Raw genomic sequence first — 121,896 nt, forward strand, 5'->3', positions numbered from 1 at the left:
TTCTTGATGCCATTTCAATTTGCTCCCTTTTCCCCCACTGGATTTTCTATGTGGTTGCTGTATGAATATATGGAAAATATTGATGTGTACATTTACTTTGTATGTTACTGTATTTCTGAATTCTTCTACTGCTTAGAGTAGTATTCTATCTGTTAAGTATATCTGTCAGAAAACCTTGGTAGTTTTCTCCTCTCCAAATTTTATACTTCTGTTTTGTTTAATTTTATTTTGTTTTGCATTGTTGAATTACATTGATTGGCTGCTTCATCTAGGTGGATATTAAATAGTGGCGATATGTAATGATTCACATCTTGGTCATGATTTTAGGGACAAAGCTTCTAGTATTATTCTGTTGAGATGATGTTGACTTTGGGGCTGAGGCATTTTTTTTATCATGCTTTTAGCAAAATGTCTGTAAATTTCTTATTTATTTTTTCTTAAAAATTAAGTATGTAATTGAATTTTGTCAAAAGCTTCTGCACTATCTTTGGATATGATTATTTTATTTTTTTCCTCCTTAATTCTATTAACTTAATATATTAAATCAATAGACATCTAAATATTGATTCATTCTTGCATTGCAGAAATATACCTTGCTTGGTCATGAAATATCTTTTAATAAACATTGAATTGTTTGCCAATATTTTACTTTAGTTTTTGTAAATATTCATGATATTAATTGTACTTTTTTGTACAATATCAGATTTTGAATTCAATGATATTTTCACTTCATAAAAATAATTTGGAAAGTTTACTCTTTTAAATATGTTAATTATGTCTCTGTCTTTTCTGCTGTTTTGTCCAGTTTATCATTGTTGAGAGAGGTAAATTAAAATTTCCTATTGCTTTTGTGTCTTTTTCTAGTTCTCTTTATGTGTCCTGTAATTTCTGCTATTTATTCATAAGTGCACAGATATTTAGAAGTGTTCTGCTTTCTTTGGGACTTACACCCTTTAGCATTAAAAAGTGCACTGCTTTTTCTCAGTTAATGGCTTTTTAAAGAATCTAAATTACTTTCTGATGTTAAGATCAAAACCACTGCTTTTGCATTTGTTTGTTTGAATTTGCCTGGTATCCTCCCCTGGCCTGTCCTTGTGTTTTTCGTTTCTGAATACCATTTTAAGGTTTGTCTTTTGTCTACCCAAAGAGATGGTTTTGCTTGTGAACCAATTTGAAATCTGTTAATATGTGAGGCCCTATGCTTATATATATCAGGTGCACTGGCTGTAACTCTGCCATATTATTTTTACATCATTTCCTATTTTCTGTGGTTGTTCAAAAAAGTGTTTTATGATTATCCGTTTCTCTGGAAACCACTCTGATCAGGATTTTTTCTCAACAACCTCATTCATTCTTTCCTCTTTTAGCTACATGCGAGAGAATGAAACTGGATTACTGTTTAACTCCATACACAAAAGTCAAATCAAAGTGGATCAAAGACCTGAATGTAAGTCATGAAACCATAAATCTCTTAGTAGAAAAGATAGGCAAAAATCTCTTGAACATAACTGTGAGCAATTTTTTCCTGGACACATGTCCTCAGGCAAGGGAAGCAAAGTCAAAGATGAGCAAGTGGGACTACATCAAACTAAAAAGCTTCTGTACAGCAAAGGATACCATCAGCAGAACAAAAATAATTCACCTGAAAAGGGGTTATATCCAAAATGTATAAAGAACTCAGGTATCTCAACACCCTAAAAGCAAATAACCCTATTAAAAAATGGGTGGAGGACCTGAACAGACATTTCTTCAAGGAAGAAATACAGATGGCTAAAAGGTACATGAAAAGTGCTCCATGTAGCTGATCATCAGGGGAATCCAAATCAAAACCACAATGAGATATGGCCTCACACCACTTAGAATGGCCAATATCCAAGTGATAAGAAATAAGTGTTGATGAGAATGTGGAGAAATTGGAACCTTCCTACACTGTTAGTGGGAATGTAAATTGGTATAACAGCTGTAGAAAGCAGTATGGGGGTTTCTCAAAAAATTAAAAATAGAAATACCATTTAACCCGGTAACTCCACTTTAAGGAATTTACCCAAAGAAAACAAAGTCTCTGATTTAAAAAGATATATGCTCCCCCATGTTTATCGCCACATTATTTACAATAGCCAACATATAGAAGCGATGTAAGTGTCCATCAATAGATGAATGGATAAGGAAGAGGTGGTACATATACATAATGGAATATTATTCAGCCATAAAAGAAAAAATGAAATTCTGCTATTTGCAACAACATGGATGGATGTAGAGTGTATTATGCTCAGTGAAATAAGCCAGGTGGAAAAAGACAAATACCATATGATTTCACTTAAGTATGAAATATAAAAACAAAGCAAAAGAGAATGAAAAAAACAGCATTAGACTCATAGACACTGAGAAGTGACGGGTGGTTACCACGGAGGAGGGGTTGGAATGGCTTAGTGGGGAAGGTGAGGTGGACAAAGGGGCACAAAAATCTCAGTCATATAATTTGGCCACAGGGATAGTAGTGCAGCAAGAAGAATATAGTCAGTAATTCTGTAACATTGCATCTTTCTAGCTGACAGATAATAACTGCACTAATGGAGGTGAGGATTTAATAATATGGGTAACTGTTCAATCACTGTGTTATATATTTGAAACCAGTATAAGATTGTATATCAGTCATACTTCAATAAAAAAGCAAATATGCATAATGTAAAAGATTTAGTCAGAAATGTCTATTTGAACATAAGTGGAAATGTATCAGATTTCTAAATACCACTGAGGTTGTAAATAACTATGGAGGAATTACATTTTATACTGCAATGTTCTTATATTTTGCTTTTTTTTTACTTTTTTTATTTTGGTATCATTAATATACAATTACATGAGCAACACTGTGGTTACTATATTTTGCTTTTTAAATAGTAGATGCTTGATACACTTTTTCAATTTAAATTTATTTAATAATCTGATCTCTGTCTTAAGACAACATTACCTCAATATTGTGAATTCAATAGCATTTCTTAATATATATTATATTTAGTGACATTTCACTAATGATATACTTTCAGAGCTTATAGAGAATACACAATAGGTGGCATCTGTTGTGATATTTCAAACTTATAAATGTAAACTATGTCTCATAGGAATGTGTTTTTCTTAATCTGAATGTGATCTGTTAGATATATTTAAACTTTAAGATATAAAGCATTTTTGTATATACATCATCAATAACTACATGAAAGTCAATGTAAAGTAAGAAGAATAAGAGAAATAAAACTGCAGATGAGAAAGTTGTGCTGCATGTTATAATAATGCTGTCAATGCTGTTATAATGCAGATGTCTGGAGATAAAGATAATATCCATTTTGTAGAGGATTTTAAAAATAGTTGTTTAACAAATCTTTGCCCTTACTATCTATATCTGGCCTTCATATCCATACCTGGTTCCCCTTTTTCTCCACTTAAAGTTCTGTGAGTAAAAATTGTGAAAGACTTTAAAACGGTTAACAATTTGAAAAGGTTGAGAGTATCATTTCTAGAGCAACCTGCCAGGTTACCTCTACTTTCTTATTTTGTTTTGCTTTGTTTTTGAGATAGTTTACAACCAGGTAAGCTGTAGAAACAGATAATGCAAATAATTCCTTCCATAGAAATGCAAATCCCTTATGTCCAGTGGAATGCAATTGATTATTGCCTTTGGATAAAGCCCTATTTGTGAATTTATTAAAGTATTTATCTGCCTGTATTTGTACAGCATTTTGAATTATCCTATGAATAGTTGTAATATCTTGCTGGTTTCCTCATTAACTAATGAGTTAAAGTTTTTGAAAGAACATTTTTACTTCAGATTTGTATAATTTTTAAAAGATAATTTCTTTTCCTTGGTTTCTTTCTGCCATTTTATAAAAAAAATGTACAGTGGAATCTAGAATGGTGAATGAAGAGTTGTATATTTTCATGTTTCTGGACTCCTGCTCTTTTTTTGGAATAAAAAGGAATTTGGAATTTATTTGGAATTTAAGAGATTTTGGAATTCCAAATTTGGAATTTGAAGATTTTTCAGTAAGATGTCCAGTAGATTCACCTGTGAACTGCTTTGCCAGAGATGTGTACTTTGTGAATGACTTAAGCCTAGACATGTACTTATCTTGGCTTTTAAAAATGAATTCTGAGAGGCAATCAGAATTTACTCACTCTGTTTCTCTTTTTAATTACTTTTTCCCTTTGAGTAATTCTGGGATTGTTTTGGGTTTCAGTTGGTTTGCAAGTGATAACTTTGTCAACATTTGGGGCAACAGTGATTGGGTATCTGGTATTGTTTTCTGATAATTTGGTGATCACTCTTAAGTGGATTATACTGGATTATAGACTTAGTCTCTGTTAGGTGAGTGATGAAGAGAATATGGTTTGCCAGTCTATTTTAAGATCAAATTAATTAATATTTTTATGCTCATCTGGAAGGAGAACAGCTCTTTGATATTTGGACCAATGTGCTTTTGTATTTCTATGTTTCTTATGTCTTTTGAGCTGTGACTAAAATTTTAGAATGTACATAATTTATGTCTATATGTTTCTGTGTCTGTAAGTTAGAATGGCATTTTTTGTGTAATGTCTTTGGAGGTATAAATAACTTGTAAAGTCTCTTAAGTTAAAAGTCTCTGTTCTCATTGGCTTACAACGATAAATGCATAAACTGACTATCCCATAAAATAAGGAAAACTGTCAGACAATAGAGAAATTAAATTTCTAGTACTTTAAATGTGCTCCTTTTTAGATATATACATAGATTTAGACATAGATCTAGACAGATATACATACACTCTTACAGAAACTAATTCAGAAACATTTTAAGAATCTAAGCTCTTGCTGTTAAGGTAAATCTCTGGCATATGAGAGTAGTTTAATAATTTTGATTCAGTAAACAATTATCTGTTGTCTCATTTATTAATATTAATAACAAAACTTATTTATAACTGAGTTTATTTTCATAAACTTATTCATATTTGCTGATCCAGTAAGATAATATTACTCCTGCATGTTTAAGATTATGAAAAATGTACATCTATGTTCTATTAAATCAGATCATTTTTCATGACACACTTTTTGTTTCAACAGTAATTAAGTTTTGTAGTATGTCAACTTGAAGATATTTTCCAAGATCTTTAAGTAATTTAAAATCTTGGACTGATATTAAAATGAGTTAATTAATAGATAATCATGGGATATGTATGGATTATTTCTATGTAAGAAATATTGGACAATTTATTACTAAGCATGACTTTAAGTTCATATTGTTTTGCTTTTGATGTTACAGAAACACTGTATTTTTGAGTCATGCTCATTTTCGCCATTTTGTAAAAATGTAAAAGGCTTTGTGTAGCTGTAGAAAGTTATGTTGTGTTCACAAGCTTTGCTTATCTGCTAAATTGCTTGGGTGTGGCAATTCTCAATTTCTATCCCATAATTTTCTCTGAAATATAAATTAGTTACTTTTGTTAAAAGTTATAATTAAGAAAAGTGACTGAAATTACATTTAGGAGCAATAGTGAGGATTATTCATTATAGCCAAAAGAGGAAAACAACACAAATGCTCATCAGCAGACCAATGGATAAATTAAAGGTGGTATATCCATACAGGGGAATAATTCAGGCATAAAAAGGAATGAAATTTCTGATGTTAGACCATGGATGAAGCCTGAAAATATTATAAGTGAAAGAAGTCAGTCACAAAAGATGATGTTCTGTATGATTCCATTCATATGAAAGTCCAGAATAGGGAAGCCTATTGACACAGAAAGCAGATTAGTATGGTTCTTAGGGCTGGAGTGGAAGTAGAGATGGGAGGATAGAGTAGTTGAAAGCTAAAGAATCTGGAGGTCATGAAAATGTAGTGAAATTGACTGTGGTCATGAAAATGTAATGAAACTGTCTTTGAATGTAGTAAAATACACTAAAAACTATTTTCAATGCATAAATTATATAATATGTGAAGTATAAAAATGCAATATGGTTGTAGTTTTGTAAAAAAAATATGGTGATCTATATTATACATTAATACTCTAGTGCACCTATGTAAGTAATCAGGACATAACTAAGCTTATTTTTGATCAGGTGTATTCATATTTGAGATTATAATCACATGAAGGGCAGATTGTAAGAAAAAAATGTAAAGGACTTTGAAATATATATAATTCTCTCCGATATATGTATATACTCATACTCTTCCTACATGTATTAGGTTATATGTATGTGTACATCATATCTTTACATCTGTATATACATGTATATGAGTGTATTGTATGCATTATGTATTGTTCTCATACATAAGATATATGTTAATTATTAAGTGTCTTTTCTAGTGCTTTCTAGTATGTCCTTCTGGGTTATCTCCTCCTTTGATTATTTTGAGCTATTTTACAGATATCTTAATTGCAGAAAGCTGATAATAATAATGTATTTTCTTGACCATAGAAGTACAAATTAATCATCCAATGAAATTCAACTGATTATTTCCCTAAGGGTAGAGCTGCTTTGCATCTATTTCTAAACTCATTTCTGCAATTCTTATAGTCTTCTATACATGTGATATTTGGTAATCTCCTTTGTATGGCTGTAACATCTTATGGGTTTCCTCATTAATGAATTAATTAAACAAAATCTTTGACACATTTTAATGTTATGTTTATGTGAATCGTGATTATGCCCTCTTCTTAAAATTATCTTCAAATAGTTATTTTCCTTCTTTTTTGTCCCTTTGTTCAATACAAAGCTACACAATGGAATAAAATAATGAAAGGTTGAAATCCCCATACATTTTTGTATTTCTGGGCATCCTTTCTCTTCTTTCAACCTAGGAAGGAATTTGCATATGTGGTAGTTTATTTGGAGTTTTCTATTTTGAAAAACAAGTTCATAGCCTTAAAAAAATTGGTTTATAGAATGACTTAATGGCTTAAGTTTTAAAAAGGATAATATGGATATAGTCATTGATTTTAAGTAATAGTCCACTGATTGCTGTAAAGAATTATAAATTAGATCATTTGACATTCCAGTAAATGAGTGAAAAATCAATTTTAGCTCATAACTTTAATATTTTTATACAATAAAAAAATAGAGATATATATCAAGTAGGAATAACAAGAGCTGTTTGAATTGATGGAAATTTTTAGGGTATATCTTTCTGATTTAAAAAATGGTGGTTCTATTAGCAGATTAAAACCAAGAAAATTAAAATAAGTTCACACTTAAAAAAATTATTAAGCATTAAATACAGTACTACAGCTACTAGTAATTCTATGTACACTGGATTACATTTGAGCAAACACTAAATTCCAGAAAAGATATTTTATGAATAAATGCACTGGAAAACAACTAAAAAATAAAAAATGACAGGTTAGAAATTTTTTTAAATTTAAATGTGACTTTCACAAATACTTGCAGAAAAACAGCAGATCTATATTTTAAAAGGTAGAAATTCCCAAATTATTTTTTAGATACAAAGAAGTTTGCCTTTAAAAAGTATTGATTTTACATTTTTTTTCATGAGTAAGATACAAAGGAGAACTTCATTAGCACTTCAGCTTTACAAAAGTCTAATATTTGAAAATATTACTCCTAAAATATAGGGGTATGAAACAAACACTGATTAATTATGGACTGCATACAACTGAAGACTGTATAACAGATGATTCCTGGTCAAAGGAAATATGTTCTAAAGTTAAAATGATAAAAGTACAATAAAAAATACTTGAAAATTACAATATAATTTTAATATGGTGCATACTGATAATTTAACATTTTCTACTGCCATCATGGTTGAGACTTGACAGTTTGTCTGGAAGAATGTTGAAACATGTGAACAGTGTCAGTAAAGGATTTGAACCTGTGTCTTTGTATAATGAATAGCTAAAAAGTGAGTTTATTTAAAGGAAGTTTAGCATAATTTAGACAGTAGAAAGTCCAAAACAGCCTGCATTCCTTTTCATGATAGCTTGCTATTAAATTCATAAATTTGAAATGAACAATAAAACCTTTACATGTATAGATAAATTATAAATGTATTGATCAGGTCATTTAATATGTTAATTCTTAGTAATTTATGTCGCGTGCCCTGTCCTCGCCGGCAAGAACAGCATGCAACAACAGCAGGATTCTTCTGCAGAAAGCTTTATTCTTCAGCTCTTTGTGAAACAAATGAGTTGGGCAGGACCCAGAGGGGAAGGAGAGGCTTGCTTATATAGTTCTCATGCTCTGACCTGGTTGGTGCGGCTCCATATGCCTTATTAGCATAACCATTTGGTGGGTCTCATTGGTCCTTATGCCAAGGCGCAATTAGCATGTAGTTTAGTGGTGTGGGATGATTTGTCATTAGGAAGTTCGGGGCCTTCCGGCTGCCCTGCATGGGGCGCTATTTTCTGAGCGCGGCTGCCAACATCTCCCCCTTTTTTGTCTAACAGAAGCTCAAGGCGGAACTTGCCAGCAGAGGCGGAGACAGAGGCCTGACCTCCATCATACTTCCTGATGCCCCCTTTTTGGAGAGGGGTTCTGGGCATCTACCCCTATGCAGTCAGGCATGCCTCTCAGAGGGGTCCAAGACCTCTTGCAGTGCTTTGCCTCGCATCCTCTGGCTGGCGTTGGGACCGCTTGGTACAAAGGGTTTGGACCCTTTTTCTCAACCCTCTTGCACCATGAGCTTCTTAAAGAAAGCTGTGATTAAGCATTGAGGTACTCGGGCCTGGTGCAGTGCCACATGGGCTCAGGGTGCAAGAGCTACCTCAAGCTAAAGCCGAGCTTCCTTCTTAAGCATGTTGAGCCACACTTGGGGAGAGGCGCCAATGTCTATCGCCATTAGGGCTTGAGCAAGGATCACCTTGTCCTGCTTATGTTGGTTGCGGAGTCTGCATAACAACCAGAGTAAGAGCATGAGACCTCCAAGCAGGAACACGCCCATCCCAGCCATGCCCGCCCACTCCTTGACGTGGGAGAGAGCTCTGAGGAACCAGGAAGAGAGTCCTTCCGCTACGGAGATATCTAGACGGGTGGAGTTGATGTGGATAATTTCTCGCCGCAGCTCTTCTAGTGTCCCATCGAAGTCTTGGGACCAGTTTCCTGAAAGATACTGGGACAGGTCTCGTGACAGATTAGCTGCCCGTGTAAAATTTTTATATTGAATGCTAGTGATGCAGAGGGCACGATATTTCCGCTCACATCCCAATTGGGCCATTTGCCAGAGCACCTCCATTTGTTCCTCCACGAGATCTATGCGTTGATTGAGGATCATTATTCCTCCTTTCAGTTTGCCATCAAGTGTGGACTGTTGGTCCAGGGCAGAAGCTACTGAGGCTGCAAGGTTATTGAGCTCTGTAGCCGATTTGATGGAGGTGTCTAAAGCTATACCAGCGGCGGTGGCTGCGACCGCGGTCGCGGAGATCAGGAGCACTATGGCGGCTGTAACACCGAAATCGCGCCTTTCTCGAAACAGAGTCATGGTGTTAGGGGCGTCTACGGGAACAGGGACCCAACGGGGGATGCGGACTACCAAAGCATTGGTAAAGTTACGCGCATCCCAACACTGAGACAGAAAGCAGGTTTCATTGGAGCAGGAGTCAAAGCTACTATTGGATAAGATAAACAGAAATGGGGGGTATACGCATACTGGAGAAGGTGGAAAAAGGGAATTAGGTGACTCTGGACCTGATTTTGCTGAACACGTGTAGTTCTCGTTGTTATGGGTCATGATCATGTTCCAGTGTGCGCGCATGTGGTTATTCTCGCACCAAAAGGTGATATTTTTTACACCGATTCCCCCACCCTGGAGGGCGGAAAAGGGGGAGAGGTCGGTACACGAGCCATTGACTCCACACAGCATCCATTTATGGAAGGGGTTCATGCTCAGCTGCTGACGAAACTCGCCTTCGAGCACCTTTACTGGCCACCAAGCCTCATTGGCTGGCCGTCCCTCCATATCTGGGGAGATGGTAAACTCCTGCCTCTCAGTTGCCCACGTTACTACAGTTGACTGACAGTCAGTCCAGGGCCACAGCTCTCCCTCATAGTCGCCCACACAATGGGAGGCATATTTGGGTTGACGAGGCCTGTCGGTGGAATTGTTCCTGGGAGAGTGTACAAATGTGCCATTGATCCAGAGAACCATCTGGTGGATAGTCATGTTCTTATAGGACGGGCTCCCTTCCTTATTAGGCCCTTCAAATTTAGCTGACATAACGGGGAGGCTACTGGCCTCTAGAATTATGTCACTGAACCATCCGTATTTCCTCCGTTTCAGGGAGATACAGCCAGCTAGATTCTGAGTGGTGAAGCATAATGACCCATTAGTTACGAAGGATCGGTTTTCTCCCAGGGGAGCTACTAGGGTGTCTTTAACTAAGTAGGGCAAGTTCATACTAGTATTGGTAGTGAAAAAGCGCGGAAAAACGGCTGCATTGAAACGGACAGGCATAGGCTTAGGAAAGGCAGACAGGATTCCCCATCTCAATACTCCCTGAGTCGGGGTCTCCAGTGTCAGGAGCAGGGTCAGGAGGTACAGCGAAGTCATCTCCTTTGTTTAGGACTTTCCTCGTTAGGCGCTCCGGGATCCAGAAGGGATTTTCTTCACCCTGGGGGAAAACACACACAGCTCCCCTGGATCTGATTATGATTGGATCCGGGCCCTTCCATTGGTTAGATAACACGTCCTTCCATTTTACTAGTTCTTGTGGGTCTTTTGGCCACTGATTATGGCGATCCGCTGCTGTATGGCTTTGAGCATCCAGATTCAAAAAATTTATAGTGAAAAGTGCTAGGGCTATGGCAGTTTTTGGTGTGGGGGGTATATCTTCAATTCCCCCTTTTTGTTTAAGTAAATAGGATTTGAGCGTGCGGTTCGCGCGTTCCACAATCCCTTGACCCTGTGGGTTGTAGGGAAGGCCAGTGATATGTTTTATCCCCATGTGATGACAAAATTGAGCAAATTTTGTAGAGGTATAGGCTGGGCCATTGTCTGTTTTCAGAATCTGTGGTAACCCCCATGCGCTCCAAGCCTCAAGGCAGTGCTGGATGACATGGGAAGCTTTCTCTCCTGACAATGGGGAGGCAAAGATGACTCCTGAACAAGTATCCACGGATACATGTACATATTTCAGTTTCCCAAAAGACGAAATATGCGTCACATCCATTTGCCAAACTTGTAAAGGCCTAATACCTCTGGGGTTGATCCCAACATGAGGTGTGGGAAGGAAGCTGCAGCAATGTTGGCAGCTAAGGACAATGTTCCTAGCTTCGGCCCTGGTTATGCTAAACCGCTTGCGCAGTGTTTCGGCAGTGACATGAAATTGTGTATGGAATTTTGAAGCTGTGGTGATAGGGTCTAGCAGGGGAAAAGCTATATTTCTGGTTGCGAGGTCTGCCAGGTGGTTGCCTTGGGTCATAGGCCCGGGAAGGCCTGAATGTGCTCTGATATGAGTTATATACAAAGGAGATTGCCTATGAAGTAGTGCTGATTGTATCTGTTTGAACAAAGTGGCTACTGGGCTGGACGCTTTGATTAGCCCGGCCACTTCTAGAGATTTGACTGCATTAACTACATAACAGGAGTCAGACACAATATTTAAAGGTTCAGGAAAGATTTGTAGGACCTCTAAGACTATGCGACATTCCACTATTTGTGGAGTGTCAGGCGTGTAGCCTTTTGTCACAACTTTGCCATCATGGACATAGGCACCTGTGCCTGTCTTAGACCCGTCCGTGTAAACTGTTTTTCCATGAGGCAGCGGGGTTAGGCTAGTGACCCGAGGAAATACTAGGAGATGATTTTTGGCGAAGTTGATGAGGGGATGTTTAGGGAAATGATTATCAAAGGTTCCTGAGAAACTGTAAGCAAGTATGGCCCAATCATCGTTCATAGCACATAATACTTGTATCTGTTCTACGCTGTAAGGGGTTATAATTTTAGCTGGAGCCTCTCCGAAATGTGTCATGGAGGTTTTTACTCCTCTCAAAGCAAGTTTGGCCACGGCTGCTGGATAGTACTCTATTGTCCTAGCCTGAGAGGCTTGGGGATGAATCCAGATCAGTGGGCCGTGCTGCCATAAGACTGCTGTTGGCAGCTCTGGGGTGGGAAGGACACACAACTCAAAGGGTTCATTCGATTGCACTCTATTTAATTGTGCTGTCATCAAAGCCTGTTCTACTTTGCGAATGGCTTGTAATGCCTCAGGTGTGAGGGAGCGCGGTGACGTTAGTTGTGGGTCTCCTTCTAGGGTTTTAAATAGTGGAGTCAATTCAGTGGTGGGTATCTTTAAGTATGGGCGCAACCAATTAATATCCCCTAGGAGTTTTTGGAAGTCATTCAAATTTCGCAATTGATTATGTCTTATCTCAAGCTTTTGGGGGCAAATTACATCTGTGTAAATGGTTGCTCCTAGGAATTTGCTAACACTAGATTTTTGGACCTTCTCGCTTGCTATATTCAGTCTCCAATTTTCTAGGGATCTAGTGAGATCTATATATGCTTCTTCTATTTCCGCTGGTTGTGGGGAGCAAAGAAGGATGTCATCCATGTAATGGATGATCTTTAGCGTGGGATAGGTCTTACGAATTGGGTCTAGCGCTCGCTGAACGTACAGTTGACATATGGTGGGGCTATTTGCCATTCCTTGAGGGAGGACCTTCCACTGAAATCTGGCATCGGGTTGTTCATGGTTAATAGCTGGCAAAGTAAAAGCAAATCTTTCCCTGTCCTTGGAGCTTAGAGGTATAGAAAAGAAACAATCTTTAATATCTATTATGAGCACTTTCCATTCTTTGGGTAAGGCAGAGAGGAGTGGCAGTCCCCGTTGTACGGGTCCAAGCATTCTCATTTGAGCATTTACTGCTCTCAGATCATGAAGCAACCTCCATGATCCTGACTTTTTCCTGATTACAAATATGGGTGTGTTCCATGGGGACACAGAGGGTTCTAGGTGTCCCACTTGGAGCTGCTCTTGCACTAAGCAATGAGCTGCTTCTAATTTTTCAGAGGATAGGGGCCACTGAGGAACCCATACGGCCTCCTCTGTGAGCCAAGGTATGGGCATGGCATCTTCAATGGCCCCTATGAAAAACCCAGGCCGTGACGGTCATTCTTTACTTTGGGCAGGATGGGCTCTATGTGTCCCTGTTGGTGTTTCCCCAGCCCCTTGCCAGGGATGTATCCCATGTCCATCATCATGCCTTGGGCGGGGGTGGAGTATTCATTAATGAGTTTGAGGCCTAAGTGTCTCATGACATCCCTCCCCCATAAATTGACCGGTAGAGGGAGTACATAAGGGGTGACTGTACCCTCTTGTCCTTCAGGGGCTCGCCATTTCAATGGTTTGGCACTAATTGAAGGGCTTGACTCATATCCTAAACCTTGTAATGAATGTGAGGATTGGGTCACAGGCCACTTGGAGGGCCACCAGGTTGCAGAGATAATACTTTTATCTGCTCCAGTGTCTAGGATTCCCTCAAAGCTCTTTCCCTCTATTTGAAGAGTTAATTTTGGTCTGTCTGCTAAATCTAATACTATGAAGGCTGAATCCCAGTCAGAGGAGCCGAAGCCCCTTTCTCCCCTCTCCGTGTTGGTAGCAGGATAATTGGCGTGGAGACTAGGTAAAACTAAGAGCTGGGCTATGCGGTCTCCCGGGGATATAGGATAGATTCCTCTGGGAGCCGAACACATGATTTTTACCTGTCCTTCATAATCTTGATCTATGACTCCGGGATGAACTACCAGGCCTTTCAATGCAGCAGAAGAGCGCCCTAGGAGTAACCCAATGGTATTTGGTGGTAGGGGGCCTTTAAAGTCTGAAGGGATAGGCTGAACTCCCATCTGTGGAGTCAACACTATTCTGGTGGTGGCACGGATGTCCAATCCCGCGGAACCTGAAGTGGCTCTCCTTGGGGGGCCTGGTTGTTCCCGAATGACACTTGCGTGCTGGTTGCCCCATATATTTGCGGGCCCTGGTGACGGGGGCCCCTCTGGGCGTTTTTTGGCAACTCTAAGGGTTTCCCTTCTATATCTTTAATAGACCGGCACTCATTAGCCCAATGCCTGCCTTTCTTACACTTAGGGCACAATTCAGGGGTCTTTTGGGTTGTTTGTTCTGAAGCTGGGCTCCTACACTCTCTCTTTATATGTCCTAATTTCCCGCATTGAAAGCATTTGATACTTCTGTTAGTGATCCTGGCTTGTTTGTGGCTCTGTAATATGGCTGCGGCTAGGCCCGCATTGGTGAGTGGCCCTCCTATTTCTCTACAGGCTTTCAACCAGGCATGTATCCCTTTTTGTTTCCAGGGTGTTATCGCCTGTCTGCATTCCTTGGTACATTGTTCAAACACTAATTGCTCCACTAGGGGCATTGCTTGTTCCTGATCTCCAAATATTCTGCCTGCGGCCTCTATCATACGAGCGACAAAGTCAGAAAATGGCTCGCTCAGCCCCTGAATAATTTTTGTCAAATTGCCTGATACTTCTCCTTTGTTGGTGAGGGCTTTCCATGCCTTGGCGGCGCACGTGTTTATTTGTGCATATACCTGTAAGGGGAAGGCGGTCTGGTCGGCTACCCACTGTCCTTGGCCCGTCAGCATATCATATGACCATGCAGGCTGTCCTTCGGCCGCGTTTGCGCGTGCCTGGGTCATGCTGATATCATGCCACAATGCCTTCCATTCTATGTATTGCCCCATACTAGAAAGGCATGCCTTAGTTACATATTGCCAGTCTGCGGGTGTCATGGCTGTCTCTGTTAATCTCTCAACTTGTGCTATGGTATAGTTAGCACTGACTCCATAAGCCCGAACGGATTCTGCTAACTCCTTAACTTGTTTATGGCTCAGGGGCTGGTGAGAGCGTACACCGTTATCCTCAAATACAGGAAACATTTGTCTAATTGCCTGAAGAGTATCTGGGTGGCAAAAGGAGAGTGCGCCACTCACGTAAGGTGGCGGGGCAAAGGGCGTCGGGGGACACCCTGCTTTCATTTTTTCCTTGGTCCGCTTTTCAACTTTGCTGGTTCCCTTACTTCTACACTCTGCGGTTTTATTTTCTTCCCCTTCCTCTGCGGACGTTAATTCCTCCTCAGATTCCCTATTGGAGAGTTGGAGGTCCCTCAACTCTTTCCAGGGGTATTTACTATTTTCTCCGAGGCGATTGTCACTCGCTTCTCGGGGCTCTTTCGCTTTTGCCCTAGGCGGGCTTTCTCCCTCACTCTGAGGTTTCTTTACCTTCGTTTTTGTGGCCTCTTTTTGGCCGCGCGCGCTCTCTGTTTCCCGTTCCGTTTCTGACATGCTCTCTTGGATATCTGTCAATGCTCTCTGACCTTCTTTTATTACCTTTTCACATCTCTCATCTTGCAGACAAGCTCTAATCAGTTTCCAGAGGGGCCTGGTGCCTCCCCTCAGGCTACCCTCCTCCTCCTCTCTATCAAGATCTTTCCCCAGTTTGTCCCAGCTCGGGATTGAGAGGGACCCTGAACAAATGAACCAGGGGGCCACACGGTCTATCTCCTTCACAAAAGATCCTAAGACTTTGCTGGAGACCTTCAAGTTTCGCTCTTTGAGAGCTGTCTGCAGCGCCGTGACTAATGACGGTGCATTCCCCATGGTGCCTCCTTATTTACAGAGAACCATCAACCATCATCCTAAAAAGCAGGGGCCTCTCGGAACTTACCCCTCCGGGCTTTCTTCTGACCTGCAGTTCTGAATCCTCTCCAGATGTCTGAAGGGTCCTCCCTGTGCCGGTGATGTTCTGGTTCCCGGGTTTCGGCACCACTTGTCGCGTGCCCTGTCCTCGCCGGCAAGAACAGCATGCAACAACAGCAGGATTCTTCTGCAGAAAGCTTTATTCTTCAGCTCTTTGTGAAACAAATGAGTTGGGCAGGACCCAGAGGGGAAGGAGAGGCTTGCTTATATAGTTCTCATGCTCTGACCTGGTTGGTGCGGCTCCATATGCCTTATTAGCATAACCATTTGGTGGGTCTCATTGGTCCTTATGCCAAGGCGCAATTAGCATGTAGTTTAGTGGTGTGGGATGATTTGTCATTAGGAAGTTCGGGGCCTTCCGGCTGCCCTGCATGGGGCGCTATTTTCTGAGCGCGGCTGCCAACAAATTTAGGTAATTTTCCTGGAGAATTTTAAGTGCCTTCTCAAGTCACCATCTATTGACAGCTTAAGAAACAGTCTATGATAACTTAGTCATTAGTTTAATCCATTTTAAGAAAATTGACACAATGGAAAAACACATACACATAATGACTTGTTTCCAAACTGACTTTTACTAATTGAAGTCATTTCTGTTTTTCAGAAATTCCAGTGGAAAATAACATTAGAGAAACTGAGTTGCATTTAAATGTCACTTAAATTCATTAGCAATGCTTTCTTCCATCTTAATGTAATTATTACATAAACGTTCTGACCACAGTTCTTCCTCATTGATATATTCAAGTCTTTCACTGATTTCTATTATCATATGATCATAATCACTATATTAAAATATTGTATATGATATATATTGTATTCCTCAAGTTTTTAAAAAATAGCCTGGAACATTTCCAAACCTACATATCTTCATACAGTAAAAGTCAGAAAAGCAATATTTTTAGTTGGGTAAAGATCATAAGAGTAGCAGTTTGGCACTTAGTATATAGTAGGAGTCTTTTAAAATTTCTGGATTAGAATACAAGTTCATCGTCAAAATAAAAGTAGAAATATGTCAAACATACCTATTATTAAAGTATGAATCACCAAAGCTAAAATACTCAATAAAATAATGGACTTAACTTTTTTAATAAATATTTTTCATCTTATCATAGATACTTTTGTTCTCTTAGTTCTCAAACAAACTTCTGATGCTGGCATCTGGTTGTCTTTAAAATATTTAGCAAACATAGAATTCCAGACTCTATTTTATTATAAAACCAGCCCAGACACAGTATCAGATATTAATATGCATACATTGTTCATTATGTATTTGTTTTTTTAGAAATTTACCTGAATTGTATGTATTTGATATGAGACTATACAACAGATTAACAGAATATTTACAAGCTAATTCTTAGCAACAATTTTTTTTACAAACTTCCCAGAAAATAAGATCCTTCATTGATTCCTTTCATGTAAAATAACTGCTAATTTGTCTACACAGTAGAAATGGAAGGGGAAAAAGTTTTTATTTACAGATACAGGGAAACTGATTCCCTCCCATTTGTGTCGTAAGATAGGGAAGTGGCTGACAAGGTGTTCTGTAGTATCAACCAACATGTCTCCCTAACAGCATCAAAGTAGACTGCATATCATACATCCTATTCATCAAGTCTCAAAAATGGATATGACACAAGGTATGACTATGATGTATCAGTAAATGAGTAGCTAATAGCAATTCTGCTCAGTTGCATTTCTTGGGGACAAAAGGAAAAGCCAACAGGAAAATTAACTCTCTGTCTGGTCCATTTGAAAGAGTAAATATAAAAAGGGCTAGGATACTTTCTGAGCAAAAAAAATCAACTGCACCAATGAATATGGGATAAAAGATTTTAAAAACAAAGAAATGAAAAGGCAATTTCCTCTCCAAGTCTATAGGCCTTAGACAGGTCTCTTGAGCCAACAAGAGTAGAATTATGCCCAATGTTTGTGAACTTTCAGTCTTACTCTTTTGTGAGTTCATGCAGTGGTGTGCTGGAGCTCGCTCACATCAGTCTACAAATGGACTGTGCTCATCTTTTCCCAATTCTCCATTCAGTGATGTCAAGGTGATAGCTTGAAATAGCTATGGTGAGATAATTTACTCCATAGAAACTGGCAAATAGTACAAATTAGGGCTTTTTTTCTCCCACAGAACTAGTTGTTAAACCTTTCTCAACACACTACTGAATTCATGTTTTCTTTGTGGCATTTAAGAAATACACGTAATATTGAAGTCCTCTGGTTGTTTAGTCATGGATCCAAGTCCTTGAGTTAGGAGTGGCAAAAATGCTTAAGCAATACTCCCTCTATTATCAATCATATAACTTTTCCGGTTTTAAGAGAACATTTTCAATATCATGAATGCTTTTTCCATTTAAATGTTCACTAGGACAGTCATGACTATAACCTGTACCATCACTGATTGTTGACACTGTGTAAGATGCACTACGGAGAGCATCTGAATGGGAAAAGCTGTTTCCAAATTGGATTTTATATTGATTCCAGTTTCTTCTCAGAATCGCTTGAACCTATCAGTCAAAAAAGAAACAGAAAGGAAAAAAGCATACATTATTTGAAATGAAGATCTCATGTTTAATATTATAATAAAATAAATTATGGAGAAAAGCTTTTAAATAAAACAAAAGCATGATATGAATTAAATTGAATAAACTAGTTTTGTTAGGAAATTGCAATTACTCTGCACTTCTAGATCCCATTAATATTTTTCCATCTTATCTTCAGTGCTTTAATAATAAATATGAATATATTGTCAAACTAATAGCTAATCCAGATTCCCACTTACAAACTTGCATGCGCAAAATTTATAGTTTTATATCAATATCTTCCTTAATACAATAAGCACATAATTAATGAGTATAAAAGAAGTGCGAAGAGAGAGAAAAGAAGTTAGGGTTACAGGGAATATAAGCCATCATCATTATTAGCAGCCGCAACCTATTACTGAGTGATTACCACATGCCAGGTCTTGTGCTATGTTTTGAAGGAAAAAAAAAGCAGGGTTTTTGTCCTCATGGAGCTTACTATCCAGAGACAAGAAAGTGTAGAAAAGTCACCACTCTATTTTTTTTATATTTGTATCCCCCTATTCTGGATAAATCTGAAGTTTAATAACTCTTCCTTCTTCTCTGTTTGGGACTACAGGTCAGGACTAGGTAGGCCGTATATAGTGACTTTGGTTTTAATTGAACCTAGGACACTAAGGTGATTTTCTTCATACATAGTGAGCACAAATGAGAATATTTATATATATATCACCAACTCACAACCTGGACATTTCTAGGTGTCTGATGAGTGAGCAGACAGCTTGGGGCCATTTGTTTGTAGGTTACAAGGAGATTGATTAGCCATATCCCTCTGACCTAACCTATGTCTTTCCAAAGTGTGTATAGCTTTGAATTGTCTTCCCAAGCTGTCTACTGCTCTTTGACCTTATGATTGTTTCCTCAAAGGGAATCTGAGCATCTAAAAGCAATTTTCCAATAATTCATGTGCTACAAACATACTCATGGAATAACTGTTTAACTTTCAACTAACTATATTGAATCCCTCAACTTTTTATTCACTATATTCATGTGAATACTTAATATTGATATCAAGCTTTAAAATAGGATTGGCTTATTTAAATCTTTATTTTCTTGTCTAACAGATCAAGAAAAGAAACAAATATAAACTCAATGAGTTTTGTTAGTTAGAATTCAAAATTAGTTACTAGAATTTCAGGCAGCTTTTCTCTATAATTTAAAAATTATGATTTATAAATGCAATAAATTGGCTTTGAAAATTATGTTACAAAATTCAGAATTTCAGGACTTTCAAGATTATTTGTATATGTTAACTCTAAAGGAAATAATTTACATTCATGTAAATTTTCTTTAGAAAAACTATTTATAGGACAATAAATATATATATGTTACAAAAAACTATACTTAGTTTCCCTCAATGTTTAATGATACATTTCTAAGTTTTCTGAATAATATACTCAGGTAATTTAAAAATAATGTCTGCATATGTATAATATCTTCAAGAACATAAGCTACTGACAATTAGAATGGCTTTCTATTATGACTTTTAAATAAATATTCAGAGACTTAATACAAAAATAACTTTTAGCCAGTTATCCAGATATATTTCTGATGGGAATTGTTTTTGATGCTGATTTCTATGCAGAATTTATTTCTCCTTACTTTGTTACTATATGCTGAACTGATTGAGTACATATATCATAGAGTTTCTGGTTGACAGGAAGTGGAATGTAGCTTTGTACAAAAGATTCCACATAAATGTTGGGAAGAAGCTGACAGGAAGAAATATCTTAGCTGTGAATGTAATACTGATAGTCTTAAAAAGGAAAGCTTAAATTCAATTCTAACAGTTAAAATGGGTTTTAAAATACCTGTGTACTCTTGTATTATCTACTTTGATTTCAGTCATCATCCTATTCCTTCTCTTCATTTAAATATCAGAAAAAACATGGAAAGCTAAATTCCTGAAATATGGGGTTTTATTTAGTGAAATTAAAAAGGAACCCAAGACACACAGACCTTGTAGACATCTGATTGTTTATATCATTCTCTATAACAATGTTATACTTTTATGTGCTTCTTTAGTATAATATCACATCTGTTAAACAGAACATTAAAGGCACCAATTTTTATAAATTTTTAATGAGAGAAAATTAAGGTAAAGATAACAAGGAAAATTGCCATGGTAAGGGAAGACAGCCTGGTGTTATTACAGAAATGAAATGTTTTTCATTGTTTTACATGTGTGTTATAAATAGTAAGGCTAACTATTTAGAATATAACATTACAACTTTATATGCCCATTAACACCTGATAAGGAACCAACTCTACACTTTTTTTTTCCAACTCTTTACTTTTTAACCTAAATCAATTAGAAGATATTTAATAGAGCTTCCTCTAAAATCTCTACCTAGTTCTTATTACAGAATATGGGTTCAGTTATTTTCAACAACCCTTTTTGTTCCCATTATAAAAATATCTATAATCAGGTGTGTTAAACATACCCATGAGATTATGGAGGGCACTTCTGAGGGCTTAGTTTATGTAAACTAGTTCATGACTAGAGTTCCTAGTTTATGTTAACATGCACTTTTGTGTCTGAGTGGGATAGAGATGAGATGAATGTGCCTGAGCACTTGTCAAGTCACAGTTCTTTAACTAGTGAGAAATACAAATAGAAATATTTTGGCTAAGAAATAAAATAAATAAAATGTGAAAGTAAAAAAAGAGAAAGAGATTAAGCTAAAGGCAAGCTATTTGATCTAATGTGGAAAGCAAGAAGGAAACTGAAGCCTAAGCAAATGATTTTAAGAAGTACGTGACATAGTTGGAACCACACAAAATGAATTTGGCAGCTGTGTGTTCTTATTATGACACTGGGAAAAACTAAGAAGCAAAGAGACAAAAAAGGAGGGATTATAGTATTTCTTAAGATGAGAAATGAATCATCCACAAAGAAGGATTGTATTTTTAAAGATGAGGGGACAGATATTGGAGATGCTGTGAAGAACTGAAGAATTTGGCAACAACTTGGCTCAGAGATTTTGTATTATTGTAATTTTCTACTGCCAAAATTTTCTCAGTTTCAGGACATGGCAGATCAAAGTCTATGTCTCTTTTGCTTATACACATGGAGTACAATAAGAGTGTTAGGCATGTGTTAGATATTCCCAGGGCACCCTTTTTAAATAAAAGGGCCAATTTGAAATATGATTCCAATATGTTTAATGTTCCCATTTGTATGTGAATTTTTGAAATTGAGTGATTTGACAAATCTAATAAGGAATCTATAATGCACTGAGTATCTTTGGAGGGTGAAGCATGGCACTAAACACTTTAGATTCCTAGCTAATGTTAATTCTTGTGAGACTTGTGTAAGGAACTTGCTTTTGTTTCCCTTTAATAAAAGCAGGCACTGAGACTCTGGCAAGTTCAGAGTATTTCCCAAGGTATTATAGACAGGAACAAAATGACATCTTTGAGGTTGAAATGCATTGCTCTGTCAGTGACTGTCTTTTGCACTGCCTCCAATCACAAAATATTTTGGTAGTGATTATATTTTCTGCATTTGAAAATTACCCTTTATAAAAAACAAATTTGTTCCTGAAGATGCAGAGATGTACTGTTCATATTTCAGGCATTTTTTGGCATGTTTTTCATCTCTCTCTATAAATTTAGTTACAAAATCCTACACAGGCAGTAAATAGTACTTTACATAATAAATGTTATTTAAATTTTATTATCAAAACAAATGATTTATGTGTTCTTCCTAATAGCATTCTCTGTCTATACTTCTCATTGGTGTAAAAAAAAAAAACAGTGACTCTTAAAATTGCATAGAAAAATAAAATGCTTAGGAATAAACTTAACCAAGGGGGTAAAAGATCTATTCTATAAAACACTGATGAAAGAAATTGAAGAAGACACAAAGAAATCTATCCCATGCTAATGGTTTGGAGGAATTAATACTGTCAAAATGGCTATCCTGACCAAAGCCATCTGCAGATTCAATGCATTCCCTATCAAAATACTTATGGCACTCTTCAACAAACTAGAGCAAATAATCCTAAAATTTATATCGGTCCACAAAAGACCCCAAACAGCCAAAGCAATCTTAAGAAAGAAGAACAAAGCTAGGGGTATTACACTCCCTGACTTCAAGCTCTACTACAAAGCTATAATAATCAAAACAGTATGGTACTGGCATAAGAAGAGACACATGGATTGAAGGAACAGAATAGAGGGCACAGAAATAAACCCGCATATGTAGTCAATTAATGTATGACAAAGGAGCCATGAATACATGATGTGGAAAAAACAGTCTCTTCAATAACTGGCGCTGGGAAAACTGGACAGATTTATGCATGAGAATAAAACTGGATTACTAACTCCATACACAAAAGTGAACTCTAAATGGATTAAAGACTTTGTCCTTTGTATAGTAGAAGAATCATGGAAGCACCACTTAAAGATATGAAACATAGTCCACAATATTTGACAGTTCTGTGCCCCATTATAAATAAATAAATATATAAAATAAATACCTATATTTTAAAAACTAAAATGTTTTAATTATAATAAAAAAATCAAACATGAAATTTTATTTTATGATTAAGAGAAGGAATTAAAATATTACTTAAGCTAATGAAAGCAATATTTTATAGTTTTTTATGACATTTACGTGATTTCCAATGTGGATTTGTTTTATAGTTCTCATAAAATTATGCCAACTGTTTCCCATCTGAAGCAGTGTGGTGAGCTTTACAGTTGCCAAGTGTTTGAATTTCACTCAATTATTGTCTGGGTTTCTCAGACAATTTTGTCCAAATTCTCTAACAGGTTAAATTTGTGAAGTAGATTAAAAACATATAAAGAGCTAAACCAATATTGCTCAAACCTCTGAACTATAACACTATTCATATGCATAAGAAATATGGCACCAGTTTCTAAAATACATGAAACTTTCTAATTAGGAAAGCCTTGGATAAAAATCTTGAAATATTCAAGAGCACATTGCTATGTTACAAATTAGAGCATTCTGTTATCCCTACATTTCCTATTCCTAACCCACTGCATCTCCTCCCTGTATAACTGAACGTTTAATTTTTAAAAATGTATTTGTATTCACTACAAAACAGGTTTTAAAGACCACATTGTGGGACAGGCAAAAAAAAAAAGAAAGAGAAAGAAAAGAAAGGAAGAAAGGGAGGGAGGGAAGGAAAGAGGAAAGGAGAGAGAGAGAAAAAAAAGAAGAAGGGAGGGAAGGAAGGGAGGGAGAGAGGGAGGGAGGAAAGATGGGGAAAGGGAGAGAAACAAAGAGAAAAAGAGAAAGATAAGAAAAAGACAAGAAAGAAAGAAAGAAAGAAAGAGAGAGAGGGGCGGGGCGGGGGGGAAGAAGGAAAGGAAGAAAGAAAGTCAAAATGAGAAAAGCAAAATGCCAATTCCTATTAGAGCATATATTCTATGAGGTTAACAATTTCCTAGCACTGTACCTAGGCTAAAATCCAGACTTAATAGGATTAGTTTAAAAGGTAGGTAAAAGATTAGATGAATAAAAGTCATTGATGGAATATTTCAGTGAGTTTGAATTTCTCATTGATGTAATAGATAGCCTTGAGCTCCAATATCACCCAAGCTTTTGGGAAGGAAAGTTACATCCATGAAAGGGGTTCTATGATTCTTTTTCCTGATAAAAATGGAATTAGAAATAGTTATTCCTAGGGAATCTATAATCTGTCACAATTTTTTTAAAGAAAAAATATATTGCAAATATAAAATGATAAAAGAAGTAAAGTCAATCACCATACCTCTCCATTAAAGAAGCAGAAAATTGTAGAAACCAAAAGACCCTGTAAAAGAAAAATAGAGTTACCTGATCCAAATGGAAAAAAATTTACTATTTGTAACCAACTTCCTGCACATGTAGTCAAAAATAAAACCAAAACTATATGTAAATTTAATACCAGATTTTGCAAGCTACCTTCCTGATTCAAAGACACCAACCTGAAAGTGCATAAGGATATGCATGGTGTAGTCATATATCTCCTCTGCAATCTTTCCTTCTGGTCGCCATGGAATCAGCACAAATTCGATGCCCAGTAATGGCACCAGGATAAGTGTAGCTCTCACGGCTTTCATGTAGAGATTGGATTCTGCTTGATGGGTAACTTTTAATTTGGTGATGAGAACACGTACAATATTTAATAGGAAAAAAAGATTCACCTAAAAGAAAAAATGATGTATGAAAATTATTTCATATTTAATATTAAGAAGCATTATTGAAGGATCTTTGATTTTATAAATCTTAGAATATTCTCAATGTAAAAGAATATGTTCTACTTAGAGAATATTTGCCTTAGATATTAATTTGTATTTCTAGAATTGTGACTTATTTATTTAACAAATACTTCAATTTTAATGTACTTAGGGTTTAGAAAAATAAAATTATGATAGAGTTATTGTGGAACACATTCAGTTAAGGAATACCTGAGGGTTTTTCTCAGTTCATTTTCTTATGCAGTTTTTAAGATTTTTTCTATGGTCCCAAACTAAAGCTTTTGAACATTTTCAGCTCAAAGGAAAGAACTGTTTATAAGAACTGCTAATTTTTTTAAGTGTCTCCTTTTTATCGGTGACTAACTTGGTACTTTCCAAATGTATATTATACAAGAATAGCCATTTTCACCTTTTGGCTTATCTTTCCTGTGTTTCTTTTTGTAACAGTAATCCACACAACTCCCCAAGATCGTAATGTGATCATCTTTATCTTCATGAGGAGACTGAATCATACAATTAAGCCAGTTTATATTTAACCTAGATAATCCTACAGATAAAACATTTTGACACTGATAGGGCTTTCTTCTGATTACTTTCTGTAGTTACGTATTTACCATGTGTTAACAGCTTTCTCCAAGAGAAAACGTTCTCTTTGAAAGGGAGACATAAAACTTCAAATATATAGTGTGGATAACTAAGTTAGGAAACTGACAGAATTCTGATGAAATACATCTCTCTCTCTGCTTTTCGTTCTTTCTTACCCTGAATACCACTGTCTCTCTTATCTTCATCCAGTTAAGTATCTCTTACTTTTGTCTATTTACTCTGTGCCCATTCCTTATGCCTTCCATAGGATTATAGACACTAACTCCAGGAAAGCCCCTTAGAGCTCTTACGCTATTCTCTTTCCTTTTTCTCACCCTGACTACTGACTTTAAACTACATATTGATACATAATTTATATTCACATACTTAAATAAATTGAAAAAAATAATGGTAGCATTTCCTTTAATATAGAACACAATGAACAAATAACATACATTTGCTGGTTTAAGGCAAGTATTATGAAAATGACTGGGCATAAAAATATTAACTACTATTCTTAGAGAATTCAGTAGAACATATGCTTCAAAAATAAGAAGCTCACTATAATCCTGATGGAAACACATCTATGAAAAGCAGCATGGTTACAGACACAGCAATGTCTCTGCTAAAGACAAAAGCAGAGTAAGCCTTTTCAACAGCTGTGAGAATGAAACATGACAAACCAACACATCAGCTGTTATTCTACCCATCTTACTATATTCCCTTCCGAAGTATTCACTGCTGTTTTAAAAGCTTTGACTAAATGGAGATTAATAGAAGCCCATCGAAGTAAGAGAATAATGCCCTTTTATCTGCTTATAAATTTAGAATACAGAAAATTTTATAATCTTTATAATTTTTGCAAAAATCATAAATTCTAAAAATCAGTAGAAATGTTGCGATTTACAATACCCATTATATAAAAATTTCTAAATACAAAGTACTTCTCCCAAAATAGCAAGTCTGATTTAAAATGTGAAACTGGAAATTAGAAAATCATCCTACTTTATTTTCTGCAAATACTTCCATTTATTTTCAATAAAAACAGAACAATATTAAATTTCAGATGTACTGTATCTGAATCTCATCTGTCTTAGAGGAAACCTAGCTAAAGAGAAGAGAAGAAACTTGTTTTACTTCAACATCCATGAAGTTCACATGACTGGTAGGCACAAGAGGGCGTTTTCATATCACGATACCATCTAGGGTCATGACAGGAAGCAGTGTGACTCAGCACAGTGGCAGGAGGAAGATTCCTCAAAGCTAGTCCCACCATTCCAGCAATCACTTAACTCTTCACTAAAGACCTGACGATCTCTCACTAAACACAAATTAAATGTATTCCCTCAACTTCCCCTTCATAGGATCTCAAAAATGCTGTAGCCACTCCACTACTACCCTGCTCAAGGGGAAATGTGACAGAGGAAATCTGAGTAGAAAGAAACTGATTGCAGTAGAAATATCTTTATAAAAATTATACTAAAAAATGTGACATATAAACAATTGCTAGAGCCCCTCCCAAGACCTTGGAAATGGCCAGGGTCAGAGAGGAGCCTTAAAGCTTAAACAAAACAAGAACAGAACCATTTTTTCTGGTAGAAGAATAGGCTCCTAATCTTTTAGGTGAAGAAAATAGAAAAAGTTTTATGTCAATAAGGTGGATTTTCACTTCCCTTCTTACAGAGCAGCTTGATGTGGTGTGTTCCTTTGCGGTATTTTACCCTTCTCTCTGTACCATCTACCCTTCTCTCCCAAAGATGATGTGAACAGGCTCTTCCACAGATTGCGTTAGTTGCTGTTATATTTTCCATGCACTACATGATTTTGCCAATTTCCTGAGACTCTCTGACTGAGGTATTTGAATCACATACCCCTCTACAGAGTCAGATCTCTTGTTCTTGCCTTGTGTTTGTTCTGTCAGCTCCTGAGTGGTCAAGAAATGCATCTTAATTTACTTGAATTGTTCTCAGAACAGAATCATGATATGTAGAAACTACAAGAGAAGAAACTTTTTAAAGCATTTTTTCTAGAATGTCTTATAGTCTGGGCACTGTTGCTTAACAGGATACCTTTAATTTAATCCTTACAACACCCTGTGAGGTATTTATTCTTATTATTCCATAAACACAGATGAGAAAACAAAGGCATACGAGGCTAAAAACAAAACAAAACAGAACTTGGCCTAAGATACACAGCAGTAGTGGTCCAGCTAGGTTTCAATGCTGGCTCTTTCAAAGAATACAAAACTAAGACTTCTCAGGTTACAGTTTAAACACAGTCTGCCACACATGTGGCTAGTATGTGCAGAGAGCAAGTGAAGGAAACGCTCTGCCTCTGAACTTTTCACTTAAGTCCACATTAAGATAGATTAAAATTCCATAAGAGATAAAATAAATTCCTTATGTTGATTTTTTTAACTGGCTGTCTTGTGTGGCCAGGGACAAATTAGAAACTTGACACTTTCTATGTGCTTTATACCAATGAGCTACCCACTTTTTTTGTATTATCTCATATAATTCCTTGTTAAAAAATTAAGTTTCTATTATTACATTCTATTTTAAAACATGAGGTCTATGAGGTGCAGAGTGGTTAAAGTGACCCAGCAAGTAGGAGATGGAAGAAAAGTTCAAGCATAGGCAACCAGCCTCCAGAATTTACCCACTTCATTATTGCACACTTTTAAGAATGGCTCAAAAATGATACACTTGAGAATGGCTTGAACAGTGTTCTAAAATAACCAAATACAAAGTTGCAGTCAGCAAATATATTAAAATAATAGAGGAATATTTCTCTTAAAAAAAGTTTCAAAACAAGGATTAGGAAGATTTGAATTTTGGCTGAGAAACATACCACCTTTCTCTTTTTAAATATGAATAAATATCAGCTGTAATTGCAGTCTGAGAGACTGTAATTGCATTCAGGTCTTTAATGTTCCATAAGAGGAAGCATGTTAATTTGGATTAATTTATTTTCCCATTGAAAGAAAGTAATAAAACACTGAATGTGACTTTTGTTTTCCTGCAACTACATTTAAAAATGTTCAATTTGTGCACCTGTATTAGTGATGATCATTATAATAATAAAAAAATAGCTTAAGCAATACTCTTTTTTTTAATCCAAATTGAAGTCTTTTCTTTATTGGAATATTACTCTTATTGTTTTCCCGGTGCCCCATTCCCACTCACTGGATCCACCCTGTGCTCTTCTGGGTTCTGCTCTGTGCCCCAGAAGGCTCTCAGGTGCCCTGAGGACCGCACCATTGCCCTGGCTTTCTTGCCTTCTGACATTTGCTGCATTTGGCCAATGGGAGGAAGCAGGAAATCAGAGCAGAGAAATAGAAAAGTTGAGTATTTCTTTCTCCTTTTCTGCTGCCAGGCTGTGGTTTTGGCAGTGGCTCTGTTCCTCTACCCAAGGCACCAGAGCTTCTGTTAGGCCACCCCCTCCCCATACCTGCCCAACTCCAGTAACACTGTTCTTGTCCCCTGCTCAGGTCCAGCACTGACAACAGCTTCCCACAGTTGCACCTGGTGCCTCGCCATCCCTTATTAATTAGTTCCTTTACTCTTCCTGCCAACACCTCAAATAAACACCTTCATTAAACCCTCTTCAATTAAACACTGTGAGCACATTGTCTGTGACCACTTGTCTCCTGAAGGATACCCTAGTACAGCTGATTCAGGAAATAAAGTTGAAATATGTACAATAAGGAAAAAAGGAGAATTTTAATTACCTACCAGTAAAGCAGCACAAATTGGGCCGTGGATAATGTAGAGGAGATGGGTTTCAGAACTGATCCAGCAGCTATGGGAAAAAGCAGGGAAATTATGTTGAAAACTTTTGTTATAATTAGTTCCAATAGAAATCAGAAAGAGAAATTTTCTTACTTGTCATTGTAATATAAGCTTCTAGCAACAGCATGTATACAAGCGGGAATTAATGGAAATCCTGTAACAAAAAGAAAATAAATAGGCAACTTTCTCCATAGATGGAACTCCTAAGATATGCCACAAAATGTAAAACTCAGATATACTCTAGGAGCAAAAATAACTGGTCACTATATGTTGACTAAGTAAATATTATCTGTATAGACAAACAATAAATATGGTAAAGTATTAAGCAATTTATATTTTCAGGTTTATGTACGTGTGTGTATGTTTTCTTCCAGTACAAGGCATTTTGAATCAGTGGGATCCAGAGCCTAAGTCCACAAATGTGCTGCCTAAGGCCCAAGACTTAGAAGAAATTCAGTATTCATGTATTTTCTGTGAGATAGAATTGGTCAATATTTGGTAGATGGTCAGATGTGGGAAGAAGTTGAGGCTGACTATGTGAAGAAGCGAGGAATAGAGTGTTGGTTTATATATCAGAAATTTTCCATGTTTTTAGCATTCGAAAACATCTTTCAAACATGAAATGAATATTTTATAAAGGTAACCTGAATGTCCTAAAGATTGTGTGTGTGCATATGCCTCTACATGTCTATATCTATTATCTGACTGGACAGGTAGGTAGATAGACAGGTGAAGATAGATAGATGATACACAGATAATAGATAGACAGATGATAAAGTACAATTTCAGATATATTTTTAGAAACTATTGAATTAATTTTCAGCATTTTGTATTTTGTATTATTCCAGTTATTTTTTTAATACATGCTAGAAGTGTATCATTGTTTGCTTTGTGAATAATGCCCTGTCAGGAGATGTTGTGAAAAAAATTAAATTTTTGTATACTTTTATTCTATTACTGATACCTCTACTATTATGATAAAGCAACTTTTTTTTTAAACAAACATTTTTAGAATGTAATTTTAAGGCTGGTTTAGCCTTAATATACTCTCATTTTTGCACATGAGGAAAAAGATTCAGAAGAGTGCCAAGACTGGATCCATAATTGATGATTCTACTTCTGTTGTTTTAGTCACTACATGTTCAGCAAGAAACATATTGGAATATTAAATAGGAAAAAAAATTGGTTTATTAATTAACCTACGACTACTGAAAACAATAAGCTAGTAGTACTTTGTTTAAATATTTTCATTTACAGCAATAAGCAAAGGTTAATCACCTGATTTGTTTAAAATTATCAATATGTATATTTTTATTACAAAGAAACTGTGCATCTTCCAAAAGCTTTCTTAAAAGGTGAGTCAGCAGATATGTGTAATGGTGCTTACCCCAGCCAAGAAAATAATACCACATCAAGTGTTGCTTCTCTGCAAACACAGCCACCACAATAAGTGTGTGTAGGTAAATGCCTTCACAGAGCATCCAAAAGTAGTTACAGCCTATCAGGTAAAGATGAATGAACTGAGACACTTTACAACTAACCTGTGAGAAAAAAAGAGAAAGCAATCAATATTTAATTTTTTATGAACTGACTTGTGAAACAATAGTTTAGCTTTGTCATATAGAAACATGGAATTTTCTCTCTTCCACAGAAAATCTTTAACACTAATGATTTAGATTTGTAAAACACCAGTCTTCATATCCTCATCTAATGGTGCCTCTAAAGCTTTTAGCTATTGATTCCAAAGACTGATAATAGTACACCTCCTAGGAAATGTGTAAATTCCAAATTTACTACAATTTAGTGGATGTGTATTTTCCAAATACACTTTTTCATGAAAATGTCAAACACTTTAAAAGTCTTACATATTAACATGCTACTAGTGCAAATACTTATTAAGTAATAATCTAATGAGCCAATGCTTTACCTTATTCAAATATGGGGTTTGAGGGTTTTTTTTGTGTTGGTAAAAAGGAGAAAAAGTTATGGCTTTACTTCCTCTTTTCCTGAGGTCTCCATTTTCTCTTTCTTTACTCTTAAAGAGACAGGAAAAGGGAAGTTCAAATATGGGGTAAAGAAAACAGAAGAAGAAATATGGTTTATTCCCTTAACAAGGGGAATAAATTCAAAGCTCTCCCAGAAACATGGCTAATTACTCCCATTACCTCTAATTTCCATACTGGGACTCTATAAATATTCAGTGGCAGTTGTCATTTTTTTGAAAAAAAATTTTTTTCACTAAAAAGATAATTGGAAATAAATGTACTGGAAATAAATATTGTATTGTCATAGAATAGTAATAACACTTGCATATGAGATAGTATAAAATATTTTAATATATAGTTTCACTTAATCCATAAAATAATTCTGTGAGGCATGATTCATCACTAGTGACATATTTCATAGATAAAAAGCTGAATACTACAGAAGTTAAATAATTTGTTAATATTTGAACATCATAACTACACCTTGAACACGTCCTGTAATTATAATTTTGTTTTCATGACTATTCACAATACCTTCTTACTGAAGGACATTTATAAAATCTATTTTTTCATTAAATATGTATGCAGAATTCATGACATTAAATTTTAAATAATGTACCTTGATGTCAAACACATTATATTAACAATGTCTTCTCAAAGGTAAAAATGAGTTATTTAACTATACTGTAGAATGATATACTTCCTCAAATTTTTATCTGTATGCTTTTTATATATACATATCTAATTCAGCTTCTAACTCTTGATTCATTAAAAAAATAATCCATAATGAAATTATAAATTTATGATGAAATTAAATTTTTCATTTAAATATTAATCTATTATGATAAAAGTAACTTATTTTCCAAGAGTATATTAAAAATTACTATATTTTTACAATTTGTATGTTAAATACAATGTCCTTGCATCTAAGTGTAAGATTTAGAATCTCTTGCTCTGCAACATCATGACAAAACTATAAATTTCCTTGCTGTACAGAAATTCACTCTAAAATAGTAGAGCATTGGCCAGTTTTTATATTGCTAATTATAACCCAGTGTATTTCCTCCCAGTGACTTTAGAGTGGAACATGTACAAGACTAAGATATCTGGATGCACATATTCAAACAATGCAGAGAATTTTAGAGTTTTGGATATTACCCTAAAAACACAGATAAAACACGTATGAGAACATTGTTTATTGATCCACTGAGTGAAAATTCCTTCCCTTCCCTGATTTCAGTAACTAGATAACTGAAATCTTAAAAAAGATCACTTTATATATGCACATAACACATCCCTCCACAAATATATATCTAAAACTGTAGTTTATGTACTCCAAACATTATGAAAGAAAATGATTTTAAAAACTTGAATATGTATTTCCTGAATACAGATGTTTTAGTTTAAATACAGCTTACATATGCATATAGCTTGCATAAAATATATACACACTTTTATAAGTAAATTTCAGTTTGTTTTAAAAGTATAGCTTTTATATTATAACAGTCTCTGTGCTTTTTTTTTACATAGAGAAAAATAAACTTTTATTATTGTTTTAAGCTATGACATTTGAGGTTTCTAAATTATATGCAGTCACACCTATTCTTGACATAGATAAGAATCCCAAAAGTATTTCAGAGATTGAGATACTTATTTCTTATTTCATTTCAAGGTAATTGTCGTGTGAAGTGTACTTTTTTTGTTTATCATTAATCTACAATTACATGAAGAACACTAGGCTCCTCCCTTCACCAAGCCCCCCCCCCACACCCCATTTACAGTCACTGTCCATCAGCAGAGTAAGATGCTGCAGAATCACTACTTGTCTTCACAGTGTTGCATATCACTCCCCGTGCCCCCCCCCACATTATACATGCGGATCATAAGGCCCCCTTTCTTTTTCCCCACCCTTATCCTCCCTAGTCCCTTTCCTTTGGTAACTGTTAGTTCATTCTTGGGTTCTGTGATTCTGCTGCTGTTTGGTTCCCTCAGTTTTTCTTTGTTCTTATACTCCACATATGAGTGAAATCATTTGGTACTTGTCTTTCTCCACCTGGCTTATTTCCCTATAGTTCCATCCATGTTGTTGCAAATGGTAGGATTTGTTTTCTTCTTATGGCTGAATAATATTCCATTGTGTATATGTACCACATCTTCTTTATCCATTCATCTACTGATGGACACTTAGGTTGCTTCCATTTATTGGCTATTGTAAATAGTGCTGTGATAAACATAGGGGTACATCTGTCTTTTTCAAACCGGGCTGCTGCATTCTTAGGGTAAATACCTAGAAGTGGAATTCCTGGGTCAAATGGTATGTCTATTTTGAGCTTTTTGAGGGATCTCCATACTGCTTTCCACAATGGTTGAACTAATTTACATTCCCATCAGCAGTGTAGGAGGGTTCCCCTTTCTCCACAACCTCGCCAACATTTGTTGTTGTTTGTCTTTTGGATGGTGGTGATCCTTACTGGTATGAGGTGATGTCTCATTGTGGTTTTAATTTGCATTTCTCTGATGACTAGCAATGTGGAGCATCTTTTTCATGTGTCTGTTGGCCATCTGAATTTCTTCTTTGGAGAACTGTCTGTTCAGCTCCTCTGCCCATTTTTTAATTGGCTTATTTGTTTTTTGTTTGTTAAGGTGCATGAGCTCTTTATATATTTTGGATGTCAACCCTTTATCGGATCTGTCATATATGAATATATTCTCCCATACTGTAGGGTACCTTTTTGTTCTATTGATGGTGTCCTTTGCTGTACAGAAGCTTCTTAGCTTAATATAGTTGCACTTGTTCATTTTTGCTTTTGTTTCCCTTGTCCTGGGAGATATGTTCATGAAGAAGTCACTCATGTTTATGTCCATGAGATTTTTGCCTATGTTTTTTTCTAAGAGTTTTACTGGTTTTTCTAACTATACAGAGTTAGTTGCTTTAATTGATTTTGGAATTCAATTAAATAAATGTTATGTAGTCATAAACCCTCATGTGCACCAGCAACGAAATTCTAGTCATAAAATAAAGTGAAGATATGAATAACAGAAATGTATTTCTCCTTTTGATATCCAATCCTTATAACCTGAAGAATATTGAGATGTATTTACCTTTATAGGTTGGAATATAGCTACATATATTCTCTATGTGTCAGGCTTTAAATTACATATATGAGTACTTGACTACACATGTATACATATATCAGGATGTGCCACCTCTCCCATTTCTTCCCTACAAACTCCTTGAACATGAGGAAACAACCACATTTTACTTACAGGATTTGTGGCCACTAAGGCCTGGTTGTTGGCCACTGCTGTGAGATGAATTATTGTTACGATAGAGTTACAAACGAAAGAGAAGAACAGATTTTTGTGCAAGGTGATCCTTTGACAACTTAGACTCCTAAAAGGCAAGAGAAACCAAAGTGTGTTGACATCATAAAATGTTTCCACATTGTTTATTAATAATCATTCAAATAGTATACATTCACTATTCATAGCAGCTGCTCCAAATTTTGGAAGAGTTTTTTTTCTCCAAGATTTACTTATAATAAAAGTCTTAATTAGAGAAAACTTATAATTCTTTAAAACACAGAAACCAACGAGTTGCTTCAGTATACATAGACATAAATAGGAATAGGAAATTTGCACAAGGCCTCTACATAAATTTCTTCTGTTAATATTTCAGTATGATTCATATTTAATTAATTCTGAAGATTTAGAAACTGAGGTTCAGTGAAGTTAGTTAATTGGTCAAAAAATCATGCAGCTAATTAATTTGAAAACTTTGGATTTATCAGATTCTCACGCAAATAATACTTTTTTCATTCCATCATGTAAGTTGTCCTGTTTATGTAGCCTGTTTATGGTTATTCTGTTCATATAACCACTGTGTGGTGGTGGTGTTTATGCAGAGCAACCATGAAAGCCATCACGATACTCAAAGTACATGAATTAATAAGAATATAAATATAATAATCAATGAGGTTTGTTCAGCTTTATTGAATTTTTTCTAATTGGCCTAGCCATACATAAGATAAAAAAAAATGACAACTTTTTACTGGCATCCTCATGTATAAAGCAAAATAAAAGAACTGGCCATATGGAGTTCATATAGAAATAGATTCCAGGAAAAGTTGTCATTCATGACAAGTAATGCCACTCTTCAGATTGAATCCACATCTACTCTACCAGATTGTCCACATATGACTGCCTTTCCTGCTTAAAGACCAATTCAAGTACTAACTCCTTCAAGAAGCATTTATTTGAAGGCTTATTATAGGTAAAGTTTTAAAATAATAGAAAGGAAGCCATTTGACACTGAATACTTAATATCAAAACAAAATATATATGTAGGAAACATGAGGAATCATTTCATTATGGAAGCTTAAAAGCTCATTTTGTGGTTTCACAAAATTATGCAATTAAATCATCAACCTGGATAATCTTCCCTAGATAGCTCAAACCAATGACTTCTACTTTGGAAACAAAGGAGATTTTAACCTGATTTTATCATTACATCACTTTATCCTAATTAGACTATGTGCCCAAGATATTATAGTTAGCTGGGATGCTAAGGTTTTCTATATTTAAAAATGCAAAGTTAATATTGTCTCTGAAATTACTTCCAAGTATAGATCTGTGATTCTATATATACAGCTCTAGTATTTTAGAGGATCTGGAAGTGAATCCAATCCAAATAAATATTTATGGATTTTTAATATATGCCTTCCCACTAATGTTGTGACAAGCTTCATGAATAAGATGGCTCTTGGATCAATCATTGCATGTAAGACAGTCACATACTGACAAGTATGTGAATTCCAGCTGGAGCCCATCATAATAGAAACAGTTAAGAAATGCTACTATTTTCATATTAGAGAGTCTTTAATTTGACGTGGTTTTATAGTGCATGAGAGTAGTGAGAGGCAGCCAAGAATCAAGCTACAGAGTATAGATGATATTGTATAGAAAATACTCTGAAAGTTTTTGAGCAAAGGATTGGCATAATTCTGCTTATTATTTAAGCAAAGTTAACACTGAGGCACAGTTAGCTCTATTTCTGATAAAATGCCACACAGTGACATGAGTACTTTGTGTTCACTGAGAGTGAGAAGAATTCTAGTAAAGAATATTCTTTTCAAGTCATTTATATTATGTGTGGTTTATTTTTCATAATTAACACTCTTCTGTGATGAACGTTATGAACATAGAAAATTTGTCCACATGGTCTTATTTTAAACAGCCTTCCTTGAATTTACCCTGTGTCTATACAGTGCCAACTGTTGTTTAGGGAAAAACTATTTATCCATGCAAATATGCATGTTTTTAGTAACAGAATTTAAGTAGCTCAGCTACCATCATGGGAAAAATAAAATGCTTCCCTTAACTGAGCTATTTTGCCCTTTTCTGCTGAACACAGTTATATCCAGATCCATTGGTTAAGACTTATACATAAACAACAAAATGTCATAGTTTTCAAGTTATGACCAAAAGATGGGAAGGATTGCTGACACAGCAAAGCAGAAATATTTGTGAAGAGAAAATTGGAATGAAGGAAAATAAACATTAAAGAAAGCTTTCAAAAGAGCAATTCATGATAGAAGTAAAGCTGAAAGATATGACCTGAATAATATAAAATGAACAGGATTTATATTATAACTTGATATTTGTAAGATTCCTATGTGAAAAGACTGGAAATGAGTAAAATAAAATGGTAACTGTGGTTAGTTGAAAAATAATTTTAATTTTCCTTGTGTACACTTAAATTTCCTTCTCTACTTTTTGATGGTCTGTATTTCTGTTCTCTCAGAATTCCCTCTGTTCTGATGACTGCTCCCACCTCAGTCAGGCTTGAAAGTAAGGACTTGAAAATGAGCTGCTGGTATCTACTGTCTTCTAAAGATGTGATTAATTTTTAGTACTGTCACACACACACACACACACACACACACACACACACACACACACACACACACACACAAAATGGCTTCTTACTCTGTTACTATGTGATAGAAGGATATACTGCATTTCCTTCTCTTAGACCCAAACAATGCCATATTATGGGCAAAATTTTGAAATGATAGCATAAAATCCTACTGTAAATGAATTGTTTTAATTTCAAAATCAAAGAAATACTTATGAGACACATGAAATCATTTGAGTACAGCGACATAAAGCTCATTTTGAGTGTTTTACAAAATTATCCTAATAGTATCGTCAACATAGATAATTCAACTATTTATGACTATATAAACACTATAGAACTCAACCAAATACTTCTGCTTTGGAAACTCTGATATCCAATATAGCTGTCCATGTTGTTGTAATGAACTGGAACGTTGCCAAATCATTTCACTTTGTGTTGTATAAATATAGCCTGTTGCTATTGCTTTAGTCCATTGCTATTCCATCTCTTACCCCAGGCTCAGGGCAGCTTCAGTGCAGACAGAAGGCTGTCTCACATATGCTTTCTATCAATGTCCAGTAGTAAAAATGGCTCAGGTTTTTCTAGTGATGTATATTGTTTCTTTCTAAAGATTCACTAACACATTTAAGTACATTAGTGTAAATAAAATCAACTTGTAATGAAAACCAAAACATATACCTGGTAAACACAGTGACTTGTTTAAATGAAACCCTAAAAATATTTGGGTACTTTTCAAATGTTAACCTTCAACCAATTTCACTTACTCTAAATTTTATATGTTCTTATTTTACTCAAAATATTAAAGCAATTGTTTTATAGGCTCAGGGAATGTGTTGAAAAACTCTGCTTTCTTTAAATGTTACAATACCCTTCTATCCTAGCATGACCACAGAATAGAAATGTAGTCTGCTGGTCTGGATTGTTGCCATTTCCTATTCTCTACATGTAATTATTTGGAACACTATTTCAATATGCAGTTTTGACAAGCACAGTTATAGAGGCAGTTGGTGTAAGTGTGCCAACAAAACCATTTAACTTCATGTGTAATATAACTATGCCTTTTAATTCTCTTTTGAAACAATTAGAAGGTAGCATCAAGTCAAAGTGGGTTTTGAAACCTAACTTGAGAGTGACTCTGGACTGTGCCAGCTACTGACAGTATGACTTTGGGCAACTTATTAAAAACGTTAATCCTTAGTTTCCTCACCTATAAGAGAACTTTGACATTAGTACTTCACAGGATTGACTGGAAGATTATATGTGGTAAATCATGTCTAGTGCTTAGCATAATATCTGACTCGTGGTGAACATTCAATGTTAAGTTAGCTATTGTGTTTTCAGCATAGTTATCATGTGGCTGATTTTAAGCAACTTCTGTAATGGTTTTCTCTCACAAATAAAATAGCATCAAGGTTCCCTTCAGTAATACAAAAATGCCCATATTTAAGTAATACAATGAAACAGTAAATTGTCATCTTTTTGTTAAAAAACACAAGATTTTACCATTAGAAAGACAATTTCCATGTGATGAAGGTCAGTAGATCAACGATCTAAATTATCTTTCCAAAGAATTTCATCCCTTGCAGAACTGTCTCCAATTACCACTCTCATTATCATGCTGACCACCAAGTATGATGCCGCTCCACAGTCAGAGTTCTCCACAGCATGCAATGACACCTGCTTTTGTTTCCCATTCGGTTTAGACATGAGGTAGAAATCCAAACTACTTTCCTTAATACTAATTCTGATGGAAGGAGGAAATACAAGAAGTACAAGAACAGCCCAGCCTGTGAAGTAAGGCTTTCTTGTGCTAGCTTATCTAATATTCCGAATGCTCAACACTTTTCCTAAGAAAAGGCTAACCAAGTGTCTGAGAGGAAAGATCATTTCAATCTGAATACTGTCAAAAATAACAAGCAGAAAATAAAAGAATAAAATGTATTAAAGGAATAAACATATGGTTGTCTTTTGTCTGGTGAATGTAATTTTGAGTTATGGAATCACCTGATTATGTATACACAAAGTGGACATAAACCTCTATCATTAGCTCTCTTTTGGAGGCTGCTGGTGCTCCATTTGGCCAGATTAGAAATAATAAAAAGGTAGTTCCAACAAAGATGCCCAATGACAGTCCCTCTGGAGGAGAAAAGGTTGCTCTTGCTCCATCATGCTCCCTCTTCTCCTGCCCCTGCCCCTGCCTATCAGTACGGGCTGCTGTGTTAAATATTACACTAAGCACTAGACATGAGTTATCACATATAATCTTCCAGCCAGTCCTGTGAAGTACTAACGTCATAAGGCACAGACACGCTCATTTTGTGTGACCAACTGGTTTTTTCTCTTATGTGAACTGTTCCACTTTGAGTGCTCTTCCTGGTCTAAAGGGCAGGAAACCAAGAGAAGAAACAGTCAGCTTTTGACTGCCTGATTCTTACAGTCTAGAAAATCCCCTTTTGGAGATGAAATTCATAATAATAGCAACCGCCATTTATATCCCAGGTACAGAGATAAATACTTACATTCTTATCTCATTTAACAATCCCTTGAAGTATCATTATCTTTTAATAAAATTGAGGTAAACTGGTCGAGGTCACAATCTTATTAACTGATCTGTTGAATTTAAATATTGAAGTTTTTAAGAAACTAAGGTGATTGTCTTTTTAAATGTTAGTCACTTAAAACTTTATTGATGCATAAGTAATATATTTCACACTGTTTCTGATACTGGGAAAACCATTGTGAATAATACAGAGCAAGACTCTGATCTCATGTTGCTCATATGGCAGTGGAGTATTAATAGACACATAATTACATAATGTAATTCCAAAGAGTGTTATTTTTTTTTAAGAAATTAAAATAGGATTAAGACAAAGATAAAGACTGTGTCCAGAGTGAGAAGAATATGCAGGATGGAACTGAAACTGGAGAATATAAGGGAGAAAAGCATTCTAAACAGAGAAGGCACCTTGAGTCAAAGTTTAAAAAAAAGTTAAAGCTTAATGTTTTTCAGGGGCAGAAAGGACACACATAATATGAATAGAATATAAGGTAAAAAGCCATGTTGTTTTTTTCCCAGTCTAAAATGAAGAAAATTAAATTAAAAGAGCATAATTTACTGAATGACTCTTTGATTCTGAAGCTCATACTCTTTTGTATTATATCTTAATGTTCCATCAGCAAAACCTTAGCAGAATAACATCCAGTCATTCTTGGTTTTTTTCCTAACTCTTAAAAAGATGCCACACTTGGAGGGCTTACTTGTATATATATATATATATATATATATATATATATATATATATATATATATATACAGTAATATCTCCTCATATATAGTAATATCTTTGAGTGTGATCTAGAAAAGTAAACCAAGTCTACAAGAGTAGAAAACCAGATTGCAAAATGTATTATGACTTTAGGGAGAACAATGGTATATTATTTATGTTCTCTATTTCAAATTACAGAGTTTTAATCCATTCAAATGACTGTATAATTTTTATATCAAGCAATAGCTGATTAGCTTTCTTCAAGTGATTTGTCATTCTATTCCCATGCAAATTTAGTTATGTTTAACTAGGACTTATATTTCAACTTGCTCAAGCAAAATATTTGAAATACACTTATAGACATTAAATATTTATCAAAAATATCCACAGAAATATGTGGTCTTTACCATTCAGCATAGCTTTAAATAATAAATTTACTGTTTATGATAAATCCAAATTATTTTATTCTGTTATTTACTTTATATTTCCATACCTGGCATTCTTCTCCATAAAACATTAATAGCAATTACATTATAGTGGAGCTGGTTTTTGTTAGAGTAAATCCATTACTTCTTGTACCACTCTGTCCTTATTGAAATATGATACTCTAATGTGGAAATCTAATGCTATTATTATATAATTACAGTGGACATATTTAAAAAGCTTTCCAACCAAGTCTGTCATTACTGAATAAAAATGTTTTCAGCTCTCACCATGTTCAGTTTGGGGGGATGGATTTTTCAGCACACTGATTAAAATTTTTTGATTTGGAAATAGCCTCAGTAAGTCTGATATAATAAAACATTGAAAAACTACAGTTAATTAAACAATATCCAGTGTTAAGCTGAAGGAAGCTTGGGATGCATACAACAGAATAGGATCTATCTCAGAACCATACATAACATAACAAACTACAAATGAAATGTACCGCAAGAATTGAGAAAGCAAGGATGATCCTGGGTAGGCATAAGAGATATGCTATTCAGGGGACCACTAGATGACTATTCTGATCTCAGCCATTGTCAGACCTCTGACTGCAGGTTTGCCAGGTTTTAAGCATTTTAAATAAAAGTTCTAATTTGCAAAAACAGGTATACCAGGTGATTTGTACAATAAAACTCTTTGTTTTCAATGTTTCAATGTAGGCTCTCTTTAAGTAGCTCTACTTAAAATTGATTAAAGATTGAACCATGAGCAGTTTCAGGAGAAACATTATAGCTTAAAGAAGAAAATTACACTTGTTCTAGATCATTAGTTATATGAAGAAACTAGAAGTGAGATAAAATTCACAATGATTGAATATTTTTAGATAAGATCTAAGAAAAAAAGGTAAGAATTTGGGTCACTTGTCCTCAAAAGGAGAAATAAGCATGTAGGATTATTTTATTAAGTTGAGAAGGTTTTGATCTACCAACTAGATAGATTTTTTTTGCCAAATTTTATTTAGAAACTTATCTCAGCTACTTAGAGATTGTATAATTGTCCATATAATTGCAAATTTAGCTTTAAAATTATTTGGAATCAGTGTCTGAAATTTCAGCAAAATTAAGATATTTATAAAGAATTTTTTTCCCATGTGAGTCAGATGTTATATGTGCTCTTTGATGTGCAAGATGGAGCCCTTTGGGCTGAAACTAAAAGCAGGATTTGCTATGCTCTCAGATGTTAAACAGTAATTAAAATATAATTCATAACTAATTCCAGTAAAATTTATTGATATTTTTATCTAAAGGGGTCTGATTTATTTTTCCAAGGATCATTATGAGTAAGAGCATTGCCTCTTAGAGCTTGGCAAGTCCCAAAGTTCTGTCTCTTCCTCTTCCCTTTCTTATTATCTCCAACTCTGACTCTTCCCTTTAATTGGCTCTAATATAAAACTGAAGTATATTTGGTGAATAGTGTTTTATGTTCTCTGTTTCTAATTTAAAGCATGGATGAGTAGTAGACTTTTCTTTCTCTAAATAAAAAATAACAAACAGTACTCAAATCAACTTTTTGTATGGTTCTTGGTTTTGATTAGGATGGATCAGTGACCCTCATGATTGAAAAAGTTATCTCTATAAAAGATTGCACAAGAATGACTGCAGTTTGCAGACTCACAGACTCCAAGAAGGGACCAGTGGTTACCAAAGGGAAGGGATTGGGGAGGGTGGGTGAGGAGGGAGGGAGAAGGGGATTAAGGGGCATTATAATTAGCACATATAATATAGGTAGGTCACAGGGAAGACAGTATAGCACAGAAAAGAGAAGTAATGACTCTATAGGATCTTACTATGCTGATGGATAATGATTGCAATGGGGTGTGTGGGGGGTACTTGATAATATGGGTGAATGTTGAAACCACAATGTTGCTCATGTGAAACCTTCATAAGATTGTATATCAATGATACCTTAATAATAAAAAAAATGACTGCAGTTTGGGGAATTGGTTAAGAAGCAGAAAGGAGATATTGACAGAGTTTTTTTTACACCATGATTTTATGTAAAATATTAGTTCCTCTAGGAATTGTTTCCAAGTTAGTTGCAAGAAAGCTCAAATTTCTATTACTCCTGACTATATGAATATGCTTTATTAGCCATTCAATTCAGTATTTTCTGAGGTGGACTTGGTGTTCTTTTGACTGAGCTGTAGAGTATCCTATCTTGTTTTACACAGATGCTTCTACTGATTAGAATTTTAAGGAGCCTTAGTCTAATGCTTTTCTTTGTTGATGGAGACAACAAAGGCCAGACAAACTCAAGGGACTTGTCTAAGGTCACTAAGAAGTCATGGGAAAGTCGGTCCTAGATATAAGCTTTCTAGTTACTTTGGGTCTTCATTCCTCAAAAAGGTATTAAGTGACTACTATGTGCAAGGTCCTGCGCCAAGCCCCAGAATGTGTAAAGAAACAAAGCAGAGCTGATTCTTACTCTCATGGAGCTAACTTCGTGATGTTCTTTCCATTAATTCCTATTTTAGTGGGTGGTTCTGGGGAGTGTATGTTAGAAGTGTCTTAAAATCAGACTACAAATTCTTTAATATGGATTCAGGTATTTAGTAAGCTATGTATCTTGTGGACATAAAAGAAGATTTATTATTTTTGGCTTGTTTACTTAACCACAAGTTTTCCTGATATAACTATATTACAAATTTGGTCTATAAAATTTTTCATTCATTATTATTTTCCTACATGAACATTATAACAATTTCTTTTTAAGTATGGTACATATGAAACTAGAAATCATGCTCTTTAACTTTGTTTTTAAAGAGTGTACTGATATAATATGCCTATCAGTGCTAAATATTTATATAAAACTATTGATGGACTACTAAAAAAGACTGATAACTATGCCAATAGTAGACACTGTTTTCTGAACTAGACACTCTGCTTAACACTGTGTATATATTATCTCATCCCTTATACCAAATCTATGATATGGATACTAATTGAATCTGTATTTTAAAAGATGTGTAATTGAGGATTAGAGAAACAAAGATCCTGCTCCATGCTACACAGCAAGTAAATGACAAAGGTGGGACTGAGGCCAGATGTGCCTGTTTAGAACATACTCATAATCATTATCCTGTAATGAAGGACATCTAGGCATATAACAAAGTATTTAAAATGATATACCTGGGTCTTACTTGAAGAGGGTTTGGCATGTTTAAAGCCTGATAATGTATAATAAGAAAGAAAAATTAATTTGTAGCTTTGTTTTTTTTCTGTTCAAATTCTCTATTTTTATAAAACAACTAAAATAAATAAAATTTCTAAGCCAGACAGAAAGAACATAGGTCAGGAGGAAGTACGGGTAATGCAGTTAACTACTTAGAACATGAGTAAAATTAGGTGTTGGGTTAGATAATCTCTTCATTTCTTTCAGTTTACTATTTGTATCTTGAAATTTCACCCATCATTTAACACTTACTTCAGTGATATCACTTCAGATATCTTCTAATTCTAGGAGTCAAAGTGACTCTTTCCTTCCTTAATCTTCCTATAGATCTTTGAAACTCCACAATAACTTGTTTTTCAAATTTGTATTACTATTACATAAGGGAAATGTTAGATGACTGTATGTGTTGTCTATATGCCTATGTGATTGACTAATGACAGTCTAATGACAAAAATCAATACCACTTACCATTTATTGAGAGATTTCTACATGCCAGGTACTATGTGTCTTTACCTGGTATTTTAAACATTTTGACTCATTATAAAGAAACTGAGCTTTATTGAAAAGCAGAATCAGGCCAAAGTCCATATTATTAGTAAGTGATGATGGTAAGATTTGAATATATCCCATGTTTTTAATTACTCTATGATACTGTTGACTAAAATTATACCTGAAATTAAGTACATACATGTCATGTTAACTAACTGCTAAAGATATTTTTTCAGTTTACTATAGAGAATGAACAGTTAATTGGACTTTCAGTATAAATTTTAAGTATATGCAATGTAATTAGTTGAAAACTTAAATTTTTCTTTAATGTAGAGCCCAAGAACCAAATCCATATATTAGCAAAGCCCTCATTTACTTTGACAAGGATTTTCCTATATAGCATACTATACATCATATTTAAAATGATCTGTCATGAGAATTTTAGCATGATACATGTATTTATTGTGTACAGTGATCTTGATTTAAAAAGAAAACAAACTTGCTCTTTTTCTGGGAAAAAAAGCGTATTTATATGTGAAATATGAGGACAACATTTGGAGCAACATGAAACTTCTAGCCTCTCTTTTAGAATGAGAAATGAGTCTACAGATTGAATCTTTAAAGCTAAAGTACTTAGGATATATAAACCCAATTTCATTTTTAAAAAGTGTTTTTCCTTAGATAAAATAAATTCTGAAGTTCTAAATTTCAAGCCTTCAATTAGAAATTAAAATTACTTGTATTTGTTTAATAGTATTTGCTTTTTAATTGCAACATACATTTGTAAATACAGATATAAAAATATTGAACCAAATTTTCTTTCAATTGCTAATCAATAATAAATATAGTTTTTCTGAGTAGATTGTTTTTAGCTTGCAAAATACTTTTAAAAAAATGGTAGGAATTCACTCATTTCAAAATTCCTAATACACCAATATCTAATTTCTGTCTGAAAATCTTGAGTGACAGGAAACTCATTTGGTCAATGGTGGTACATTCTATTTTGTTTAGCTGTTGGAGTTTTGACTTTTTTAAATTAAGCCAAATATTCTTTCTTACTAAATTATTATACAAACTCTAATCCCAATTACAGTCATTTGGATTCTTGAAGTTGTCTGTTGTAACCCTTTATTTTGTCTTTTTCTGGCTTAACATTCTTGGTACCTTGACTCCGTTATTCATAGGCATTATTTTCTTAAATTTCTTCACCATCCTGATAAACCAATTCTTACGATATCCCCTTTTTCTCTCATGAAGTCGTTCCATAGTGAACAGAGTTAATGACAGGTCTGGATTCTGGCACTTTACATTTATTGGTATAGTCTGGTTTGTAGCATTGTTTACATTTGATAATCCCACTATTGCCTCATCAGGTCACAGCAAACATTATTTCTGTGAAATCATAAGCTTTTTCATGAAGAAGCTTTGTTAATTTTGCATTTGACTTTATGCAATTAGTGCAGGACTATATTTATATCCTTGCTAAATTCAAACTTGTTTGGGGCCATAAGACTTGGACTGTTGCTCTCTATTTGACTGCTGATTTTGGCATGCAGTATAATTGCTATCCCAATAGGATATTAGAATTACAGGTGTGTATATTTCTTTATTGAAAATTAGTAACATGCTTAAATTGCTTTTTATTTTTTTAATGTTACAAATTTAATTGCAAATCTCATTTCTCAAGATTATAGTTTGTTTTTAACTAAGGGCTGCATTTTTTTTTAAATTAAGGGTTAGAAATATTTAAAACATACCTTTTTTTCCCAAGAAAGCCTTTAAGACTGTCTTAAATAATTCTTCGATGAGTTTATCTTATGATAAAGTAACTATTTTATACCTTTACAGTAGAGGCTGACTTACTTTATATGGAGTTGTAGTTGCTGGAGTCTTCATGTTAAAAAAGAACCCTAACTAATATTAGCTACTTTGAAACTAATTATCTCTGTGTACCTGTTTGTATGTAGGGTAGATACGCAGTTTTTGTAAAGTAAAAGTTTAATGATATTATTAAATGCTGTTGCTATCATTTGTACAAAATACTGGTTCTTATACTGTACCTACTCTTCCATGTATACTGATACTAAACTGACCAAGAAGTTAAAAAGTCAACTAAAAAGGCCTGTAATATTTAAGTGTCCAAAGCAACTACAGACAGGTTTACATACTGATTTTGGCTCCCTTCTTCCCACATGATTTCATCTTTACATTGACTAATTTTGTGAAGATATTTCATCAAGTTCCTCTTTATAAAGTCAGGATAAGGTCAACATATTTCAAATTATTTTAAACCTTCAATTATTTTAAACATTATAAATCATCTATATTTCATATAAATTATCAGCATGTGACATAAACATGCACATAACACTCACCAAAGACAACTGGTAAATTAGAAAAATATTTTACATGTACTTACTTGAAATAAAAGAATATGCCAAGCGAGAGAAGCAGTGATGCAATAGATAATCCGTGTCCAATTATAGTCAAGTAAAACAAATTCAGTGCAGTCTATAATTTATATGAATAAAAGAAAGAGAGCTCATATCAATACTATAATCCTACATGTGCATAAGCTCAAATTCAACAGAATGTATTATGTTTTTAAAAATAGTGTGATTGATAGCTTTACCATTTAGCTTACATACCAATAAATACTGTACTATATCTGGAATGAAGAATATCTATGCAAATTTATTAAGGACATCAAATTTATAAGTTGCATGCCCTTTTTATTTAAATAAGTAGAAGTCATATATTCAATAAATGAATAATTTTATTGATCTGGGTTATAAAATATATGAAACTAATATTTTATATTTTGGGGGATAGTGACAATTTTCACTCACTTTGTGCACCTTAAATCAAATACTATTTGATGACTTTTGTTTGTTTGTTTGTTTAGTCTTAAATGCTAGATGAGGCTTTCTTTTCCAACAGGGTTTTTCTTTTTACTTTGACAAATTTAATGCTCTAAGACAAATCTCAATACAGTAATTTATAGGAGCCTCTGATCTGTACAAATAATTTCTTTCTTCTGGTTTTGACTTTTTCTCTTTGATTTTTATTTGTTTGTATTCTGTTTACTTTTAACCATTTTATTGTGTGTTTTTATAATTTTCTTCAAATTCTTCTTTGAATTAAAAAAGAATACATGATTTAAAATTATAAGGATATCTGACAGTTACCAAGGGCTTAATATATGCTTCTTAGTCTTTAGTATATTCCTCATATTCAGTTAATCCTTATGAAAACCCTGAGGGTACATTTATTGTTATTTTATATACAAGGGGGGCTGAGGCAGAGAGAGGTTACAGCTTGCCTAAGGTCACATAGCTGGTAAGGGTGACCAGGAAACAGGACGTCAAGTATCAGGACTCAGTTTTAAAACAAACTGCCTCTCTATAGACACATACGTGAACATATATGCATGTACTTTGTATCAAAGTTTTATTGTTGTTGCAAACTGTGACTAACCTTGACTTTAATGTGTGGTGTTAAAAGTGGGAATGTGAAAGAGGGTGACCTAACTACCAGTCAGAATGAAAGCCTTCTATGTGTGCACAATTCCTGAAAATAATTCTAGAAATTCCACCACAAATGAAAATTTTCCCCTTTCTTACACTATTAAAGTATTTTCTTTGAAAAATTTGAAGCTAATACAGAGACACTGACTTGTAAATTACACTGTGACCTAGCAGGATTGCTTTCTCACTATAATGACAGAATAAATAATAATTTCTATAAAGATATTTTTCTTCATTTTGTTTCTCAAGTATACTATGAAAAGGCTTTACAATGGAATGGAACACTAGCTAAATATTCTCCAATACTGTATTGGAAACTAACTTTTTAAATAGAAGGTGTAAATTCAATTTCAGTTTATAAGTATTATGTACCTTAACTTTCTCATGTGTGTTAACATTACACTGGGTATAATTTGTCCATGTTCTGTTGCTTGCTGGATGTCTAAACCAGTTTCCATCTTGGTCACAGATCTTTGTAACTTTTTCTTTAAATATAAAAAGGAAAAAAGAAAACATTAATTAATTGAGCTAGGGTTTATTAAATAGAGGTCAAGAAAATTTGTATATAAATTTTGTTTTTACCGGAAGGATCAAAATCCTGAAAGTAATCGGGGCAGTGTTGCATTGATTCGGTTCCTGCAGCAACGTCATTCCAGCACAGCCATCCATCCCAGGTTCTGTTGCAGTAAATGCCTTAAGAACAAAAATTAGGATTAACAATCCCTCTAGTTATACATGAAGACACAAAGCATTAATAGTGAGTTAATATTGACAGGGAATAAAGTCTGTCTACTGGAAATGAAGACATCATAATCTATAACAATTACTTGGATTTTCACAAATGGCTAAATTAAATTTAGAAATATCTTAAAATATATATAAAAAGTTTAGCTTTAATTCTAATACTTAAAAGTAGTTCTTTGTTCAATAGTAACGTGGTTTTTCCTGGTTGTCTTTAACCATAGAGTAGTGGTTAATTAGTGTCCCTAAGCTTGAAATCTAAAACATATAGGAAATGGGAAGCATGTTATATTTAGAAACTGTGCTCTTCGGACAATATATTAGTATTTTCTTAAATGGACAAATGACTATTCCAATATTTCCTACTTCATCATATAAACTCTGACGCACTCATTTAAGTCCTCCATCAAATTCTCTTTTTTTCCAAATGGGCTACATTTTTCTCTTACCAACATTTTACATGGAAATATGTAAAGTTTTTATAAAAGGCATAGAAAAATAAAATGACCAATGTTCCAATATTATCCCAGTCTGTAATTAAATAATTTTCCACCTTGTTAGATAAACACAGATAGGAACCTGAATGCTGCATGAAATGTATAGTAATTTTAACGGAGAAATACAGCAATCTCAGAATCAATCTGGCCTTCACAGAAATAGAAAAAAAATTGTATTGGCCTGAAAATCAAAAATAATTATAATTTTTTAAAAACTTCAGGTAATCTCACTTTTCTTTCCAGTAATTTCCTAACACTTATTTAAAAGTTTATCCATATATTATTAATGCATTTTGTGACCTATCAAAAATTTCCTGATATGATTTTAGAAAGCATCCCAAAAAGTCCTTATCACTGCTCCAAAAGATTCCACTTCATAAACAGCAGCACTGGCAGCATGACTACAAGGTCCAGAATCTTTCAAAGTGCGTTGTATTGCATTTGAGTGAGACATGAGTAGATATTCCATTAGAAGAGTTTCTGTGCTTAAATACACTCTGGACACTTGAAGTTAAAGACAGGTCTTCATTGCAAGACCTTCTAGATTATTTAAAATTACAAAGTGCATTATGAAGCCCCAAGATGAAGATTTATTATGCAGTGATCCTAAACTTACTTTATCACAAATTACTATATTATGAAACTCACATTAAGATATCCCTATTGTTCAGCAATTAGATTTGAAGATTACTTTTACATATATCAACATGATTTGGAAGGGGTTAATTCAAATTTTAAACTAATCTTATATTTTAATGGAATAAAGTGAGAGCCAAATTATTAACACAAAATGTGTACACAAATTTTTAATTACTTGATAATTCAACCCCTAATGACCTAATAACAGATAATTTTTCATTGTCTAGCATATTTTAAAGAAATTTTTTAACTGACAAAATATAATAAAAAAATATTTGAACAGGTATATCTAAATACTTCTTCAAAAATAAACAAATTATATCATTCAGTTAAATTAAGATTCTAAAAGTTGACCAATATGGAAAAAAATCACTTTTTTCTTTTTCTCACAAGCAAGTTAATTTGTCATTACAAATACTACTAATAATCTACTTTTAACATTTCTTTTTTATAAGAAACATTGTATATTATACTATCAAATGTTTTTTTCCAAAATTTTAAGATCTGTTTGCACTGATAGTTTCAAAATTTAGAAAATCTAAAGTCTTTACTTGCTTTGTTTCACTCTGAGTTTCGCATTTTATATTTTGAAGACAACCTGTCTTTAGGGTTGCCAGATAAAGTGCAGGACCTGTTTTTGACTTTTGTTTTTTCTAAACCTGGTAACTCTTCTTATGCTGCTCATCTTTATATCTTTAGAATCAAGGCAAATACTCAGCACTTAGTAGGCCCTCACTAAATGCTACAAAAATATCTAAGTAATAACTTAGTGGAAACAAAACCACTAAGACTGCATTAATTTTGCTCGAAACATAATATTCAAAGTATGTGTTATGTCAAAAAATTGTCATTTTATTATGCAAGCCTCTTAGCAAGCAGATTGTGAGGAAAAGAAATACAAATTACATAAAATAAAGATCAACTATCACTGATTTAATTTAAGACACATACTTGATATTTTTATTTTTATACCATTAAAAGTGTTGTTAAAAATATCCCTGTTGCACATATATTTTATTAGGACTTTTTTAAAGGAGCAAGATAAACTATGTCATAAAATGTTCTTCATAAATAAATAATTAAAACTGCACATACACCAGAGAAATCAGCGACTAGTTAATGGACCTAGGGAACCCAAAATGATGGAATGGGGTAATTTTCTTTTAAAAATATATCAAGTACATTTAAAAACTAAATAGTCATGTTTACCTTCTGTTTGTTGAATAGGGTCTTGCATAATTTTTTGGTAACATTCATACTGAGCTGTCATGATTTTATTTCTAGTAACACCCAACTGAATTACGTGATCAGGGCTCTCCTCTTCTTCCAATTCTGCTATGACAAGAATCTAAGGGATTAAAAAATAATAAAACTTCAGAATTGTGAGAGTGTCTGTTGTAGGCAATCTGTCGCAGTGGAAAAGAATAAGTGCATGGTCAACTGGCTCTGGAGGGAAAAATCCCTGATTTGTAGTGTTTGCCAGTTTCCATGGTATAAGTATTCTTACCACGTCCAATTGCCAGCAACCACAAGAAATTGACAGTGGCAGCGCTGGGAAGCACAGTGGGCAGTCAGCTTAGAAGCCTGTGGGAGCTGGCTTCAGGACGTGTGCTCTAGAATACAGAGCTGTGTTTTTTCACCTGCTCTGTGGATGTAGGCGACATATTTAACCTCCCTAAGACTCTGTAGTTTTATTGTAAAGTGGGATGAAACGGTATTAAGATAACAGAAAGGAAAAATATGTAGCACACGGTCAATGCTCAAAAGTGTTGCCATTTTTATCATTATATTTTGGTAATTAAAATATTGACAAGTTCATTTCTGATGTTGGTAAATACAGTAGTTATTGTATGCAGATCAACAAAAGTTTAGAACAAAGTATATATTTATGTTCTTCCAATTTAGTAGCACTGTTTTAAGCTTCAGTTCCACTTCGATTTCTACTTTTTTTTTTTTCTAAATGAAGCTTGTATAAAACTCTCTTTGGTCTTATTTCTTCTTCATTTTTGTGTTATTTCTATTAACTATATTCCATAAGCAATTATATTTCTACTCGTGTTTCCTTATTCTCGATTTTCTGGTTCTCTAGCAGGAAGTTGAATTTAGTAAGGTCTAAACACTAAGGTTCTCAGCATGTGGCACCAGTTTCAGCATCACCTGACCACCATTAAACATTAATGGTCATTCATTCTTTGATTGGTTTTAATTTCCTAATAAAGATTCATGCAGCGGTTGTGCTGCACAAGTAATAAATGAAAATTAACAACATCAAGAAAATTAACATTTTTTTCCTCCTGTTCTCAGGACGTTTATAGAATTGCATAAAATCATATCATTTTTATTCTTATTTGAAATAAAAACTCAGTTTTGCACACTTCCTGAATGAAGTCAAGAGAAATGGTCACAATTCCTTAAATTACAATAATCAGATTAATAATTTGTTACAGGGAAGCAATGTTGGCCTCTGCAGCTCATTGGCACATTCAGTGGAGGGTGTGAACTGAAGAAACAGGAGTCCTGTTTCTTGGATTGCAGTCTATTTACCTAAGATAACATCTAAGAAGTGCAGAATTTGGACTACTTCTAGACTTAAGAATGTTTTCAAATACAAATACTGATAGGAATATAGTCTTGCTTGTTTCCCATTTAGGGTTTCTATATTTTTCTTGAGTTCCTTTGGATCTTTATGGGGTTCTTGGAAATACCACAGAAAAATTATTTGCTGACATGGAATTAGATGAGATTATGTCTCTCAATTTTTCATACATATAATGAGATGAAGTGTGGTCATTGTTTTAATGTGGGACAGAAACAAATATGAGCAAAATATTTCTGTAAATAAAAATAAAATTTAAAGTATAAGACATATGATCCCTCCCATATAGCAACTGCTTTTTAGCCATTTTAGTCTACCTTCCACCTCCAGCCCTACATCCCTGACGAATGCACACACTCACCTACACACCTGGCACAAACTTAGTTTAGCATCAGTGTCTGTCAGAAAAAGGACGCTTAATATTTATTTGAATTAATTAATGAGGAAATTAATTTAAAACTGCATAATTATGAATTGCTTTTCAATCAATATAAGTCAGTCAGTTGGCAGAATGGGAGAAAAATCAGCAGGTTGGAATCTCTACTTTTTTTAATGTATCTAATGAGGAATCAAGTATTAAAATATTTGATCCACTACGAAAATATTTGATTTACTCTCTACAACTGTACTATAAAGCCATTCCATTTTTTTCCCCCTCAAACTCTGGTAACTACTTCCATCTGGTGTCTTTCACATCGGTATCTTTTCATCTTCTCCACTTTCACTTTCCCCACTACTACCCTACCATCCTGTAGAGCCTGCACAGGATTAAAAGCCTAAATGTATACACTGAAAAGAAATAAATTATTGCTGCATTGATTGGATATAAAAATGTACTTAATTTATGCATCAAATAACTGAATGTCACTTTGTTGTTATTAACGTTTATCAATTACATGTATATTGGAAGTTAAAACAAATAATCATGGATAGGAATTTATGCTTACCATACAAAAAGGCAAGAGAAACAGAAAATACAGGATACACTTTTTCTCCATCATTAAAGTCAAAATGTGCAATATAATATAAATCAAACTGCAGTAGAAAAATAAAGGAAATATAATTCATCAGTATTTATAAAATTAATACATATGATTCTCAACAGAAAATTTATTTTAAAACCACACAATTTTTCTTGAAGGATTATGTATTACAAATATTGAGAGCATCATAGCTTAACATACTAAAGAGCTTAATTAAACCCATTTTAATTTTATTTAATTAGTTTGCAAACAGGAAAACTTCTTAGATATATAAGTAATTAGACAACGTCTTGCTTTATTTGCCTTACCAAAATTGTGATAAAATGATTAAGATTATTAAAACAGTTTTACAAGAACATGAAAGCACAAATTTTGATAGCATACTTTACTATAAAGCTTATCTTTATTTCCTATAAGTATTTTTATGCTTTATAAATATATTCTTTATTTCCTATAAGTATTCATCTTATTTTCAATTGTTTGACTTTTTAATTTAAAAGGGAAAATTGTTCTTGGGCCAATTTCTTGAGAATCAACATCCATATGATCATAAAAATGGCCTTATAATTTAGTAGAAATTATTCATCATTGTAGGATTTAATTTTCTGTAACCAAGAAATAAAGGATTTTCCAAGTCATCTACATTATTAAAATAAAGTTAGAGGAGATGAACAATACCAAATTAAGTATTTCTGTTAATATTCTAATGGTATATACAATTCTGAGCTAATGAAAAATAGACTCTAAAACAACACCCCTTAACTTCTTAATTCTAGGAGACAAACATTGCTGGGGTAAAGCGTATGATGCTTACTCCTTATAAGGTTCATGAGTAATCTACTCTGATTGTATTTTTATGAGATCTAGATTACTATGGCATAGTCATAAAATACATTTACTTAACTGAATGTGTAAAAAATATTTTTCAATGAAGATAAAAAATTCCAACCTATAGATATTTGCCAGAGAACTCTGAACTTAGACTTAATCTTGTTAGGAAATTTGTCATGATTTTTGTTGTAGGTCAAATGTTAGAATAAGAATTATAAAAATTTTTGCCACATGTTTTATTATTTTTATTACCACATGCAATAAGAGCACACCATTAACTAGTACATAGAATCTGTGCCATTGCTGGCTCTCCTGACTCACCTACAAGCAGCCTTTCTTTTCAATTGTAGCAATCTTCTGAATAATGTTTTCTCTTCTATCAATTATACTGGATTTTTATTTTTAGTTGATCTTAAAAAAAATACAACCAAAAAATCAGGAAGCATTGTAGTAATTTTAGATATAAAAAATTGTAAAAGAAGGAGAACAATCAATCAAAGATTTTACAATTCACTAATTAATGAGTTGATATTTTAGTTTTTATTACATCTTGTCATGAGAAAATGTAATTTTCCAATACTTACATGCACAATTGTCTCCAGACTCAAATCACATTTTCTCTTGAATCATATTTGACATTGTCTTAAGTAATTTCTTAAATCCAGGCGTCATGACCTGAAATATTGATTGATGTAATAATTTAATATTTTAATGAGCTAAAATAATTCCATGATAAATTGAACTTTTCAAAGAAAAACCACTATATACAATTTTTATTAAGCTCTTTCAATTAAAAAAAATTTCTTTTGCTTACAATATATTTTTGTTTTGTGACAAATCCTTGTTGTTTTACATTACATGGAGAAATTTACATCAATTTTTATTTATGCAGAATGGCTGAGACACGGAGCAGTTAACTTAATATTTTATTTAAGTAAAATTCAAAGAACTAGAACATGATAAAAATAATCTCTGATCTGAAACCATTGTTTAACCTTCCTTTGAATAACTCTTTAATCGTTTATTGGAAAGTTTTATTGGTCTTGGTTACATATATCTATTTCCCTTGCTGGTATGGCTTCTGAAAGCCAGAATCTTTTTATCTTTTGTGACTGGCAGTTAATTTACATTTGCTGTGTGAATGAATGAATAAATGAATGAAAAAAACCGAACGAGTAAAGCACTTTAGGATTTTAAACCTTTGATCAAGAGCACTAATCATAACTATTAATTATCATTTCTTCTATTAGAAGGCTTCAGATAGTGTTTGAATATATACTGACAATGATGATTGGGAAAGTTCTTGTTATCATTGTGTTTACTTTATTACAAAATAAGGACCTGAAAACTATTCAGTTTTTGAGTTCTGTGTACTCTTTGGGTATTGAATAAACAGTAGTTTATTGACTATGAAAATTATAAAGATTAAGCTACTTTTAAAATATTGACTGTTCATATTTTTCTATATTAAATATATGTATAGAAATATACAGATTAGAATGTAAAGAAGTATTATTCTATTTGGAATTCAGACAGGTTTTTTTTTGAAACAGTGCTTTGGTGATTTAACACGAGTCAGGATCAAATTACCTTTAATATATACACGGCTTCAAAAATTGAAGGGGAAAGTGCTTCAAAAAACATCTTTGGAGTTTTCCCAAACACAACTATTTGAAAAACATTTCATCCAACACTGGCAGTTATTTTTGTTGCTTATCTAATAGGCTTCAAAATCACAGTTCCACAAAGTATTCTAGTGAAATATATCTTAGTGTTCACTAAGGTCATCCTGGCACCAATAATTTAAGAGTATTCTGTTCAACTCACAAAATATTTATCAGTGGAAATAATTCCACTTTTTATAGCTTTCCTTCTTCAACCTAATCCCTGGTAATCTGGAAAATGTGTTACTAGGAGCAAGTTTGTATTTTGCACTGTGTAAACCTGTAGCTCCTAAACAAGGGGGCAGTTCTGTGGCCCTGGTTTTTATCAAGGATGGAGCAGCAAGTTGGCGTGGCAGTCTTTCAAACACATGGTGGGCAGCTGCACTCTCCTTGAGACCTGACAATGTCCATTTTATGTGGTGAACCAATTCACTTGGGACATCTACTCTACAAAGGACCTATCAAATTTTCCTGCCAGCAGACGAATGTGGTTAATAGTAATGATGAAGGAATATCAACCCTTTTATCAAGGGTTCTGTAGGTCAGTAATGGAGGGGTTATGACTGGGCATGTAGATAATGCCATTGCATGTACATCTGAAGGTCAGTTTAGACTAAGTCTCATATTGGTAGATGTAATGGAAAGATTGCTATGAGGAGAATTATGTCTAATTCTATTCCTCTGGTTTAGCTCATTGGTTCTTTGCATACTGCCTCTAATGTATTAATTCAGCAAGTGGTTCTCTCTTCTATACTTCGCTTATTTCAAATTGTTCTTTGCTAGAATGCATTTGATATTAACTGACCAAAGCTGTTGAGCAAATCATTGTAAATCTTTTTAGATTCTGTTAAATTATTTACTGACAATTGAGTTGCTTGTTGCCTTGTAAAATAGAGTGGTTTGCATTTAATTTTGAGGAGAAATCAAGCACATAATTGAAGTCAAGTTAAATGACTAAATCCGCCATTGGATTTTTTTCTAAGTGTTGTTATGTTTGTTTAGTAGGAAAAGAACTTCTCTAAAACTGAGAAAACTCTAAACTCTTATGTGAATTTGTAATTGCAAGGGTACTAGTAGTAGTTACTGGCATTTTCTCTTTCTAACTACTGACTTCATGGACGCTCTAAGTACTATTTCATTTTCACTTCTCAAAATTAAAATGGAAGATTTGTTCTACTACTAGAAATAAAATTCCTTAGCTGATACACTTGGAATAAAAAATACCTTATTTCTAAAAAGTTTCCAAGCTTCTTCCCTAATGAATCACCAATATAAAATAAAAATGATTATTTCATCACAGAAAGAACTTTGAGAAATGAAGAATGTCTTAAAACTTCAAATAACTTTTGAAATATAGCTTCCTAGTAGTTACTCAGGGCTTTAAGTAACATCATTCTGGTTTCATTTCTCAAAATTACCATAGATCCACATCACAAGACATTTTTCATTTCCAAGACCAAATTTTTAATCAATCTTCTTAGCTTACTTCAGAATAAAACGTGTTTTGTTCTATGTAAATAAAGATCAGACTTAATCAATACTAACTTATCAGAACACAAAACTATAAATCCTATAAATACATACCAGTGCCTTACAAACCTGTAAGGCTTCTTCTTTTCTCAAATTTTATTATTCTTATACACATTTTCCATTAATTTCTTTTTCTTTACTATAATTCTCATTCTTAGTTGAGTCACCTAACCCTAATATTAAAAGTTAATGTTCCATCAGTTTCTTTTTCTTTACTTTAATTCTCATTCTTAGTTGTGTCACCTAACCCTAATATTAAAAGTTAATGCTAACTTCAAGATTTTAAAAAACAAACAACTTTCACCTTCTAATCCTCTATTTTCAAGATATCTTGATTTCTACAGGCTCTAAACCATATTCTCTTCATTTATTTATCTAGTCGCTATAAAGCTGGCTAACAGAAGCATTTCCCACACATATCTAATTTTCCATTAAGTATCCTGACCATTTGTGTGAACAAAGTGAAGCTGTTTCCTGTCTAAGTACACGCCTTCCTTTATGACATATTAACCTACCTACATTTCTCCTGAGTTGAAACAAGAATTAAGTGCTCTCCTCTAATGCCAAATTCAACACCTGTATGACAAATGGAAGCTTTTTTCTGTCATTCTATACTATGTGGAATAGATTGTGCCACTGAAAAATGTCAAAGAACCAAATCTTAGTTATCTTTTATTTTCTCCTCAATGCTTATTTTTTGGCAAAACCTGTCTCTGTGTTAGAATTATTCTTGCAAAATAGTGTCTTTCCTTCCAACAGAGTTTTTGAAAAAGAGATGTCAGTATAAGGTTTTAATTCCCCACTTCATCCAGGTCTGGAATGTTTCTAACACTTTCAATACACAAAGCAGTAACAAAATTTAAATATAAAGAGACTTTTACTTAAAGATCTGTGACTGATGTAAGAAACTCAAACTATAAGCCTTTTTGATAATATTGCCTGGGACTTGCATCATTTTTTAGACTACTGAATGAACAACTACCAAGTCACTGATGTAGCATAAACTCATGTTCTTTAAAGTGTGGGTTCATGCATCACCAGTTTCAAAATCACCACCAGAATTTATTGAATGTATTAAAATGTCTAAGCACTACCACAGACTCCTTGTGTCAGAGTCTTCGAGAGAGGAACCTGGGAATCTGCATTTTTTGTAAACATCCAAGGAAATTCTTGGCCTGTTAAATTTTGGGAAGCACAATATATGTATAGTATCCTCATTGGGCCATGCCGAAACCTGGACACACTTATATTACTCTGGCTCTAGGTACTAGTCAGACACTCTTAGAAAGAACTATTTTAAGTATAAATCAAGCAAAATATTCTGCAATGTTCCCAAGCACAATTAATGTCTCAGAACTCCCTGAGCAAGTTATTCAAACATGTATTTTAAGACATATCAGGTAATGTAATTATTCCTTTTTTTGTCTGTTTGTACCACTGGCTGTGAAACACAGTAAGAATAGGACATGCATCCTGCCATCTCTGTGACTCCAAACCTTAGCAGAATGGGGGCATAAAGAGGGTATACAGCAAGTGTGTTTAGAATGGATTACTTGCAAAATGAATTTAATCAAGTTGGAGAAACCTGGTGTTTTGGGGTATTCTTAACCCTATCAAGCATATTATAATTTTCTGGTTCTTTTAAAAAAGGATCATTCCTTGGATTCTACTCCAAGAAATTCAGATTCAGTTCATTTCAAATGGGGTCCAGTATAAGCATTTCGTCAAGTTCCCAGGTGATTCTAATTCAAAGCTAGAATTGAGAACCAGTGTAGACAGAAAAATTAGGTATACACAAAATCAGCTATAATCAGCTATAAACAGAAGAATCCTGTGATGTGCAGGGTAATGAGAGCCCAAATATTTCCATGTCTAGTCCCTAGCATCTGTGATTTTAAGGTTATGGACCTTAAAATGGAAAGATTATTCTGGTTTAGCATGCATAATCCTGGATGGTCTAAACTGACAATCTGAGCTCTCCGAAGTGGAAGCTGAAGGTTGAAGAGCCAGAAAGATGCACCAGAAGCAAAGGAAGCAGGAGAGAGATGGCAGCCTTTATAAGGTACTGGTGCACTGTGCCTGGCTCTACTGTACAGGAGCCCACATGCAAGGACCAGAAAGAGGCCTCCAGGAGATGAAAGTGGCCCTCAAACTCACAGCCAGCAAGGAAATGGGGACTTCAGCTATACAGCCTCAAGGAATTGAATTCTGCCATCAACCTGAATGAGTCTGGAAGTAGATTCTCTCCCAGAACTTCCAAAAGAAAACAGTACTACTAACACCTTGATTCTGTCATTATGAGACTTGAAATAGAGACACTAGCCAGCCCATGGGACCTATCGCTTATACAACTGTGGGATAATAGATGTGTGCTGTTTTAAGTTATTAAATCTGTGGCAATTTCATATAGCCATTATAGAAAACTAACTACAAATCCTCACCTAATCAAAAATTACATTTTCTCGTCAAACCTAAGTGGTAACTTTCTGCTTCCCAACTGGCTAGTCATACCCCCTAACCTTAGAATACACTTATTATAGAGTGAGGCAATCTCATTTGCTAGAAGAATTCTTTCCATCTGCTCCTAAATTGCTGTGATTTTAAGAAAATGAACTCTTTTCTGCTTGGTTTACCAAACTAGGAAATGAGTACTGAACTTGATCTTTAGCTCCCTGTTTTCTATTGAATACTTGTTAGAAATATGCAGGGGTCTGAGAGACATAGCTGCAAATTCCAGTTCTGACAATGCTTATACCACCATGCCTTTTTCTTGACCTGAAAATGGATATGCAACTAGAGTCTCAATCAATGTTGCCTAGAATTTTTATCATGACTCATCTTGTCAGGTTGTTTTAAATGTTCAGTTACATGATGGGTATAAAGAACTTGTCTCATAATAAACACCCAATAGGCATTAGCCATTGCTATTATCTTTATTACTCTCATTTGAATTAGTTGTGCAATGATAATATCAACTGAATGAACCAGAGAAGTCCCCATATATATTTTAGTGATTTGGACAAGATCAGCATATTTTATTATATATATTATAATACTTCACATATTTTAGATGCTTAAGGCTGACCCCAAGTTAAGAGCTCAGACTCTCTGACCCTAAATCCAGGACCTTTTTCCCCTTACCATCCTAACTCAGAATTGAGTCACTTGCTTAGAAAATTAAGGTTTAAAAGGTATAGACAGTATTCTGTATGTTTCTATTTCACTTATTCAGTTACTTCCCTTAACCATCCAATTTCACATTTCATTTCATTTTTACCCATAAAACACATTTATATTTTCTTCCCACACAATTTCTTCTTTAAATCCTTTTCTTATTAATGTGATACTTGATTTTTTTAAAAACTTATATTAGTAAATGGCTTAACAACTCAGACTGGTCATTCTAGTAAGGTACCAAAATAAAAACCACATGTATTGTCTCTCTTTCCACTACTTTGAAATGCATTTTAAATTAAGAAATACTTGTAGAAATTCAATTAGTCCTGTTACCCCAATTATTGAGCACCTGCTTTCACTTAGTTGTGTAGGGAAGTGTAAGTGAATGTAAGTTAAGATTTCTGCCCTTAATGAAAATATATAAATCAAGTTGGAGAGCAGTAATCTTATGCTTATTCTAGAGTGTTACTTCATTACTTTTAAATACTGTCCATAGGATTCATTCATGAGACTGTGAAGGATGATTTCACCTGTATTTAAGACAGGAAGTTAGTCCTACTGTCATTCAATGAGCTTGAGCAAGTTACATATCTCCCAGGTGACTCATTTATAAAATGAAGGAGTAGGATAAAATAAATGTCAGCCTTTGGGAGGGGTTAAATATATATATATATATATATATATATATATATATATATATATATATAAAACAGTTAGTATATAGGGACAGCTTTGTTCAATGTAACCAAAATCCAGAATATCCATGAAACCAAGTCATTCCTGACAGTTTTTTTTTTTTTGGCCCACAAAGATGTTCCCTAGGTCTCTTTCCACCACTTGCCCAAAGGAGTTTGAGTTTGAATCTAAGACAAAGAAAGTGGACCATTTGGCTAGATGATTTTTCTTTTGTTACATGGGAAGTAGGGGAAAGGTTTCAAGGCCAAAAAAAATCACATCTTGATTCCACCTCCTCATAGACTGTCTCTTTTTAGAGCTATTCTTACTTTTGAGAGGCCTTTTGGGGAAAGTCTAGTTCTCTCTTCTCCACTGCAAAAAAATCAAAGTTAGAAAAAGCAAACACATGCTTTCATAAGACCCTTGCCAGACTTCTCAGAATGGAATCTGATCAGTTCATTGAGGCCAAACTAAACTCTTTACCATCATCACTGGAATAGTCTTAATGCTCCTGGGACTGGATTTTTTGAATTTTGTCTACTTTGGTTTTTATCTATTTTGCATTTAATGGAAAATGATCCAGACAATAATTTTTAAATTATAGAGTGTCAAAAATTATAGAGTATGTTAAGAAATGATTCAATAATGAATAAACTCTACAAGGTAGTCAGTGAAATAGTAAGAAAGATTATCACATTTAATTCACCACAATCCTATGAATAACCTAGTATAAAACCCATCTAATAGTCAATTTAAAAAGTCAATAAAAACTGTCTTAAAAATCTCCAGAAAGTATTTTGTTTTTGCAGAGACACCTGAGTTTAATTATAACTATTATGTTTCACATGCTAAGAAAACATATATTGTAAATATTATCCCATTGACTAAGGATAGTTTTTCTTTTTCCAGGGAGATATTGAAATAAATAAAGTAACACCCAATTGATATTTAATAATTACTGTATAGAGGGACAATGTATAATACCAGTTACAAGTAGAGGCAGTGTTTGTACTGGTTACAAATACGAGTCAAACTTCTACCCACCTCATTCTCAACACTTGCAAGTTCAACAACTTCTGTAAGAATAGTTTTGTCCTTTTCAAAATAGTTCCTATACTAGAAGGCTATTCTGAAAATAAAATGAGATAATGTACATAAGTATTTTAGAATTTAGTGAATGTTAGCTATTACTATTATCATTATATCACATTAAAATTTTGTTGAAACATAAGTGAGCTTATACTTGTTGGGAGTTATTTGCCACAGTTTCAATAGCATTAGTGATGAAAACAACCCTTTATTTCAAGGTGGTGACCATATGCATTTTGAATTATTTTATTGTATGCAGAAATAATATTTTTTATTCTATCATTTAAATCAGTTATGTAAATATCAAGTAAAGTGAATGATTGCAAATATATTCCCAAATATGATGTCCATCTAGTTAATATAACTGAAATTTGGAAAATTTAGCTTATAAAAACTAAAACTCGTGAATTATATGTGTACATTGTAATCAAATAACTACATCTGAAAGACTGTAACATGCTTATCCAATTAAAAATGATATAAAACCTTCCAAATTTGACTTTAATTTTAGGTCGTCTATAATAGTCTTTACTAATATTGTATTGGAACAAAAAAAATATTGACTCTATGCTTACTTGCTTATCTAATGAACATTCCAGGTTGAACAGTTGAATAACAGTTAAAGAGAGATAATATTGTGATTAGATTTGGGACTGTGTTTTAAACTCCAAAGTACTTACTCACAGGAATAATTTTCCCATTGTGGGCATAATTAGCTATTTTCCGGTGATCTTGGTCACCCTCTTTTTATTTGAAAAAGGCAAGTGGCCAAATTTCAGCCCAATTAGTAAAAGATAGGAGGGAGCCTGAAAAAAATTCTTTGTACTTGATGGAAAGGTCTACCTCCAGGAGATCTAATATGGAAAGAATTGCTTGCTCAAAGAGCATAGAACAAAGCACATCTTTCCAACTCTTTGGACTAAGAGTTTTATATGTATTTTCCATCCACAAAGTCAGGAGTCAAGTTTTATGTGAAAACATGTTTTCTTCCACAGACAACAAAATCAGAAAATAGATTATTCTGCTGGAATTTTAAGTTAACATAGTAGTCTGTCATCAAAACTATGTTATTTTTGTTATTTGGAGTTTTAAATCTTTCCTAGAAAAAAATTTATACAGAGCCTTCTAGAATATCTCAGCATTTGGGAAACACTGGAACTGTGTTGATAACTATCGGTCCAGCATGCCTTCTTTTCTTTCCCTATTTCTTTCCAATAGGCCTCTGGTTTAAATGAGGCTGCCTTGCTGGTCACTGAAGCAAGAAGTGACAGAAATCTGGCCAGCCTAGCACAATCCTCTGATTTTGATTGGCATGGAAATGTGGTCCAGCTGCACCATCAGAGTACTCTCTGTGACATTTCTATTAGTGTTATCAGGGAAGATGTTCTCTTTCATGGGGTTGTAAAGCAAGGATGGCATGATTATGAGGCTATCCTCACACATCCTTCCTACTGTATGAAGAAAACCTATTAAAAAAACCTTAAAACCTATTAAAAAACCTTAAAGCCATTGCCAAGCAGAGACAATCAACTGAGACTGGGGGATTGGTAGAGAACTGTATGACATTATTAAAGCCCTTGAATCTGGCCACATCTGAAATCAGCTACAATAATGGACTTCCTCATCAATGTAACCAGTAAGTTACCTTTTATGCCTAAATAGGACTAATTTGGAGTTTGATCTCCTGCAGCCAACACATTTCTAACATTTTGAGAAATGCTGGTGTAGTGGAAAGATTACTAAAATGGGTCCATTTTTCATTTTGCCTAATTTACAGGGCCTGAATAGTCTTAGATTAGTCACTTTGCCAGGCATTTCCTAACCTTTAAAATAAGATGACTTCAAACTCTTTTCCATCTTGTAATCTAAATATCTACAGATTATTTTGTTTTTCACCAAAACAGGGCATCATTTTTCATTCCCAAAGCATATTCCAAGCTCAGCCAATCAGAATTCACAAGCTAACATTTTTTCCCCAAATATATCTATGAAGTGATTGTTTTTTCTAAATCTGAAATAGACTTAACAGTATATGCCCTTGGATAATCCACAGCTAATATGTGCCTGTCATGAGATATTTATAGCCAGTCAAAAAATAAATACAACTCTTACATGAAAACATATGAATAAATTTCCATGACCTTGAGTTAGGCAATATTATTTTAGATATGATACCAAAAGCACAAGTGACAAAAAAAGTAGATAAATTGGACTACATAAAAATCACAACTTTGTGCTATAAATGATACCATAAGAAAAATGAAGAAACAGCTCACAGAATGGCAGAAAAGATTTGAAAATATTTTTTACTACTCAATAGTAAAAAGACAAATAATCCAATTTAAAAAATGGGCAAAGGATCTGAATAAACATTTCTTTACAAAAAATATACAAATGATAGTAAGCATATTAAAAAATGTTCAATGTCATTAGTCATAGGGAAATGTAATTCAAAACCATGATAAGATACCACTTCATTCACACTAAGATAGCCATAGTAAAAAAGATAGACATTAACAAGAACTGGAAAGATATAGAGAAATTCAAACCCTTATATATAGAAGGTAGGAATGAATGTAAAATGATGTAGCCACTTTGGAAAACAGTTTATTAGTTCTTTAAAACATTAAACATAGAATTACCACATGGCACAATTATTCCACTCTTAGATATATACATGAGAGAAGTGAAAACATATGTCCAAAAAACACTTGTACATGAATGTTCATAACAGCATTATTTTTAGTAACCAAAAAGTGGAAACAACTTCAATGTCCATCAGTTGATGAATGGATAAACCAAATGTGGTATATCCATACAATAGAATATTATTTGGCAAAAAAAAGAAAGATGTACTAATAAATGCTACAGCATGGATAAACCTTATTAACATTATACTAAATAAAAGAAACAAATCACAAAAGATACATATTGCATGATTCCATTTATATGAAATGTCCATACAGACGTATCTGTTGAGACTGAGTCATATTACTGGTTACTTCTGTCTGGGAGAGAGTAGTGATGGGGAACGATTGCTAACGGGTAAAAGGATCCTTTTTAGGGTGACAAAAATATTCTAACATTAGACCGTGGTGATAATTCCACAACCCTGTGAATATACTAAAACCATTGAATTATACACTTTAGGCTGATGGACTATTTGGCAAGTTATTCATATCTTAATGAAGCTGTTTTTAAAAAAGTAAATATAAAAAATAGTGTGTATATCTAAGGCAAGACTTATTATGCTGAGCAGAACATCTAGTTTTCCTTTCTAAGAAGTGGTATCTTATCATGGTTTTAAATTGCATTTCCCTATGACTAATGACATTGAACATTTTTTCATATGTTTACTATCATTTGTCAATATATAAATAATATACACATTATAAAACAAAACACACTGACCAAACAACCTGCCTCATTCACAGAGCATCCCATGGGTGTAAACTCTTGAATTGTTCTATCAATTTGAGGCATCATCTCATGTTCAACATCAATCCAAATATTAACTCTATTTTACATGTTTAGAACTGTTTTGATTTGTAAGTACATTTTCTTTGAAACTTGCTTTCAAAGCCTATTTTACAACTCATACACAAAAATGTCCTACTTCCTTTGAGAAATTTTAGTTAATAAAAAATAACCATTATATGTAATTGAGGCAAAAGATATAGTGATATACTTAGAAAATTTCCCTTAGGTTTAAATAAGATCTATAATTGTTCATCTCTTTTCTCTTGTCAGTTATTTCTTTTGTTACATTTCTACAGTCTTACTTCATTTTCTTAGATGAGTGGAAAACTGACAGCTTATATACCAATAAAGTAGATATTTTTATTTCATTTGTGACATATTTTAATTGTTATAAAAAATGAACAATATACAGGGATATTAAGAAAGCAAGAAAGAGAAATGATTGAACTTTAGTTCATTCTTAGAAATTAAACTAGGTTAAAATCTTATCCTGACTATTTCCCTTCTATGAAGTCACTACTAGGTAAAAGAAAAGTAATGAAAGTGTGGATAGAAGGAAGGGTGGATGGAAGGAAGGAAGAAAAGAAGGAAGGATGGAGGGAGGTAGAGAAGAAGGAAGGAAAGAAGGAAGAGAGAGGGAGGGAAGAAGGAAAGAGAAAAATCAATCTGTGTGTCTCTGGTAAATGCACACTTTATTTACAATTAACTGTTTTTTCAATTGTTTTTATAAAAAAGCAAACAGAATGTCGATAACACTGAAATTTGTTCCTTTACAGGCTATTTCTTACAACCACTAGACATAATTCCATCTTAGTAATTTAAATATTTTCATTTATTTACTCATTCAAATCTTTATTTAGAACCCAATGTATTATAAAGCTATGTTAAGTATTGGAAATCCAGAAATGCTACCATTTTTACTCTTAGAGAAATAGTCAGAACCTTGTATGGTTTTGGAAGGAAGACATGTGCAGATATGGATAATAAAGTATTATAGATAGTCAATAAATATTTTTGGTGTTTGATCAGATAGCATGATGCATGTTACGTGGGTGAGGTGTATTATGAGTGTATGTGTGTGTATGCATATGGAGAAAGACATTGAGAATATAACATTTAAGTGGAGTTTAAAAAATCTATTATTTGGAAGCATGAGGGGCTTAAAAGATGCATGTTCATAAGACATAAGAGTTTCCAGTGAGACAAGGATGTAAATTGTAAAGATGGTATCTTCTGTCACATTAAGGAGTTTTGATTTAATGCTCTGGGCTGGTGATATTCATGTAGAAAGCCTACTCTGATTTTCCAGTGGTGGCAGGCATGACTGCTGTGCTGAGAAGTGAGGTTGAGTCTAGCCTCAGTGGGAGTCACTGATACGTCAGTGCCACCTGCCATGGGCACCATCCTGAGAAGAAATGGCATGCATACCAAGCATTTACTAACCCAGCTGCAAAAAGTAAATAATAATAATAACTGTACAAAAATTAAGAGGTAAACTATGATAAGATGGTGAAAAGGGCAATTGTAGAGACACAGATTAAAGTACTGCAGTGACTTCTTATCGAGGCAAGAAAATCATGAAGGCTGGAACTGAAAACAATAGTGAAGATAGAGAGGAATATTTTAAATTCAGACATATTAAAAAGGTTTAATCAATGAGGATATAAGAACTTAGTGAGTTTAAGAACCTGAACAGATTTCCCAAATTCTAATGAGTATCTGGACAGGTTCCAATCACTAATATAGGGGATACAACATAGGAAAGTGGGTGGTGGGAAAATATGACTACAAATCAGACGTTTTGAAGAAGAAAGTGCCTGGGAATGTTTGTCAAGATAGTTCTTCTGGAAATCCGTAAGGAAAGACCTGGAAATAGAAAGTTCACACCCATCAGCATATAATAGAAAACTGACATTTTGTCCAAAAAGACTGTCATAAGAGGAAGGGAGTGGACAGTATATTCTATGAGATGTGCATGTGAATAGAATTACAGCACATTTAAAAATATTAGTGTTAAAGGAATTCAAAGTAAGAAAGAATGTATGTTGATAGAGGACAGAGGTAGAGCTTTCCAGGGACAAGGAACTAGGAACATAAAGGCATGGGTACAGAAACGAGCAGGGCTTGTGAGTGTGAAAATTGAGGTGTGGGCCTGTGAGGTTCTTTGGGGAATTAATGAGTGGAAACCCGGATATGTGACCTGAGACACTTACTTGGCACACCATCCCACTGTACACTCTACAAACTGCTGCGATTTTGCACATACCCAAACACAGCTTATTTTTAATTATTTACTCCTGTGACTAAGTCTGGGTTGCAATTTAAAAATAGATTTTCCAGTGCAAAAGAAGTTGCACAGGAGGAAGCTCCTTGCTGAATTAAGCAGTGCTTAAGTGAGAATTGCTGCTTAAGAACAACACGTTCCCCGTGAGTAAAGATGGCAAACCCACTTCAGGGAGTGTATAACCTTTATGGAGCGCTATTATCAACTCAATTGTATGTTTTTTCCTGTTTCACAAACATGTTCCCAAAAGACTTTTAAAATAGCTTTCTTTCCTGCTAAATTGTTGTGCCAAGCACTTTTTCTGAATCTCAGCCTTAAATGGACCAGGATGTGTTAAAGAAAAAATGCCCTGTCACGCTTGACATGGTGTAATAAGCCTTAACAACACAGTAAAACATTTTCTAAACCTGACTGCCCCCTCATTCACCGAATCTTAAGACAGTACATTTTCATGAAAATGCAAAATACCTTGCAGACACATAAGAAGACTTTCAAAAGAAGTCACCATTTCAAATCAAGTGGAAAAGTCTGTCCACTAAACTAGGATTTTTTTTTTGTAATAGAAAAAAATAAATCTGTTTCTTGTAAAAGTTAAAATAGCCTAAAAGAAAATAAATTAATCACATGGAATTGTTCCGTAGATACCTTTTAAGTTGATTTTTCCCCCTTTTTTTGGAGGAAAAGAAAAAAATCACAACACCCTGGGGTCTGAGTTAGTCACTTCCAAAAGAATCCTAAGCATTGTTGGGGCCCATTTCTCAAACTGCAACTTGGGTTGTAGCACTGAGTGTGTTTGTCTTTCCAGTGAGAAGTGTTTCCCCAACAAAAGTGTTTCTGAGCAGCAATAACATGGCAATCTCAGAAAAAAGAAAAAGAAGATGACAGTAAGTAAAAGGTAGATTCAGCCTGCTGGACACTGTGAGGGAGGCTATGGATGGAAGACTCACATTTGGCTTTCTGGGATAGGAGTCAGTATATCCATCTGAACAGTGTACGGCTGTTGGCAGCAGATAACAACAATTAAAAAAAAAAGACAAGAACAAAAGGGGAGTTGTATTGGGGGACGAAAAAAAGACAGGAAAAGAGTAGAAAGCAAGATGCAGGGCAGAGAGCACATATTTTTGCATTGATGTGCTCTGGTTTTGAATACTATCTGCTGTATTTACTGAGAATGTAGGCAAAACCTGACCTGCAGCCTTTACGTGGGTTTCTGTAGCTCTCAGATGGGTATAATATATGTATCTTAAATGTATTTTAGGTTAAATGAAATCACACATAATCACCCTTCACAATCCGCAAAGTGGTAAGTATAGAAAGCGTAGTGGTCTCTTTATCCTGTGATGCAGAAAGGGAATGGTGTGGTTGACTTTAACTGGCATGGTCCCGTTGAACTGACAATATTTGTAATGTTGACTAAAATTATATGTGGATATTTAGCAATGCCAACAAAAGCTTGGGGTTTAACATATGAAGAGGGAGTGACAATGGGCATTGTCTCCAAAATCACAACTCTTATCAAAACTACTTTGTATATAACATTGCTGACTCTGTTAAAAGGCACCATGTATGTATGTGTATATATATATATATATATATATATCCTTTCCTCTAAGAATGGTAAGAAACAGCAGTTCTCAAATCTCTCTTATATCTCTCTTATCTTTTCTAAGATCCCCAGGACAATATTTATTAAGGAGGTGAAGTCTTTTATGCTTTGTCACAAACACATACCTTAAGAAGACTTCTAAACTTGCATTATCAATTGTTGGTTTTTACTTGCTTAAAATCAGTCCTGGGTAAAGACAATACATGAAACCAAAGGTATCAGAGACATTATCTGGAAATGGCAGTGGTTTATTAGTGGGAGATGAAATGGTGCAAGGATGTAAAATGTAAATGGTTCAAAGAGAAGGAAAAGCCTGCAGCAGTCCTGAATTAAGCTATTATTATTGTGCATATTAAATAAACATAAACATACATAATGGAAATTATTAAAACAAAATTAATATTTGGTTATCAATTAATGAAATAAAAATTATTATTTGTTTTGAAACATAATGTTGCTTTTTAATATCAAATAGTACCAATATGGGGCTGTGAAGTACCTGTGCTTTAACACCTTGATTTGTATTCTAAGACTTTACTCTGAGCATCCTGCCACCATCGCCAGCAAAGAAAACAAAACAAAACAAAACAAAACAAAATAACCTGATATGTTGTGTGTGGCAAAGAAACAGTGAGAACAACAATTTGTCATCCAAGATGATTTTTTAAGGTCAAAAATAATTTCTTGTCCTGTAAAACTGCACATATTTTGATTTATTGCTTACTATTTTATAAAAATTATTTCTAAGAAATCATGTATATTTTAAAATTAGAGATAAAATCTTTTTGGAATCTGTGTAGAATATTCAATTCACAATTCAATGTTACATTTTCTGCTAAATGTCTTCATCATGAAGAAAATCTTAGAATTCTCTCTCTACATGATAGAGGGTACAAGTTGGTAAGAAAGGAAGGAGAAAAAAAAAGTTATTGGGGAACCAACATTGTTTGTTTGGTTGTTTATATGATCTTTTTAACTAACCACTGCTTGTCATGCTATGATTGCCACTTTCAAACAATAAGTGTTTGAAAAAGAAGTAGTTTGGTTCCCCTTTTGCTGGTGTACATGTGTGTGTTTACATAAGAGAGAGGAAGAGAGACGGGGAGCTAAAGTGGAAATCAGAAGGAGAGGTTTTCCTATTTTATTTCCTACTCATGGAAGGAGGGAAGGAATCAACATCCTTAAATACACACATTAACTAGTTAACTGGAAAATTTGTATTCAGATGTAAGAGCAGAATTTTGAAAAAAAATAGAACTATTTTGTACAATAATGGTAATAATACTTTGTGAAGGATATAATTATTGCCTTTTCATTACGTAACTTTGTCTCTACCATCTTCAAAAACCCTCCCTAAAATCTTTATTTCCTTAGTTTTCCCTTCAAGTTATGCCTACACCATAGGCAAGCTGAATTCTCCCTTTTTATGTACCCTTTAACTGCACATTATCACACTAGACTTAGGTCTTTTTTTTTCACCTTTCCCACCAAATGAGAGTGCTATTTAAAGGAATTTGAGGGCATTGCCTAACTAATCTTAAGGTCTCCAGGCACTGCCTGGTGTGTAGTAACCTTTAATAAGATTTTTAGTGAATAAACAAGTGAAATAATTATCCTTTAGAAAATATGTGTCCATATTTATAATTAAAATTTTTATGATTTACACGACTAATCAAGGCAAAATTCATGTGTACTTAGGAAGATGGTTTGTCTCACTAATTTGTAAAATAAAGAAAAACACTTAAGCCAGTTAAAGAAAGTGTTCTCTCACACTTTTGAAGAAAATATTTTAAAATTGGTAGGTTATAATATCATAGCAATCAAAATGGGGAAATGTGAGCATTTTCAAACCCTTTTAATTCTTAAATAGTGCATATTCAAAACTTCAGTAGTACACTTTTGTCTCTTAATTCTAGAAATTTGTACTGACACTGACTTTTATATTCTAAGAGAAAAAAATCCTAAATTTAAAAATAAAAGAATGCGAAGTTTTGGGGCATAAGATGAGGACTGAAATACAATGAGATATAAATATATACTATTTGATATTAAAGCTTTCTTTAGCAATGAGCATGTATTTATGTAAAATGTTGCATTTTTTAAATTCAAATAGCATCAGATTGAACAGGAAGAAATCCAGGGCTCTAATTTTAACCAAACCAGGGTAAAGTAGGGCAGGGACATAGGACAAGCATCATGTAACTTTTCCTGGCTATGATGAAAGATGCTAAAATATAAACCATATAGTAAGAAAAGGAGGGACTTGCTTTCAGGGGCTAAGATTCCATTTGAAAAACCAGGGAGTTAGGAAGTAAGATTCCTAACATATTCTTTGGTAATCAGCCAACAACCTATCTTAAGGCAGAACAAGCAGTCCTAACTTATTTGTCCCCACTGCTTGAGGGTAAGCACTATCTTGGAGAAGAACAGGATAAAGAAATTCTTTGTGTTTAGCTTATCTTACAGAATATCTAGAAGACTGACTGTGGATGGTGACATAATAAAGGGATTTGCCCTATGCTGAGCAGGAGTTCAATGAGCTATCCTTTCCTCCCTCTGTTCTTTCTTGCTTTCTGCTGCCTCCAAGGCAGCAGCCATTCCCTGCTCTTCTCACTGTAATGAATTCCTTCCTTACCTACCCTTGTCTGACCTGTTCAAGAATTTTTTCACATTCAGAGTCAAGAAACCTCCCCCCATCCAGGTTGAAGCTTCATCTAGTGTGCAGGGGGAGACCTTCCCAGCTGCAGCTACCTGACAAGGGGATCACAAAGGGCACTGGTTAGAATGCAGGATCCCACAACAACAGATGTGTCCTAAGTCTTCTTGTGCGTACGTAGTACATTAAGGTTTCCAATTGTTATTCTCATCCCTGTGTGTTGTCTTGTTTTCTGGCACTAAAGAAACTTTATATAATTGAGCAAAAGCATTTATATGTAATAATTTATAGATAGGTCTGTGATATATTAATATATAATAATGTATAGGTCTGAGTTTTGTTTTAATTTATAAAATAAGAGTATTGGACTAGATTCTTAAGGCCCTTTTTCTGTTCTTTAATTCTATTGTCCTGAGGGAAAATATTATTATTATTAGATCCAAGACATATATATTAATGCATATACATAAAGTATCAAGGGCCAAACTAAAAAAAGGGAACTTTTTGTTGATATACATGCAACAAAATATTAGTTTGCAAAATAATTCTATTTTGATATTTATTTATTTACTTAGAAAACTTATTTTGGATTTTTCTTTTTTAGCTATTATAGGATAAAATTTCAATATTTCCAGAATCTCTTTCCTGGCCTTAGTCCATTTCCATATGTTTCTTCCTACAGCCTCTGGGGACCAGGGGTGGAGAGAAGCTGTTCTTTCCTCCCTTCTGTTGTGTAACTGGTGTGGTGCTTGTCAGTTGCCCGGGCTCTGCCCATGGAGTTCTTCCCAGAAGGGGTGGGGGAAGAGGCAAATGCACACCTGGATGGGAGAGAAACAGAGAGAGGAGAAAGCGGATGCCAGAGAGAGGCAAATGGAGCCGGCCTTTTGTAAGCAACAAACAGGTTGCTCCCACTTTACCTTTTCCTTAGACTTTTTTCAGCTTCACCAGTTTCAATAGTTTATTCAATCCAGGTTGGGAACACGCTTCCCCCAGAACTACACCAGGCATAGCTGGCAGGATTGGTGAATCCGAAATCTATCTTTATGGGTTCAATATTTGGGCGGGCTGTCCCTGGAGATGGTGGAAAAGATACCTGGAAACTGCCTGTGGATGGTGCGGCTTCACCTGGGAACCCCCTAACCATAGAGCTTCCACTCAGGGAGCCCCTAGTGGGGACTTGGTCTAGGCTAAAGTGCCTCCTAGATGAGTGGGCCCCTCCCCAGAATTTGGGGAGGGTGGAGACACTGGAAGCTGTGGAATTAGCCCTCTGTGAAGTAGGGGACTGCTTAGGAGGCCTGAGTGGCCATGGGGGCATCAGGAATTCTGGGGTGGTTGTTTCTCAAGGTATTGGAAAGGGTTACCAGGGAGAGAGACACACTTTGGCATTGCTTGGATGAGCTGAGCGATGAGTTATGGGATGCCCTTAAGAAGGAAAGACAGCTATTGAGAACGGAGGTTGTGCCACTGAAAGACATGCTAGCAGCAAGAGAGGAGGCAGCAGGAGAATCTGAGCTGCAGGAGGTGATGGGGAGGAGGAGGAAGAGCATGTAGTCCCAGAGATGTAGAGGAGGTGTCAGGAGAGGATGAGGGGGTGTGACCAAGGGCCAGTCTGCTGCTGAGGCCACCGTGGAGGCCCCAGCCTCTCCCGTAATAAAGGCCCACCCTATTGTAAACAAGAAAATAAAAACACAACAACCAAGGGCTCCTCAGGGGAAGTAGCCACCCCCTCCCCAGATTGTGGAGCACTCCATGCTCCACCCCTATGCCCAGGATGAGCTGGAGGACATGAGCGTCCAGTTTTGGCAGAAGCCATTGGAACCTCTGCCTAATGGCTTTTGCATCTTTGGGACTAGTAGTGGAAAGCATTGTTATTTCTGGGTCATAAATGGGCAAACTGGATTCCCTGATGACTCACCCCTTCTTCTGGCAGCAGTTCCAAAGTGCCCATCATACCCCAAGGAATCAGGCACTTCTAGATTGGCTAATAGCAGCCTTCAGGGCAGTTTGATCTAATCATGGTGATTTACCAAACTTCCTGGCTGGTTGGAAAATGGATGCAGAGCTCTAGCAGGTGTTATAGGAGTTGGGTGTGAAAAATATAATCTATAATATGGACTCTTAGGGCCCCAATGAAGAGTTGTTTACCATGTGAATGAGAAATCTGGTGCTCCATACAGCTCCCCATCCTTTTTTGGATCCTTAATGACTATTCTTGCCCCCCACATTAGGCAACCTATAAGTGAGGCTACTCATACTATAGCAGATCTTGGGAGGCTGAAGCAATAAGAGCATGGAAGGAAGTATGGACTATGACTGAAAGGAGAGGTGCAGAGGGCCCTGTGAAGGTCTCAAGGACCCAGATGTGGGTTGATTTGTTAAAGATGGGGGCAGTAAAAGAAAAACTTGATGGGCAGCCCAATAGAATATTGTTAGAATTGTTGGCACCAATTAAAGCCAGAGCAGTGGTTCCAGGACATAAAAGCTGGAGGCAAACCCCCATGTCTAGCCTGTGTGCCTGTAGGACTTCCTGGGGGAAAATACTCAGACTCCTCCTAGGCCCCTGCCCCCACAAGCAGATTACTGGGCATTACTGTTTGACTGAAGAAAGGGTTGAGGCACCTGCCTTTAGGGGTTGGCTGGGGAATCTTGTGACAGAGGCCCCATGTTGAGTGAATGATCAGTCCCCAGTGAATGTGTAGTGTGTCCTGGCTTTGGTGGACACAGGAACTGGATACTCCTTGATTTGTAGTGACTCTGAGCGGTATCCTGGGGCCCCCACTGGTGTACAGGAGTGGGGCTGTTAGAGTGGAGTGAGCCTGAATTCCCTTGGGAAGAGGAAAGTCAGCTGTTGTGTATGATGTTATACTCACCTCTGATTCTCTTACAGATAACTATGGCATTATTGCAAGAGGTTTTGGGTCTTGTAGGCTACTGGAGAGTGTTTATCCCAGACTTCGCAAAAATAAAGGGTATCAGTTGGAGTTGAGATATAATGTGTGCAGTTACTTGCACTATTGCAAATGGAAAAACTAGATGTCCATTTGACTGGGGCCTCTAGCAGCAACTTGTTGGCCATTTGTCTTGGCATCCCCAGGTAATGATGGACTTGGTTCAAGGCAGAAGACAATGTGGGCTATAGTCCATTGTTGAGGCCTGCCTCTACCTGGCAGGAATGCATTATGTGACTGAGTCACACAACAACCTGGAAACTTCTTGGCACTGGACATTTTGAACACAGACCAGCAATGGCTGGCCCTTCTGGCACCTTGGGGACAAGGCCTGGAAGCTGACCTCCTGTGCATTCTTGGAGTAACAGCAGAGTGGTCCCCAAAAGTCAGGGTAGTGTACCCAAACATCTAGAAGGTAAAAGCACTTCGTGGGGAAGTTGTATCTTACTATTGTGTCCAGTGCCTGTGCTTCCAGTGGTGCTATATATACTCCATTCCTGCCCTGTCCCATCACAGGACCACTCTCTGCATGCATCCTACCAGATGGACAGCAGTTGCCTTTGCTGGTGGTCTTTTATAGTCCTTGCTGCTTGGACCCACCTCCTGGCTACAGCTGCTGCTTGCTGAGCATGCACAGAGTTCCCTACCAGTTCAGCTGCTGGCCTCCAGTGAAATGGACGTGCTATGGACTTAATCTGAGTAGGCCTTTGCACCTAGCTGTATCCTTAGGCTTGAGGATATCATGACTTTATTGCTCTGTTCTTGTTGTATGTTAATAGTTTGGTTACAGTGCTCCAGCTTTCTCACATGGGGCCCATTGAAGAAGATGGGAAGCAAGTAGATTGTGAGGTGTGGATTCTGGGAGGGGTGTGTTTTGGGGTAAAATTGCAATATTTTCAGAATCTCTCTCCTGGCCTTAGTCCATTTCCATATTAAGGTGTTTTCTTCCTGCAGCCTCTGGGGATCAGGGGTGGAGAGAAGCTGTTCTTGTCTCCTCTCTTTGGCTGGGACTCAGCCCATGGAGTTCCTCCTGGAAGGGGAGGGGGAGGAGGCAAGCACGCACAGAGATGGAAAATAGACAAGAGAGTGGCTTCCAGAGCTACAAACTGAGCTAGGGCTCTTGTGAGCAATAAACAGGTTTCTCCCACTTTATCCTTTCCCTAGACATTTTTTGGCTTCACCAGTTTCACTAGTTTATTCGTTCTGGGTTGGGAACACAATTCTCCCAGAGCTACAGCTATAATGAGAGTTTTTTTTTCCTGTCTTTTTTCTTTCTCTTCCCAATGTCTTAATTAATAAATGAGTAAGGCACTAATCTTAAGAAGCATGAGAGTATATTTTAAAGTTTATTTGATACATTATTAAGAAATAAGGAATCCAAAAATAAACCCCACAGATATCTAATGTGATAAATATAATTCATAAAATTATATTATGTTCTATGTATCTATCTTTTAAAAAGTTAGGATGACACTGTTAAAAAATAAAATTCATCCAAGTAAACTTGAAGATCTAATTGACTTTATTAAGCAGTTCATGAGTGGGGCAGCATTCCCCCTAGCAAGCAGAGGTGATCTGAGGAATCGTACAAAATGGGAGGTTTTTATAGACAAGAAGGTAAGGGAAGTTATTAGCAAAAAGGAAGGGATTGTTTCAGTCAAGATCACTTTCTGTTAGGGGCAAGGGTAGGAGGTTTTATAATGCAGATTACCCCATCTTTGTTTAGGGAAGTTGGAGAAGGTTCATGTGACAGATGATCTTACTAATGATGTTGACCATAAAATTTCTTGGGGAGGTTGGAACTGTAATCAGGTTTAAGTATTGGGCCCTGGTTTGGTGACTTGGCCTAGCAGAAGTGACCCCATGTTGGGCCTGTATTTCCTTTTAACTACAGAAGCCCAAACACTTACTGCAGAAATAATAAATGAGTTCACTGTAACTTTGCACTAAAGTCCTCTGTTCTGTACAAATGAACATTTTAAGACTCCCTTCTGTAGCTGGTTTTGTTTATGCTCTTGTGATAATCTAGAATGCCTTTTGTATTTTATTGTCACTAATATACAAATACTCTCATCTCAGAAAAGCTACCAACAAAATTTTAGTAAAAGATATTAAATAATTCAATCATTATTAGAGTGAAATAATTATACGCTAGTGATAGCTGAAGAATAGATAGACTAAGAAAATGAAAAAAAGGATTTATAAATGCAGGGCTTTTTTTAAAACATTTTTTATTCTATTCTCACTTCATGCTTTATATAGTTGGAAATAAAAAAAAAAGTTTCATGGAAATTTATCATCTTTTTCCTAAAAATTTAGTAGCAATTACACTTTAAAGAAAGCACAAATAAATTAATTCAGAGCACATAAAACATTTACAATTGCTCTTGGTTAAAGAAAGGCCCAAAGTGTTTCCTTCTTCCCTTTTTTTTCCCTCCCCGCAGTTTACTCCAGGCTTACAGCAGTCACTGTAAGCTCTTTGTAAAGGAATGTTTTACATGCGAGTGCCTGTAATTGACTCTGTTTACCATATAATGATGTGGATAATAGCCCTGAAATCCCTGGGAAACTGTTTTAAACATTAAAGTCTTTTTTCTCCCTTCAGTAGGATCAGCTTTTCAAACTTGTTTATTCTTAGTCAGGAAATAACCTACTGTGTGTCAGTAGTTTTTTCTGGACAAATAAAGGAGATATTTGTGATCTAAGCATCTGTCTGAGAGAGGCGAGTGTGAGGGAGAGAGACAGACAGAGACACAGGGAGAATATTTCAGATGGAGGAAATAACACAAGGAAAAAAATTAACGAAAGACAGGGAAGAAAGCATGAATATCAAATGGGCATAGTATTTTCATCTCAGAATATCAGATTTCAAAATGATTCAATCATTCATCCTGTTTGCCTTGACATCATATAATATATATGATTTTTGTCAGCTGCTATATTTTAAAGCTGATAGGTAATTACTATCTCTCATGCTGATATCTGCTCTTCCTATAATTGTTATATCATATTTTTACTATTAACATTTTACCTGCCCACTGAAGGATCCCCACCAGTAAGATGGCAAACTTCCGGCTTCTCTTCGGGGTCCTCAGTTCCCGCTGGCACCACCTGAAGCCCAATCACCTCTCGCTCCCCTCCCAATCCCAGCACCTAGCCAACAGCCACCAGCCCCGTAGAAGTGACACCTCAATCAATTCATGCCCCCTCCTATATAACCCAGCACCTTTCCCTAATAAAGCGGAACTCTCCGGTGAATTGCTGCTATGTGTCGCTCCTTTCCTTTCATTGGTGCCGAAACCCGGGAGACGGGACACCCCAACTGGGCCCCGTCTTCCCCCGACACCAGCAGCAGCTTGCCCTCGTCCTCTTTTTCCGGCGCTGGCTCATCACACTCACCACTCCTCTCTGGCCTTTAGGTAAGTTTTCCCTCGGGAGTGGGCCACTCTTCCCCGAGCTATCGCAGTGCCATTGACCATGATCGTCCGGCAAGGCCCTGACGTTCGGGGATGAGGAGGGAACGCTCCCCGCCTCAGGCCTTCATGGCTGCGGCGGACCCTCAGGCCCCTCCTCCAAAAGCCATAAATCCCCGCCTCAAGCCTTTACGGCTGCGGCAGATGCTCAGGCCCCTCCTCCGACAGTCAAACGCATTCACCATCCCTTCCATCAGTGCTGAAAGTTTTTAAGCAAAATTTCCCCGGGGTGGGCCACTCTTCCCCGAGCTATCGCAGTGTCATAGACCGTGATCGTCTGGCAAGGCCCTGACGCTCGGGGATGAGGAGGGAACTCTCCCCGCCTCAGGCATTCACGGCTGCGGCGGACCCTCAGGCCCCTCCCCAAACAGCCATAAATCCCCGCCTCAAGCCTTTACGGCTGCGGCGGACGCTCAGGCCCCTCCTCCGACAGTCATAAATCCCCGCCTCAGGCCTTCACGGCTGCGGCTGACTCTCAGGCACACCCCTCCAACAGCCATAAACGAGGTGACTCCTTTGTGGATGAGAACGCTCCCTTTTCCCCCCCTCCTCCTTCTGTTCCATCCACCGAAAACGCCTAGTGCTAGGTACCTCGAGACTCCGGCACTCTGCCTTCTTAGGGAAGTCTGGGTGACGACCCACACTTTCCAAGAAATTCCGACTCGTATACGAGTTTCCGCAGACCACCAAGGATCATCGGGGACGCCCTTTGTCTCCTTGTGGTCTGCTTCCAGTCCGAGGATCTCCGTTCGTCTTCCCCTGTTTGTCTCCTTCTCTGTCCTTTAGCCATGGGAGCCTCCTCATCCCTCCCTGAAAGTTCACCTCTTGAATGCCTGCCTAAGCATCTGGCTACCCTCTCCCTGATGCCTGATATAAAACCAAAACTTCTCCGTAAATATTGCTCCCAAGATTAGCCGACATACCCCCTAGACAATAAAAACCAATGGCCTGCAGGGGGAACTCTTGATCCTAACATCACTCGTGATCTTTTTAACTACTGCCAGCGCCTGAAAAAATGGAAGGAGATTCCCTATATCGAAGCTTTCAGCCTCCTCCTCTCCCCGCCCCCTCCCAAGTTCTAGCCTGCAAGCCGCCGCCCCCGCAGAAGCCTCCCGTTCACTCCCTTCCCCTTCTTCTCCTACAACAGCCCTCTCCCTTCCTCCCCAACCATCTCCTCCCTCATCTCACCTCCTCCACCTTCATTCCCTGCAGATTAAGCCTGAGCCTTTCAGCCCCCCTTTAACTAGGTCCCAGGGGCCTCCTCCATCTTTGCCCTCATCACCTGTTTCTCCCCTACGTCTTTGCCCTCATCACCTGTTTCTCCCCTGTTAGGGACCGCCTTTGTCTGCTCACATGTTTGTAGAGAGAATGGGAAAGCACCTCCCCCCATGTCTGAATGCAGCATGGGAAAGCACAAGCTAGAGAACAACCGGTGCAGTCCTTAGAAGTTATCTGTCCACAAAAACATATCTTGCCAAGACTCCTCACTCTGAAAATAGGGAGACCTTGAAGATGTGTAGAAACACCGCCCCTGCTTCTAGCTATGCCCTTCCCCCACTTGCCGATGTGGCAGGAATGGAAAACAACGCATTCCATAAGCAATTAACTGGAGCCCTGCTGTAGCTCAGTAGAGCATGGGACTCTTAACCTCAGAGTCATGAGTTCAAGCCCAACTAAAGCAGCAGAGGCAAGCAGCTGGGCTGCTAGCTGGCGACATGTGGGTCCGATTCTATCTTTCTTTATTTTCTTTGCCCCCCTTCTGCACTTCAGGACCTGCTCGACTAGGCACGGCTAGACCGCGTCACTCCCCCACAGACTGAGCCAGAACCCTTCAGTCCCCCTCAGACTCAGTCCCAAGAGCCTCCCAAAATTATCGCCCCCCTCTGGGAGGTAGCAGGATCCGAAGGCATCGTGCGCGTTCACGTCCCTTTCTCCTTAAGAGATTTAGCCTAACTAGAGAAACGCCTAAGTTCCTTTTCCACTGATCCCATGACATACATCAGGGAGTTTCAATAGACCCTCCAGTCTTACAGCCTCACACATCATGACATTTTCATGCTCCTGGCCAATACTCTCCTCCCTGAAGAGCATAGACGAGTTTAGGACTTCGCCCAAATGCAGGCTACTGAAACCCACAGGACTGACCCCACCTATCCCCCTGGCCCCACTGCTGTCCCCGAACAAGACCCACACTGAAATTATAACACCGCCATGAGTCTCCGCTCTCGAGATATTTTTGCCTCCTGCTTAATAGCAGGTCTGAAAAAGGGCAGCTTGTAAAGTAGTCAATTTTCAAAAGCTCCAAGACATAATTCAAAAGAGAGATGAAATCCCCTCCGAGTTCTTAGACAGACTCACTCAAGCCCTATTACAGTATACCAGCCTGGACCCAGAAACACCTGAAGGAAGACATGTCCTTATGACATACTTCCTAGCTCAAGGCTACCCCGACATTAAAGCTAAACTCAAAAAGTTAGAACAGGGCCCCGCTACCCCACAGACTGAGATCCTAACAGTGGCCTTTAAAGTCTTCCATAAGCGGGAGGAGGAGAAAGAATGCCGTAAACAAAACGCTGATCAGGCCAATTTCCAGATGTTGGCCCAGCTGATAAAACCACAACCTGGGCGCCCCTCTACAGACAAGCCCCCCAAGAGCTTGTTTCAAGTGCAGAAAAGAGGGACATTGGTCAAGGGCATGCCCCTCCCCCAGATCTCCTACCACCCCATGCCCCAGATGCCACAAAAAGGGCCACTGGGGGTCTGATTGCCCAACCACCCGAAGGAGAGGCTGGACGAACAACCCCCATCCTAAGCCCGCCGTAGTGGGGCTGGCAGAAGAAGATTGATGGGGCCCGGGGGCTTCTCGCCCAAACATTTCCATCACCAAACAGGAGCCCAGGGTTACTTTAACAGTAGACGGTCACCCCATCTCCTTCCTCCTAGATACAGGAGCCACCTTCTCAGTCTTGTGAGAATACCGGGGCCCTACCACGCCAGCCATTACTCCTATAGTCAGAGTAGGAGGTAAACAGATTTTCCCATTAAACCCCCCACCCACCCTTTTATGCACAATCCAAGACAATCCCATACCTTTCTCCCACTCCTTCCTGGTTATGCCCCAGTGTCCCATCCCTTTACTAGGACGAGACATCCTTTCCCTCCTCCACGTTTCCATAACTATATCCACTCCCACAGCCCCCAGTACTCCCTTTCTGATGGCCCTCATAGCCGACGACCCCCCTCTACCCAATGAAAGCTCCGGTTCTGCCCTCATACACCCTGTAAATCCCAAAGTTTGGGACATTACAAGCCCCTCCGTGGCCCTATGTCCCCCTGCCTCTATCAAATTATGTGACCCCTCTCAGTATATCTGTCAGGCCCAATACCCCCTAACCACTTCAGCCCTCATAGGCCTCCAACCCATCATTCAAGCAGACCCACTCACTCCCCATTTAATACCCCCATATTAGCTGTTAAAAAAACCAACGGATCTTTCCGCCTTGTCCAAGACCTTCGCCTCATCAACATAGCCATTGTCCCTATCCATCCCTTAGTTTCAAATCCATACAGCCTCAGCATCCCACTTCTCAGTCCTAGATCTCAAAGACATACCCCCATATTAGCTGTTAAAAAAACCAACGGATCTTGCCGCCTTGTCCAAGACCTTCGCCTCATCAACATAGCCATTGTCCCTATCCATCCCTTAGTTCCAAATCCATACAGCCTCAGCATCCCACTTCTCAGTCCTAGATCTCAAAGACCCATTTTTCTATCCCTCTAGACCCCTGCTCCCAAGATTTTTTCATCTTCACCTGGACGGACCCATACACAAGACATTCTAAACAACTCACTTGGTCAGTTTTGCCACAAAGCTTCCGAGATAGTCCCCATATTTTTAGACAGGTCCTAGCTCAGGACCTCAAACAGTTTCATCATGATCACTCCAAGTCCACCTTATAATACATAGACAATCTTCTACTCTGCAGTCTCTCGTGGGAACAGTCTCAACTTGACACTGCCTCCCTACTTAACCTTCTAGCTTCCAGAAGTTACCGAGTATCCCCCGTCAAAGCTCAAATCTCTTCCCCTCCTATCACTTACCTCAGATTCCTTCTATCTCAACAAAGAAAGTCCATTACCTTAGACAGAAAATGGCTCCTCTCTGACCTGCCCATTCCCAAAACCAAGACAAAAATCCTTTCCTTTCTAGGCCCTTTCTAAGCCTAGCTAGATATTTTAGAACGTAGATCCCTAACTTCTCCCTGCACCCTGTTGGCAAGACCCCTATACAACCTCAGCAAGAGCCCCCCTAAAAAACCATTATCCTCCTCACCCCGACACTCCTTCATTAAGCTCCATCAAGCCCTTGTGGAAGCCCCAGCTCTCCATCTTCCTGATTTGTCGAAGCCCTTCTCATTATACATTCATGAGAGGTCCAGTCAAGCTCTAGGAGTCCTAGGCCAATATGTTTTGCCCCAGTAGCTTATATCTCCAAGCAATTAGACCCCACAGTTCAGGGATGGGCCCCCTGCCTACGGGCATTAGCCGCTGGGCAGCTCTTGCAGAAGGCAGCTCATAAACTGACATTCAGGGCGCCCCTTACCATTCTGTCCCCACATCACCTAAAAGATCTCTTAACCTACAAAAGTTTATAAACTCTCCCTCCCTCCAGACTCCTGACCTTATTGTCCTCTTTCCTCCAAAATCCCATTCACCCCCTTTGCCATCCATACCCAAATCATGACTTTTTCCTCCTTTACTGCTCTCTCGCTTTTTTCCCTCATTCCTATTGTCTTCCCCACCACCCCAGCCTCCTTTGTATGGCGATTCAAAGTCAGACAGACTTACACACAGCATCAAACAAAAGTTACTGCCCTCATTGCCACACCAGACTGCCCTCTGAAAAGCTGCTCTGAGCCTTTATACCTCCACTTTCCTCCCTCCACTGAAGTGTTCACTAGCAGCTACCCTTATTCTCCCTACCTCTGCTTCCTCTATGACCAAAAACAAGCCTATTGCAGGCGATGGCCAGATACCTACAGGAGATGTCCCTACTGGTCTTGCACCATTCACTACATAGGTAACTTCCAGTACCCACAGTATTACTCCTCCAACCATTTCATAAAATATCCCAATGGCTCATTCTCCTTATCAATCCCAGATCCCTGGGACTCTCGATGGGCTGCCAGAGTCACAGCCTCAGTGCCTCAGTTTACTACGGGGGGTCCTCGACCCCCCACAGTACCCTTCATATCTCTCGAAAGTATGTTCCCTCTCATTCCCAGATCTCTCAAGTTGCATCAGATAGCAGACATTCCGAAAAAGTCATTATCCAAACTCTTGATGGCGCCTCTTCATCTTCTTATCCCCACCCCTCTTCCCATTTCTCCTACTCTTCATTACAGCTCATTCAGGACATCACCATCTTTCTCAACCACACCCTTAACACCGCCAATTGTTTCTTGTGCGCATCACTACAGCGCCCACTGCTGGCCGCCGTGCCCCTTAATATTTCCAACTACTCCTTCCATGCAGAAAGACAACCCCTCTGCCCCCTGGCAGACATACCCCTATGGGAACCAGAATACTCAGATAATCTCCCCATCCACCACTGTGTAGGCCCAACTCCACCCCCCTCCAGCACACTTCACTGCCTCTCTATCTACACCCCTACCTCTGGCTCTAAGACTTTTATGCAACTGGGACACTTCTTTTAGTGTAATAGCAATCTTTTCAACTCACTGCCTCTCAACTCCGATACACCCTGCATTCTCGTCACCCTAATCCCACAGTTAACACTTTACAGCATGGCAGAATTCCTTGAGCTCCAACCTCCCTTGCCCTCGCGCACAAAAAGAGCTGCTTTCCTTCCCATCATGGTCAGTAGCTCTTTGATCACCTCAGCCATTGGGGCAGGGTTTTCGGGAGAAGCCTTGGGTCACTCTCTATAGGCAGTTAGAAATCTCAACGCCAAACTTGAGGGAGCCCTGACATCCACTGCCGATTCTCTAGCCTCTCTCCAAAGACAGGTCACTTCGCTAGCTAAAGTCACCCTTCAAAACCGGCGGGCCCTAGATCTGCTTACAGCCAAGAAGGGCAGCACCTGCGTCTTCCTCTGGGAAGAGTGCTGCTATTACATCAACGAATCCGGCATTGTAGAAACTGACATTACCAAACTCACCGACCTTGCCTCCAGTCTCCACTCTGCTTCCAATTCCAACCCATTCTCTTCCATACTAACAAACCTCCTCCTCACCTGGCTCTGGCCCATTGCAGGCCCCATAATAATCATTCTTCTCGCCTGTCTCTTCTTACCCTGTATAATAAAGTTCATCAAATCCCAAGTCAGAAAAATCTCTAATCAAGCTTTCAACCAGCTTTTACTCAGGAACTACCAGCTTCTGGCCACAGAAGATCCCTCACCCTCACGTGACCTCCTTACCACACGCTGAGATGGACCCCTCTCTCCACTGGAAACTGTTCCTGGAAACAATAGCTGCAGACGCCTGGCTCCTGACACCCATATCCTCTTGGCCAACCTATGGTTACAGGGAACCTTCATTGATTTCCAAACCTGAAGAAGTCCACATCTACTCGTCCTTACTGCGGGGAGTCCTATCAACCCTTTCCTCCCAATCCTCAAGCCCTCACTCCCTTCTCCGCCCCTGTTCAGCAGGAAGCAGCCAGAGAGAAAGCAACGTCCACAACCCCATAGAGGAGAAAGGGGGGAATGAAGGGTCCCCACCAGTAAGATGGCAAACTTCCGGCTTCTCTTCGGGGTCCTCAGTTCCCGCCAGCGCCACCTGAAGCCCAATCACCTCTCGCCTTCCTCCCAATCCCAGCACCTAGCCAACAGCCACCAGCCCTGTAGAAGTAACACCTCAATCAATTCATGCCCCCTCCTATATAACCCAGCACCTTTCCCTAATAAAGCGGAACTCTCCGGTGAATTGCTGCTATGTGTCGCTCCTTTCCTTTCACCCACCTCCAATATGAAGAAAGCAAGAGGATGTTACAGGACTATAATATTATTTAAGACACCATTTTTCACACATGATAAATGACAAATATATGTTTGGGGCAGACTAAGTTTCCAGAAAATAATAGAAATTACTCTTCCCTTCAACATTTCTGATAGAAAAATTCTACAAGTAATTGTTACTGGCCTGACCTTGAAATAATCTTCTTCTTTATTCAATCTATAACTTGTTTGTTGACAGACCAGGGCTGACAGAGAAAAACTAGGATTTATCTCTCAATAATATAAAACACCAGAGAGGACAACCCAGAGTCGCTTGTTCATCTTTATATCTTGGGGGAAGTGAGAAAGATTATTTTTATGAAGCTAGTCACTGACTGAGTCTATATATCCTATTTGGGGCTGATGTGAATATTAGATGAAAAATTAGTATGCAGTGAGCTAAGAACATTTTCTGGTGCATTCACAATTAACTGGTATATTAGTTATTATTATGTACTATCATGATGCAAATTTAATACTGGATATCATTAACTGTCACCCAGCAGGAGGAACAGATAGCACCAGGTCTAAATTGGGATATCAACATAGTAAATATTTTATTTATGTGAAAATTTCATTTATTGGACTCAAGTTCTATTTTCTACCATGTTTTATTATGATGTGAGTATGTGAAAGTCATTTCTTTGTAGTTGCCAGAGAAAGACAATTAGCATATTTTTATCCAGGGAGGTTAATTCAAAGGGAGTCTTAGTCAAAAGTACTTCATTTTTAAATATAAAAGAAACTCTAAAAAATAAAGTTATACATACATGACCACCTTTCAGACCCACTGCTCACATATCATTGTAGGCAGCAGCATGTAATAATGAATTCATTTAAAAGCTACTTGGCAATATTAGAGAAATCATTATTATTAGCTGCCAAATCTGTAGGAGATTTAAAACACAGTCTTTCTTTTATCATAATAGAATAAATAATGCCAAAAATCAAAGCACATATGTGAATATTGGCTAAAAATAGTATCTGACTGGCAACCTATCCATTTTATGTCATTTGCTATCTTTATGCTAACTACATACTGAATGAAGACATAGAAGTTAAAGAAAAAACCCTGGTAGCACTAACATTTAAGAGAGATTTTCCCACTAACATTAAGAGAGACCTTCCAATTTAATATAGAGCTAGACCCAGAAACATCTAGTGCCAACCCAACAGACATATAAATTGACACACGCCTCATCCCAAATTCATTATCTTCTTTGAAGCCCAGCGGATTGAGCATTGTGCTCACCAAGAAATTTGCAAATGTAAATGTTTGTTTCTGTTTTTTTTAAGGCGGCTAGAGGAATGTGTCTATTCTTTTTGTACTTTTTTCCAATGCATGCATGAATTTCATTTTTCAGAAAAGAAGACATACATTTTGTTGATTGATTAATTGAAATGGTTAGGAGTAGACACTGGTGCTATCTCAATAATCTCTGTGGTAAAGGGTTAAAGCCACACACCAAGCCCTATAGGGAAGGGATGAAGTAGCAAAAGCCCTAAGAGCAATTAACTGAAGTTCCTGGAGAAGAGGTTCTTAAGCGTTCTCTTGATCAAAGCATGAGTGCTCCAGATGATAGGATATAGAATAATAAATATAAGGCAATTCCACACTAGAAAAATCTAGATAAAAGCTTAAATGAATGATTCCCAAATGTTGGGACTTTGGCTAAAAGCTGTGCTTACATGCTTTCCTCTGAACTGACATGAAAGGCTTTGATGAGGCCCTAGAGAACTGTGAGCACAGCCAAGGCTAGTTCTCAAAATGGGTCTGTAGGCAAGCAGATCTGTCTCCAGGCCATGATCGGAGGAAACAAAATAAGCAGATTTTTCTTTAAAAGGGGCATGCTCAAAAAATATTGAAGTACATAGGAAAGAGATACAAATCCTTTTGCAGAATCTGAGGAAGAATATAGATCTGAAAAGCATACTCACCAATATGGAAGAATTTTTACAAACTATTCTGGCATCTAATAATATCTATGACAGGAAAGTAGTAGTGTTTCTGACATCAATTTGATATTCAGCCATGAAAGGGTTTTTGATTATTAATGGTTCATAACATATTTGGCTGAAAAATTCTTATTGTAGGGCAGACATGTAAGAAGCTCTTACAAAATACAGTTTAAATTTGGGAGAAATTGGCATATAAAAGATATGGATGATTATTTTTTTACTTAAGGAATCAAGTCAGTTATTACCTGGAAAACTTTAAATTTTCAAATAACTCATCTATTTCAACTCCATCCTCTTCTTTGAAGTAATTTCTTGGAAATTATTGGCATTTGGACTACATTGTTTCCCCCAAATATTCATATACTGAACCCCTAGTCCCCAATGTAATTGCATTTGGAAATAGGGCCCTTAAGGAGCAATTAAAGTTAAATGAGGTCATTAAGTGTGGGGCCCTCATCTAATAGATCTGATGCCCTTATAAGAAGAAAAGACAACAGGGATGCTCACGCACAGAGAAAAGCCATGTGGTGATGTGAGAAGGCAGCACCTGCAAGCCAAGAAGAGAGCCCTCAGGAGAAACCAGACCTGTCAACACCTTGATCTTGGGTTGTAAAGCATCCAGGACTCTGAGAAAATTAATTTATGCTGTTTAAGCCTGTGAAATGCTTTGTGGCAGGTCTAGCAGACATACAGTTTGGTAAGTTCTCAGAGCTTGACTCTAAAGTGAAATCTAAAGAAAAATTTCCAAGAATTTTATAAATGGTATTTTAAAAACTATCTCATTTTAAACACTTTCATATTAATGAATAGGCCATTTCACTTATTCAAAATAAAATAAAAATATATTCTGATTTCCAAAAGAGCAGTTTATGTTAAAGAAAATATTTCCTATATGTAAAGTTAAATTAAAATGCATTAAAAAGCCTTTCTTTAGATTATTTTAACTAGAGGTATATATCTGCTTAAAAAAAAAACAATCTGCATGAAGACATATGAAGATGAATAGCATAATATTAAGCCATTAAATATAGCAGTTTAAAATATGCTATGATTAATAACTTTTAGTTCTAGAGCCACATGCTAATCTTTTTGGAAGCAGAGACCGGCTCATATGCTGACTTTTGCCCTGCCGTTCATCAGTTTGCCCACTGATCATTGAAGCTTGGGTTGCTACTGTTACACTGACCTATACATTCCTAATAAAATTACTCCAAATTCTACAAAATAAAATAGAGGCTAACATTTCTAAAAGCCTTCAGAATAAGAACATTAAAAATTATCTTCATTTAGTGGTTGAGGTTAATCAAATCTGTTGCTATGTCCTGTGTTTAAAAGATCATATCTTAGGTTGCTTCTGTGTCTTGTAAATAATACAGCAGTAAACATAGAGGTGCATATATCTTTTAGAATCAGGTATTCTGTTTTCTTCAGGTAAATTTTCTAGAAGTGGAATTACTGGGTTGAATGGTATTTCTATTTTCAGTTTTTGAGGAACCGCCAGACCTGCTTTCCTTAATGGCTGCACCAATTTGCATTCCCACTAACAGTGTAGGAGAGTTTCAATTTCTCCACAGGCTCACCAGCACTTGTTATTTCTTGTCTTTTGGATAGTGGCATAATCTAAGTTGGTCACAGGGATAATTGTACAGCATGGAGAATATAGTCAATGATTCTGTAACATCTTTCTAGTAACTCCACTGGAGGGGGTGAGGACTTAATAATATGGGTAACTGTTCACTCATTGATTGTATATTTGAAACTAACATAAGATTGTATATCAAAGATACTTTGATAAAAATAAAAAATAATTTTAAAAATCACATTTATGAAGAAAGAATCATATCTTTCCTAGATATGATTCAGTCATATCTAGGAAATACAAAAGACAGAGAATTTTCTGTCTTTTGTTTCAAAAATCAGTTTAATCAAGAGAATCATTTAATGAACTAGTTCTCTTCCAGAGCTCCATTTCAGGAGATTATACCATACTATGCAAATGCGTATCTTGGAAAAATCTCTTATTTATTGAACCACTGTTTTTCCAAAATGTAAAAGTAACATTATAATGACTTAATGAAGGTATAGCTCAAGTAAGATAATAAACATCTTTCCTCTTCTTTTAAAATATTTTAAAAGTAAAGAAGTAGACTACAATGAGATATCACCTCAAAACAGTTAGAATGGCCACCATCCAACAGACAAGAAATAATGTATTGGAGAGGATATGGAGAAAAGGGAACCCTCCTACACTATTGGTGGGAATGTAAATTGGTGTAGCCACTATGGAAAGCAGTATTGAGGTTCTTCAAAAAACTAAAAACAGAAATACATATGACACAGTAATTCCACTTCTAGGAATTTACCCAAAGAAAACAAAATCCCTGATACTAAAAGATATATACACCTCTGTTTATTGCCACATTATTTACAATAGCCAAGATATGGAAGCAGCCTAAGTGTACATCAATAGGTGAATGGATAATGAAGATGTGGTACAGATACACAATGGAATATTATTCAGCCATAAAAAGAAACAAATCTTGCCATTTGCAACAATATGGATGGACCTGAGAATATTACACTAAGTGAAATAAGCCAGGGGGAAAAAGGCAAATACCATATAATTTCACATATTTGTGGAATGTAAAAATAAAGCAAAATGAACAAAATAGCAGTAGACAGACACTGAGAAATGACTGGTGGTTACCATGGGGGAGGGGTTGGGGTGGGTGAGTGAGAAGGGTGAGGGGATAAAGGGGCAGAAAAATTCTCAGTCATAATATAAGTTGGTCACAGGGATGGTAATACAGCATGGAGAATATAGCCAATGATTCTGTAACATTTTCCTAAGTTGACAGATAGTAGCTGCACTAGTGGGGGTGAGAATTTAATAATATGGGTAACTGTTAAACTACTATGCTGTGTAACTGAACCCAATATAAAGTTGTATAGCATTGATACTTAATGTAAAAAAAGATTACATTAACACAACAGAAATTTAAATTATAAAAAAAAATGGACTGAAAGGGAGAGGCAGCTGTCCTTGCGGTGAAGACCACTGTAGAGCATAATGTCCTTGCCAAGTTTCACCTAGTTGCCTATAGCTACAGTAAAAGTCAGGGCAAGCCAAAAATTCTTTTTAAGTCTATTAAAAGAACACATTGAAACTGGCTCTAAATTCTTGTCTTATACTGCCAGAAGGAAAACAAATCATTAAGGACCTCATGCAACATAACTGAGAATCTAACTTTAACTGGGAAATAATACAGATTTACATTTCAGAGGTTTATATGTTTGGTGTCTTGAGTGGAAAGAAAAAAAACTGAAATGCGTATAAGGGATAATGGTAGAGTAGAGGTTTGGGGTAAGGCTAGTGTTCAGAAAAGAAGATGAAAGAAAGAATATTTCCAATATCTAGTATTAGATTATTTACACATAAATACAGTAACATGTATCTAGGAGTTCATTTTTAAAAGTAGACTTAACATATCAGAATATTGAGTGCTTTGTATGTGTTTTGAGAAAGGATTGAGTTAAGGGTTTCCAAGCCATTTGAGAATTCCCTCTGGACACACTAACAGGAATCTGTGAGTGCTGACTTAAAGAACTTACTTGCCTTTTTAGGTAGAACTGTCTAAGCCATGAATAGATTCATCCTAGAGCTATATAGATCAGCAGCAAGACCTCCCATGTAGAAGTAGCTATAGTCATTTTTTCCCATCTGAAAATAACTTTATTAGGAAACAACACATACCTTCTCATTGCCAGGTGACTCATGTGAAAGCACAGGATACCTTAAATCAACTAGGTAATCCCATAGTTCACTTATTATAAACACTTTGAAACCTACTCTTGGTTCCATACAATTATACTAAATAAACTTTTTCATAATTATTCTTGTGACTGAAATCTTATTAGGCACCAGAAGCTTCTGGATATCAAGTCATATTATCGTTAATAACCTCAAAATTCCTGATTTTCTCTGCACCTTAGGACTTCCAGCATTCTGCCAAGACCCAAGTGTCTCCTGCAGCCCCTAAGGGATGCTTCCCTATGATAGGACCAATACATACCATCCTTTCTTGAGCACTCTGACCTCTTTTGTCTAGGCCTCTGCCCTTAGAATCATTGGAAATGACCTTACTCTTGCCATTTCTTACTACATCATCCTGAAAATGATAACACAAAGGCACTATCTCCTCATCCTCTTGGTTTTCAACCCTCAGGTGCCAAAGTACTGCTGTGTTCTGTACAGAATTGGTGGAAAGGGCCTGTTGGCCTTTGACTTTATCCTCGGCATCATTGGAACCTGGGCCCTAAGACAGAACAATTCCCATCCAGAGTTTTACTAATTCTCTCATGAAAATATCTCCTTCATGTCCAGCTCCCTAACAGCTCCAAACCAGTTCTAATGGCCAGTAAAGCAGAGGTGCCGTGACACCCTTTTAGTCTTTACATTCTCATCGTCATAGGTTAGGTCCCACAGAAAAACGAAATACGCAAAACAAAATAAACCTCCTCTTTCCTTCTTTGGCAACATTCAAAGCTCCTTTGCATATTCAAACCTACAGATGCTGGTGGAAGGGTGGTGGGAAGTGGGGGAAAGAGGGTTATTTGAACCAAGCATCCCATGATGATTCCACTAACTAACTAATAAAAGGAGAGCAAAAATTGTCAGAAATTCATTGGCATAACATTCAGAAATCTATTACCAAAAGATAAAAAATACATATGAAATAACTTATTTTAAATGAAGGTTTAATTTCATGTTATTTATAACAATCGAAATCAGATTTATAAGATAATTTAAATAGTCATAGCTACTATTTATAGAGTGTTTACTGTGTGATGAGCACTGTCTTAGGCACTATTTGCATGCTATCACATTTAATTCTAAGAGTAACAAATTATTACACTTTTCCTTTTAGTTTTCGAGGTAAGGAAACTAAACTTCAAAGCCATCTCACTAGGGAAGTGAGCAAACTACGACTCCAGCCTGAGCCTATCTAACCCCTCCACATATGTTCTTCTCTAGAAACTACCTCTGCACCCTGATGCATTTCATTCCCCCAAATAGTCTCTGGCTATACAGATATTTATCAGTGGTATTTTGAAGTCTATATGAAGCACATTTATTAGTGGCATTTTGAAGTTTATTGTGAAGCATGTTGGTGCTGGCCAATGAAAAGGTGAAATAGAACCACCTACTCCCCAGAACCACCTTCTCATCCCCTTTCCACACCCATCCTTTGGTCTCATTACCACAGGAAAAACCTTTCCCTCCATGTTTCCACTTCTTGCATCACAACCCTGTTGCCTTCCTAAGCCACACACAGATGCACACCTTGCACATTTCCACCCAGGAATCAGCCATCCTTTAACAATATGTCACATACCCGTCCTGGCCACTGACCCTATGCCGGAAGGTAAGAACTGTTGGAGTAAGGGCCTAAAAGTGGGGAAAGTAATTCTGGAAAGAAGAACTCTTTCCTTTTCCTATCCCATCTCCACCTCTAATACCTATCACCAGTGAGACCTGATTTTGCTTTTCTTCTTTGATTCTTCAGAGAATGTGTGTGGATATGTGTTTCAGAAAGTATATATACAACTTCTACTGCCTCTTTGGGTTGCCAGGGGTCATGAGGGGCACAAACCTCTCCCTTTATAGTTCCACTCTTCTAAATACACCAATGAAGTATCTGTTTAAGACTTAAAAACAAAAAGAGCAAAATCAGCACTGAAAAACCAATGTTTGTGGAGCATTTGCCTAGTATGTGCCTGCTGTTATGCTAGATCTTAGAGGGAGGATTTTAAAATAAATGTTCCTTATTGCTTTTTTACATTCAGTTTGGTTTCTTTGCTTATTAAAAGCATCAAAGGACATTTCAGGGGGAAAAATGGATCATGTTAAATAATACTATGCAACTTCTGCCCTGAAATTTCTCATTTTATGAGCAATCACATAAGACTTGAGATCTTTCTCACTTTGAGAAAGATCTCTTCTTCAGAATTAGCAAAACAGTATGCACCAGGGTTTTTGGAAGATTATGTAGTGAGGTACTTGTTGGATAAGCCATGCATGTGGGGCCAGTTTACAGTTCCCACTCAGTATTTTATCCTGAAATTAATTAAATACACACACAAATAGTACACATATTTTTTCATGCAATTCTAGAAGAAACACATATCATTTGAAATAATTAAAAATAGATCATCAGGAGCCAAGGCTTAACTCAGTGCCAACTACAGCAATTAAAACTGGAGTGACCTAACAGTTTCAGTAATAATAGTAATAGCTTTTATTTGATGAGAACCAACTATATACACTTTGTGTTTTTTATTTTGTTTAAATATCATGTGTTTACCATATAAGATGAATTTGGTACAAAACCTTTACTTTATAGATAGGGACCTTCAGGACCAAGGAAGGGAAATGTCTTGACCATAGTCATGTAATTGCTAAGAGGCAGAGGACAGACTGAAATGTGTTGTCTACCTCATCCGTTTTCCTATGATGTGTCTGGGAATTTACACTACACATGCAAAATCCTGTGGAATGATCTGAGGACATCCTCAAGATAAAGTACAAAGACCCAATTATATCCACAAGTGTTTAGATGTTCTTTACTACCATGATTTCATTGAAAATTGGAATTTTTACAAAATATGTATTTACATATGGGTTCAGGCAGATTTAAAAACTCAATAACTTAAAACAATTACAATTAGTGAACAGTCTGTCTGTGCCTTGTCTTATGTTTGTCTACTTCACCAATGTTTGAAGCTGGCTTGATGTCCCAGCTAACAAATTCAGCTTCATCTTGTGTAATAAAATACAATTTTTCTCAATCCTTTTTTAACATAAATCCTTACTGCTCAGCAGTTTCTTAAGGTCCTGGTACTAAATAGGTCCAACTTGCTACATAATAATGAGAGAAAATACAAAAAAAAAATGGCAGTTAAGAACCTAGTACAGACAGAGTGGCCACAAAGCCTTTGAGCATACGTATGTGCTCCCTGCTAATGAAAAGGTGAAATGGAACCACCTACTCCCCAGAACCACCTTCTCATCCCCAGCAATTTCATATCAGGAAATGGAGAGTAATTTAAGAAAAATTATTGGATAGGGCCAAATTAAAAAAAAAAAAGGAATATCAATCACACTGCTTCTTCCATTAGGGGTTACATCAAAACTGCATGAGTCATCTTGTGGCAACAACTATTCTGAAATGCCACATCAGTAGGTTATGTGATCCCAGTTAGAAAATAACTTGACAATTCAATGGACAATAGATTGGACATGAATCTAAAGATGGTTTCAGTGTAAGATTGGATGTCAACTCTACTTCAATAAAAAAATATAAACTGTATATTAGATAAAACTATTTTATCAGTGTTAAATGTCCTGAATTTGACAATTGTGCTATGGTAAGAAAAATGCATTTAAGAAATATATACTGAAGTGTATAATAAAAAGACTATGATGGAAGTGTATTATAAAAAGATTGTAGGTAAAAATAAAAAATAAAATAAAATGGGATGATCTCTTGATGTCCAGATTTAACAGTATGTGACAATTTGTTTTGGGGCATCATGAAAGAGATTCATCAAATCTGTCTAACAGTGGTGAAGACCTTAGAGTAAATATCAGAGGATGCTTTGTTAAATTCCAAATCCAACATATAAAAGTCCAGAAAAACATGGGGAAAATTAAATTTATGTGAAGAATGGAGTGTTGCTTATAAATAACTTCTAAGAGACATGATTGGATAGTGTGTGGATATTTTATAGAAATCAATGCAAGTGTTTTGAAGACAAATGGATTCTAATTCTGGTTGTGACATCAGGTTATGATTTTATTTCTTTTATCCAGTCTTATTTGCCTGCTTCTCCGTTTTTCATTTAAAAGATGTGGGGTTCTTTCAAAAAACTGTATGGATCCTTCTAGTCCTACAAAGCTATTAAGCTAGTAGATTAAAAGATTGAATATAGACAGAGCTTTTTAAAGCTCTGTGCTTAGGATGCCACCAAAGACTTTGAAGTAATACAGTTGTAATAGAAAGAATAGATATTATAATTAAAAGTACAATATTTACGTAGAGCTATAAGAGAAAAAAATGGCTCTTCTCTGTTCACCAGTAAAAATGTTCAAAGATAAATTTCACCTTCAAAGACAGTAACAGACAATAATAATAGAATGTATTAGAAGAAATTTTCAGGCTATAAAGATATAGACTTTTCCAAACTAATCACTGTAAAATGTGGACCCAAAAATAGTCTTACCTTTTTAAATTTAATCTATCTATGTGAAAAAACACACCTCTTTCTCTTCATTTTCATTAAATGATTTTTTTCTCAGAATGCATTTGAAGTTCAGTTAATGTACTTCAAGTTACATGTACATATGTATGTTTGTGTGTATTATTTTCTGCCAAATATTCTGTTAAATGCAGTATGGAATCTGAGATGTTACCAAATAATTCAGTATTACTTTTTCCCCTGTATACAAAACTCAAAACCCATCTTAACAGGATATTGTTGAAGAATATTTTAATGATCATGTTGCAGGATAAATTCTAAGGTCTCCTGTGATGGAAAAACTCAATCTAAAGTATTTTGTGACTTTATGTGTATGTATGCTCAGTATTTCCAGTGATACAGGACCCTATGTGTCATGGCATTGCTGTCTGGGTCCCTTATTGCATATCCAAAGACTTTGAAAACAAATTGAGAGTGAGTAGGGATATAAGGAAGTAAGTAACTAAGATTAATAAGATCAGCATGCTCTAAAAAATGGAATCCCAAATGATTTGAAATTAGAGTTTGTTACTTATTATTCAGTAAATGTGAAAAGCAAGTTTGCTCTATATGGGAAATAAAAAATAATAACTTTAGCATGGCCATAATTTTTTATTTTATAGATAGGAATGCTCCTGCTTAAAGCCTAATTAACAAAATGCCAAATTTGATTTTAAAAATGTGGATACACCAATGAAGTAATTCTTTACAATGGAAATTGATAGTTATTGATTACTCAAATTTCTCTTACTAAAGGTGATCTTTGGTATCAGGTAGACAAAACATTTGACAGAAGTACTGAATTTTCATCTGGAGGTTTCTTTGTCATGTAAAACAGCCTAAAAAAATAAGAGTGGGCCTAAAGGCTTGCTTGAGTTAACTAATTGTTGCCAGGTCTGTTTGCCAAGTTTATTGAATCATAGCTTTAACTTCCTTTAAATTCAAGGTCGGTTTGTCATTAGCAGCTATGCTTTAGATTATTTAGATATTAAAAGCTACAAGCATTTGTGTGGGGTTTCTTTTGTCTTACATCTACAGCAGTCTCAGAGAGCAAAGAACTTTTAGCCACAGCAGGAATTTCCTGTAAAATATGGTAAATGATGGTGCTTTCCTCATATGTCACTCCCTTTCTTTCTTCCCAAGTCTTAGGTATTTCTCAACGACTTTAAGTAGAAACTTGCTCACTTTAACAGGAATCAATAAATGTAAATGTGTTTTCATTTGTTTTTAATAACTAGTAGACATATAAATAATATATCATTAAATGTATTAGCAGGACTCTGTACATTAATGGAATAAGCCGCAAGGTACAAAGCCTTGCCCATTTGACTAGTTACAAGTATACTGTGACTGATGGAATAGCATAGACATAAAATTAGATAATCTCAGAAAGCTATAAATATGGGCAGTTTAAGAAGAGTCTATTGGGTGTTAAGAATTAGCATATTTATAACCCTTTAGGTATAAATGAATTATGGCACAGCTTGAATGATAATGTCACTTTGTCACATTCATGCTAGTGTGCTTCATATTTTGGAAAGAAGGAAGATTTTTGTCAAAATTGAAATATTCCATAGAAAGTTAACTAATTTGCTTTGAAAGAAAGCTTAAGGGAGGCCTAAGAGATAGGATGGAAGAAAAATGAAGCAATAATAAAATATGTAAGTGAAACAAAGTTTTTTTGTACATGTGGGAGGTGCTTTTTTGTTAATGAGGGGTTTTCCTACATCGGGGAAATCCATACTCCAGTGACAATTAGAATTCTTCTGAAGTCTAATGGAATGTGGCAGATATTTGGCCTGAGGGATCTGATTCTTAACCAGAAGTATGGGTCTATTCCACTGTACAAGGTTTTTACGTATGACAAAAACTCATTCAAGATAGGTACTCTCTGTTCAACTGATTGCATGTTTTATGGTCAATGCACCTTGGAAAAAGACTGTGGAGTTTTCCCTCATTTAATACAGCCTAAGATGTTTTTGCAAATGGATAATGTTTTTCATTATCAAAAAATAAAACTTCATCAAAAAATAAGAGGAATTTGTTAATAATCATAAGTTACAAATATAAATTATTACACATAGAATTATAAGACACAGTTGCAAAGCATCTTTCTTAACCTCCTGTAATTTATCATCCTTAATAACAAAAGAGAAGTCTTTTCGTATCTTCTGACTCATTGCTTGCAAAGCCTTATATTTATTTACCTCATATTAGTAGCAACAGCTCACTTCTATGCAATATGTTTAGTAGCTAGACACATTATCCCAGATCCAACTAATCCTACTGTAACTGAGCCAAGTTAAGAACATGAGGTCAGTTGCTCTGGTTATAAATGCACTGTACAATAAAATATATGATGTTGTAAATCATTATATTTTTATGATAAGAAGATATATGCATATTTATTAAGGAACTTGTTTTAATGTACTTACTCCTTTTATGGGAGGGAGTGCAAAGATGAATTAAACACCTTAATCTAGAGCAGTGTTTGTCTAGCTTTTCTGTTGAAGTCATCTCTAATGTAATTTTGAAAAAACTTCACTCATTTAAGTTGACAGATCATTTGCAAAACATGTAATTTTTGACACATTTTAAATGTTGACATTTTAAACTATTACTGTTATATTATTCTTTTAAATATTCTCAATATAATGTAAATGCAACACTGATTTAATGCTTACCACAATCATTTATAAATAAATGAATGCTCTTTTTTTGGCAGTTGGGAATTTTATTAGTTTTGTTGACCTTATATTCTACTCCACTATCCATCCACCCCTTGCAGAATTTTAGTCTATTGAAATATATTTTTATTTATCAAGTTCTCTTAAGTAATAACCTGAAACAGGGCCAGTAAAAAGCATAATACAGAAAAAGAAGGGAGTAAAGTCAGACGAGAGCCAGAAAGATAGAGGGAAGGAGAAAGATCACTGAGTAGCTGACATTTTAAAAACTGTAAGGTTAGTGATGTCTTCTTTTTCCTTTGAAGTGTTCGCACGGCTACTATGCAAACCTCACCTAATCTTTTTGTAGGAAAATTTTCAGTGAAGTCTTCCTTGCTCAAAATCTTCTATACAACAAAATATATGCCAAGTTTGAAGTTTTGGAAGGCTTACTAAATTCCAAGACCTGCTCTAAGCACTAAATACTTCTCCCTCTACTTGTATATATCAGTTCATACAGAGAACAGGCTACCAAGTCTGGAAACACAAATGATACATAATAGATGATTTGCTAATTTATATTATAATACATAAAAAGTAATACTTAAGTTTTCAGGCTTCATGATCATATTATTAAAAATATGTAAGGTAGGTGCTGTTTTTCCCAGGTTTACTTATGAAGAAAGTGAGGCACAAGTAGGTCTATTAACTTTAGCAAGTGACTAAAAAGTGGTTGATTCAGGATTTGAACCAGGAAGTTTGGCTCTAGAGTTTACACTCTAGATCAAAACATAGACTTACTGCAAATTTTGATGCATAATTTTTTAACACAAAAAGTGAAATTTTATTAGAAAAATATTTAATGAGATGAAGAAAGGGGGGAATTCATGTCTTTTTGAAGGGGGGTTGGCAAACATCAATGTATCATGGTCCCTGTCTCCCCATTTATGGCCTAGGAGATTGCTACATCCAGCAGAAATGCTTTGTAGTAAGACTCAGAAGGGTGAAAATGTGTGTGTGTGTAAACAGAAGACTGTGAAAGGAAAGGAAGAAAAGGAGAATTGGTCTGAAGCTTGGACCTCAGGACCTTTCTGAGGCAGATGGAGTTCAAATGAAAGTTAAGGATCCAGAAATTGATTTTTGTAAAATAAGCTATTTCTGCTCACCTCTTAGGGTCATGCATACCATGTTTTTTAGATCACTGGTCTATCATATAAGACATTAAATAATGACATTCAGTTGCACCAAAAATAAAAACACATTGCATTTGAGAACCATTATGCTGGGCACTATAGTCAGAAAAAAAAAAAGACATATATTGTAATTTAATATAAAGCAAATGTGGAAAGGAACAAATGGTAAGTAAATAAATTTATAAAAGTTTATAGTATCTATATTGAGTATCACATGGTTCCTATTAAATTTCAATGGCAATTTATTTTTACTTATTAAAATAAACATTAAATAATTATTCTTACATTTAAAAATTATATTAAATAATTGTTGTTATAACACTGGCATCAGAATTCCTCTTACAGAACACATTTTTTTTGGTAGAATGTGATAAAAAAATATCACTTGGAGTAAAGTAGGCACACAACCATAAATGTTAGCAGGTGCTCAGCTATAAAAAGAAGAAATACTGCTCTCCATGAATCAAGATTAGAAAATGCATTATTTTCACTCCTGGAAGGGAAACAGGAGAGAAAATGCATGTGGGTCAAGAAAGATGAAGAAAGGCTGGAAATGGATGAGATATTGGGAGGACCAAGTGACATTTTTAAAACAGCTATTTGATTTGAAGTTGTTTTCATTGCCAGTAGGTGAACTTCTGAATCTTCTCTAATGAAAATCTCAATGAATTCTATTACACTAGAAAGTTTTATGTCCCATGAAATTTCTTATGTAGGGCAAAGAAAGGGCTATTTCAAGAATCAATAGAAAGTAGAACAATTTTGTTCACTAAAAGAGAATCTGGTTAAAAGTGAGTTAGCAAGGGGGCTTCATATTCATATGAAAAGAGAAGCATACTCATAAGGGAGACCACCATTTTATAGGAAGCATAATAAGGTAGAACTCTTTTAGAGATTAGAAGGAATATTGGTAGATTGTTTTGGCACTGAAGATAAGGACCCCTTACCCCCACCTAAGGCTATGAGTTACTGAGACAGGAAGTTATACTCAGCTTCATGCTTTATTTTACAAGTAAGTTAACATAAATGACATATATAGCGAATGTTCCTCTTCAGTTTTTTCAAACTCATTTGTTGAATCTGTAATTTTTATTTGAATCTGTTCTATTGGAAATATGGCTTATTAAAGAGCAAACTAAGAATAGGCATATTTTTTAACATTCTCACTATTAGGAAATTATATATTTTGATTCTTTAAGAATTTACATTGAAAAAATATATAGACTATTTAGAATATTTTATAGGTATAAAGATACATAGAATATATTTTATATGTATGTTTTATAATAGGTCATTCATTATGTCTCCTAGAAAAACTGTCTCTTAGTTTACCTATTTTTAATTCTGAACAATAGGACAGTGTGCTATAAAGTTTTCAAGGCTGATAAGACTACCACACATGAAATTGATCTATTAAGCATAGGTCAAAACACTAAAGACATAATTTTTCTAGAGTTTTGTAATATAATTTAAAACATTGAGTTTATGTGATGTAGTAGGTAGGCACTCTGAGGTGTACTAAAAAGAGATTAAAATAGTTCTTCACAGATGCTTCTTTAATTTAGCTAGGGGGCAAGAAACACAGGAAAAATTAAAGGACAGAGGACAGAATGTAAAATGTACTGTTCAATGACAGAGATAAAACCATGAATCAAAGTGACCAGGAACAGTTAGAATTAGGGAGGATCTTAGGGCTTATTTAGTGCAACTTTCTTATTCTTTTTTTTTGGATTTAGATCAATTTCCTATTTTTTAGATCTGGCAACCAAACTCTAATCTATTTATGTGATAGCCTAGGCCAAAAGCTGAGATAGAAGGAGAGGTGTGCTGCATGCCCAGCTAGGCCTGAGGGACCAGTCTCTTCTATTACACATCAGGGGCCCCCTGTCCTTGCGTACCCTCCCTCTTACTAGATGAGATGCAGTTACCAAGCATGGGCGACTTGGGAAGTTATATGCTATAGTCTAGGATTAGAGAAAACGAACATACTTATAGGATCCTTCTTGGAGAAAAACAATGCCAGATCCCAGAAACAAACTGGTCTAGGGCCTTGGAAGCGTCTTATTCAAGTGAAAGTCCTGGAGCCTAAACTTTATTAATTTAATGGAAGACCCATTCTCCCCCACCCAGATTAACTTAATTAACTTCCCACTGTTCTAACCAAACTGACTCATACCTGAATGTCTGAACTATTCATACTGTTTGCTGAGAAAACTTTCATCATGCCCTGGTGTGAAAGTCTTACCCACTGTTCAAGAACCAGGTACTCATCTTGAATGTAGAGCTATTTTGAAGAAAATATATAATTATATTATAGAATTATTTAATAAATAAAGAGCCATTTGTATTTATAGCTGCAAAACTAAAATGTATAAAGGTGTTTAATTGTCTCCCAAATAATCAATAAATGTAATGCAATGTATAATTTTAAAGTTCATCTGAACAAAACAAACAAGACAAATGGGCCCTAGAACACAAAATAATTTTTCTGACATAACTTATTGAATTTACCAATTTAGTTAAGTTTCAGATCAGTAGAAAAGATGACATATATAATGAAAAATATTGATACAACTGTCCATCAATTTGGGGAAAAACTTTACATCTGAGATTCAATTTCAGTTGGATTAAGACTTTAATGGGGAAATGGATCTATTAAATTACTAGAAAATTAAAAGTTATTTTTTTACTATTTTGGAGTCAGAATTTTCAGTGAGATTATTAAACTTTAGTGAATTAGAAACAGATCCTTCTATTGCCAAAATTCTATCTAGTCAGAAATATTCTCATTTTTTTCTCTTTCCAATACCTCTTACCCATCTGTCAAGTTTTAGAGTCTACTAAATGATTATATAAATAAAGCAATGCAAAAATATTTGAAGTTAGAGGAATTGAGTTATTATAAATCATATTGTTGCAAAGAACTTCAGATGATATTTTATTTTCAGCTCTTATTTTTAATTCATAGTAGTTACAGTCAGAGGTTCCAGAATCTCAGAGCTTGAATGGACCTGAGAAGTCTTATAATATAATCTTCTCATTTTACATATTTAGAAGTAGGAGTTCAGGAGAGTTTTTTGATTTGCCTCATATACCACAGCAGTGGTAGATGAGCTAAGATTAGGAGTAACCTTTCCTAAATTTCAGTTCTGTGCTTCATTTATTAAGTTAAAATTAAACCATGTATGAGTCAAACTGATATGATAGCAAACAGTAGTCTTGGTTCTGTTACATTTTTTTATTCCTTACAGAGACAATATTTTCAATGTCTTTCTTGCTGGAATGTAAATGCACATCCACCTTAAACTGTACATGTTAGAGAAAAAAATTAAATCACAAAAAAGGCAATTAACTTCTCACAAAAAAGTCTTACTGATAGCCAGAGATTAATCTATTGAAGTGAAAGCAGCTTAAATTTGGGCCTTTCATTTTCAAGCCCCTTCCAATTTACATCCTTCAGACTATCCAATGTATGTCAGAAGTTATAAGTTGGAAGAACACATAGAAAAAAAAGTGTAATACTTTTAATTTCCACATGAAGATGACTGGTACACATAAATAGTGGTCAAAATCAGTTTTTGGATAGTGAGTGAATTGTTTTTCACTGTATGCTCTTTCCTATGTCTTCGGTAAGCTAAATTGGGGCCTTACAAAAATTGATACTACATCACTTCACGTAAAAAAGTTCAGAAAGAAAAATCCAGCTGTCAGATATAAGTAGGCATTTTAAGCATTCAAACCTTGCTCTAAGGAACAGTGAGTCATATGAAATGTAATGTGCAAAGGAAGCTGACACATAAAAGGACAGAACAACAATGATGAGTTCCCAAAGACATGCTGTGGGACAAAGAATAATTATAGAGGGTCTATTTTTGGGTCCAGTAGAATGAATGACTTGTGAATTTAAAAATCAGAAGAAGGAATTATGTCACCCAACTTTGAATTTAAGATAAAATAATTTAGTAGACTATTTTTCACTAATGCTATTATGGTTTGTTAGGATGATACAAAATTGAATTATTAAATACTTTGCAGTCTAAAAATGTTAGGACAGGAAAACTACTTTAATTGTGTCCATGGTTCTGAGGTATAATAATAATTACATAATTGATATCTGGCATGGAAATATATTGCCAAATATACAAATAAGAAGACAACCCATCTGTAACAGCCATCTTTTTGAAAGCACAATTGCCCCTGAAGCTTGTAATTAATGACCAGGATTGAAGTGGAAACTGCTTTGCCCCAGGGAGTTCTAAAAATAGTATCCTGAGTAACTTCAGTCATTAAAACAGCCTGCCCCCCATTTTCCTGTTCCCTTATTATAAATGATACCCTCTTATGTTCGAATTATGGGAAGCTTTACAGCTGTTTATAGTAATGTAACTGTGACTGTGTGCATCAGAAAATAAAGAACTCTATAAAGGAAAGGAATTTAGCTCCTTTCCTAGGAAGCAACCTAGCCCTATTATTTTATGATGTTAAACGTAATTTGTTTCTTTATCTCAAGATATAGAAACACACACACACATATATACTTATACCAAAGGTAGCCACAGACATTACATACATGTATGTGTGGTGTGTGTATGTGTGTGTGTGTGTGTGTGTGTGATGTTCATGGCTTTTATTAGCAAATTACTAATTCAAGTTAATTTAACACTCCTAGTCCTCTGACCAAGGGTACAAGAACATGGGGACTAAATCCCTACCTAAAGTTCCCAAAGAAGTGACAGATGCCCTTAAGTCCATCTTCATCATTATTTTGCTAGAGTGCCTTTCAGGTTTTCCTATATTCAGAAGTTATTGAAATTGTTATGCATTATTCTGTGTAATCTTTCTTACTATTGTTAATATGTTCACATTATCCTTGACTTCACTGAAAATCCAACATGTTACTTTTATTAGGTCTTGAATGTTCTTTTGTGATGTACGCAATACCTGAAAGTAGGGCCATCCAAGGTTTTGATGGGTGGCAGCACAAGTGGCTGGTGTATCATCGCAGGACCCTGGATGACAAGAGAAAATTCTTGTGAATTTGGTAATATTATTAGTGGATAGTGGGATTTTATACAACTTAAAGCTATGTACTAGTGGCTTTGTTTTTTGTTAAAATCATAAACATACATATTTTAAATGTTGCATTTTAATGGGAAGCTGGGAGAATTTATATAGGTACATTAGGCTGCCACCATGCCAACCTGGAAGTAATCAAGAACTTTGTTCTTGTCATCTTATTTCTTAAGAGTAAAGATTTTAAGAGGCACAGACATGGAAGATGGTCCCTGTTTGTTCAAGATCTTAGCACTGGGAAGAGGTGGATACCCTGAAATATTAAGGAGAAAGGCTGTTTCCAGAAGAAATGACTTGGTCAGTGATTCTGAACAGGGAATGATGTGGCTGGTTCAAAGTACAGAAAGAGGGTCAACATATTAAAATAGGATGAATGATGAGGAGAGAGTGAAATAGACCTTGTGAAAGACGGAGCCAGAGGCTAGGCAGTAATGTCAGTAATGAGATTCAACTCTTCTTAAATATAGGCATTACTAAAAAGTGAGATTCGTTCACTCACTGTTCAGGAAAGACTTACTACATGTAAACATGATGTGCATGTATCTTTTAGAGTCAAACTAATTTTGAAGGCAAGATTTAGCTATAATCTTGTTTACCATGCTTTGCATTTACACAGTATTTGTAGAACTTCAAAAACATCAAATTTGTGTTTGTAATTACTTATCTCCATTAGCTCATACTGTGATTTGTGAACTTATTCTTAAGTAAGATAATCAATTTGCTACTTCTAACAATAATCTGTGAATTATTGCCAAGGGTTTCTATGAAGTCAATAGGTATCATTAGATGAAAATGCAAAAGTTTTGAGAAAGCTTATGCTAAGAACAATCTCTGTAATCAAATTTTTGCAAATCAAAAAACATTTTTGGATTACTTATAAAGTTACTTTGTAAATTTTTACAACTTCACATTTTTAACAATTTAATATATGCTACAATTAGGATCATCATTCGGTCATATTAAAGAGATGTGTATTTTTACATCAGCAGACATTCTATATATATTTAGAATCTGGTTTTTCTACAAGTTATTTTGGAAAAAATAAAAATTCTTGTCAGTCTCAGCCTTTAGTGGCATGCACAGGGAATTCCAAAGGTTCAAAGTTGAAGTTTATTTTGAGTATTTTCCCAACTTGGCAGAAAATGCCACATGAAGTAGAAATGACCATGGAGTGTTATCATTTTTTTTCTTCATGGTTCTAGAGATTTTATTTTTCATCTCAGCTGAAAAATGCTATGAAAGAATCTTTCTACCTTTTGGGTGATTTGGAATAAATAGAAAATAAATATGTCAGTGGTTACTTCTGGCTATTAGAAAATTTATATTAGTAAATTTGGGTTGGTAAATGTGTTGCATGATTAATAAATTAATGTGTATATCAACATCATCTTACTTCTACTTTCCCCTGAAAAAATATCAGTGTCTGTAGTACCAAAATGTAATTAATATCTAAGAAGAAAGGATATAAAGGAAATAATATAAAGTCTTAATAAAAAATGATAAGGATACCTAGGGAAAACTCAAAAGAAAGCTAATTTCTTTCAAGTAGCACCATTGGCTGAAGTCATTAGACCATGAAATAAAAATCACTTAAACCCTAAACACACAGAAAAGAAACACAGCAACTAAGAATACTAAACCTGAGTGATGTGATGTTACCAGGATGAAGCACAACAAGTAAGCTGAAAGAAAAAAAATGCAAACCGAACTATTTTTATTAAGAAGAAACCAAAACCTTGAAGAAATACATTGGTTAAGTTCAGCTGATGGGTGTAAGGGCAATCAAGTGGTTTCCAAAATGAGGGATTATGTGAAAGACACAAACTCTAATGCCTATCTGTGGTTTCTATATATAAGAAATAACCTATACCACAGTAGAAAGACACTATCTCTTTCAAAAAATTTTCAAGATCCATAAATGATTTTAAACATGCAAAAACCTGCAAGAGGCACACTATACGTGTCATTATATATTTGTCCAAATTCATAGAATGTGCAGACACCAAGACTGAGCCCTAATCAAGCTATGGATTTTGAATGATGGTGATGTGTCAGTGTAAGGCTTCATCAGTTGTAAACAAATGTACCGTCTTTTGGGGAATACTGATGAGGGGTACACATGAGTGGGGATGGAGAGTGTATGGGAAATCTTTGTTCTTTCTCTTTAATTTTGCTGTGAACCTAAAACTGCTCTAAAAAGCAATCTACTAAAAAAAAAAACACACTCATCTGAATGGAACTGTTTGTGTTTTTCCTGTCTATATTTTTAAAGGATATTTTAATGTGTATTTGATGGGGTTTTTGAATAAAGGGAAATGAAAAGTTAGGGATACGATTCTAGGCATTATCAATTTGTGTTCTTGTTCATGGTAAGAAACGCTATTCATACATTCCCACTTTTAATAACAATAAAATATATTCTCTCCTTTCTCTGAACCACCTAACCAAAAAGAGAGTTTGCCTCGTCTTAAATAATTTTAAGAACAAGCAACTTAGCTGTAATTGTACAACATCAAGTCACTGCTCCCCAGTTAAAAACAAAGGTTTCAGAGGAAGATTTTAATTTGTTTTACATACAAATTTGCTGCAATTCATAATCAAGGCAATGCAAATTAAAACTACAATGAGATACTACATTATGCTCACCAGACTGGCAAAAATTTTAAAGTTTGACAATAATACAAAGTATTGGAAAGGATGTGGTGCAATGGAAATACAGTATTGGAGGGAGAATAAATTGGTACAAGAACTTTGAAGTGCTAGGATTCTGACATCCCCCTCATAAATATATTCCCTAAAGAAATTCAGACACATGTGTACCAAGAGATATGTAGAAAAATAAATCCGTTGCTTCATTGTTTGTAATAGCAACATGATGGAAGCAATCCAAATATCTCTCGGCAGGAGAAAGGATACATGCTCTGTGCTACATTCATACTATGGCATGCTGAAACAGTGAAAAGAAAGAGCCACAACTACATACTTTAACACTGATGCATCTCCAAACCTAATACTGAATGAAAGAAGCAAGTCTCTGAAGACTATATTCAGAATGATTCCACTTTCATCAAAGCAAAAATAAAAACTGCAAAACTAAATAATGCATTGCTTAGGAGCACATTATATGTGGTAAAGCCTTAAAATAAAGCAAAGGAATGATTGGTACAAGTTTTGGGTAAAGGCTTACTTGTGGGTAATGTATGTGTGACTTAATCAAGGAGGAACATGGTTCTAGGTATACAGGCATTTATTTATTTAAATAGTACATTTATACTATACATAATCTTCTCTATGTACACGATTTTAAAAATTATAAAACCTTTTATGTAATCTATACAGAGTATGATTCTTTACTCTGTAATCATGTATTTTTTGTAGATTTATAGATCAAATTATCAAAATACAATGTATTTGGGATAGGTTAGGGGGTTGTATAGAAGGTACAGCTGCCTCATATACAACTTGTAATTGCTTCCTTCTTTCAGAATATTATTAAGATTAGAATGCTTTTAATATTTTATGAGACTGACGCGCTGCCCACTGCGCCAAGAGGTCCCCGAATGTTTTTAATATTTTAGAGTTAAATTATAGTCATACAATTTAAACACTTAAAAGTTGTATATATATTATTTAGGTGTGTGAATTCTACTTGACTTTAGGTTACTTTTCTAGTTATATGAAAGACATTTTGGAACACCAATGATGAACAACCTGTGAATTAATGTATATGTGCATGCCTTATTTTGTATGTGTGTGTGTGTGTGTGTGTGTGTGTGTGTGTGTGTGTCTTTATTTACCTCTGAGTCCAATGAAAGAGAAAAGAATCAGTAAAGTCGTATTTTGGATTATTATTATTATTCCCAAATTCCTAACACTTTTAAGTTAGGATGACTCAGACAGGGAAATTGTACCCCCTAATCGCAAAACTAAGAATTCTCGAACCTAGAATTAGAAGAGCACGTAATATATGTGTCTTACTAGTCAATGTAAATTTTTGCTAATTATTTCATTATTTAGAATGAGAATCATGTGATTTAAATATGTGCCTTGTTCACACTTTTCTTTTGTTATTGTAAATCTGAACCCAATAATAGTTAGGTCTTATTCTCACTATATTCAGGATTCGGTAAAGAGAAAACTGTTTCCAGGGCACACAGGGATCGTAGAAACGTCATCTCCTTCTGTGTGCTGAGCCACCCCAGACTGAATAGGTAGGTTTGGAATGAACAAAGGGATTTGCAATTTACCAAACAGCTCTACTACTTTAGAGGTGGTATAATTAATGTAGTCCAATTTCTGGGCTACCTTTTGAGAAACTGTCCTAGACAAAGACATGCCAGTAGGTCAAACTTCATGAACCCTCTACTGAAAAGTAGAGTCTTTATCCTGACCAACTGGGTCCAAGCCTTAGGGCATGTTTATCACCCACGAGGTGGTGTTTGCTTCCACAACTTCTTCAAAAACACTCTTCACCTCTTATCAGAAGGAATAACCCCAGCTTAACACTCAGCCTCATCCCCAAAACTAAGGGCAGATAAGGTTTTCCTATCTGAAATGTTAGACCAAGCATCTGGAAGTCATTTGCATACTAATTTTTTGTCCATGGCCATGCACATCTTAATTTATATAGTTCATTGCTAGATTTTTATTTCAGTTAGAAATATGTCTCACTGAACCAATTTATCTTCTTTGATAGCCTCTCCTTTTATCTTCTCTTTCTTTTCCTCTCTTCAGTCTGTTCATCTCCCTTTTCTTTTCCCAGTTTCTCTTACTTTTAAATCCTCACTCTGGTTTTATAGTGGTCATTTTATTCAGTAAACAATTATTACTAAGTTAATTACATTCTTACAGCCATATGCATCTATTCTCCAGAAGAAAATTTTCTCTTCCCTGTTCTCTGTGCTACAGATTGGCCTTTCACTCCTCAATCTTGCTCCTTTCATTTATTGTTTCAACAACTTCTGGGTGAATCTCCAAACCTTTCACCTTGCCATTTATCAAAGGCACTGTTGTCTGACAAAATGTGGTATTCTGGATTTACTCTGAAGAAACAAAATTTAGAGTGTGTAAATTTTTAAATTATATGCTTTTTAAAAACGTGCAATTAAAAAGTGTGATACATGTAAGCATTGAGAACACCTCTGCTCCTTTGGAAATATTGAGGTGAGGACTGAGTTAGAAACAGGATTTAGTTAAAATGCAACTAATCAGAGTGTTGGTACTAGCATTTGTTTGTGGGCAACATCATGAATTATAAAATTGATTTAAGGTCTCATTTCATGCTGTAAGCTAGCTAGTTATGTTTATGGTGTTACTGTCAATCTCCATGAACAGAGATACTTAACACAGTCAAGGTGAGATATATATACATAAGCTGAAGAACTAACAGGAAAATTAATTTTATGCTATATCTTTAAATCCATTATGCAATGGAAAGCAAACTGTAATAATAATTAGTGAAACTATTTTAAGTTGAAAGCAATTTTTTACACTTAATTTAGCATGAGGCAATTATTCAGACTTCAAAACAGCCTCTTTCATCCCACAAGTAAGTAGTGCTCTGTTAGAAAAGGCTCTCAAGAATATGTGGTGCCTCTGCTGAATCTAGATGAGAGAGAACAATTTTATTGTGGCATTGCCTCTTTCTGAACAGGACTACTGGGGGGTCCTGCCTGTCCTTGTAGGGACTGATACTAGCTTGAGAAAGTATGAAGTGTCTCTGTTCAGTGTGAGAAATTAGTCATTTTTGCATTCCAATTTTAAAGTGCAAAATACTTGAATTGAAAATTCTATCAAGGCTTTTATTTATGTAAAGTTTGTTGCTAAGTGCCTTTTCCATTTCATCAAGTCCATTTAGATTAGGAATTGTCACTCTTTTGTCTGTTGGTCTCAGCTTTATCATTATATTTTTGTCTATATTAAGTTATACTTGGAACAAAGAAAATGTGTCGTGGAATATTGAGTTGTCATGCCGTATGTAAACATACTGGAAATAAATTGAATGTAGACTAATTCTTAAAACAAAAAAGAGTGTTTGTTAGGGCATCATTATCATTTATGTTTTTATAATCATGACTTTATTATAAACATGTTATGTATAATGGCCATATCAAATAAAGTCAGAAAGTTCAAGAAGAGTTAAAGAACAGGAAAGGATCATGTTAAGAGTAAGCTGTTTACAATTTACTTTAAAATTTAGAGCACTACTTCATTTAAGAGAAGGTTGTTTAACCCTAAATAGTTTTGTTCCTTATGGTTTAAAATCTAGTCAGTGTGTCATTTAGATAATATGTTGAAGGGCAGTAAAATTACAGATTTGACACACTTTATACACATATTTTCTTTAAATACTATGGGCATACGTTCAGAATTAGTCTTTTTCTCAAGGGAAACAATTGTTTCCCTAAATGGTATACATATCTGGGCTCAGAAGAAAAACCTCAATTACGACATTTCTAGGTAAGTGAATGATTAAAACTCTGTTTTAAAAGAAAATAAAGTTAGCTATGTGAGTCCCAAACACACGGAAAATCTAAATTAGGAAAGTATTGTTGTAACTTGCAAGTTATGTCAATTAAGAAGACATATTTTGTGAAAATCCATCATGAGGCTCTCAAACAAATCACGTCATTTATTTAATGAAAAATATGTATTTCAATTTATAAAATAGTGCTTTGGTTTTAAGGTTGAAAAACTTCTAAAACATACAATGATGGTCATTGACAGTTTGCATTCTTTTTCGAATTTAAAAGCTTACAAATCAAAACCTAAAGCTTGATAAATTATTGATGAACACATGTAACTCATCAGATATATAATTTTTTAGTGATTAAACAGAATTTGTATTCTACAGTATATGCTTTTTTAAAAGATTGATTTCCTTTCTTTCAATTTCACTGTAAGTTTTTTTCTTTTCTCTTTCTATAGACTTGTTAGTGGTATTGTCCAGAAAGGCAATAAGTAATGGTGTAAGACTTTCGTTGGGAGGCAACAGTTGGCAAGTCTGCCAGTTTCAACAAGAAATTCTGCCAATTTCAGCCATTGTTTAATCGTTTGGGGAAATGCTTCAACATTTTGTGTAAAAATACTAAGCAACCTTCTCACTTACCCTATTTTGGAAGGTCACTCCTTGGAACTCAGTGAAACCTGAATATTAACTACATTTCAGAAAACAATTTGATTAATTTATTTTATTTTACAAAGACAGTGAATGGATAAACATTAGGTTGACCTAAGAATAGTAAAATGTTAGTTAGTTTTTGAATATCTTGTCTTTGGCCATATGGCATGATTCTAACACCTTCAGAATTTCAGCTCCAGTATCTATAGTATACTATGTATAAAATCACATAGAGTGATTATTTAGTTTTCTGTGGAGACTGGTATAAAGAAACATATTCATTCATGTAATAATTTATTGAGCAATTTTTAAACACCTGCTATGTGCAAACATTTATTTAGGTACTTAGGACATGTTTGTGAAATCAACAGGCAGACATGCTTGCCCTTTTACAGCTTACATGTTAGTAGTAGGGACAGTAAATAACCAGCACCAAAGAAAATATGTAAGTCATAGTAGATGGGTTGTTACAAGGAATTGGATCTATAGAAAAGAGCTAGGACAAGCTAAAATAGATGAAGATGGGCAAGAGGGTTGTGGTGGTATAGGTGGAGGTTGATTTCAAATAGTAATTAGCTTAGGCCCCATAGGAAAGTTTGTATCAAGCAAAACTTACAGGAAGGAGAGGGACTTAGGCATATAGATAGATATCTGGGAGGAAAGTATTCTATGCTCTTTTAAAAAAGCCCACAGATAATTTTTAATCCTTTAAGTGATTTGTTTACCTTTCTTTAAATTTATGCCAGTTGATATCAGAAGTACTAATAAGAAATAAACTTGTCTGAGAAAAAGGACTCAGCAAAGGGAAGAAGAGACACTAAAATATGGAATCCAGAAACGATAGGCCCACAAATAAGGAAAATTAGTATTTTTTTCATATTCAGGTGCTGTAATCATACATACATAGTGAAGAATAGAGAAAAGAAGACAGGATTATCTTAGAAAGTTATTCAGTTAATTCATATATAAGAATTCCTTCATTAATTTCTATTATAATCTCATATCAATAAAGTAATAGGATGCACAAAGATCTTTGTTCTTTATTATAAATTAAAATTCCAGAGAGTTCAAATTGGAATTGATATTCTGTGATAGCTCTCCAGATAGAAAAGCTTACACATTGTATTTATAGACTGTTTCTCTTCCATGATTATAAAATTATGCAGTTATTTTTAGAAGAAAAACAAACCAAGATGTAGGACAATTCTCAAAATCTTAAGATTTTGAGTAATTAGAAGTAGAGTGTTGTCTAAGTGTAAAAATCAACTTTTTTTTTTTAAATCACATGCTATGTCAAGACCTACATCATAATTACACTTAATGAAATCCTCTGAGGACACATTAAGCTGGAGTCTCCTATTTCTAAATTAGGAACACATTAGCTTTATTTAGCTTATTCAGGTCTTAACTTCAGAAACAACATATAACATTGGAAATTTGGAATGTAGTCTTTTATGGTACTAGAGTTGTGACCACTGAGAACTTAGTGAACAAACAACTTTCAGGGTTAATCTGAAAAATTATTTGATTAGTGGATTTTAAAGGATCTTTGAATTACAAAAAAACTCACTTAAATTCTTGGTTAATTTTGGTATATTTATTTTGAAGGAAATAGGGTGGATCTGGTCAATTAATGAACATACATTAATTTTATGATCAAAATACTTAGTAAAATTTTCTAATAATTTTTGAACTGATAACATGGAACAAAGCACAGGAAATCCTTTTGGAAAGTATGTAATTAAGGAAGTTAACTCATGTGAAGAATTCAATTAATTAAAATATTAAACAATGTTTAGGAAAATCGTTTGTGGAGTTCAGCCCATCAGTTTGTTCTAGAAACTTAATACTTGCTCATATCTCACTTGAGGCATTCTTGTTCAAAATAATGAAACCAAACATTCTTCAAAGCTTTATTCTTTAAAGTATCACTTTCTTTAACTACATTTTTTTTGTCTTAGAAAAGAATAATTTCTGATACACAATGAAGACTTTTGCAATGGATTTAGATGCAAGGAAATCTTTCTGTTAAAGTATGAAAGGTCAAAGTTATATTAGAAGAAGTTGAAAAGAAGATATTTCAGAATATCTTAACCAAAGCACATACAATTGTGAGCTACGTAGAATCCATTAGATTGTTTTTTATTTCAGGTTTTATTTTTTTGATATTTCATCTACAATCCAAGATTTCCTAAGTGTGATAAATATATACAGAAAATATCTGATTTATCAGGTTTTGTCATTTTAGAAAACACCCTAGTTAAGGCATTCAGTCTTGATTTTATGACAAGATGAAAATAGAGCGGTAGTAAACAGTATAGATTAAGAGTTATACTTTAATCAGCAGGGTCTTACACTGCACTGAGATGGAGCTGATGTCCAGAGCCAGGGTGCTGTCTTGCTTTCCTTTAACACTAGCATAGGGCTTGGCACATGGCAAATGCTCACGGAACTGAGGATCATGAGCATCACATAATAACAATAATGGGGTAATTATACAAGTTAAAATATAATTATTCTCTGACAAGATTAAATTTCAGTGAGGACAGAAATTTCCCCAAATAAAATATACTGAAATGACAACAGATTTTAATTTGAAAAAAGGTGGAATAATTCTGTAAGGTCTTACGTGGATCATCTAGAGGAAAACATACTACCTTTAAATTTTTTTTGAAATGTAGGAATCTTAATGTTATTTTATACATCTTTTCCCTCCTCCATTTATAATAATCATTCTAAATATTTCCTCTATACACATATAGCTGTATCAGTTGACTTTAAGTAAAGGAAGTTACCCTCCATAATGTGTATGAACCTCATCCAATCAGCTGAAGGCTTTAAGAGCAAACACTGAGGTTTTCCAAGGGAGAAAGAGTTCTTCAAAAAAGTTTTTTCTATTCTACTTGACCACCTGATGCCAAACGTAGCTACCAGGCATTTGGTTTAGAGAAAGGTGAGGGTTAGGCAGGTGTAGGTGAAGGAAGGAGAGGGATCAAAAAGGGAAATGGGACATTACCAACTGTAGATTTTACCTACTACGTAGTTTTTTCCTAGAGCCCTGCAGTATTGCCCTCCGGTTGATGGAGATAATCGTATAGATCGTTTGTTTCTGATGTTCATGCCTGTTTTTTTAGCTCAGATATTACAAAAGTATCTGAGGTGGCTAAAAATATATATATACATATAATTTACCTTATTTTTAAAAGAACAATTGTCATTTGATGTAATTAGCACAAGTTCATAAATGAGAGCCAAGAGTTGTTTATGGATCCATCAAACTCATTTATAGATCCCATGAAACTCATGCAACTACATGTGCAATGTGAACCATGTGAATGTGGATTAGTTCGTTTAGTTCTGGAGAGTTTTCATTACATTCTCAATGTGGGCCATAATTCACAAAATATTCAAAAAAAATTTTTGAATAAATCACCTTAAATCAAACTTAAGGGAACATTTCCCATTCCATTGCACAGATACTCTTTCATATTTTTGAAATGTAATAAATAAGAAAATAAAAGTTTTTACCATTAGGCAGTACAACAAAATCCCTGTAATAAAGACATCTTTACAAAAACAAAAATTGAGTTTAATTTGATCATTCTTAATGTTCTTTTAATTTTGACCTTCTATAGTTATAGTAGTCAAAACTAAAAGTTTCTTGACAGACATCTAAATTTATCTGTAATGTATGACATTCCACAATATCCACAAAAGTAACATAAATATTTTTATATCTTGATTTAAAAGAGATTGAGTTTAAATTTGGTTTATCATCTTTATTTGACTTTGTGCAACATCAGTAATAAGAAGTCTAACAATAGATAATACACAATAGTGCAACAAGATAGGATTTAGAGTCACAGTAGATGTAAGTTAAAATCAGATCTTTGTCAAAGATGTTTGATGTGGGGTACACCATGTACTTTTACATTTCAAGTGTACAAGAAAGAAAAACAATTTCTATTTAATACATCTTTTACAGTTGTTAATATGAAGATACTTTTTAAGTGCTCAATTACTGTAGAAATGGTGATTAACAATACCAGTTTTATTAGGTTCTAGCATATATTATAAGATGGCAAAAGTGTGATTGTCTAAAAACTGGTTACCATACTAGTTTACTCTCCCTGTCCTATGTAGAGATTGTATTCTAATTGTCTATATGTTGATTGGAATGAGCTTTTGCATAGAAACAAATTATGTCCTCAGTTCTATTCACAAATAATTTATGATGAGCACTAAAATTTATTTAACATCAACTAAGTGCAAAGCACTGTGCTAAATATTTTCCATGTATTATTTTTTATGGATTCCTCACAAACCTTATAAAGCAATATGATTATCATTTCCATTTTACAGATGAGAAAAAGGAACTAATAAATGGTGAATTTGGGGTTCATATGTTATTCACCTGAAGTCAAAGTCCATTAAGCTGAACTTCTGTCATATAGCTCCATTATTTCAACTGTGGTATTTTAGGTTGCTTTTTTTTTCTTTTCAGTTTTTATAATTAATAAGAAAAGAATGGAAACAAAAACATGATTTTGATTTTTAAAAAAATCCTTCCTGAGCACATAAATTTATGGACTAACCTGAGAACCTAAGATTATTTCATTGTTTCAGTTGAATGGCAATTCTATACTTTAATGTAAGGTTCTGGGAACAGCACCCATTCACACTAGACATGACCAAATACTAGCCACCAATTAGAGAGAGAAGAAGAGTGGTTAAGACCATGAGGTCTGGAACCAGAGGGCCAGGATTCAAGTCTTCGTTCTATCATTTGATGGCAGTAGACCTTGGGCACAATACTTTGGCAATCTATGCCTTGGTTTTGGAGTTTCCTATCTGCAAACAAAGATAATAATATTTCCTAGGGCTTTTGGGAAGATTAAATGAGTTTACACATGAGTAATTAATAATGTACATGGCACATGGCAAACCCTCAAAGAAATTAGCTAAATAATCTCAGCAACATCAAGCCACCCTTTAAAAGAGGGTGCTCTTGTATGAGTGCCTTGTGGAAAGACTGACCCTTTGCTGACTTTGGGAGGAAATGCTGCTGCAGGGAAGGCAAACTCTCCTCTTTTAGGCAAAAGAAGTTACTTGTCCCTCAGGGTTGTTAAGATAGTGTGTCCAAGAATGCCCCCTTCATCTAACAATGTCAAGGGCCAGAGCGTAAAGTTGACAAGAAATACATATTTACCCCAATAAAACTTCCAAGTTCCGAGGTATTTAGTTAACTGTGAGCTTAATGAAATTCTGTTGAACACATTTAAAATATAGCAATGTACTTACTTCATATCACATGAATGCTGTATAAAGTATACTTCATTCTAGGCAATTGCCCAAACAAAAATCATACCTAAATTTCTAAAACAAATATATAAATTATATTTTTTGCCTTAGCTAGTAAAGTATGTTGGCATTTTAAACAAAGATTTAAAACCAAAACATTTCATTGAAAATAAATTTTTAAAGAAGACATGTACAATGATTATGCACACTTATGAATGAGTGTGTTACTGTAATATTAGGTTTCCATTATCTAAGTAAAGGAGTAAAGAAGTCTCCTATTTTGTCTTACATTTGAGAGTAACTACAGAATTGAACAAAAAAAACACAATTTTGTATTGATGACATTCTTTTCCTATAGTTTTAAATCCACCTTATTTTCATGTATATTATTTCATATATATTTATACATAAATATATTAACATTTATTCTTTTCTAATACTTATCAAAACTGATTTTCCTTTTAAATTATTGCGAGAAAGCAGACAAAATTGAAGCTCATGTACAAAATATATGCATAATTGGCCTCAGGTTAATTAAATGATATAGGTTTATATTAATAATCATTTGTAAAATTTATAAAATCAGTACTTGGCTATAAGAACAAATTTATCCTAGTTTTGATTGATAAAATCACATTTGTGTGCTCATGAATATGCTAATATCCTCCCTACAACAAAGATGTAAAGAGACGGGCACCCTTATAAACAAGCTAGTTGCTATTTTACTGTATCACTGCTATTTTTTATACCAAATGACATACTCAGGAGACACTATAGTTTTATGAGAAACACAGTTGAGCTCAGGTTAACCTAAACTTGGGTAGAAAATAATGACAAATTTATACAAAAGCTTATGCCATATTGTCATTTTTAATAAAAAAATATGTTCCATGTTAAGAGGAATAAAAATTTCTCTGAAAATTGGACTCCATACATCAAGTTCAATAAAGTATAGAGATATAGTCTCAATACCCTAGGGGTGGGCTTATTTATTTATTTAGATTTATGTTGGGTTGAGTTGAGATTTTTGTCTTATTAATTAGTAGTAAGGTAGAAAACATCATACATTTAATTAAAACCATGAAGGAATAAAAAGACAAAAATTATTTTACATTTAAAAACATTAATACACTATTTTGACCATTTTTGCAAACAATAATATACTGACATGTTAGGTTTGAATACCATATTTTAAGTAAACAAACTAATGTAAAAGAAAAAGGAAGAAACAGGTTCTAGGAAAATATTTGCAACTTATCATCTGATAATAATACTTGTAAGCTAGGACTCTCTTGTCCCTCCTGGCATTAGCCAGGAGCTCTGTCCTCTCGCTTTATCTCTAAATAAAAGCCTCTCACTTGCTCTCCTAAAAAAAAAAAAAAAAAAATCTATGAATGGTCAACAAACATATAAAAAGATTATCAACAACAGCAAAAAATAATACTTGTAAACTAACAAATATAGACTTAGACCGTAACTCGTTCACAGTCAGTGATTCTGTTTTATTTCTAATAATAAGACTTCTATTGTATCTTTAATAATTAATTTCTCTTTTTGTAAAAATAACTTATTAAATTAAAAAATTCATTGATTGTAAGTTCACTCAAATATGGGAAAATGCAGATTATTTAATTTAATCTGATTTAGTGAACAATATTATAATCCTAATTAGACATAGATAATCTGGATTTATTGAGGGCTTTTCTGTTTAAATTGTAGACAATAGAATACATAAAAAAGATTATTATTTAAATAGTTTTGTTGATTAAATTATCATATATCTAATCATGTTTTTAAAAATTATACTAGCTGAATATTTATATTCCAAATTTTATAATTAAATGTATTTTACCTATTGTTCTCAATTTTACACTAGTTAAGATTTTATCTCTTCAAAATTAAAAGCCAACTTATAAGTAGGTAAAGTAAAAATAAGGTGTGAAAACTATTCAGATACTTTGTCATAAGAACTATTGATGGAAGAATTTGGGCAGGAATGGTTGTCTATATAAATAAATGGGAAAATGATTGAAATATCTGGTTAGTATACAGACATGATCTTGTGTTTCTGGTAAATTTTTATTTTCTACCTAATTGCATCAGAACATTTTCTTATATTAAATGAGGGGATTAATTGAAATAATTAAACAATGCATTATATAGAAATACTTTTGTAGAAAAAGAGCTTTCCTAAGAAATTATAAATGTTTATAGTTCATGTAAGAACTTCAAAACTAGACATAGACAAATGTTTTAATTATCTGTGTATTGCTTTTCCATCTCAAGTGTATTCTCTACATTGATGCTCTGATATTCTCTTATCTTTAAAGTAAGCCAACTCTAAAATATAATTATTATTTCAAACTTTCAATTCCTTCTCAAATAATGTCTTTGCCTAATGACCCTCAATATTCATTTCCTAGTGTTTTCAACCATATTTTTTTTAATAAAGATTATGAATCCTACTATTAGTCCAGTTATAAAAATTCAATTAAATTTTGCAAGAAAATTGTGTGGTTTTAGTTAGCAGTTAAATAAAAAATTAAAGAGAAGTTTGGGAGCTCCTTATTATAAAATTTGATATTAATTTAATATAATACCTCCCTTCTAAGAAAATAATATAAATTTAAAAATACATTATTTTAATTTTAGCTACCAACCCATGGCATTGGGTTAGACATGTAACATGTTCTACAACATTTCCTTCTCTAATTACCTAATTGGCTATTTACAAAGTCACATTCTAAAAACATTTTTTCCATTTCTACACATGTGTCAGAGAACTTAATAGAATTAGTGATTGAAAGGTGGTAGGAAATCAGCCACATTATTTTTAAAGAATCACAAAAATAAGACTTAATTGAAGTTTCCATTATTTGGAGTAATTTGTGGAAAAATTGAGGAGAAAATTATGAAGGAGTTACTCAGAATGAGTTTGTAGTCTGCTGTTAATGTGCCAGATTATGGGTGATTAAGTATAGGATTTCACCACTGAAGGACATTTTGCAGAGTATAATTTCACTAAGGTAAAATAATATATTGTAAATGATGTCAATCAATGTAATTTCAACCTAAATCTGACATCTAATTATTTTTAGCAACAAATTTGTGATATCTCTTTACCAACAATTTATTAAGTAGACACTAGTTTCTTAAATTATCCAGGACAGTCTGTGCTGTTGAAAGAAGCATTAACAGATGTTTCATCTCAACACTTCAGTAAATTTTATCCTGGAAATTCTTATTTTTAAATACACACTTTCATGTTTCTGCTTAATAATCTAAAAACCTTTGTTTTTGGAAAACTTTTGTTACTTTTCATTATCCAAATTACCCCTATATCATATCCTCCCCACTAAAACGTGCAGATGGATAGCAAACATTGAAGTAACACATTCTGTTAGCAAAAGAGTTTTGAAATCAGAGTTAGTATAGAAATCCCAATGTTTTCTCAACGCTAACTGTTTTGGTTTTTTTCCTTTGTAGCCCACCCCATGATCCAATACGGTGGAAACAATTCAGGATTAGCAAAAGGGAGACTTAAACAATGAAACAATGAAAATTCCTTTAGTTCAGTAGTTAGAGATACATGCGCAAATAGAGGTAAAAGGCAAAGAAGACAAATACAATAAATCCAAAGCGATTTTTTAAAAATTCTCCATTGTGTTCAACTACAGAGTGAGTGAAACTCAGACCCCAGAAATAGTTACTCTTTCACCTTTTTCTTAGAGTACTGATCACATGGAAAGTTTAAAGACCCTTCCTGGGGGAAAAATGTTTTCCAGCTGTCAAAATTCAAGCTTAGCTAATAGTAGAGCTCATTTTAAAAGACATTGTTCATTAAGGTATTTGTTCAGAAGTATTCCCTTTAATCCATTTATATTTTTATTACATGCTAAATTTATTTTCTAGAATATCACTGTATATGATATTATCTAGTAGTAATAGATTTTGTATATATCTTGGGGTAGTATACTATAGTTTCTCTAACATGAATAAATGAGAATATGTTTCAACATATTTCAGTGTTACCAACTAAATTCTATAGTAGAAACACTGCCAAGCTACATGAGAATGCTACTCAAAATAAATATATTTATTTTGAATAAGGCACTTACCCAACACAGCTCCTAGGGAAATTCTTAGTAAAAACAGTTTTAGGATGGAATTTGATTTCCTGAGATTCCTCAGAAGAGATTTACCCCCAGGCAAGGTAGGCAAGGGTGAAATTCTTGCAATATGATCCTCCAGGCAGGGTGAGATCCAGTCAGCAGAGCTTGATGATCCTAAAGCAGGAGGTGACACTCTCTGCTGGAGGGAGAGGGTTGTTCTGAGTGGATTGGAAGTGTTGTCACATTGTATGTGCTCAGCAGCAGAGGGGAGACATCAGAGCTTCCTGTTACATCACTCTGACCCCGCCTGCAGTCAGTGTTAGGTTACTTTCTTTCTCAAGTGGCATTCTCCAGGAAAGCAGCACTCCTTTCTCTCCCGGACAAGAGCAACAAACAGCCTGAACAGACAGAGATCATATGCTGTATGAATACATTGTTAACAGCAAAAGCTGGCTGGATTTCACCTTGACTGAGTTGCTGTTAGAACTTACCAAACAGAGCTGCTGGTTATTTGAAGGGAATCTTAATATAATATTCTGCTCAAAGAATTAAAGGAATTAAGGGAGTGTG

At 35.2% G+C, this 121,896-nt stretch overlaps 1 protein-coding gene across 4 annotated transcripts; it reads right to left on the reverse strand.

Moving 5' to 3' along the window:
* Positions 1-16,245: 16,245 nt before the first annotated feature.
* Positions 16,246-121,574, reverse strand: CALCRL (calcitonin receptor like receptor). 4 transcript variants are annotated; one of them, XM_037000367.2, is made up of 17 exons: positions 121,333-121,574; positions 104,662-104,729; positions 62,092-62,176; positions 54,586-54,676; positions 54,323-54,412; positions 53,135-53,222; positions 50,801-50,939; positions 48,297-48,407; positions 48,087-48,199; positions 46,607-46,698; positions 34,123-34,249; positions 30,258-30,411; positions 28,964-29,024; positions 28,814-28,880; positions 24,222-24,440; positions 24,026-24,067; positions 16,246-18,203 (listed from the first exon to the last, which is right to left on the reverse strand). In XM_037000367.2, the coding sequence occupies exons 6-17, from the start codon at positions 53,186-53,188 to the stop codon at positions 17,988-17,990; spliced, it is 1,395 nt and encodes a 464-aa protein (XP_036856262.2). In that variant the 5' UTR covers positions 53,189-53,222; positions 54,323-54,412; positions 54,586-54,676; positions 62,092-62,176; positions 104,662-104,729; positions 121,333-121,574; the 3' UTR covers positions 16,246-17,987. The 4 variants fall into 4 exon arrangements, with proteins under 4 accessions (XP_036856262.2, XP_073074654.1, XP_036856261.2 ...); XM_073218553.1 differs by lacking the exon at positions 104,662-104,729; XM_037000366.2 differs by lacking the exon at positions 62,092-62,176.
* Between the last annotated feature and the right edge of the window lie 322 nt (positions 121,575-121,896).

The sequence above is a fragment of the Manis javanica genome, chromosome 12 (assembly GCF_040802235.1).
Source record: "Manis javanica isolate MJ-LG chromosome 12, MJ_LKY, whole genome shotgun sequence".
Lineage (NCBI taxonomy): Eukaryota > Metazoa > Chordata > Mammalia > Pholidota > Manidae > Manis > Manis javanica.

Coding starts and splice junctions, on each gene's coding strand:
- CALCRL (XM_037000368.2), bottom strand. CDS start 53,188: ATGATGGAGAAAAAGTGTATCCTGTATTTTCTGTTTCTCTTGCCTTTT. Junction 48,200..48,296: donor TCAGGATTTTGATCCTTCCG/GTAAAAACAAAA, acceptor TTATATTTAAAG/AAAAAGTTACAAAGATCTGT. Junction 24,068..24,221: donor ATATCCTTATGCACTTTCAG/GTTGGTGTCTTT, acceptor TTTCTTTTACAG/GGTCTTTTGGTTTCTACAAT.